The following is a 142,487-nucleotide window of genomic DNA, read 5'->3' on the forward strand; positions in this document are numbered from 1 at the left end:
GACCCTTAGTGGATTTTGGGCCGTGACAATCATCAAATGCTTTCATCACTCGGAAGGCTTCCTTCACACCCTCCAGCCACAACATTGGATATTCATCAACTATAGAACTATGGAACACTAGAGGATTCAACTTCAAAAATTTATTCGCTCTTGAGGACTCAGAATTGTTCTGTCTATTTGATTGAGGTAGAATCTCGTCTCTTCTCTCGTTCTGGTTGGCCATGAAAGCTTTAAATATCTCCATAGCGTTGTTGACTGCATTAAACATCTGACCCACCTCTGGGGATATAGTTGTCTGAGCCGGAGCTGCTGTTGGGGGCGGTATTGGATCCTGAGGTATTAGATCATCATGCTCCACCCCTTCTCCATGTTCAATCCGGGGTACTTGAACCCCCTTTGTGGATTTACCCTTCCTTTTCTGAGTTGAAGCCTTTTTAGTTCTGCCTTGAGCCACAATAGTAGCAATAGTTTCTTGAGCAGCATCTTGAATGTCGGTGTTAGAGTTACGAGTACGAGCCATTTATGTGAGTTTTGGAGAAAAGAATACATTAGATAATTCTTAGAGGTAGACTCTACTGCACGATCTAAAGTATGAGAAAAAAATGAGACTTTTTCTAAATGCTTGTAGCCTCCTGTTTATAAGTATAGCGCGCTTCATACCCATAAACAAGACTCTACTAACACGGCTTCATAGACCCCTAGGACTCCATAAACCTGAGGCTCTGATACCAAGTTTATCACTACCCATTTTCTGAACAAACCGGGACCGGCACTCGATCAATAAACATGACCGAGCGAACCATCTCTACTTATCAAATCTATTATAACTCCAAACTTTATATGCAACAAGACAATACTCTAACCAAATACTTTTGATTAATTTAAATATTTAAATAAATCAACTCCAAAACTTTATTCGTAATAACTACTGAATTACTGCTAAGTTATTATCAAAAACATCTGAATCTTAACCCAACGACTATGTCTATGAAGCCTCTACTGATAAACTGACGCACTGCTCGGGACATGAGATTTCCTGGCAAGTTCTCTAAGTAAACAAAGAGATAACTAAATAAAGATAACTCTAAAGAATACTCCACAAACAAAAGCGGAGCTCACCAATAGCACTGGAAGAGAAGAAAGTCCTAACCAGTAGCCTGCTCGCCAGCAAAATCGGTTCCTACGTTGTACCACAGACTAACGTAGGTTCCCAAAAGAGAACGTCAGTACCATCTATTGTACTTAGTGTGTCTCAACAACAGGGGGCGAAACTTTAATAACATATACATTACGAGCAAAGGTTCTAAATGCATGTAAAACATAAAGCATATAAGGATAATTCTAAAATAATTGCATATAGCAGTTTATGAATATTCTAAAAGAAATTCTTTAATTTTTCTTTCTTATAAAAGAAAATACTCTGCAGGCCCTGGCGTCTCCCTCTATCCCTTTATTCCTGTTTCATTTCCTTAATTCAGAAACAGTGTATCGTTTATTTTTCAGACTTTTTATGTAGCATTCTTAGATCGTTTATGAACTGTGACACCAGTTCTGGGTAGTAGAGGTTCAAACAATTGTATTGGATTCATGTTCAAATAGTTTATTGCTTTTCTTCCTCTTATGGTAAATTCCGTTGTTTAAATGTTATTGCTTCATAATTGTTAAAAAATATAAAATGGGTAAAAAGTTAATTAGTTCAATAGTCGGCTTGCCTAGCTCACATTAGTAAGCGCCATCATGACTCCCGAGGGTGGGAAATCCGGATCGTGACAATAATCCAACCTTAAATACGAATGGAGAAAGATCAAACTGAATCTTTTCACGGCCTTTTGCTCGTTTGCACTACTATCTATCAATCGGCAAGTGTTGAGTAAATTTGTAGCATTTTTTTTGAATGCGTGGGCAAGGTCAACTATGGGGCATATTTTTGAACCCTTCCTGAATGTCGAAATAGGTAGTTGTTATCTAGTTGTTCGGCGTTGGTGAAGGAGTGAGGTAAAGACGAAGCAGAATTAAAATCAAAGCACAAGTCACTAGAAAATGCCAATTGGAAACGGCAGTAATTAAAGTCAATCAACCAAGAATTTAGAGGTGTAAGAATTTTTGTTCTCTTAGTTAGGTCTAGGAATTAAAAGTCTGCCGTTTTCTTGGGGTCTAGGTCCTAGGTCCTCTTTTTCTTTGATTTTCAGGAATTGCGGTTGTCAAGTCCCTTTTCATGGGCAGGGATCTCGCTCTTAGGGTCTAGGATTTAGGGATTATTTTATAGGGGTAGAAAATTAGGTTAGGTCAAATGGGGAATGGGTATGGGCTCAATGTTTTGGGCTATCCGAAAATGGGCCTTTTCAATTAAGACCTAACAAAATTAGCCTCAAATTTCATACTTTTTCTTTTAAAACAAGCCCAAAAATACTACTGTATTTACTAATTAATCCTACTTAAGTAAAATAATTATTAAAATAACACTAGCCATTAAAACAAACCTATTTTTGGTATTTTTCAAATATCATACTAAAATAAAAATAAGGTACTATTTTTTTTAGTTTTACGAAAAGTAATAAACTAAAAGCAACTAAAAAGAGGAAATATTTTTGTAATTTTATTTTTTTATAAAATAAAGTAAAAGAGTCAAAACTAGTTAAAATAACTATATTAGGCCTAAACTAAACATTTAAATGCTAAAATATGTGTAAAATTTTGGGGAGGGTCAAAAATCACATGTCAACAGCAATACTCTAACCAAATACTTTTGATTAATTTAAATATTTAAATAAATCAACTCCAAAACTTTATTCGTAGTAACTACTGAATTACTGCTAAGTTATTATCAAAAACATCTGAATTTTAACCCAACGACTATGTCTATGAAGCCTCTATTGATAAACTGACGCACTGCTCAGGACATGAGATTTCCTGGCAAGTTCTCTAAGTAAACAAAGAGATAACTAAATAAAGATAACTCTAAGGAATATTCCACGAACAAAAGCAGAGCTCACCAATAACACTGGAAGAGAAGGCAGTCCTAACTAGTAGCTTGCTCACCTACAAAATCGGTTCCTACGTTGTACCGCAGACCAACGTAGGTTCCCAAAAGAGAACGTTAGTCTATCCATTGTACTCAGTGAGTCTCAACAACAGGGGGCGAAACTTTAATAACATATACATTACGAGCAAAGGTTCTAAATGCATGTAAAACATAAAGCTTATAAGGATAATTCGAAAATAATTGCATATAGTAGTTCATGAATATTCTAAAAGAATTCTTTTCTTTTTCTTTCTTATAAAAGAAAATACTTCACTTTATACTTTAGGAGTTCCAACTATCCTGATTTAATTCTGTCTCAGTCACCGTGTGATCGGCACGGGTTCGATCCCAGCCTGATCGAATAGGCCCAATCCACGAGGTGTCACTCGCTTCATGGTTCTCAGCGCTCATGTATCATACCTTAGCATGACTAAGTAAATTCTCAGCAACGAGACCCTCGGCTCGTGTGCTCCCTACTTTGGCACAAGTAGTTTCAGGAAGTCAACGCCTTGGTCAGGACCCTCGGCCTGGACGATGACCCCTTCTCAGAATAAAGGATACTCCCAAAAAAAATTTCTTTCTAAAATTTCTTCTTGTGACTTTTCAAGTCTAAATCTTTTCTTTTTGGAATATCATGTACATACTCATGTTGGTATCCTTAAATGTAAAGCATGACATAAGAACGAAATAAACATCTAAAAGTATTTCTAAAGATTCTTACTTCTTCATAAATTTTCAACATGAAAATAGCATATAAGAATAACACAAAAAACTGAAAATTTGTGCACATATATCATAATAAATCATCTAAACTTTTGCTAGAATAATTCTAAGTTAATAGGTACGCACTCGCTCCAATTAAGTAAATATAAACTCTTTTAAGCAATATAAACACCTTGTATGCATGTTTTTGTGAGTTAAATCACTTTTGTAAAAGGGTTGTATCAACTCACCTCAAAACATCTCGAGCCAATACTTAGAACCTAGTCTAATTGACACTAGTCAAACAATCGATTCTATAACAACGAGTGCATTTTAATCAATTTTAAAGTTTCACATGTAAACATGAAATTTATTGTTGATATAGAGAGAATGGAATTAACTATTCAATTCTTACCTATTATTATTGTACGGTAATTAACAATAGGGAATTTTATATGCCTGAGTTTAAGAATTCGTGATTTATAAAGAACCTAGAATTTTCCGTGCGTGAGTAACTTTGTGGCTGCTTCCGTTTCGCAGAGGGCTTTAAGCTCTCTGCCTGCGTTTGAAAATAGAATGACTCTGTTTTGTTCAGGGTATTAAGTCCCTTTGTATTCTTTTTTTTTGTACCCACTTTATGGGTTAGGTCACGTGCACTATCTTTTTTCTTTCTTTATTTATTTATTTTTAAAACTTAACTAATAATTAATGATATTCACTATTAATAATTAATAACACTAAAATTATTAATATATTATTAATATTCCTCTAATTGTATATCCAATTATTTAAGTGTGTGTGTGTGTGTATTTTCACTATAGCGTGTCTATATATATATATATACTATAGGCAAGAAAAATAATAATAATAATAATAATAATAATAATAATAATAATAATAATAATTTAAATTCTATAATTAGCGTATCTAAAAAATTTTATAAATTTGAGGAGTGTTACAATGATTTAGTGATATTAGTCTCTCTCACTATTGATATGAGTTCAATTCTCACCATTCTCATTTTCTTTTCCTCTTCCTTATAGAAAATTTTAAAAAGAAACACATCTGTGGTTTTTATTACTGAAGATATTTTCATTCACCGCGTTTAAAACACCTTGAATGACAACAGTACAAGAAAACAAGACTGCCAAACATATTGAAGACTGCCAAACATATTGAAGCCCTATGTACTGCTATTAATTGCTACTCCTACTAGTTAGATTACTTTAATTGATGATGTTGGAATCACCGAGTCAACAACTACATCGGCAACGTAATCTTATAAGTAAAGTCTAGAAGGATGAGATATATGTACATTTTACGCTTATTTTGTGAAAATAGAAAAACTATTTTCAATAGACCTTCGGCTTTAATTTAAAAAATTAAAAATACAAGAATAAAAACAAAAGGTAAGATAGCAATAACGGACAAGTTGGAATTATTGAAGTGTGTGTGGTTTTGGTTTGGGGAGGGGGCAATAGAAGTAGAAATGACACAAGTAATCAATTTATATGTCTGCTATTTAGAAATTAGCCAATGCATTATGAATTTTAATTTTTCAAGATAAAAGTTTTCTGAATTGTCTTAAAATTAAGATTTATAATTTAAAATTTTAGAACAAAATAAATATTGATTAATCTCTAAATAGCATATTTGAAAAGGACTATGTGTGCACTTGGCCCAAAATAGGAGAGGAAGAAGAGGGGGGCACAGCGAGACGGGCAATAGTAGGGGGGGGGGATTTTATATTTTAATCTTTTTATTATCAAAAATATTAAAAGATTAATGTCGAAATATTCCAGGAAGATGAACTATCTTAATATTATATTCCTAATTCCAAACGCGACTAAGAATTAGGCTGGATAGTATCAAATGCCGGACTGGTTACGGATCCTCATGGCCAAACTAAAAATATAAAATATAATTAATGAAATATAAAAATTAAGTACCAGCCACTAAAAAACAGAAATCGAAATATATATATAAACGAGAAAAGCATGTGGACATGAAATGTACCAGATCACGAACTTGGCAGGGATAAATTGGCCTTCACCATAGGTGAACTTGACCCACTTTGCTCCACCAAACACCGTTCGCTAACGTGCGCACTCTCTATCTCCCATGGCTATTCCTCTCCAGTTCTCTAGTATCTCCACCCGTACAGAACTCTCCTTGCCGGAGACTAGAACTTTCCGATTGCCGAAGTTCTCCGTCGTTAAATGCTCCGCCGGCGAAGCTGCTCCTTCCTCCTCGGCTACTGCGGATTCAGAATTCGATGCTAAGGCTTTTCGGAAGAACTTGACCAGAAGTGCTAATTACAATCGTAAAGGTTTTGGACATAAAGAAGCTACTCTTGAGCTATTGAATCAGGAGTATCAATCTAGTAAGTTCTTAACTCCATATTCATAGCTCAATTCCTTTAGTTTGGAGCTCAAGTTAAGAACTGAACATAAAATTAGCAAAAATTAGAATCGGACCGAGTTCAGTTTTCTTTCTGTTCCTTGAGATTTTGTCTTTATTTGTACTTCGTTTTTCTTGTTTATGATATATGCATATACTTATTCCTTTCAGAAGAATGTAATTCTCGGTGTGAATTATGTGAATTTCTTGACTTTTGAAGTAAAATTTACATATAGAAACTTATATATCACGATGTAGGGTTGACTCCTCAAATAGTGGTAAAAGTGTAAAATGATTTGGAACAAAGGTACTACTATATTTTTTGCTGTTCTGTTTTGGTCGCAGAGCCTTTGGTTCACATGATACACAATTATGCAACTTCTATGATTGACATATTCAAACTCATCTTGGTTGACACCCTATATGAAAAATATCTTTATCACAAGTCATTTGGACAAAGTTGCGGGGAATTCTTACTTTAGGATGTATTAGCAATCAGCAATCATTTGTGAACCAAAGATATTAGAAGGTTTGGGCGTGAGATAAATAATATAACTAAAAAAAAGTAATTTCAGAAAACTGCTCCGAAATTTGTGGCTTAGTAGTAAATGAAGTGGGAGGAGAATCAGGAGGTCTTTGGTTTAAATCCAAGCAGAAGCAAAACACACTTTTTGGTGATTTCTTCTGCCTAAGCCTGGGTGGAAAGAGTTCCTTGGTGCCTGTGCTGGCGGGAGGTAGCATGTAGCCAAGGAAAATCGTGGAGGTGTGCGCTGTTGGCTTGGACACCACCGTCATTAAAAAAATTCAGAAAACTTGTTTGGGTACAATTCTTCCAAAAGATTCTCAAGAAGACTATGTTAAGTTCTTATATTAGATTGGATAACGAATAACAGTGTTCTTTTTTCCCATTTATTATCATGAATTTCAGGTGATATCATAAAGAAATTGAAGGAGAATGGGTATGAGTACACTTGGGGAAATGTTACTGTAAAACTTGCAGAGGCCTATGGTTTTTGTTGGGGGGTTGAGCGTGCAGTTCAGATTGCTTATGAAGCGAGGAAACAGTTTCCAACAGAGAGGCTTTGGATAACCAATGAAATTATTCACAACCCCACTGTGAATAAGGTCTCTGCTTCTTCTGCTATTCCTCAGATGTGCATGCCATTGTTCCTGATTGTCAGTTTTTATTTATTTTAGGAGGAAGACTGTGAAATTGTATCTCGTTTTGCTCCTTCTTCCCTACTCTGCTTATATCTTGGCAGTTTTAGGAACTACCTCAATATGCCTGACTTTTAGGCTTCTAGAGGTGTTGCATCCATAATAGTTGCTTGCCTCAAATGATTGCAACCCAAGGATAGGAATTATTTGAGCCCATGCTTTAAAACCTTGCCTTTCACTCTCATGAGATACTGGTTACACACAGATGAGTACCAGCTTCTACTACTTTTTCAGATGCTGGTCCTATAAATGATTTTGGAAAGGTCCTTCTCACATGTAATTATTACCTCATTTCATGTGTAGATTTTCTCTGGTTCTCCATTCCTCTTCGACAGGTTTGTTGTCTGTTTCCCTTCTTCTCGGCATGAAAGAAATGAAAAATTGGAACGGTATATGTGAGAAGAAAGGAGTAAGTTATTCATGATGCTGAAGATCGAAAATAGTAAAATTAATCTGCAGAAATTTCAAATTCTGATGTATAGCTGGTGAACATTCTTTGTTTGAAGTACATTTCTGATAACACTTTTACCACCCTCTGCGTTTTGTGCAATTATTAGTTTTCTACTCAGGCTATGTTCTGGTTTATGCTGTTTGTCTGTATGTATTTTCATCTATCTCATGTAAATTTTGATAGATTTCTTTGTGTGGATCAGAGACTCGAGGAGATGGATGTTAAGAACATCCCTATTGAGGAAGGGAAGAAAAATTTTGATGTTGTTGACAAGGATGATGTTGTGGTTTTGCCTGCTTTTGGGGCCGCTGTTGATGAAATGCTTGTTTTGAGTGATAAAAATGTACAAATCGTTGATACAACCTGCCCCTGGGTAACAAAGGTTTGTATATACAGTTTCTCAAATGAATCTATGGCCTCTTTTTTCATTAGGACTATATTAGATTTCCTCATAATTCTCTGTAAAGGTCTGGAACACCGTTGAAAAGCACAAGAAGGGAGACTATACCTCCATTATCCATGGTAAATATTCTCATGAGGAGACTGTAGCGACTGCATCCTTTGCTGGGAAATACATCATTGTGAAGAACATGGCAGAGGTATTTCAATCTCACATTATGTGTTAATTCTCTCAAAATAGTGAGCTGGGATCTGATCTTGATTATTCTGTGGCAATTTTTCCTTGATCCAGGCAACTTATGTCTGTGATTATATTCTTGGAGGTAAACTTGACGGTTCTAGCTCAACCAAAGAGGCATTTATGCAGGTGCTGTCTGAGTTGTTTATTTGACCTGATGCAATTGCAGTACTTTGCATCAGTACTGATATTTTCTGTGAATAATTTTTCTGTATAGAAATTCAAAAATGCAGTTTCTAAAGGGTTCGATCCGGATGTTGATCTTGTAAAAACTGGTATTGCAAACCAAACTACAATGTTGAAGGGAGAAACAGAAGATATTGGTTAGATTCTATTCAGCGTATCACTCCCTAATATAAATTGCCTCCGGGCTGCAATCATGTAGTGATTTAACTTATGTTGATGTACAGGGAAGTTGGTTGAGAGGACAATGATGCAAAGATATGGGGTGGAAAATATTAACAACCACTTCATAAGTTTCAACACTATATGTGATGCAACTCAAGTAAGTTTTCTTACATCCCCGAGGCCCCTAAATTCCAGTGCAATAAATATTAGACGATAAGTATTCAGAGACATCTTATTATATGTTTATTAATTGCATGATCTGTTCCTTTCTTCCTCTTTGCCTTAGACAGTCTATTTTCAGTCTGACTCTAAAAAAAATCTTGTAACAGTCTGTTACAAACTGATTTTCTACATCTATCGCGCACATCCATGTTGGAGTATATTCCTCCCGTAGCGTCAACCTTAATTTTTTCATCATTATATGGCTGTTCAGATATCATTTTCAGGCCTGTAAATTACCCAAACTATAATTAAAGGTGATGTAAAATGTTGAAGAAGGGTAATTCAGTCTCTACTATCTAGTGTAATTTGTCTATTCCTAGCGAAACTCCAATGTCTTTTGTCTACGAAAGATACATCAGCTGGCATATTTGTTTGACTGGGGGGCGCTTGGGAGAATGGAGGCGAGTGCTGGAGCCGATTCCTGCTTAGGAGTTGTTTCTCTTTCTAAGATATTAGAAAGTGGTTATCAATTTTTAATCACCTCATGCTAACATATGACCACAATGTTTTGGTGGAAAATGCATTTTCCTAACGGTGGCTATAGAGGAAAATTTGCTCTTTTCCATTTAGATGGGAGTAATTAATGTAAATTATGGTTGTGAAAGAAAAACTTGCTTTGGTTTCTTTTTCTTCTTTCCCATGATCTATGTTTTCCCTCTCGTTTGTACCTCTGATACTTAAGATTGCTTAGTCTATACATGATGGTTATCAATTGGTAATCACCTCATGCTAACATATGACCACAGTGTTTTGGTGGAAAATGCATTTTCCTAACGGTGGCTATAGAAGTCAGAAAATTTGCTCTTTTCCATTTAGATGGGAGTAATTAATGTAAATTATGGTTGTGAAAGAAAAACTTGCTTTGGTTTCTTTTTCTTCTTTCTCATGATCTATGTTTTCCCTCTCGTTTGTACCTCTGATACTTAAGATTGCTTAGTCTATACGTGGATGTGGCAAGGTACACATGCCGTATCATGCTCGTGCAAGACAGCATTAATTAGACATTAATAATACATGTCAAAGTTTCTCTTGCTGCTGGCACTGGAAGGGTGAATATTAGGCAAGGCCTTCTAGAAGTCCTGTTGTTATTTATTAATTTCATTAAAAGTCATCTATTGTTATTTGTCTTCGGAAGAAGAAACAGAGTTTGTTGCATGAAGGCAGAGGCGGAGCTAGCCTTATAGGTGCGGGTTCGGCCGAACCTAGTCACTTTTGCTTAAACACTGTACAACAACAACAACATACAGCTTAAACACTGTATTTATATTAAGAAATTCATTAAATATGTACAAATATTTAATTGCGAACCCGGTAACTAAGACGATCTATGGGTTCCGAGACAAATTCAAAACCCATAAACTTTAAATCCTGGCTCCGCCTCTGCATGAAGACCCGAGTGCTGGATTGTTTCTTTCTTACCAAACCATTCCAGGACCTTCTGTATTTTTCTTTATAGTATCACGTTCTCGAAGTCTTCTCAATGATGTGGACCTAACTTATCCTTTCTTATATCAGGAGCGGCAAGATGCAATGTATAAGCTGGTTGATCAAAAGCTTGATCTTATGTTAGTGGTTGGTGGTTGGAACTCAAGCAACACTTCACATCTTCAGGAGATTGCGGAGGAGCGTGGAATTCCCTCATACTGGATTGACAGTGAGCAGAGAATAGGTCCTGGAAACAGAATAAGTTACAAGTTGCTGGTGAGCTAACATATACACAGATTTGCAACTATAAATTTGAATACAGTATTCTGGTTCTTACAACAGCTTATTTAACAGCATGGTGAGTTGGTCGAGAAAGAGAACTTCTTACCCGAGGGTCCTATTACAGTTGGGGTGACATCTGGTGCATCCACCCCCGATAAGGTACATTATACTGAAGCTGCTAATATGGTTGAGCTTCCTTCTCATGTTAACTCCCTTTTCTAGCTAATCAGGAGAGTTGATAATGTTTGGTTCTGCATTTGCCCAACCTTAACAAACCTTATTTTCTTCCACTCCAATAACCAAAAAGAGAGCTAATTCTTTAGTAATAATTTTTAAGTAACTATTTTCTTTCCTCTTCAATCAATTTCAGAAAATTTAAACAATAATAAAAAGAGCCTCATCCCTCTGTTTCCCTTTTTTCATCCCCATGTCATGTTGCCAGACGGGGAAAAACATGGAGACAAAAAAATGAGTCCTATCCAGTTGTTCCGACCTAGGATAATAATGTCACGAGCTTATTCGTACTTCAGCTTTTCATCCCATGTCGCCACATAGGTACACAAAAAAAGAGGCCCTAACAACTTGTTCTGATATAGGACAATAAGCTCATAAGCTTGTTCTTACTGCATCTTTAATTTTTTTAAAAAAAAATCCTTTTCCTTCTACTGTTATGCTGCATTCGAGTGAACTTCCAACTGTTGGTAAACGCATTTACATATCGATGTCTATGCTAGCATAATTGGCTTTAGCATGACCATATTTATCATGAGAAATGGACTTTGCAGGCTGTTGAAGATGTCCTTATCAAGGTGTTTAATATCAAGCGGGAAGAAGCCTTACAATTGGCCTAAACCAGATTGGAACTCCAAGACGATAGGAGTGCGGTGATTTGGTTCAAACTCACCCCATAAAAAACGAAAAAATATGCGTTCTTGTATGTGTGTAACTCAAGCCATTTAACACTATCTGTCCAGTGCCCAGCTTTCTGTAGTAATGTAAATCCTGCAGAATCATGTAATTTGGCGGGGAGTAATGTAAGGCCGTTTAGAAATATATTAGTAGCCAGTTCTTAGAATGTTTTCTGTAGTAATGTTTTCAAATACACTAATAAGCAGGATCGTACTAAAAAGTAAGCAGAGTAACATTTTCATAATTTAATGATGTTAAAAAGCATAAATTATAAATTTAACAAAATAAAAAGAGCTAAACAAACAAACAAAATAACAGCATGTTTTCTATGGAATAAATTTCTCAATTATTTTAAATTATCCCTAGGTAAAACTTAAAACTGTTCTTTTTATTCCCTAGACTAGATAGTTTAATAAGTTTTGGTTCGTTATGGACGTTGTCGCCCTAGTAATTCATGTTATAACAAATTTCGAACGTACGAAGGCGTATCCATAGCCAGGGGCGGACCCACGTATATATTGGTAATTGTATTTAAAAACAGTGAATTTCTCGTATAGGTAAATTATTTGAACCCGCTTGATTGAAGTTATCTCCCTGCTGGGGTGGTCATGAGGGTTCAAATTTTAGGTGAGGTTTGCGTTCGATCCTAGCTTCCCTACTGTAATTTTTCGTTGAAAATCATTCTAAAGTTATTCTATTTCGAAAAATTAAATCTTTCAACAAATTTATTTTGGCGATCATTTTGTTATAAATCACGAACACATGCAAGTACATTTGTTGAAATTATTTATGATTTGTTAGTTTAACTTAATTTAGTTCGTGTTGAAATCATTTATTTATCTATATTGATTTTTTGGCTTAGTGTTTAGCTCTATTTCTTTAATTATTGGTATTTATTTGCAATTTGTTTTATCTTTTTTTATTGTCGTTTGTTTGTAAATAACTATTTCTTATTTATAAAATACAAAAAAGTTCTATCATTTCTTAAATATATTAGAGCTAATAAGTTTTTAAAGTGGATAAATTGATTTATTTTTTTGTTAAAGTTTGAAAATTTGTTAAATATGTTAAGTTAAATTGATAAAAAGTTAAAAAAAGAAATGAATAGGCTTTTATATGTTTTTCATATATGCCCAACTTTTTAAAACTGTTAGATCACCGACTTTATTTCGAGACCGCGTTATGAACAAAAAGAACCCAGAAAGAAAAAAAAAACTACCGAATCCTGCTTGTCATACTCGAAACCGCCTATACTATTTGTTATTATCGTCTTTAATTGAACCTGCTTGTTCAAAATTCTGGATCCGCCCCTGTCCATAGCAGCAGTTCTTGAATGAACAGGCATTGTAACAGACTTATGATTTTGACCAGTTTTCACATACTACATTGTCAAGGACACAAGGACTAATTTATATCCTGACTAGGTTGCCCGGTTTTCCGTTTTCTCTTTTTATATAGCAAAAATAAAATAAAAGGTCTAGGTTGACACAAAAATTTAGTAGGCGTTGCCACAATATTTGGTTAAATTCGAGAAAAGATAGTATTTGAAATTGAAGTAAAAAAAGAGTAATTAAAAAATAAAACCAAGTCTAATCCAAATTATATGTTTATGTTTACCCAAACAATAGAGAAAACGAGAGTTAAAACTGACACTTCCTCCACTGTTTTGGGGAAAGAATTGAAGCTAGTATATGATTAATTTGTTTACTTAAAAAGTCTGCAGACTTCTCTCAAAATTGAGTATATGATTAAATATCCGCTACTCACGAGCCTTGCTGAATCTCCATTTGGCCACCAAATGTCCTCACCCTCTCCTCAGCTTGAAGTGCCTGTAAATTTCTTACACTATCAGATCCAAATACATATAACTGTCCAAAAAAGTGGAATTAATGAGAATAATTAACTGGACTCCATGTTTATACTATTAATGTGAAGTTAAATCCCAGAAAAGGTCACCTGTCTTTTTACCTATTGATTATCTTAAAAAATCTTAATTTTACCTCTTTGTGCCAATTCGTGCGACCAATAATAACAAAGAGGATGATGGTTTGAAGCAAGCTGCCTCCAAGCATTGCAGACCAGACTCCCTGAACACCAAGGTTGAATTTGTAGCCAAGAATTGCTCCTATTGGCAATCCCAAACCATAATAACTTACAAAGTTTACTATAGCCACTAGAAACTGCCATCCTGCTCCAATTGCAATCCCTGCAAATATTTTCATTCGTCAACGTAGAGATGGATTCAAGATTTTAGATTTATGGATTCTAACTATAGGCAAACGGGTCAAGTAAAGGTGTCAAATGGACGAGTTACGCCGATTTTGGGCAGGTCAAAATGGATTGAGTCAATAATTGATCGCCCAAAAGTTACTTGGACTAAGATGAGCTGGGTCAAGAAGGTCCAAAATTTGGGTCATAATTCAACCCGCTCAAATCTTATCAAGCTTTACTTAATATGTATTATTTTTTTATGAATTGTATCATTACTAAATCAGACTTTGTTTTTCTTTTGTTATGGTCATATATAACATAATAAAAATAAAAAAATTCTAAGATATTTTGGCAAAATTACCTCTGGATCAATTTAGACTAAAAATCAGCCCAATTTTAAATGGGTTGAGATGAGTTGGGTCAAGATAGTTGAGTATAATAAATGGGTGGGTCAATAACCAACCCAATATTGGGTGGGTTGGACGGGTCATTTGGGCTTGGGCCAAATTTGACAGGGGGGGTCAAATTTTCTACTAATTAAAAGAGAGGTGCAAAAATACATACCATGAAGAACAGGTTGGATGCTGCTAATGAAGATGGTTAATGCAAGAATAACACCCAACTTTGATGTCTCACTAATAACATTTTGCTGTTTTGAGAACATTTTTGGGAACTGATTTTTTGTGGCCAATATGGTAACTAAAAAAACAACTCCAAGTATTGCTGATGTCAAGACATTGACTGCTACTGTGAATTTTGCAGCTTTTGGATTTCCAGCCCCTAGTTCATTTGATACTCTTACACTGAAATTTTGGAACATAATATTTTGCAAAATTAAGCCAAACTAATCCCACTATAGTATCAATTAAAAATATAGCCAAAAAGAGATGTTTGAAACTGCTAACCTGGCTGAAACACTGAAACCGAGGGCAACCATTAGTGTCCATACTTGCAAATTCATGCTGCCATTTCCAGAAAAGTACTAAGGATTCAGAATATGCTAAAAAACAACGAGGTTGATATTGAGTGGATTTAGGGAATATATTTACCATATTGATATTGAGTCAACAGCAATTGCAGCATTTTTCAAGCCTCCTACAATTAAAATCACTGCTGAATAGTACCATACCTCTAAACTGCCATCATTACATCCATTCGTCAGAAAAAAAAAATAATACGATTCAGAGTATGTTTGGTACGACGGAAGTCATTTCCCATGAAAATATTTTTCGGTCTTTTACTAGTGAGTGGAAAATACTTTCGAGAGAAAAAAAAATATTAGAATCGAAAAGTGGTTGTGATGAAATTTGTGCGTATTAAGTGTTAGTTGGAGCAAATAATATGAAGTTAAAACGTCAAGATAAATGTAAGAAAAATAACTTGTGACTTGAAAAACATTTTCTGGTAACCAACAACAACAAACTCAGTATAATCCCACAAGTGGGGTCTGGGGAGGGTAAAGTGTACGCACATTTTACCCCTACCTTGTGAGGGTAGAGAGGTTGTTTCCGATAGACAAAACACCAAAAAATGACGTAGTGATTGAAAAACATTTTCGTGAAAAATGACTTCCGTCATTACCAAACACACCCTCAGAGGTACTAGAGCTGAATTAGCAGTCATTCACCACTTACCATAACATTACTGCTGAGGCAATTGAGAGCTTCAAGAATTTGGTTAATGATTTGAAAGACAAAAATGAAAAACCAGTCCATGCCTCAGGAAACCAACCACAAACAATGTAAATAATCTTAGCCACAACCAAAATCCAGTAAGATATATTCCCAGCTAAAGCAGCACCAACAAGTCCCATACCCAACTTTGTCACAAAAATCCAATTCAACAGAACATGAAAAGCCAATGTCAACATTGAACTAAAAGCCATGAACCAAACTTTGCTCTGAGCTTGAAGAAACTTCTCTGTAGGATAATTCAATGCGCTTGCAAATATTTCAGGAATTATCCAAACTGCATATTTACCAGCTAGATCAGATATATTTGGATCTTGATGCAAGAGTTTCAGTATTTGAGACGAGAAAATGTAGGCCGGTGTCAAGAGCAATGCTGTAACTATACTTATAATCCATGATCTTTGTAAGTAAATTCCAAGCATGTTGAATTCTCCAGCCCCAACTGCTTGACCACATAGCGTTTCGAGTGCACTTCCTAATCCTAACTAATATCGATAGAAACAATTTTAATCGATTATATATAAGTGTCACGAGAATGTTATTAAGGGAATAGTTCTGATAACGTACCATAATTCCGTGTACAAAACCAATTAGAACATTTTGAACTTCAGAGACTGCAGCAAGTTCAATATTTCCAAGTTGTCCAACAAATGCAGCAGTGACTAAGTCCATAGAAAATACAGACACTGAAGTTATAATAGCTGGTCCTGCTATGTGCCACACTTTCTTGAATTCAGCCCACCATTTCTTTGCTAAATTTTTCCTATTTTGAAGAAAAAATGCATTCTTCCATATTTCTGGATGTTTTTCTTCCATTTTTAGAGACTCCCTTGACAGTTCAATGTCACTTCTGTTGTAGCGACACATTGTGTCAGATGTCTTTCTGCTCAGAACTATGTACATATGCAAAATAATTTAAAATGTGTATATATATGATAAGATCACATTCATTCTGAATCTGATTACTCTAGATTCTGGTCTCACCTATGTTCTTGATTAATCCCTCCAGGGGCGGATGGAGCTTAAAGTTAGGTGCAACTGAACCTAGTGTTTCCAACGCAGAGCATAAATTTATGAGTAAAAATCACTAAAATTGTAATAAATAATATATATGAACCCATATCTTTAAAAATATGATAGGTTCAAATGTTGAATGACAAGAATCTTGAAGGTTGAACCCAAAAGGCTTAAATCCTGGATCTCTCCATATATCAATTTAAAATAATAGATCAGAAGAGTGGGATAATATTTTCTCTGGTTCTTTGACATGAATTTTTAAATGCAGAGTTTGTTAGTTTTTGACTATTAGTCTATTGCAGTGAAATATAAGTATTTTGTCACATCTGTATTGAAATCTGGCTGCACAACAACCAAATTAACTACATGATTCGTACTTCAAATTGAGCTGTCAAATATTTGAAATTTCCATTGTTCTATCTAAGCAGATCTATCTTTTTTCTACAGCAGCTTTACTTGTCTTTTTTTTTCAATGAAATATTAACTAAGGTTAGAATTTGTTCTAGTGGACGCCTATGTTGACTTCATCTTATTCTCTTATTAACTTTTTTTCCAAAAAGACCCTCACAGATATTAACATAAATAACTCTTCAATGTCATGATGCAGTTTTTCTTGAATGGTTTTCCTAAAAAGACAGTCCGGTCCACTACTTTGCGCAGGGTCCGGGAAAGGGCCGGACCTCAAGGGTCTATCGTACGCAGTCTTACCGTGCAATTTTGCAAGAGGCTATTTTCATGGCTTTGCTAAAAAGACAGCATTTATCAGATTTTGTTTAATGGCTTACCCAAAAGATGCAGATTTAGTTCTATCTAGGCAATGACTATTTTCCAGTGAGAAACTAAGGGTGTGTTTGGTAGGAAGGAAAATATTTTTCGGAAAATGTTTTCCAATTTTCCCATGTTTGATTGGCTTAAATGTTTTAGAAAACATTTTCCTCGTCAATTCATTTTCCTCCAATTGGAGGAAAATGTTTTCCCTATCAAGAGGAGGGAAAACATTTTCCAAAACTCCTTCTCAACCTTCTCCATTCTTATTCCTTATCCTCACCAATCCACCCCCACCCACCCCCCACCCCAAGAAAAAAAAATATTTTTTACTTTTTTTTTATTTTAAAATTTCTGTTTTTTTTTCTGCACCACCGCCAACCTGCCTCCTCCCCTGCCCCCACACACACACACACAAAATTGTTTTTACTTTTTTTGTAATTTTCAAATTTCTATTTTTTTTTTCTACCCCCACCCCCCAAATAACTTGCCACCCCTTTTTTTCTGCACCCCACCCCCCTCTCCCCGAAAAAAAAAATATTATTTTAATATATTTTCAGTTTTACTTTTTTCATTTTTCGGTTTACAGGTTCAAAATTTTACAAGTTCTAAAGTTATGAGTTCGGAGGTTTATGTGTTTCGAAGTTTACGGGTTTAGAATTATAAAGTTTACGGATTCGAAATTTCGCGGTTTCGAAAGTTTTGCGGTTCAGAAGTTTATGAAATTTCTGGGTTCGGAAAGTTGTTGGTTCGAAAGTTTATGGCTTCATGTTTATTGTATCAAATTATTTATGAATACTCTTGAGAAAATATTTTCCTTGATTTGCGTACCAAACACCGAAAAATGAATAAGATTACTACTTATTTTCCAAGAAAACATTTTCTTGGAAAACATTTTCCACGGAAAACATTTTCTGTCATACCAAACACACCCTAAGTTGGCATATATTTTTCTGTGCATTAAACAGAAAAATTTCTCAAGATTAGATGTAAATATTCAGAAATTAGACTTATACCCTTCTGGTAAAAAAAATCGAGGGTTAAAAAAGAATCCTATTAAATTTTTTCAGAAAATAATTTTAAAAAAAGGGCTACAGAGAGAAAAATTCAGCCATGTTACTGGGGAAAACTTTGTAACATTGTTAGATCTCATGTCAGGAAAAAACATTAAACTATGAAAAAGATATTTGAACAAACAAAAGACATTTTAAAACATTAAATTATCAACAAAGAACCAAAAAAAAAGCTTTTAAATAACAGGTTTCTTACCTTATAATCTGTTGAGACGACCATTAACTTTGTACATGATAAAAAATTTGCATTACTGGCATTTTATTTCTTATGTGTTGTTATATAGAATTCCAACATACAAACATAAACGGTAATGAATTAATAGATAAACATTGATATGATCTTAGCTGGATTACATTCTGATCTGTATTAATTCCCGTTACAAAAGAGCATGGCATTTGATATTTTGATATATACAAAATAATTACAAAATCACTTTTAATAATTTAAGATTCTTTTCTTAAGACCAGCGTGCTGACTATATTTAATGCAGTTTTTTCTCAAACTAATCCATTGCAAAACTTTAGTTTGAGGGATGAAATGAGAGGAAAAAAATTAATCAGCTTTCAGTTCGAGTTTCTTTGTCGCAAATTACCACAGGTGGATCAAGGATTTAAACTCAACAGTTCTACCTTTAAAATCTTACCTTTGAGCCAGTGGCGTAGCCGCATACATTGAAGGGTGGCCAATCGAACACCCTTCATCGAAAAGTTATATTGTGTATATAAAAATTTAGATTGTGTATAGAAATTATTTTTTATATGACTTTATTAAATTTTGAACACTCTTCACGAAATTCCTAACTTTGCCATTGCTTTGAACTTATGTTGAAATTTTAGTAACTTTTATATCGATATAGATACTTTGTGGCCAAAATGCTGGGTTCAGTTGATCCCGAAGCAAACATGCTACATCCTCCTTCGACTATCATATGATTGCCTCCAAAGGAACTAGAAAAATTCAGGGTCGTTTGGTTGGGAATAAGTTGTCCCATGATTAATTATCCAGGGATTAATTATTCCACTATCCCATGGGGATAAGAAAATACTACAATTCCGGGCGGGATTAGTTATACCACGATTTTATCTCAATCAAACGTGGGATAAACTCATCTCAAATTTAATCACGGAATTAATTATCCCTTATCGCTCGTACCAAACGAGCACTTAGTGCTTAAATTATGTTGAAGAGACTAAAAACTTAGGTCAAGGAAGAGAGGAGACCTATACTAGGATTCAGATGAAAACAAAATGCATCAGATCACCATTTGGTAACCATATTTCTAAAGAACTTAACTAAATGTTTCTTAGTACAAACAAAATGTGTAAGACTGGCAGCAGCAGCACAGTTTATTTAGAAAGAGTAATACAATTTAACTGTCTAAATCTATTTAATGAACATTTTCCCTCGAGTGGCAACAGCAACAAAACAGTTCTTTTCATATTTTCATGGTTAGAATCTCCAGACAATGCAGCACCCGCGTTGGTAAACACCAGCAGGGGTGAAGCTACGTATGGCCAAGAGTGGTCAACTGAACACTATTCACTGTATATAGAATAGTACTTGTTATTAATTATAATAAAATAGACCTTGAACGCCCTTACAAAAGATATTTAAAATTTGAACACCCTTATTGAATTTTCTGACTTCATCACTGAACACCAGTAATAGGTATGAACATATAAGGCTTGCAATCAGGTCCATTTTGACCTTTTATTGCAGTCCTGACCAAATCTAACTCAAAAATTTTCCACGAGGCGAACCAGTTTTACTATACTATATAACCTATACAATTCTTGTATGCTCTATTTTAGTCGTCTGTGTTTAATCCCATTTGCTTCTTCTCTCATGTTACTACTGGCAGAGGCAAGGTAGCACGCGATCCAGTTTGTTCAATACCATCTTGAGAAGGCTGGTCACCATATGTTCTGATGCGCTCTTCAGCATATATTGCCTGCACCACGTAACATTTACATTTTTAGGTGAACTGTGTCAGACTGTCAGTATATACAAGTTAAACTCTAAACAAGTTACTTTACATGTTCACAATTGTAAACTTACAATATCTAACTTTTCAAGAAATCACACTAACCTCTTTTCGCCAATTAGCTTTCCACATTTTATACATCAAAACTATTGTTTGAAGCAAGGTACCAACGAGCATTCCTGTCCATATTCCATTAACACCAATATTTGCAATGTAACCAAGGCAAGCACCCAAAGGAAGGCCAATTATATAGTAACAAACGACATTTATAATCGCAACTGAATATTGCCATCCAGCTCCAACTGCTACACCTGCACTTGCACAACAAAAATACTCAACGTTCGTTCAAATGACTTAGCATTATGACAATTTTAGAGTTACAATTTTTTAGGAAGACTTTGATTACCATGAAGTATTGGTTGAATGCTCATTAGGAAAATAGTAGCAGCCAAGAAATATGACAATTTGGATGTCTCATGTAGGACTTCTGGTTTATCAGAAAACATTCTCGGGTAATAATTTTTAGTAGCAATTACTGCAACTGTAAATACAACTCCGACAATAGTTGATGTAATTACAGCAATCACTACTGAGAATTTTGCAGCTTTTGGACGACCAGCTCCCAGTTCATTCGAAACACGTACACTGCATCATGTAATTTGAAGTATTAGATGTACAGTCAAATCTCTCTATAACAGTTTCATTATTTTTTGGCCGCTATAGTGAAGTGGTTATAGAGGGCATATATTATAACATAACATAAAAATCGATTCCGAGAAAAACTTGACTTTTATAGTGAATGACCATTATATATAGATGTTGTTACAGAGAGGTCTGACTATATACTCGAATTAAATCTATTCAATTGCGGCAATCCCTTCTTCCCAAAAAGATAGCACAGAAATAATGGATTTATTACAAACCTGATTGCAGCATTGAAACCTAGAGTGATCATCAGTACCCAAAGTTGCAAGTCCAAGCTGTGACACAGAGGAAATATATAGAAAAGAGTAAGAATTATAAACGGTGAGAATGTAGCAAAAACAAAACCAAATTCTATTTTTCTAAAAATAATTGAAAGTTTTGTAGAGGGTTTGATTAAGATACCAACCTGGTTGATACAGCATCTACTTTAATTTCTGGATTTTTTAACCAGCCAACCATAAGAATCACCACAGTAAAATACCAAAGCTCCAGGCTGCCAAATTTAGACAAATCAAATATATCATCACAAAAATTGTATATGATGGGGCGGATGTAGTGTTGTAGTAACAAGTTCAATTGAATCCATAACTTTCAACGTGGAATAAGAATTTATATGTAAAAAATTCGTTAAAATTACAAAAATAATAGATATGAACCCATAACTTTAAAAGTATAATATATAACCCTTCGGGGTTGCCCAGTTGGTTTGGAGGGCGGTTATCCATATGGAGGATTTGCCCAGTTGGTTTAGAGGGCAGTTATCCATATGGATGACTGAGATTGATTCCCCCCTCAATGCCTTCCAGGTTGAGCCTATCGCACAGGGATTGCCTAGTGCGGTTTATATTCCATGTGTGGTTTGCAGGCTATTACACAGGGGAGGTTTACCCAGTGCTGCTCACTCGAAGGGCAGAGGCTGTGACAGAGGTTGTAGCGGCTACGGGTTTCCCTCTTACCAAAAAAAACTTTAAAAATATAATGGGTTCAATGCTAAAAACATTTGAACCCATAAAGTTTAAATCTTAGATCCTCCTCAGTAATGTATCACGAGAAATCAATAGAACATACCATAACATGACAGCTGATGCAAGTGACAATTTGACAAAATTCCAAAGAGATTTAAAAGCTAGTATGGAAAATCCAGTCCATGATTCAGGGAAAAAGCCAGAAATAACATAGATATTCTGAGCTAAAACCACGAGCCACCACGATATATTCCCTGCCATGGCAGCACCAAGAAGTCCATGCCCGAGCTTTGTCACCAGCACCCAATTCAATACAATATGAAATACCAATACGACAACGTTGATTATTGTCATAACCCATATTTTGCTTTGTGCTTGAAGGAATTTTTGAACAGGAAAGTTCAATGCATAAGCATAGAGTTGAGGAATCACCCAAATTGCATATTTTCCTGCAATTTCTGCGATACGCTTATCCTGGTGTAGGAGCTTCAATATTGGTGATGTGAATACATAAAATGGTGTCAAAAATAAAGATGTCACTAGAGTAATAACACATGATCTTTGTAAATAAATTCCAAGCATATCGAATCGTTCTGCTCCAACTGCTTGTCCACAAAGTGTCTCAAGTGCACTTCCCATCCCTAGCTAATATAACAAATTTTTAGAAACACAAAAGAAAAAGGAAGATTTAGTCCATATTCAAGCACATGTCAAAGACATAAATAATAAGTAACTAAGCGTATGTTCTCTCTAACAGCTTAAACGACACAGTCCTGAAGTCATAGTTTTGGTCGACAATCATAAAATTTTACGTACCATAACTCCATAGACAAAGCCTTCAATAACATTCTGAACAACAGAGATAGCAGCTAACTCTAGAGAACCAAGATGTCCGACGAATGCAACGCTGACAAAGCCAATGGAAAACTGAGAAACTGCTGTGATAATGGCAGGAGCAGCTATTTCCCATAACTTCTTAGATTCATTAAAACTCTTTTTGCTCATTTTCTTTGCATCATCACAATCATCAGCTTGAAATTTCCTTTCCATTTCAAGAGCTCCCACTGGTTCTACTGCCATTGTAATATGTTGAGTCCAAAATCCTCTGTTTTTTCCTCTGCTTTCTTGATTTTCTTATGTTGGCTGTTGTTACATTTACTTGCTTATTCGTTAGTTAAATTCAACTACTATATATTTATAGCTTGACAGCTACGTGCATGCAAATTGAAAGTCAGTAATAATACTAGTAGAATACAAAGAATGTGGTGAAGCGGATGAGACTGCTCTTTCCTTAATCAGAGGTCTTGATTCGAGCCTTGGCTATGGAAAAATCATTGGTAGGGAGCGCTTCCATCCGAATGCAGAGCCGGATCCAGGATTTTAAGTTTATGGGTTCACAAATAGATTTTTATAGATATTTAATAAATTTTTTAACAAAAATACAGGGTCTACGCAAAAGTTACTGGGTTCCCGGGAACCCATATATTATGCCCTAGATCCGCCCCTGTCCAAATGGGGCCCTACCCTACGCGAATTAGGATATAGTCGGGCTCCAATGCGAGTAACGGACACCTAGTGGAAACCCAAAAAAAAGAATACAAAGAATGACAAACTGACCTTTTCTTTCACTTTGTGGTGTGGAAAACCGATTCACCACATGCCCATAATATGATAACAAGTAGTAGTATGAACGTTTCTTGAAAGGACTCAACTAACAGTTATTTCGGCTAGTAATGTTCTTTAAATTATAAATTAATAAATTTTATATAGAAAAGAAGAGATTAATGTTTAAACAATTGATAATTTGACCATCATTAACAAAATTAAACCTAAGTATTTAGGGACACGAGTATCGAGTTATGGAGAAGGAAACTCGGGCGAAATTGTAGGTGTAGTCGACAAATTTTCAATCGGTACAGTGTTTTATAAGCTTTTTTTTTTTTTTTTTTTGCTTTTTCTTTTGTTGTGGCAACCTTTTCAAACTATACGTGTGAATGAAGCACGGTTACAAGAATATTAATGCAATTTTTAAAATTTGTTATATTATTATTGTTATTATTGATAAGGTGGGATGTTAGTTATTCATGAATTAGACAACTGATTGGTTGAAAAAAGAACCAAAAAATGAGTAAGAATTGAATTTGTTTTTAGATCATGCATGACGTGACAACAAATTTATGTAAATATTTGGTGAAAGCCATAGTTGACTTTCAATCCAAACTCAACCACTTTGTTCGTATTTCTGTTATCATTTCTCTATCGTTCTATTTCCATATATATCAAGCAGAAAATATAATTAAAGCAGTTAAATTTATATAGATATAATTGTACTCAATTGCACGCGAATTGCACGATATACTCTTCAATTAAGTCGGAGATAGAATTTGGATCATACAACTGGATATACTAATTATTAAAAGGCACAACTAATATTCTTGTTATATTGTAATATTCGTTTGGTTGGTGTAGTGATGTATCGGTATTTTGACAATTATAAGAGTTTTTGGGAAACTATGAATGAATATTGTATATGAGACTTTCCCTCTCTTGTATTTATAAAGAAAATGTTAAAGTAAAAGAAACCATATATATGATGGAAAACTTGTGGATTAGATTATGAATTTCTAAAGAAAAAAGCGACTAAAGAATAAAAGAATGTGACAGTCCAAAATTGGGAAAAAATAAATAAGAAATAGCATAATTTACAACTGATAATTGAAAAATAATCACAATTTTAAAAGTAACCAAAATTTACCTACTTTTTTATGTAAAAATAAAATTTGAACAAAAATACCCTTAAAAATACGAAAAAATGTCAGCATAATATGCTGAGTTCGCATATTTTATATATGTTGGAATTCCTAATGTGCTGGAGTTCCAACATAATATGCTGGAAATTTATATGCAATAGCTCCATAATCCAGCATATTATGTTGAAGCTTTCCGTATTTCAGCTAGGGTGTTTTTGTCCAAATTTTATCTTCACATAAAATAATAGCTATTTTTAACGACTTTGCAAATACTGCATATTTTTCGATTACCAGTCCGAAAACTGGCTAGGCCATGTTATTTTTACTCCAAAATTTAAGCTATAAATTCAAAGTTATACCCCTTCTCAAGAATAGCTTACCTAACACTCAGAGTAGAATTATCATATTTGTCCAAGAATTTCTAATTTCTATTCCCAACTTTTCTTACCTAAAAAATTCCTAATTATATTCAAATTAAGTCAGCTAAACAGTGAAAACAAAGAAATAAAAAGCTCGTGCATGATGTAAAAGTGCAAATAGTTCGGCGTCATGCAAGTTGTACTTCAAGTAAATCTTTGTAGAAGTCCCCAACTCTTACCAAACTCTAAAATTAAAATGCTTTGACTCTTTTATCATATGATATTCATCTCGTAATTTGACAGCAAAACTGCACATATATTGTCTTACCAATCCTTTATTAAAATTATCATTATTGCTTTCATACGTGTAGTCATAGTACTGAACTAATTATGTGAGTAATTAGTAGATTTTTCCATAAAAAAATAAGTCAATTGTAACAACTACTTTTGTGGTTTGCACTACTTTGCAGACTTTGAGGAAGTATTATTTGACGAAATATTGTCGGTGTTTTTCCCTTTCCTCTTTTCCTATCATGTGTTACTAAAAAAATTCTCCCATTAAAATATTTTAATAGATCATATGTTTGTCAATTTTTTTTTTCATATTTACTAAACATTTATTCATTTATCAAAACTTTACCTATAATTTTAACAAAGTAAGATTGAAATAATATTCATGTAACAAAAAAAACCAAAAACCCGACAAAACCGAACCAATCTAAACCGATATAGTCGGTTTGGTTTGGTTTTGATAAAAACCGAACCAACTCGGTCCATGTACACCCCTAGTTAAATGTACAAAAGAAAGAAAAATAAATGCTTATTATAAAATGGTCAAAGCTAAGCCAAGACAAAAGGATGAAGGTTTGGTATTTAATTAGCAAATTAAATCTGGTTGTCAAAGCTCTACGAAAGTAGAAACAAACAAATTCGTGTTCAGTTTCTTCACTTCTTGTGAACAAACAAGCCACACCAAACTCTGTTGACGAATAATAAATCAAACCCCACCAACACAACGTCATTATTATATTTTTACTTGGAAACACTACCAATAAAGAACACCATAAAAGAAGAGTATTACTTTAATTTTATTACAATCAATAGACAATTAAATACTTATTCGTTTTATTTTATGTGGCACTATGTACTTAGTAAGCTATTTTTTTAATAAAGAAAAAACATAAAATATTTGGAGATATATGTTAAACTTTTTCATTTACCCTTAAGACATACTTTTACAAAAACACATAAATATTACAACATGATTAATTAGGACTACAAGTTCTATAAGAATATAATTTATATACGCTGGCCGACAGTATCAAGTCACTTAAAAAGATAATTACAGGTTAGTAACTTGCAAAATGAGATAGGTGGCCTAGATTAAAATACACTAGTGGTGCTCTGTACAAACAAATATTACTACCATTTACGTGTTCATATACACTCTTTCTATTTAAGGCAAAAAAACACTTTTAGAAATGTAAAAGGGTCCTAATCCTATACATACTGATTTAATATATACACCTGTAATACCCCTAACTACCAATACCAACCACCAAAACTAATGAGAATGACTAGTACTACTAACTTTACATTGGTCAAGAATTTGATCTATAACTTGTCCTATCATGAAAATGAATTAAATCCAAAATCAGTGTCTTTATCAACTCAAGATTTTGTGATCAATTCTTTTGACTTCTGCATTCTCATTCTGGTGTACTAACATCAGCTACTTGCATATCAAAAATCTTTCTTGTTCCAAATTCCAACTTGAATTCTGAAGCCAATGAAACTATCAGATTCTTCTGTAGAAGAATATGATTCAACTAACTCAGGGACTTGATCGACGAAGCAGCGATCGTCAGTGTCCGGAAAATCGCCCTTGGCTTGATTATTCTTACCACCAACCACCTCAGTTTTTCCATCTTGTAAGGCTGAGAGCTATTGAGAAGATTCATATCAGTCAGAATAAATGTTAAGATAATCATAGTTTCTTGAATTTACGAGGTCACAGTTGTTGACTATGGGACAGAATTTCACCTGTGCATGTGACAAATAACTAATGCAAGTTGTAAGCATTAGAGAACCAAAACCAGCGTAGACTATTGGTACTCCTGGATCAGTCTGTGGCCAAACATAGTACACACTCAACAACCATTGCAAACATAAGATAAACGGAAAAGGGTTTGATTTGCCCCTCTACTATTGTTTATTATTCAATCTTGCCCCATGTTATATTTTCCGTTTAAATATACCCTTGACGTCCATCAAAGTTCTATATTTGCCCCTATTTATTCATATGGTTCAATCTCTCAGAAGGCGCCACGTGTCTTGGTCGTTAAAATAGGGGCAAATATAGAACTTTGATGGACGACAAGGGTATATCTGAACGAAAAGTATAACGAGCAACAAGATTGAACAATAAACAATAGTAGAGGGACAAATCAGGCCCTTTTCCGTAAAATAAAACAATTTCTTTGGATGCTGCTGCTACTTCATATGAGGATTTATTTTTTTTTGGTACCTTTAGGTCCAGGCTGGTACTACCAATTGCGTCCACAGTGACAATTTTTGTTCCATCAATCTCAATTTGAAGCTTTGAGTTCGGTTGTCTAACTCCAGCAAATTCCCCTTCTTTATCGTTAAGAATAGTTGATTGCAGATCACCAGCTTGTATTGATCTGCATTTTAGAATCAAAAAGGAGGAAAATCAGAATAGTAGAAATAATAAGAGAACGTTAAAAACGTAGGCTTCTCGTTAAGTTAAAGAATTCCATTTTTCGCAAAAACTTAAGGTGATGCTACTGTACCTTAAGGGATCATTGACACTTATGGTTTTCCTCAGTACTTCCTTTCCGTTAAGGTCAAATAGGGAAATATCAGTATGAAACTTTGAGACCTACGTTACATATTAAGGACAACAGAAAAGAAAAAGAGTTATTCAGAAGTTTGTGGAAAGGGAAAGCATAGTTAACTCACATAAATTGAATGTGCATATATACCTCTCCGCTTTCATCGTAGTCCAAGTAGGATCGATTGACATGAACCTTAGTACTAAAAGCATCAGAAAGAGTCGATAGAACCCATTGCGGTGCAATTACATCCCCTCCAAAACTGTCTGCTGCACTGAGAGTTCCTCCTCCAGACACTGCAAGCAGCAGCGCGAAATGTACTACAGTTGAAGCAAGTCGACTTGCCAACCCCTTAAATGCTTGAAGAGATGGCCCTTTTAAGAATACCTAGAGATGCAGAGTTTGCCGAAATGTTAATACTTATGAAGTCGCTGTTGAAGAAATTAAGAAACTAAAAGATGTATTGTCCAACTAGTCATGCATGGATCCAGTTGAAGCAATCCGATTGTAAAGTTAGAGTAACACTACTTTCTGTACTACAACAAACCAAATCTCTATAATGTTCGCCCACCTATGTTCTCGTTTACTGGCTAACAAGAGAAGAAAGTTATTCCTGCAAATAGTAACAGGAGGAAAAACCAGATGATCCAATTCCAAATTACTCTTCATCTTTAGTCCATATAGCGTGGCATACTGTTTTACATAAAAATAACTTTTCCAAAAAAAATCCAAAAAGAGACGGAAGCGCTTTAGCAGCCTTGTTGATAATTTTGCATTAATGTACTCTAGCATTTTTGAAAACATCTTGATTCTCTCATTCCATTATAGGACAGGTCTCCTCGGCAATATTTCAAATACTATATGAAGGACTAAAATAAACCACAGACTAAATCAGTAGAAAACATTATTATTTTTATACCTCATATCCAACTTCTAGCGGTTTGACAGCCGAGTCTTTAACCGATGTTCTTGGCAGAGTGTCTGCATCTTCTTGCATTTGAAGTGGCTCAGCTGAATTCAAGAAAGGCTGCCTGCAGATTGATCGATACATGTTAATTCCACTCTGCTTTAGAGACCTCCGAATTAAAATTCAGGAAAATGGAAATTAAAAGCAGACCTTCTTGCTACCTTCAGAAGGGGAATTTGTGTTGTGTTTGTGCAAACCATCAATGATGCACCTAGTATCGCCAACGACCCCAGGAAAATAGGGGACGAGAACATGTGATCAAGGCCAAGGGTAAATTCAGAAAAATTCTGAAAGTAAAATTCTGGAACCTCGCCTTTGTCAATGATAGTTCCTGCAAGCGAAAAAATGGAAAAAAAAAAAAAAAAAAAGAAATCTAGTTATCAGAGAATCTTCAAATAGATAGGCACAAATAATAGAAAATTTGAGAAAAGAAAGAAAGAGAGAAGCACTGAATACGTGAGTGTTAACTTAAAGAGAATAATAGATGATTTCGTCAGTTTAAGCAGACAGGAAATCAAATAATCAAGGTTAATTTTGGTGAGAACATTGAACAAACAACAATGTTCACTACATAGGCAACATCTAATATACTCAAGCCCTGCCACCATTGAAACAATGCAGGCTCTATTTCTGTTCTCTTTACTGATATCACAGGGGGAAAAAAAAGATTACAATCATGAAAAGCTCTAAGCCAAGGTGAAATAATATGATAACGCCAACACTACCACGAAACTATGCCTATTGCGCATGTTCTGCTGCTTAGGAATGTTATTAGAACTTCAAATAGCCAAATAATGGAGGACTAAATAAGGATACCAAAGGCCAACTAATAACTCAAAAATTGAATGTGCTGTCATGCATCTTATGCAGCCTAGAACTGCAATTAGAATGGCTGCTGCCAAATAAATTATGGAAAGGAAAGGCCCCAAGACAATAGCAAGTTCAAAATTTAGTAAACGCAACCAGCTATAGTAAAGGAAGGGAAGCCTGGGAGCAACATTAAAGTTATCTCTGTGTGATTTATAGGTCACAGGTTCGAGCGGTGGAACCAGCCGCTAATGCTTGCATTAGGTTATTTATATTAGGCTGTCTACGTCACACCCTTGGATATGGCCCTTCTCGGGATCTTGCGTGAACGCGGGATACTTTGTGCATCGGGCTGCCCAACCAAATTATAGTAAAGGCTTACGTAGGAAAACACAAGAGGTCTACTAAAAATCATAAGAATGGAATCTCTCATCATAAACATACATATGCACACATGCATAAAACCAACACGGAATAGGCAGCAAGGATTCACATAGCCAATACCAATAGTTAGCTCAGGACTGTTGTTTTGTGTATATATTATTGAGACATAATATAATTAAGTACTCATCAAGAGTATGATCTCTCTAATAGATTAAACTTTTAGATGAGATAGTTCATATTTTAACACGATATCACAAATGCATGTTTTGAGTTCAAATCTCATCGCCACCAAAAAAGTTAAAAAAAACATTTCCACGCCTGAGAGCATGTTGAGACATAATATAATCCAGTAATTAAATGTGTGCTCTTATATCTAATCGTGCTCATTTGTAAAAATAGACCAACTTGAAGCTTTGTAATTAAATCATAAATACATGCACTGAAAATATTACCTAAGGCCATTAAACCAGCAGCAGCAAACATCTCACCAATTACCAAAGGCAAATTAGAGAGAATTCCCAATACCCTTTTGGGCACTTTCTTAAACACCACTTTACCATCCACATTATTAATCCTAGTGGTTCCTTCCGCCGCCTTCTTCCGCTCCAAAAGCGGCGGCGCTCCGCCGGAGTCCGGCGAAGAAATATTGCCAGGAACAATCTTTTTCTTGATCGTTTTCTTCCCTTTTGAAGTCTTGAGCTTACAAGTACGAGTAAATGAAAAAGTGCGGTCCTTTTTGTTATAAACACCAAGAATTCTTGAATTTTGAGGAACCCAGAAATGATTATGAAAATGAGGTGTTCTTAAAGGTTTAGTTGAAAATTTTAACATCTCCATCGATGTGGGAACTCTAAAAAAGACTAATTAAGAATATAAACAGAGAGATGAGAGGGTTAATTAATTTGGTTTAGTTCAGGTATTAGCTATATGGAGTTGTAACAATTGTTTTGTTAGTTTATGTAAACATAAGGGGTGCGAGAGAGGCAGTGTACTACAACTATTTATACTTGTGTACTTAGTACTTCAAAATATTGCTTAGTACTTACTACAACAAATTTATACAGATTATAATACTTGAGCAAACTTTTAAGCAAACATAATAATGGATTAGAGTAAATTGCATGTACAATCTTCCTTTTCACTTCTTTAAATTCAACAATACCACTACGTCTATCTCATATTTGAGGTCATAAAGTTTTTATTCATAATACAATTTTTATAATAATTTTAATAGTTACATTCTTAAATTGTTTTTTTAATTGTACTAACTAGTGCGAGACTGCCAGTTGTGCGTCTTCGCTTGATTCTCCGATTGATTTGCTTGTCATATGGCCCTTCCCTTTATCTCACCTGAGCCGAGCATTTTTCGAAAACAGCCTCTTTGTCTTTTTAAAAGTAAAGATAAGATTTGCATATACCCTGTCATCCTCATACTTCACTTGTGAAAATACACTTGGTGGTTGTTATTGTTGTTCCACAAAAAAAATTAAATATTTTGACACTCATACTCAAAATTAGTATATCATTCTTTTTAGGATGGATGACGTATTTTTTTTACCATCTCCGTAATCTAAAAAAAAGAAAATAATGCCATTCTAGCTTTTGAACAAATTTAGCATTTCATTGATGCCACTATTAATTAATATAGTATATCTTTCGTGAAATTTATTTTAGTTGAACTAGGGTGTTTGGATTGGCTTTTAAGCTAGTCAAATCAGCTTTTAAGTTTGTTTTTTTTAGTTTTTCAGTGTTTGACAAAGCTATAAAATGCTTAAAATAAAATAAAAATGCTTAAAACAAGCCAAAAGCAATAGGTTGGGCAACCCCAACTTATTACTTTTTGACTTAAAAGTTATTTCTTCTGAAAAATCACTTTTAAAAGTCAATTCAAACGGGCTCCAAGGCAGATCAAGTTGACGAATGAGCTTAATTGACTAAAGGTGCTTTTAAGATGAATTTAGCAAGGGAGAAATTCAAAAATAGCCAGATTTACAAGTGGTCATTCAAAAATGGCCACAGTTTCAAAAGTAATCGAGATTTAACCACTTTTCATGTAAAGATAAATTTGAACGAAAACACTTTTCAAAATCCGAAAAAATACTCCTTCATAATATACTGAAGTTCCAGTATAATATCCCGGTCCAGCATAATATACTGGAAGCCCGTGTTATTTACGGAGTTGAAATTTTTATAACCAAACAATAATCCTTACGGCCCCCAATAAAATTGTTTTGAAGGCAAATATTGTATAATTGTTCGATTTTCCGCAAATTTTTCATCCCTCTATATAAATAACTCAATATTGGTTCGCAGTCGATAACATATTTTGATTAATGCATCGTACATCTGGCTGCCTGTATCACCCTTGAAACACAGTTCGTCTTCGATCTCACGTGAATACAAAATATTTTATGTATCGGACTTGCCTTTTAATTTAATTAATGCAAATCTGAGATATTGACAACTTACCCAAAGCAAAAAAGGTCGTATCATTAGGTGTGAGTAGTACACGTACTTTTGAGCACTCTCAATTTTCAGTTTTCATCAAATAGGCATTGCTTGATTTCTAGATCTCACTCGTGCTTTCGAAAGCATGCCAATTGTGTATAATACTAATTATAATATGAATTATATTTCAATCCTGAATTAGTTCAAAATTAACCGTACGCATCACATGTATATATTCCACTGCATTCGAATAATACTACAAAGACAATAGTACAATAATTAAATGTTCTCTAATTACGCATTTATATTAAAGTTTCTGTTCAAACTATAATTATTTGAAAGGAAAAAAAAAACTATTGGAGAACAGAACAGGTGTAAGTGCAACAACAACTAAGCTTTAACATAAATTAGTTAGTATTGGCCGTCCTTTGCTTCCTTCATGTTTTTTCTTAGCCAAGTTAACTACACCCACGCATAGATGACAAGTTAGTCCTAGACTTAAAAACATTACACAAATAACTCTTCCTTTCAATCAATTGTTCATTTTTTTTTATAAAGCAAACGAAAAAGAAAAAGATAAAAGGAACTAAATACCCCTATTATACTTCTTGTTTGTCACCGCTCCCCCTTTAATGGATCCTGCACGGAGCTGGAAAAATTGCGCGATACATCAAATATTTACACTATATTTATCATTCGTAGCTATACTTTCAGCAAATTTACCATTCGTAGCTATATTTGAATTTCATAGCAAATCCATGAAATAAGAGATTAATTGTTTCGAACTGAAACAAGAGACCAATAAGCTCGTGTAGCTCAGTTGGTTAGAGGTTCTTGCTTAGTTAGCTGAGATCTTGAATTCAACTCTCAACAAGAGCATTTTATTTACTCGATACAAGTTGTATCCTTTGTATACATACTTGTATTTCGTCTTGATTAAAGCTATAGTGCTTTATACCGATATATGAGATAGTTATTGAAAAATACTTGTTGTTTAATTTGTCGTCCAATCCTATACAATGTAGTGTATTATACTGTTGTACAACAATGGCGCAAGGCATTGACAACCATATATGCATGACGTGCTTCCCTAAGCCTACAACTTGCATTATACTACACACTATCTCCCATTACATCATGTGCTTTCGACTTCCATTGGACTACACACTTAACTAATTTCTACACTCCTTTCGTCTAAAGTTTCATTTCTTGCGGAATCAAAACATTTTCAACCACTTTCCTTACTTCCCAATATGGGGGAAACTTCATATTTTAATTTACATTTGCCTCCATCTTAACTAATTGTTACTTTAGGACAGAAAAGACAACACGCGTCTGCTTCCAAAAACATTAAAATGTTGCTTGCTTTAATGCTGAAATTTCAACTTACCCTATTATGCTAAGTGTAGAAAAATGGAGATTCTAACCTTAGAAAGTGAGCCATGAAAACAGCAAGAATAAGGACCTCCTTTAACTTTACGTACAAGGAATATATCCCATACACTCCAACAATTCTCAAGTATTGCTTTACGTGTGGGATATATCCAAATTATCTTTCATTTAGTATTCCTAAGTAATAATAATTATTAAAAATAAAATAAAAATTCCCTTGTCTTAGATAAGAAAGTTGCTTCGACACAAATCATTCTTCTTCTTATTAAACAAGAGATTATAAGAGAATAGCAGCAAGAATAACCAAATAGTTAAAACCAGAAAGCTTATTAGTGGCAAAATGGATAAAAAGACAGTTATCCATCGATTATTATCCACTAAAAAATAAGTTGGATAATTAACTTTTTAAAAATTGGTCAAATATGGATAAGATCCATATTATCCACTTAACCAATGGATAACCTATGAATTTAACTTTATATTTGTAAAAATTCAAAGTGGGAGTTACTCAAGTTTGAAAGATTAAAAATTCTTCCAAAAATGATCATATATCCATATTATCTGCCGGTTAACCCATTTTCTATCCGCATTAAATATGGGTCGTGTCGGATGCATTACTTGTATTCAACTCACCCATATCCAACCCAACCCATCTGCTTGCCACCCCTACCATAAGCCTTAGCATTTACTGGGGCATTTGCACAAATGGCCCTTTTGAGATCACTATTTAATTCTGTCCCTTTTAAATCCAGTGCGTTAATTTTGTCTACACCAAAAACAAAAAAATAAACAAAAAGATATTCATCTAGCTGTTTTAACGGCAAAACTAGCCAACATTTGGTCGACCGGGACAGAATCTAAAGAGCAGCCTTAAAAAGGCCAGACGATGCAAATAATCTGCATTGGGGATCTTTACACAAATAGCCAGCCATATTCATTGTTTACTTTTCTAGCCATAGACATAGATACATTCATTATACATAATTATACACATATAATATATATAAATTATGCATATATCATACCTCCACCAGCTATTTTTAGGTTAAGATGTTGGGTGGGCGGATATTTGGGTTAATTCTTCACCGACGGACCGAAGAGAAACTACCATGGATATGAATCAAGAATTCACTCAAATATCAGGCCCAAACATCACCCTCTTGTTAAATAGTTACAGAACAATTTGAAGAAGAAGAAGCTCCACCAGCTTTTTATTAAGAGAAAAACTTGGTGCAGATTCTGGTGCTAAGTACATACCTAATCCTAACTAATAATAATGTGCAGGAGAGTTGCACCTGGTTTACTACACATATGTAGGTCTAGCACACTAGGATACATACACTTGTATGATTAACGATTACACATCGTTAATCTATAACACTTCAGGCCTTATGAAATTAGGGAAATGATTAAGAGGAAACCGATGACCAAGAAAAGCATCTTCATAAAGAATTTTGTTCCGTCTAGGTGGTTAGAGTAATGGAAACCATGAGCATAACCCCCGTGAAAGGAACCGGAAAAGAGGTAAGGGACTCCTGTAGTCGCCCCATAAACAGTGGCATCATGAAATCCATGTACATGAAGGTTAAAAAAAGCTGGAATAGCTCCAAAAAGATCAGATAACATCGAGTTTCCAAACCTTGCACTTGGCATGGGCATGGGCACGGGCCTGAACCCCCCTATGGGATCCAATTCATCATGTCGGAGATAGTCCATATCTACAGCTGGAGCAGTTTGAGGTCTCTGTCCCATTGGACGCTTAGGGATATTGATCCCAGGTACTAACCGAGATCTTGGGTCAGAACTTGATTTGCCTCGTCCATATATCGGAACCAACTTGTGCTCTTCTACGAGAGCCTTACATACTGGGCACTCGTAGGAATGTGAATGAACTTGCAACCATTCGTAAAGACATGGCCAACAATAAAGGTGGCCACAAAGAGTGACTATAGGATCTTGAGCTAACTCAAAGCAGATATTGCATTCAAAATCACCAGGGTCAGAATTCATATCTGCTGAACGCAAAGCATCCATCGATTCACCTGTCCAGAATTGAAAACCTGCAAGCAAATGATAACAGGAGGCCCGACTTCTATTAACGTAGTGACATCATGGAATGGAATAACAAGAAGAAAGAGTATAAAATGGGATCAGAAAATGTGAACCAAACATATATAGAGCAAATAAAGATAACAATTTTTGTGTCCATTTACACGGGGAACCATGAAAAATAACTTAAATGGCCTTTTGGAAAAAAAGAGAAATGAAAATCAAATAATAATAGTACGTAATGCTACTCGCCAAAGGTCTAAATGTTTTTTTTCAGAAGTTGTTAGATGATTCAGCTTGGGGTATTGAAGAAGCTAATATGGACAAAATTTACATACTGTATTATTACTTTCCAAGACCTAAACATCAAATAATGTAAATAACTTATTACCCTCAGCTTCGTCAATCTTCCTCCTGAACTTTCACGCTTCACAGACTAGGAACCAAGTTGGAAGGAAATGAAAATGTTTCGGGCATAAACTTAAGTAAAAAGTAACTTCCAAGGACACTCATTCCCGCATATAAGTGAAGGTGTTTTCTTGACATTAGTTTGTTAGGGAAAGGCACAGTGGTATTTTAGTTCAGTATAAGCTGGGGTAGTCTTTGGCGCAATGGTAAGAGTTATTGTCGTGTGAGGATTGAGGTCACAAGTTCAAGCCGTGGAAATAACCTCTTGCGGAAATGAAAGGTAAGAATGCATATAATAGATTCAATGTAGCCTCGCTCTTCCACGAACCCGGCTAAGCTTAGTGCACAGGCCTGCCCTTTATAAGCTATTTTTGTCATGAAGCATTGCTTATCAAAAAAAGATAGATTTTTTCCATGAACTGCAAACTCAATGGGTTCCCTTATCCTCTTGCAGAAATGAAAAGTAAGAATGCGTACAATAGATCCAATGTAGCCTCGCCCTTCCCAGAACCTGCCTAAGCTTAGTGCACCAATCTGCCATTTATAAGCTATTTTTGACATGAAACATTGCTTATTAAAAAAGTAGATTTTTTCCCATGAACTGCAAACTCACATGGTTTCCCTTATCTTAAGTGCAATGCCCTTTAAACTACCAAATGATTCATAATCAACTTAGACCATAATGTTGACTACTTAATTTCGTTGAACTTATGCACTCATTATCAACATATGCATCTGAAACTTATACCAATAGAAAGCCATGATATATCCATAGCAACCCAAAATATGATAAAATCAAATATTCACAAACGAAATCTACCCCCAAGATAAAATTAGTCATCTTTATTTCAAGCAATATTCCAGAACAAGATCGTAGCACAGTGGAACTTAAATCCACCAAAATTTAATCCTAGGATCTCAATACAAACATATACCCACTTCATTTAATTCATTTTCCCTTAATTTATCTTCTCAAAACTTACTTAAAGTTACAATTTTTTCCAGAAGAAGAAGCGAAACAGATCCAATCACATAGCAAAATAACAATATATAACAGAGTAAGCTAAAAGGAAAGGAGTACCCACCTGGAATTAGAAGACGAGGAGTCTTGAAAGGAAAATGGATGACACCAAATGAAAAGAAAAAAGGAAATCAAGAATGGGTTTGGCTAAAACTTTACACTTGCATACCCAAAAGGGTTTTTTTCTCTCTTTTAGTCACAGCTGTAGTGTCGGTAGGTACCTAATTATTTACTACTCCTACTAGTCAGTCTACTGATATGCATATTAGTCAACGTTAATTACCATGTTAAAGAAAAAAGTCGCCTCGAACCAACAGTCATCCAAGATCCAACGCGCTATTTGGAAGTCTAAAACTGTGTTTCATTGGATTTTACTTGGTTTAGTATAATTAATACTCCCTCCGGTCCAAAATAAATAATTTTTTTACCTTTTTTTGTGGTCCAAAATAAGTGATTTTTTCAGATTTCAAGAATAAATTAATTATTTTCTTACATTGCCCTTGAAGTAAATAGTGTTGGAGTATGTGTTAGGAGTATTTATGTGAAGAGATAGTAAAGATTAATATGGCCAATTTCATTACTAATTAATGTTAAAAGGCGAATTTTTTAATCTGTACGAAAATAGTTAAAAAATCACTTATTTTGGAGCGAATGGAGTAATTAAATAAAGCAGCTGGCTCTCTTGCTCGGATAGTTTTTAACTTGACTATTGAATGAATATTTATTATTTTCAGAAAGATTAAGATACATGTATAGCCACTTGGAGAACTGTCGTCAGGTCACTCTCAAACTATAACTAACTCGACCAACAACCTTTCCTTTTGTTTCTTTTTCTTTTTTGGATTTGGAATTTAGCCCGACAATTTTTTCTCAATAGTCTCGTTAACATTGTAGCTCAATTTATTAGTTATATAAATATTGATTTTATCGAGAAACAATTCAAAGATTGTTTGGTCGCCAGCGATTATCTATCTTTTTTAGAGTGAGGGACCGTAATTAGTGGGAAGAACCTTCTAATTAGATGAATGGTAAGAAATAAATATATATACTATAAATCTGTACAAATTTTGGAACTCATAAAAAAATCCAATCCATTAGATATATCATATATCATAGGAATTGATGGCGATTCGTACCAAGTCTATTTCCTTAACTAGGATTCTGTAAAACGACCACCAAAAAATAATAGGATCATATACCCAAACCTATAATAATGCTTCAACTGAAATCATTTTTTATCTTTCCTCAGACAAATTGTAAAACAGAAACTTAGAGAACTAACATTTTCTCCATCAGCCAACTTCTTTCTCCAAATTTTTGAAAACAAAATATAAAGTAAAACAAAGGGCCATATGTTTATTTTCTTTCTGAAAACGAAGCAAGGTCAAGGAAACGCTGGTTTAGATTCCATTACCATTTTTGACTGCTTTTACATGTTCAACTTGCTCTCCTCATCACGTCTACCCCTTTTTCTTTTCCCTTGCTATAACTGTGTGACCACTGTTATCAACCAAAAACAAACAAAAAGAAAAGGTCTAATCTCCAGAGAGACATTATGACATTGACTCACATATAAAATGGAAGCAGATAAGGTATCCTCCTACAGCAACAAACATACTAGCTACCGCAGACTATCCGCATCCTTCTTGTCGGCCAAAGCTGGAAAGAATCAAAGCGTAGTTCTCTTTCGTGCATCTTCGCTGTGGCAAAAAATGTGATAAACCACGATCCGGGCTAAACTAGGCTCAAATCTGCTTTGTTATCAGCTCAATGTCTGCTCCAACTTCAGATATTTTTGCGTCTTTAGATGCCTTTGCTGCTTTTGCAATATTTGCAACGTCAAAGTCCATTGCAATTCTTTTTACGACACCCTCAAGCATCTATTAATGAAACAAAAACAAAAATTTACTAGGATTTCCAACTTACAACTACACTTGCTGAGAAAATAAGGAGCAGGATACCATTATAAAGGAAGAGACATCGCTAAAAAGATTCTCTGTGATGCAATAAAGCTATAGAAGAAATGATGAAACTCCAAGAGTAAGATTGATGAGTCCAGTAGGGACTAACATGTTTATCAGTTCTGGGATTTGAGATTAGCAAGGCAGCATTGAGATTGGAATCATTTACAGGATCTATTCTCCATGTTTCGTGCAATCAATTTAGCAGAGATGAGAGATGAAATCGACAAGAAAATGCCAACTTTAAAGTGAAATCATCATGGGCACAGCATAGCAACTGCCGCTGTTCAGTATTTTTGGAGTTAACAGGTTCATGCCTGAATCCTTCAATACTTTTTTTTAAGTAATGGAGTTCCAAACATGTAAGAACAAAATCTCAACAGCCAACAGTTTAGATATTATGAATTAAAAACAGAAGTACAACAAACAAATTTTAGGTACCCCTTTACTTGAGAGCTTAGAAATAGATAGGTTTGAGGCATACTTCCTACTTAGAATTCAAGAACAGAGCTATGAGAGTACCAAACATACCAGTGATCCTATGGCAACTAAAGCCCGAAATTTTGCATCGGCTTCAACACTTTCCTCTTCTGCAATCTTCAGGTAGAAAAGGTATTCCGACCAAAAGTCCATTAATACTTTGTTTCACAGAAGTAGAAGTGAAAGACACGGGAAGGGGAAGGTGGAGACAATTGGGAAGGGAAGGTCAAGGTTCCAGAGTCAGAATTATCACTAAATGGTAAATACCTCAAGCGCAGCCGAAAGAACTTGAGACTGCCCCTCCTCATCCTTCTTTTCAATCAATAGAACAGCATAGCTGCAAACTCAATCAATCACTGGGTAAGAACAATAACGTCAAAGAAAATAGTTGACACTGGATAATATCATAAATAAGGGCAGAAATAGATTCATGTACAAAAATAATTTTTACTTTTATCATCATCATCTGATTTACCTAGCAATAAAAGCGGTAAAATATTTTGCAAATAGGTTCACCAAAATGCAACGAGCAAATGTATAACCACTTGTCTTAGCTTGATTAAGTTGAAACTAAATGCTCAGAAGAGAGATCGGGAACTATTGCAACTAATAAATTTATCCATTCACAATCATGGCCTGCAACTGTCTCTAGTCATTTACTTCCACTAACATTCAGATTGTGATAAATACTTTTAACTAGGCCATGAATTTATTCACCATGCCTCCTTCTATTCCATTTTTGTTTTCACTAGAAAAATGTTTTATCCTCCACCTTTAGGAAGATAGTGTGTTCAGTTCCTAAGCATTAGAAGCTACATACCTCTAATGGCATGGCTTTCTCTCTCTAATGATGAAAATGGCTCCACAAATGTTTTACATTGGGATTTGCCCAAGAAAGCTTCTAATTGAAAATTCAAGTCGAAGAATTTGGTCAGGACTGACATGAAGGCCTAGATCATTAACTTCTTGAAAAGGTAGTACACACATATTTCTATTTCTGAAATCTTTGGACAACCACTCGGTGCACTTCTTTTAATTTATGATGGTTGCGCGGCCTCGACAAATTCCTCAGGGTACCTGCTACCTCCCACCATGACAGGATTTGGTTAGACCTCATAGCTTTCCCCGACTTCAATGACCATTAGGCCCACCCTTGGGTGCCCACTCAATTCATTACTACTAAATGGTTTTGTTCTTTACTACTTGGGTGCCAACCCTTGCTTTTTGCATGGCTAGCGGCGAGGGGAGTGATCTTGACTACTGAAAATCTTCGAAAGAGAGGAATTACACTTGTTAGTTGGTGCTACATGTGTAAAAGCTCAGGGGAAGAAGTTGATCATCTTTTGTTGCATTGCCCTGTGTCCTCGGCTTTGTGGAGGGCAATCCTGAATCTTTTTGGTGTTCAATGGGTGATGCCAAGCACTGTAAAGGAGATGTTATATAGCTGGGCCGGTTTCCGTAGAAGAAGAAAGCAAAAGGCGTGGAAGTTCGCCCCATTAGCTCTCATGTGGATAGTTTGGGGGAGAGAAATAGGAGAGCTTTTGAGGGGATTGAGTCTCCTTTTTCACATCTTAAGAATAGTCTTTTATCTTTGATCGCTTTTTGGTGCACTCATATAGCCCCTATTTGTATAGAAGATTGGGCGACTTTTGTAGAGAATCATGTTCTGATGTTAATTCTCTACTCTTTGGTATACTTCCTGCATACGGGAGTTCTCTCCCTTTTGATTAATACAATTTACCTTATCAAAAAAAAAATGTACCTGCTCCGGTTCAATTTATATGGCAGCGTTTCACTGGGTACGAAATTGAAGAAAAAAAGACTTCGGCAGATACCAAAAGTACCTTTAGAACTTGTAGTCATAGACATGCTACAGAATTTCTATGGCTATAAGACCATGTCATTAAGGGTAAAATGGGAAGTTAAAAGTTAAAAAGTTTCCAAATATAGAAAGTTGTGATACTTTCCAAAACAAATTAAAAAGTAATGAGTTCCATATAAAATAGAACAAATATGGATCACATGTTAAATTTTTTTGCTTTCTTAAACATAATGTAAGGATAAAGGTTATGTTGATAATAGGAAAACAGCAAATGAGGGTCTTATGTAAAAATAATTTGTTGAATATCATACAAAAATTTATCCTTCTAGAACTAGGAACATTATTCTTGAATGAACAAAAAATTAGGTTGTCAACTGTTTTAAAAATAGGGAGTGAAACATCAATCTTTTGGCAATCAATCAAGTCAACACCAATGATTTCGCTGGATCTAAGAATGACGTAGCACAGAAAACCGGACTCACCAAGGATGGCGAATGGGCAATATGTAGAGGTTGCTTCCGCTTCCTATGGATTGTTTTATAGCGGTACGATTAGCGTTGTCCGTTGGAGTTAAGGCAATTGAATACTTGGAACAGAAAAGGCTAAATTAGAGATGTTGAAAGTAGAGAGGCAAGGGAAGAGGCCAAAAGGGGCTTTTATTTTAATACAAAGAATTTTCAATACCCCGGTTCTAATGGAAAGAGACGTTGTCTATCGAAGCTTCTGCTCCAATGCATATGAAATCAAAAGCATCACACAACATCAGCTAGCACGAGTGAATTAGCCAGAAAAGAAAAAAAGCAAATCGATTAGTTTATAATCAGTACATCCCCCAGAAGCCTAAACACGATACAAAATTTCTGTTCGTGTTCTACCTTTTTGAAGGATGAATTCACAGACGATACAAAATTTCTGGTCATGTTCTCCCTTTTAGAAGGATGAATTTACAGACTATACTCCATTTTCTCGCCGAAATTACTACCTAATTAAATCTGATTACACTTCTATGGGGTCTACCGGAAGAGGCGAAACAACTTATGATATAGCTGCAAGAGAGCAAACAAAAATAAAGAGGCAGTTCTGATGAGTTAAATGCACAAAAAAGTCAAAAGAACAAGATTTCCTTTAGTTCAATTTAAAGGGCTAGACTTTGAATGCTTTAAGTGTAACACTACACTACCACAATAAATATGAATTGATGCAACAGAGAACATGAATATCATGAAGCAGACAGATTAACCATGCAATGGACAGTCATCCAGACAGACGTTTATCCAACTACTTACTTGAGTATCAATGTCGAATAAGCTAACTGCACATTCTTATTGGAAGATAAGTAACAAGTGGAAAAGGCATCCAGAACCTACGAGGACAGGAAAAAGAAAACAGCACATAAACCACTGTTAATCTGTACAAGTCACATAAAGGCCCCTAAAAATGCATAAAAACCAAAAAGAAAAGTAACGGAAATGAACAAGCGTATGCACATCTTCAGAGAATGTTTATAGCACTAATATCCAATTTCACCAGAAGAAAATAAGGATGCTAACAATCAAGTTTTCAAATTGAGCAGCAGAGATCTATTCAGCATAGACGCATGAAATTCTGGAGGATCTACATCAAACAGGAAGCAACAATTTTTTTTCTTTTCGATTGGTAGGAAGCAATAAAAGACATCTAAGCAGGTATTCATCAATCCAATAACTCCAAGCATTAACCAACAACCACCACACAAAAACACAAGGATCAAGGGGAAACATTCTCAAAAATAATAATAATAATAATAAAAATAATAACAAAAAACTACTGAACAAATTTAACTTCTAAAAAGAGAACTCCTAGCAAGTATGGCCACCATAGCATTCAAAATGGAACAATCGCTAACCTCCCCGCGATGCTTTAACAACCAATCATGATAGGATCCATTCTTGAAGAGGTTAGTCAAAGCCCGAACACTTGTCAGAAGATTTGCAGGAAGTGGAGGACTAGTAGTGACCTTCTTGATCAACTCCATAAGCACATCTAGGTAGAATTAGAAAACAAGAGTCACCGTGAAACCCACATGATAGAAAAATTGGTAATCATCGCCATTCAAAATTATTTAGAAGATTTGGTATTTCAACTGGCTGAATTACCAAGGGAAATTCAAGATTCACCCCCACCCCCTTTTGCATGTTAGCCAGCAGCGAACAATGGCATTCACCACCAAACTCGCTCACAGCTACAGTAACTAGATTTTGAGTGCACTCATATTGTACAGGAAAGGAACAATTTCCAATTACAACTATGAAACACTTGCACAAAACCTTTTGTTGAAGTGGTTCATAACTACACTTCCACATAAAGAACAAGCACTGCAGTCATAAAGAGATTGCGAATTCAATACCATTGGGATTGCTGACATGCTTGAAAAATACAGCAGCACCATCAGCGTGCAGCGTAATCATCCTCAAAATATCAATTACTGCCATGGAAGACGATACGATGAACAAATATCAGAACAATAAGAGAATAAGACAATCTTTAAGAATAATCAAGTTGGATTAGCATAAGCACAACCATGTATGTGTTCTTTCAAAGCAAAGGACTAGCACGGCATCAACCACTTTACAGGAACAACTCTAATATCCAATATATAGCTACAAGGTTATGCAATCTCTTATGAGTTACTTCTTCTCAACAACTTCCATTTCTATGATCAAAGATGGAAGAATTGAAACGGTTTCAATAAACACAAATTTTAGTAAATTAGGAAAACTTTGAGCACACAAGAAAAATCAAATAAAAATAATCCAAATCCAAATGGTTTTTGCTTATGAATTAAGCTAATCTTTTCCACATGTAGAGATGGAATTTGAGCATGTCCTGTTTAAAAAAGGATGTGGGGTGCGAACTATAAAAAAGAGACAGAGAAGCTGAAATATAAGGAAGAGAGTCAGCGCAAGCATACACTTTTTCTTAGGTTATCTGACAACCACCTGAAATTGCATAGTTTTGGCTCTACACCTCCTTTAATGGATAAATTACGACAAAAACACACGAACCAACAACAAAACTAAAGTTTTTCCCAAAACTTAGCTGCACTGACAGCCTGTTTCGTCTAAATTAAGGAAATGATGTTCCCTAGTTGAATAAGTGATTATTAAATAATTGAGTGAATACAAATAAGGATAATTAAACTGTGGCTATATCACTAGAGGGGTGGCAAACAGGCGGGTTGGTCCAGATATGGGACGGGTCAAAACGGGTAATGAAAAAGCGGATAAATTATCCGACCCGACCATATTTAATACGGCTAAAAAATAGGTTAACCGGTGGATAATATGGGTAACCATATTATCCATGGCTTCTTGAATATGACCACTTTTGGGAGAATTCCTAGTCTCCCAAACTTGAGGAACTCCCAATTTGAGGTTTTACAAATGTAAAAGTTAAACCCATTAGTTATCCGTTTACAATACGGTTCTTATCCATATTTGACCCATTTTTAGTGGATAATATGGGTGGTTAACTGTTTTCTTTTAACCATTTTGCCACCACTAATCACTAGCACATGACGTACTTACAAAAATTAAACACTAATCCTCATTTTGAATATATCAAACCGGGGAATTCAAATTAAAACACGTTAAGAGATCCAAACCAAACAGGCCTTGAAATTGATAATCAACTCCTACTAACACGTAGCATTCACTGTCATTACTCAATGCCTACACTTCATTGCTTCTAATTTAAATAGTATATCTCAGAAGAAAGAGTCACCTGGAAATAACATCGTCAACGGCCAAGTTTTTAGCAACTTCAGCACCATTGCAACATCATCATCTGAAAGTTTAGTGCTATGATAGTGTGATGTGTCCTTCAAAACATTAAGGATAGAAGCCAGTCTGGACATATGAGCCTCAGTCAACGCCATATGTTTTTGCTCCTTCAGCATAATTTATTGAACAAGTGTTAGTAATGAGACAGGGCACAAAAAGGAAAATAGACCTTTCTCAAATTTCAGATTTTGAACATGACAACATAAAGGTATATTCCATTTCAGTGATCATAAAGACTTAGACACTATTTTTCCAGACAAAGCAAATTAACTACTTAATCACTCAATTGCAAGAAGATGAGCAGTCATTTTAAAATGTTAGTTTTTTATCGTTTTTATAATGTTAGTTATATACATACCAAGGTGGAATAGTCGTTACAAAATTATATACATCTTGTGAATGGCAAGACAAGAAAAAATTATATCGATTACAAATACAAAACTTACCGAGCCAGATAGTAGAGTACTATTGAACTCCGAAATTTTCTTGAGGATACCATCAAATTGTGCTACATCAAAGACAAGCATTCCTTTCTGGAAAGAAAATGAAAGCCTGTTAGTTGAAGTACTACAAAATTATGGTATCAGTAGAATAAAACCAAAATATCTTCTGCTTTAAAGTAGCAAAATGCTCTTTCATCTGTTCAATACTTCACAGTAAGCAAGCTCTATTTTTCATAGTTTTGCACGCATAACAGTGGAGGACTTAATGTTGTGGTTGGCTTCATTTATTTATTTTTTGGATAGAGGTGGTTGGTCTCTTTTCAGAAATGTAATACTATCAAATAGCCAAATATGATGGTTGCTTCATATATTTGGACACAGTTCATTTCTCCACATTAAGATTGAGAGAACCAGACAAGCAGAATAGGGGGAAAAACCATTCCATATGTCATACCATCAAATTCATCCAGATAGATGGAGTAATATGTACATAAGTTTCATTAAGTATACAATAAGTTTACATCACCATAATCCGTAATTACCTTTTATTGTATACTTGGACTGACTATGCAATCCTGATCACAAGCCAAACTGAATTGTACTTTTACTTATGTGATTACTGAATGCTAAAGCGAGTCAAATAAATCTATTTGCTATTTCCTATCATAAAACATCTACAATAATGCAAAGCTATTGATGAATAGAAGCCAAAAGAGCTCTTTTTTTTGAAGTGCCAAATTGACACTATACTAAAAATCCTCTTGAAATATTTAACATTTCAGCAACTTATATATGCTGCACTAAAAACCAGTGATGACACAGAACAAACAAACTCTAAAATGTTCATCTCTAACATACTTGGCTGCAGCTGTGCTTACAGTTAGATGATTGGATATACATTAATATGCAGAACAAGGAGGCCATTTGACTGGCTGTAGAATTGAATTCAGTACCTTGGGAATATGCTTGAAAGTAGGTTTTGCTCCAGTAGCTGTTATACAAGTAATAATGACAAAATGTAAGTTGATTGTATAATGACGGCAAAAATGGCCAATGAAACAAGGCATTTTAGAAATACTTCAAACTTACCAACTGGCTTTGAAGGTTGACCAGGTGTATAAGCGCTATCTGCAAGCAAGAAAATAGGAACATATATGAGACATGTTTTTGTACCATGAAAACAGAGGAACAAAGTGGAGGCAGCAGAGATATCAAAAGTGAAGTATTATTCCATAACCAAATAAATATTTCTTACTGCCAGTGTAGGGGTCACGGAATGATGGATCTGGAGTAAACTGTCTCTGACCAGTATTTTGAAGAATGAACTCCACAATTTGTTCACGGAATGAAAGAGGCAGATTCTCTTTGAGTAGCCACTTGTCAGCAACGTCATATGGATTATCTGTCAATTAGTCAAAAGAATGTTCGGATATCAGATCAAGAAGGACTGCCTTAGAAAGATAAGTGATGCCCAAAAAAGAAATTAGATAGAGAATGATAGCAGAAAAAAGAGAACATTTATAAGTCCATATAGTGCATATCATAAACTTCAAAACATAAAAATCCATGCAAAAGGCATGCAGGAACAAGTGCAACAACCCTAAAAAGTCAAACAGAATTAGAAACACATATACGACCTTTCCAGGGAATATTTCCCAAACTTTCAAGCTTGATCTCCTCTCTGTTTGCTTCCTTAGTACCAACTTCACTTTAAAATGTAATTTAAACCTATATGTAAGTGATAGGACCTACTTATAAACCATCCACAAAATACTGCTTAAACTTATTTTTCCTCCAGCAATTAATGTAACTAAAGAGATCTGATAATTTTAAATTCAATAACATAAAAATGAAAACCTAAAACATGCCATTGAAGTTTTCATGCCAAAATTATTTCAATTGGGAAAATTCACGTAAATATGGATTTTTAATTTTCGATTATAATTAAGTAAACGGCATGAATATAATGATGAGAAGGCAATAATGACAAATCACAAAAACATTCCCCAACTGGATAAGATGTTATCAAAACCTATCCACCTCCTACTAGCAAATGTATCCCCCCCCCCACCACCACCACCACCACCACACACACACATCCCATATCTATTCAAGGACTCGTTAATACAATATAGGTACCCATATAAACCAGCTAAAACATATGCAAACTCAACAAATGAAGGGGCAGCAAATAAAGCATAAGTTCATCTATTGGACCATTTTGCTGCATGAGAGATACAGAAGATAGTCAAGCATAATCATGGATGCTCAATCTTAGAAAATCAAAGTAAGATGTGGCCAAGCATTAAGAGTTCCCAACACCATGCTGACAAAAAACAGAGCAATATTCCAGATACTACAGATACATTCTCCTTCAATAACACGGAACAGTAAGCAAAAACTAAAATACCTGAGCGATTGTAGGGCAATTTGCGAACAGGTTCACCATCTCCAATATCAACATCAAACACTGGATGCACAAAATAAATTATATGGTGACTGGAAGTAAAAGCGCGAAAAGACCAGCGAGAAAAGGGTAGAGCAGAATAAGCAGTACCAACCATAATCATATTGGATTCCATCATGAAGAGGACGTGTCATGCCATCATCAGGCCCATCAACCACTTCACCAATCTAAATTGATAACAAACAACATAAGAAACAGACACCTTAATGACATGATTTCAGATCAATGAGAAAACAAAGGAGGCATATGACAAAAGCGTCAAGTCTGTAGACAGCCTAGTAACAGAAGCTACTCAAGTGCAATTATGACTAAACAGAAGAACATACATCACGACATATGCAGGCCGTGTAAAACGCAAGAGCAGTGACATAAGCTAATACAAAAGCTAATACAAATTAGCTATAGGATGGGTATGCCTATTCATAACAATAGTTTTAGCTATCGAGCACAAGAAACTATCAAATAAACACAGCAGAGGGTCCCCCCCCCCTCCCCAGCACCTTCACGGGTGCCCCCAAAACAAAAACAAAAAACTCAAAAAACCCAAAAAATCCAGGAATGAATATGATCAAATTGGAGAATATAGCAGTGAAAGCAGAATATAAACATAAATCTAATGATTACTTTATCCCACTTCTGTTCCATCATATTCCATGCATATGCCACTCCATTGTCCCCTTCACGGACAACTTTAGTCTGGCCATCACTAGTACCTGCTCAACAGATCAAGAAGCAAACCATTAGATAGAGGAGAGAACTTCGATTCAATATTCACCTCCAATAACAAATTCATATTACCCTTCTGTTCCTACAGGCAGGTTTTTAGTTTCCAATATTGGAAAAGGCAAATATAAATGAATAAGCACCTTTTTTCTTCTTTTCTAATTTTGATAGGTCACATATCCAACTTCTCAAATTACAGACACCTTTCTTTGATTGATCCAACAGTAAATGGGAGAGACAACTTAATGAAAAACGATGAGCCAACTCAAACCATTAATAGTTAGGACAATAGCAATATGTATCAGGCTTTATCATAATAATCAAACCTGGAGTCTGTAAGGCCTCTAGCCCAGGAAGCTCTTCCAATTTCAACCCTCCAACTTTTTTCCTGAGATGAAATGACATAAAACTTGAATCAGACCAACCAATATATAATTAGATAAATAAATAGCAATGATCCTTGGAGCATCTTTTAATTCAAGAGCAACATGTAAGAGAAAGAGAACAGCTAGAAAGAGGTTTAGTTTCGGCAAACTTCATGTACACACCAGACCTGAAATTCTAGAATTTCCTAAGATAGCAAGCACTTTTACGACACACAAAAAAAAAAAAGACAAAGGAGAAAACAAAAACATAAAGAGGACACTCGAACAGATTTTGCAACTGTAGACTTGATACAACGTGATTATCATGAGCGAGCACAGCATGGCGAAGTATTTTATCTTACACTAATAATCACATAAAAGTTAATGCTAGCCAAAAGGGATATTGCAAGGACTAGTCAGAATCCACAAAGTTATGGCAGAGAAAGAGTAATTAGAAGAATCTGGATGCCGAACCTACTGAGCTTGTACTGTGAGAGTTGGGCAGCATATGACTCTAGTTCAAGCTGGTCAGCAATCTTATCCTGATGGGCTGTCCAAATGCGCACAACACCGTCAGAGCATGCGGTAACAATGTCTCCGTTGTCTAAGAATTTGGCATCCCAAACACAACCAGGATGCTCTAGGCTTTGGACACAAACTCCATCTGCAACATAGTGATGTCACGTCCATGATCAGGGGGGACAATCAAACAAGAAATATCATAATGTAAGAAAATCAAGGTAGTCAAGGACATTAACAAATTACAGTTAGGATACAGCAGTGGCTGCTATGACTAAGGGCAGCCAACATGGAATCCTCAATGGTACGACAATGAAAGAGTTATGGTTTGTGCAAGTTTGGTATCAATGAAATCAAAATTACACAGACTTTTGGGGGTTTAAAAGGAATCAACCTTTTCAGAGACCAGTTATCTGAAACTGTCCTTTGTCAAAGAAACCTAGTCAAAATAAAAAGTGAGGGAGTGTGGAATATCCACCAACAAGCATTCACCATTCAGAACTCAGTATTTTTCTTTATACAGGAATTTCACAATTAAGGATGAGGTGACCGTGATACATTTTCCCCCTTTCTGTACGAATGAGACAGGCCTTTCAATTATCCATCAGTTATTTAATTGACCTTCGAGATATTACTATATAATAATAAGTGCCTAATCAAGGAGACCAATGCCAGTTTTAGCAGAGCAAAGAAGAAGAAAGAACAAATACCACTCACTAAGAGAGTAAGCACTGAAGTACAAACACATTGATTCAGAGGCTAAAATCCAAAGAGCCTTCACTTCTATAAGAAACTACCAGAACAGTTGTATGCACTACTCCCGTCTTCACAATTTATAATAAGTGGTTCAAATCATTTCATCAACAATAGTATCCTCATTTCTGAAACAAAACTTTATCTAGTTAAATGGCGAGAGCTGCATATATAGAGACTTCATAGGAAAACAATGTACACAACTACGATGGATGAATTACAAACAATCCCAAAAAGGAAAAAAGGATTCTCACCTTTCCAGATCTTTGCAAAACGATCCTCACTACCACTGACAATAAGCCCGGAGGCATGAGCATCAACAGAATAAACAATAGAAGTGTGACCAACCATCTCTAGTAGAACTTGACCACTAAGTTCCCATAGCCTGATGGAACTGTAAAATGAGATATGCACGGATTAGAAATTACACATTGTTAAAGATGAAAAAGCACAAAAAGGGAAAAGATTAAACTAGGGGCTTTGCGAGATAAACAGAGTAACTTTAGAATCTTAACCATGCACCTAATAAACAGGTTGAGTGAACCCTAGAGGTTCATTTTTTGACAAGTAGAGAACCTACACAAAGATCTGTTTCTTCACCATGACACCCAGACACCTGTGCTAAGACATCTGTGCTAACAGGGACCTCATGAGTGCAGCAAAAGCTAACAGAAAACAACAGCATGTTCTCAGTTGTACAAACTAAATTTCAACCTCTTCAAGCGGTCTCTCAGCATAACAGCCAACGACCCTACATCCCTGCCCTTCATCTCCTAATCCTCCTTTTGAAGGCCCGACTAAACATAACAAGCTTTACAGTTGCTGGAATTGACCACCTGACTTCAAAACATTCAGCGATGACCAAAGGAACATGCTTGCAAGTTGCAAGTGCAATACACCGAGAGAATGGACCACATCTTCGCCCATCTCAAAAAAAAATATGCCTGCATCTTCATCTGGAAGTTTATCCAAGAAAAATACCAGCTGACAAATTTTAGATCCATTTTTCTTTCAAATATTCTGCTTGTAGGACCCCTTCTTGTCAACCAAGTGAAAATTATACCTTCCTCGCCATCATAGGACTGGAACCCTGCATCCTCTCTCTTTAATAGCATCAGCATGTGACAAAAGGGTTCCATTGAGAATAAATTGCTCGCCTTTTCTTTTCATTTCCAATTGTCCTATTCTAACTAGGAGTATATGATATTCTTGAATAGAGTAATTCCATAGAGTTCTTTGTAATTTTCTACCTCTCAATCTTGTAAGTCCCTCAGGAATCTCAGACCTCATAAGGTTTTGTCATCAAATATGTGAATTTGACTGGATTATCAAGTTCCACTGACTTGAGACACTAAAAATGGTTGGAAAAGCCAATGCTCGGGCTGTTGTCACCACACCATTTGTGCTTCCAGAAATGAATTCCACTTCTCTTCCCTAATTTGAACTTAAAGTTGCCATCGAACTCTTCTGACCCCTTCAAGATATTCTTCCACAATTTGCATTCATAGGGTCACATCAGAAGTTAATCATTTGACGAGCTAAGAGATAGAGTATTTCTTTGATTCTCAACTCTTGCCCGACTATTTACTAAACTAGGGAGATGAAATCCCTCTGAGATCCCGAGTCAGAAGTTCTTGTATGTTGCACCAAAGGTCACTAAGCATAGCACACTAAAGATCAAAAACAACTGTAAAGAGAAGGAATGACAATAGAAAGCAAAACCTTACCCATCATGGGATGCAGAAAGAATTCCTAGACCGGGAACTGCAGCAAGGCCTCGAACAGTATCTGCACGATTCAACGATCCATAAGGTACATATCATAAGCACAGCATGAAACCTTTGAAAAGGATAAGGCTGACAAACAAGCATAAGGAGTTGCACGAGAGTGCATTGCAAACAACGGAAGCAATGGAAAAAAAAAACATGTTTTTACACAGAAGGATATAATCATAAAGAGGCTAAGAAGATAGAACAATGACCTCAAAGAGTTAGAATGATCAAAGACCCATCTGATCAATCTTAAATGTCAGATGCTACTTTGGGAAATCACAACGTTTTTATTCATAAGTCATCAAACACCACCAATATTTTTTTCCTTTTAATGCATACTTGCTTAACATCCATACTTGAAGAGAGACATTAACAAAAATTAAATAGATGGAGAGAGAAAGTAGCATACGTGGTTTCCGAAGAGATCACAAAGACAAACAAAAACATAAAAAACACAAAAATATCTCAGAGCCACATTCACATAAATAAATCATGCATCAAACCTGTATGCCCAGAAAAAGTGTGTATACAAGCTGCTCCATTCCAAAGCTTCAGCGTTGTGTCGCTTGAGCCTAATACCAACGTAATTAACATCAGTCACGGGCTATTCAATATAAAACCTGATCTTTTTAGTATCAACCTCCATTATCCTGATGATGCTAAAAGCTGGAGAAGTTGCAGTAGAAATATAGATAACTCTTAATTTGGGTGAATGATCGCAACAAAGTTTTAAGATCTTAAAAACTCAGAAAGAGCGTCCAGAGATGAACAGAAAAAGTAGAAATACGTAAAAATGCAAAACTTCAATACATACCTGTAACAAGCTCGCCTGAGGGTAATTTAATAATTGCTTGGATAGCTGCTTTATGAGCTTCCAAAACTTCAACCTCTTGGCCTTTCCTCCATCTTCTTAATGTACTGTGTCAGGGAAAATGTAAACAAACATAAAACTTTCAGATAATGACAAAATGGCCCTGCAAGTTGGTGGAAGAAGTTTGTTGAATGTGGATGTAATTATAAGCATGTCTCCTACAACATGCAAAGGACAGTAACCAGCCAGAAAAATTTGACGCACATGAACAGTAGGCAAACCATTTAACAAGGGCAACGTCAGAAAGGCATGCACCCAGTAAGGTATTTGAACACGGGAATTCTAGACAGGCATGTGAAACTACTAATGTGAACAACTAATGACTATCGACCTTGACACATCGCGAGAAGGAATGCTATCAGGACAAGACCTTGACATATGTAAAGAAGTTAACCGGCATAATGCCAAAATTGGAAATACCCAAGGCGCTCCAACAAACATGAGCAAAAAGATAGGTGAACTGTGCTAGTACATAGAAGTTGCAAATTACTTAAGACTCCCTTATTTTAGAAACACTAGTTCCAAATTCTAGTTGATCCATTGTCAAAACACACAGTTCGCACTTCGCAATTGTCAAAAGAGAATCTTTTTTTAATAAGTAGTAATTTCTAAAAGAGAATCTTTTAACCACACTCTACGATACATTTTTTAACAACAATGACAACAACATACTAAGTGTGATCCCACTAGTGGGGTTTGGGGAAGGTAGGGTGTACACAACATTACCCCTAACTTGTGTGAGGTAGAGAGGCTACTTTCGATCTACGATTCCATTTTTTGTATTACAAAAATGAGGTAATTTAGGCAATGTTGAATAACTTTTACACGAACAAAAATGTTCTAATTCATTCTAAAGCTCATTCTATCTCCCTTACTCTAGAATTCATTCCAACTTACTTAAGACTCTCTTACTCTAGAAACATCCTAGTTCCAAATTCTAGTTGATCCGTTGTTAAAACACATAGTTCGCAATTGTCAAAAAAGAATCATTTTTAATAAGTAGTTTCTAAACGAGAATCTTTTTACCGCAATACCACTCTATGATATATTTTTTGTATCACCAAAATGAGGTAATATAGACAACATCGGATAACTTTTACACGAATAGAAGTTCAAATTCATTTAAAAGCTCACTTTATCTCCACTTTAAGATCTATCTCCATTTACTTGCCATGATACTCAACTATTGACTTAGTGCCCATTGGCACTCAAATTAGAAACCTAGTATATACTGAGAGAGTAAAACAATGGCTAATTCAGTTACGAGCAAATTCTCTTTCTTCAATTGTACAACTAGAGCAACAAAGGTCAATCGGATTAGATTGACAAGCATGAGGAAAAAAAATTTAATCAGGAATAAAGATGAGGAATTCTTCTGCAAAAAAAAAAATGACGTGTAACACGTTCAGTAAAAAGTAAGAAATCTCACATACCAATCAATAGATGTTGATACAACGTCTGAGCCATCCAAAGCAATACCTGTAACTTGCAACTTATGACCCTTAAGTGTCTGAATTTTCTCTCCAGTAGCCAAATTCCACACCAAGATAAGAGTGTCCATGCCACCAGAAACAAGTCCGCCCTCAGGAAACTCCTCCCCAGGAGAAACCCAAGCCAGTGGCCCAACGAAACTTGTATGCCCTAGCAATATCTTTGACGTAGTATAATTGCGGTGGTTTGATTCATCTGGAGACCAAAACCTAATGGTTTTGTCTCTAGATGATGTTGCAAAACCAACATTCTCACATATGCATATCCCCCGAACCTAGTTGTGTACAAGCAGTACAACAAAAAGAAAAGTATTTAAAAGTTGATACAGATTATTCTTTTCTTCTTTTTATCTAATTCAAACACAAATTAGTTGAAACTAAAGCAATCATTCATGTAATGGACACAAAATTGTTTCCACATTCCAAGATGAAAATTTCACATAAGTCTCCGCATATGCAATAACATATATCAACAAATTTCTTCAATGAGAACATATTTTAAGTGAATCATTACAAAAGTTTTCATTATCAGTAGCATTAGCATTCATGAATCCAATCAATTGAGCAACAAAAAAGCTGATACGTTCCTCTGTCTTAAGGAGAAACATTAAGTTTTCTGAAATTCACATGTAAAATTGCAATTTATCCACAAACAAGAAAAACAATAATTGTAAAGTTTGAGTGCTAGTAATGCAAGTATATAATGAGACATGACCTGTAATTTTCTCTCCGCATGTGTATCAACAAATTTCTTCAATTAGAACATATTTTAAGTGAATAATTACGGATGTTTCATCATCAGTAGCATTAGCATTCATGAATCCAATTAATTGAGCAACAAAAAAACTGAATAAGTTCCTCTGTCTTAAGGAGAAACATTACATTTGCTGAAATTCACACGTAAAATTGCAATTTATCCACACAAAAAAAAAAACAAGAATTGTAAAGGTTTAGTGCTAGTAATGCAAGTATATAAAGAGAGAGAAGAATTATACGTCGTCTTCGTGACCTGTAAGCTGACACCTTAACTGATACTCGGCAGAATCGATCTCCATTGTAATCTAGACGGAAGAAAACTGGTTTGGACGGAGGAAACTAGGGTTTCCGGGTAGAAGAATCTAGAATTAAATAGAGAAAGAAGGTGAAACGGAGATGAGTCTATGAAGAAGCAATTCTAATACGCTTTGTGTGATCGGAACGGAATCTCTTGCTGTCCAAGTCTGCTGCTGATTACTGAGTTCTTTTGAGTGTCTTTCCGCCTTTTGGCAATTCAACAATTTTACAAAACTTTCTTTTCCTTAACTTCAACTAGTATTAGTATCCGCCCAAAGCGTATTAGAATAACAAATTATAATTTGAGTTATTAAAATTACTTTAAAATTTAAAATTTCTAGATAATATATTTCTTTTTATTTATATTTTTATTTTATATACGTAACAATACAACTCCTTGATTTAGTATTTGTATTTATATTTTGTGATTAATATTAAATAATACTAAACATATAACGTTTGTAATATGTCTTGTTTGAGCATATTATTTAACAAAATTCTTACTACCTTTTTATGTTTCACCACAAATTCGAATAAGTTTTATCCTTCTATATTTTCACCCAAAACAACTCTCTCTTTAATCTTTGCTTATAGTTATTACATTATCTATTACTTAATAATGTTATATTCATGTGATCTTTTATTAGCTTACCAATTGACTTGATATCTTGCTTATTACCCTTTTGATAAATATATATAAATACAAAAACAAATTATTCCTAAAATTTAATTTATTTTTGTACATTTATCCTCTTACTTGGAACTCTTTTTTCATTTAAATCTTTCAATAATATATTTGAGTAGTATTTAATTATTTAATATACTTATACTTAATTAATTCCAAGTATAAATATTCTCACACTATCTCTATTTTCCTCTTTATATATCCTCTTCCTACTATGAATTTTTAATTAGTTTTTTTTACATTAATATTTTACCAATAAACAAAATATATAATATCACATTTTATTTTAAGTTATAGGTTTGAATTAGTTTAAAATATTAATAGATACTTTTTTTATTATTATATTTTAAATCTATTGAATTTTCTTATAATTGTTTTTTATATCACGTGTAATTAAATTTTCTTTCTGTTTTAAAGTTAGGATACAAATTAGACTTTAATTTTCGTTCATAAAGTTACCCATATGAGATATTTATTTTGTATTTCCTTAGTTTTAATTTGTTATCTAATTTTTAGTTTTTTATCTAGTAAAACTTTAATTTTATAGTCCTATCCATAGTTTGAGCGTTTTCACCATAATTTTAATCTAAATCTCAAGTTCAAATCGCCTTTCCCTTTTATTTCTAATATTAAATATTTTTAAATTTTGTATTATTGCTATTAAGTTACCTAATATATAGTATTTTATTTTCTTATGTGGCTTTCATTAACATGCCTCTTTATTTAATATCATAATTTATTTATATCCTTTAATATTATTATATAAATCGATGTATGATTTTTTATACATTGAAATAAATATTTATTTTATTTAAAATTAATACTCAAAATTAATAAATAGTCTAAATTTATTAATAATATTTTTAAGCATTATATATTTACTTTATTTTATTTTTTAAACTAATTCTTAGTATAAATACCTCACACTATCTCTAATTTATTAATATTTTGATTTTTTTTAATCTTTTTAATCTTTTTAATCTATTAAATTTCAGTTATGTGGCCTTATCCACATCATGACCTTTTTTTATCATAATAAAAAACTTTTTTATATCAAATTTAAATAAGTTTTATCCTTCTTTGTTTTTATGATATAAATTTTGATTTTTTCTCTGTTTGTTTCTTATTTTGCTATTGTATATTCAATACTTAATATTATTAACATTGTCATGTGTTTTTTATTAGTTTGCTTAAATTTAATATCCACTTCTATCACATTCATTTAATATAATACAAATAATAAATAAAAATCATTTCAATAGTAACTTTAACTCTATTGCTCATATTCTTAAATATGATTTTTCTTATCATATTAAAAAAAAGTCCCATCTCAAATTCAAATATATCTTATTCTTCTATTTTATCCATTGGACTACAATTTTAAAAATCGTCTTATACTTTCAAACTTAACCTAGCAATACTCAATTCAAATATTAATCGTAAAACTCTAATTGTTGCAACAATATTTTCACTGTTATTTTAAGAAATATTTCTTTGTCCGAATTGTCAACATTAATATATATATATATATATATATATATATAACTATTTAATTGTTTTTGCTACCATAACTGAATTATACATAAAATTTAATTAAAAATACCTATAGTAATGTATATTGTTCACAAATAAGGTCAGATACAAAGCTTGTACTAAATAAAAAATTATTATTTCAACTTAAAATTAATGTGTTAGATACAAAATAAAAACTTAATTGATTTTTTCTCAAAAAAGGATACCTACCATAACTGAATTATACACAAAATTTTAATTAAAGATACCTATAGTAATGTATATTGCACCCAAATAAGATTAGATACAAAGCTTGCACTAAATAAAGAATTATTATTTCAACTTAAAATTGATGTGTAAGATACAAAACATTCGCGAAGAATATTACAGAATTTAAATTATGTTATGTGATCTAATTTGTTTGAGCACATTCTATCATATTGCTTGAATTAAATTCCAACTATCTTCTTGTTACCCAATGAAACATACCAATAAAAGAATCTTATGAAATTATAAAAAGATTCATATAATCACAAATAGCTTTTCAGTTCATTATTTTTCTTTATTACATAATCTACTATACTTAGTATTATTTCATTACGTTTTATTAGCTTGTCACTTTACTTAAATTTTTTTTCAATTACTCGCCTATTAATATAACACAGATATATATTTTTCTTACTCCTAAAATTTTTCTTGAAACTTTTATTCTACTGTTCATCTTCAAAAGTCCAAAGTTATTAATTTTTTTTAAAACAAATTCAAATTATAAATATCAACAAATATGCAGTACTAATTATGAATTTGAATGTGTTCTTTACTATTAAGTTTTTTTGTTTAATAATTATTATTATACTATATACAATAAGCAAATAAAAAATTTCCACTCTCTTTTATGTTTAACATAAATTTCAAATTATGGGTTTTATATTTAATTTACTTTCTTATAAGATAAATTCACATATTTTACTTAATATCTACTCTTTTGCTTGGAAGTTTTTCAGTATTTGATATTTTTGATTTTTACTTTGTCTATTAAGATTAAGATATATGCTATTGTCCATTGTATATATGACTTTTCTCACCATAATTCAAAAAATACATTTTCACCTCAAATTCAAATAGATCTTATCATTCTATATTTTTATATTTAATTTTTTAAAACTTTTGTCCTTTTGTTACTTGTTTATTATTATGATATTATTGTTACTTACAATTGTTATATTGCGACGCAATTTTTTAGGAGCTTGGATCTTGACTTAATGTTATTGATTATTATTTTTTTAGTAACTCCGAAAATTTAATTGATCACAGTTCTTGAATAGTTTATCAACAATATTTTATATAGGATATATTTAAAATTTACTATTTTGATTGTAAATTTTCAATATTTGATATTTTTTATTTTATGACTTTGTCTGTTAAGATTCCAATATATATATATATGATATTTTTTATCATAATTCAAAAAAAGTTTTGTCATCTCAAATTCAAATAAGTCTTATCCTTCTTCTTACATTATTCTTACTTAGAATTGTTACATTGCGATATAATTTTTATTAGCTTGCGCAGTAAATTCTTGTTATGTATTATTATTTTTTAATATTAAATAGATAAAATAGATTTTTATTACTACAAAAATTTAAGTGTTCATAGTTTTTTATATAATTTAAATTTATCAATAATATTTTGTGTATTATTTTGTTACTTTATTTCATTTTTAAATCAAGTCAAAGTATAATATACTCATACTATTTTTGTCCACCTTTTGTACATTTTATGTGATATCTTAATTAATTTTTCCCATTTAGAATTCTTCTATAGTCATAATATTACATTTTATACTAAATTGTGATTTCAAATTGGTCCAAAGTATAAACCGAAGTTTTGTTTATTTGTTATAAATCTATCATTTTTTTAATATTTGATATTTTCTTATTGTACACCATAGCAATTAAATTATTCTTTTCTTTTATCATTAATATAAAATATTTAACTTTAAACATAAATATTATCATACTAAATAATCTCTTAAAATTGTAATTTTTTGCTTTAATTTTTTTTATTACCTAATATTTTTGGTTTTTGGCTTTATCTATTAAAATTTGAGTTACGTGCTATTATAAAAATGTATAATTGTTCTCGTCATAACTCAAAAATACTTTCTGATTTCAAATTCAAATAAATCTTATATTTAATTTTTTTTGTAACACGGTAAATAAAATTGTGGAAAGATATTATATAAGGAACATTTTTTTTATACAATGTATGTTTGAAAATTCAAATTACACAAAAAATTTATATATCACCTACCTCGTTTTAACGTGAATATATATCTTTAGTTCATTTTCTTTATATCTTGGGTCAAATACTTTTAAGCAACGTGATAGTCAATGTTTCAAAATAAAATATTTGAACAAACCATAATTTTAACTTAAATTAATAAACGCAATGGCCGAATTTTAACTAAGAAAAATTGATAATGAATGCCAAAAATCAAGCATATTAATTCAAAATAAAAAGGTACAATTACATATTTATCGGAAATGTATATATGATAGATATAGATTTAGATATGGATTAGATTTGTCTTAAACATATGTAGATTTTGTCTTAAAAGTGTCAAGTGTCATTTTCTCAATACACCACTTGACTTACTTTCATGCTTCACTATCCTCCTTTTAGTATAATATAGATATAGATTATTATTATTATTATTATTATTATTATTATTATTATTATTATTGTTATTATTACTACTACTTACATAAATCTAAAACATATAGCTTGTTGCATATGTAGTTATTTCAAGCTTAAATTCCGTTCTCCTTTATTTTCAATCGAAAATTTTGAGTTTTAATTTTATTTTTAAATTTTATGATCTATTTTTTTTACTATAACTAATTTTATAATTATCTTTATCTTAAATCCTAGATTTTGGAGGCAAAATTTAAAAGAGTTATTGCGTTATCCATTGCTTAATATTGTCACACTATTTATGTGATTTTTTTTAGCTTGCTACTTACTTCATACCTTTGTTCGCCATTTCCGTTATAACATATTATATATAGATGAATATGAGCTTTCTTTCTATTAAAATAATATTTCCATTTATTTTTAATATTCATTTTATAGTGTTTAAACTTATAAATATTATTTTGAGTATTAAGTATTTACTTGCTTTATTTTATTATTTAATGTAGCATTAATGAGAAAATTATATGGGTCGATAACTTTTTTTTGATAACTCAAACTAAATCATTGTTTCCTTATATAATAACCCAGAACGTACAAAATCTTATATCCAAATTAAAATGATATGTAGTCAAAGACAATCTAATAACTATGTAAATTAAATTTGATCAAATCTTGTCTTAATCTTTATTAGATTTGTCTAAAATATTTTTAGATTATGTCTTAAAAGTGCCAAGTGGCATTTTCTCAACATACCACTTGGTTTAACCTCATGCTTCATTATCCTCCTTTTAATATAATACTAGTATTAGTACCCGCGCGATGCGCGAACACAAATCATGTCGAGTTGTGATTTGGATTATTTGAATTATGTATAAATAGCTTTAAAATATAAACCTTCCAGATTAAATTTATTGATAATCATTAGATATTAATTAAGAAGCAAGACATGAAACCATTTCGCAAATCTCATAATGGATAACCTGTTTTCTTTTTCTATATTTATATAATCCAATAGGTTAATTTTAGTACTTGAATTTCGTTTCGTTATCAATATTAAAAATTACTAACTATATCATGTGGTGATTTGTTTCATTTGAACATATTAAATTATATTATTTTAATAAAATTCTCAGTATTAGTTTATTTTTTATCTCAAGCTTTAATAAGTTTTATTCTTTTAAATTTTACACAATTTTTTTGTTTTTTGCTTATAATTATAATATTATTTATTATTTAATATTATTATACTTTCATGTGATTTTTTCGGCTTACTAATTGACTTTATATTTTGATTATTATCCTTTTAATAATTATAATATATGTTTTATTCTTGAAATTTAATATATTTTACGCTTTTATCCTCTTACTCAAAACTATTTTACTATTTAAATCTATCAATAGTATTTTTGAAAATAATTTAATTATTTACTTTATTTTATTTTAAATTAATTTAAAGTATAAATATTCTCACATTGTATCTATTTTTTTCTTTATATAGTCTCTTCCCTATTAAGAAATGTTTAATTAGTATTTTACCCATAATAAAAATAATATCATATTTGACTTTAAGTTGTAACTTTGATTAGTATAAAATATTAATATATAAGTTCTTTTATTATTATATTCCAAATTTATTAAGTTTTCTTATATTTATTTTTTGTATTACATGCAATAAAAAAAATTCTCTTTTAGTTTCAACATACAAAATTTGACTTTTAATTTTAGTTAATAAAATTACTTATATTAGATATTTATTTTATATTTTTAAATTTTAATTCTATATCTAGTAAGACTTTAATTTTTGGTGCCACTTTATTTAGTATTATTATCCATTACTATCCTTTAATATAATATAGATAATCTAGAAACTTTTTAATCTTAAAATAAATATCTATTTTTAAAAAAATATTTCTTGAATTCTTAAGCTATTTAAATTTATCAATAGTATTTTATTTCACTTTATTTTATTTTCTAAACTAATTCTTAGCATAAATATTCTCACGCTATTTCTAATTTATTTTAAATATTTTTAAGTTCTTATTTTATCTGTTAGACATAAGTTGTGTGGTATTATCCTATGATATTTTTTATCATAATAGATAAATAACAACTTTCTCGTCTCAAATTTAAATAAGTTTTAGCATTTTCTTTATGATGAAAGATTTGATTAATTTCTCTCTATTTATTCCTTATTTTTGCTATTCTGTTATTCAATACATAATATTATTACATTGTTATTATGTGGCTTTCATTAGCTTGTTTAATTTAATATCTATTTCTACCACACTCATTTTAATATTAATCATAAAAGTTAATTTCTTATTTGTTTGAACACATTATATCTAATGATAATGTTTTCATTATCATTTTATTTCTCTATATACTATTTCTAAAAATAATAAAATTATGAAATGAAAGAAAAGAAAACAGATCAAGTGGTTAGTGAATAATTATATTTGGAAAGCTATCAAAATTTATTTACTATAAGAATGTGAGTCAATTTTAATTGATTTCTACCATAAATTAAATTTGATCAAATCTAAGTTGTTTTAATCCTTATTAAATTTGTCTAAAAATCTATTTAGATTATGTCTTAAAAATGCTAAGTGACATTTTCTGAATATGCCCCTTGGCTTAATGTCATGCCTCACTACCTTCCTTTTTAATATAATATATATAGAAGATATAAATATTTAAGTTTTTTCTTATCTTATAAATAATTGTATACTTTATATAAGATCTTATTTTACTGCTTGAATATTTTAATTTTTGAAGTCAATAAATCTTTAATATCATAAATAAATTTTAGTTTTATTTTATATTTTAACTAACTTCAAAGTATAAATAGTCATAGGTTATCTCAATTTATGTTTTTGTATATTTTTTATTTTTTCCAATTATAGTTTTTAATTAATTTTTTACCTTCTAGTTAATTTAGAAGAAAATCTATGAGTGAATCAATATATATATATATATAAATATATATATATATATATATATATATATATATATATATAAAGAGAGAGAGATTATATTTGTCTAAGATATATTAAGATTATGTATAAGATTCATTAAACTACTTCTCTTAATTACTTTTCGTTTATAATTTCTAATAATTAATATCTTATAATTGCCAAGTGGCTTCATTTTAGCTTGTCACTTGACTTAACCACAATGCATACTACTCTCTTTTTAATATAAATATAATATAGATAGATATAGATATAGATTTTATTTATTAATTATTAATCTCTCTTTTTCCAATACCTTGTTGGACTCGGACTAATAATTAGCCGAAAATTCCACTAGCGTCGATTGCGAGACCTTAATTATTTACTCTTAAGATCTTTTTCTTTATCCTTTAACCAGTCACCTACTTTCATCTCCTTTATTTGAGTTTAGTTCAATTGAAATCAATTTTTAATTTTGAAGGATAAAATTTTAAAGAATAATTTATACGTAAGGGGCAGGATGGATGAAATGGAAACTCGCTTCTGGTGTTTTGTGTGACAAGAATGTGCCATCAAAACTTAAAGGGTAAGTTCTACAGAGTGATGATCAGACCAACGATGTTGTATGGGGCTGAGTGTTGGCCAGTCAAGATCGCTCATGTCCAGAAGATGAAGGTAGTAGAGACGAGGATGTTGAGATGGATGTGCGGGCACACCAGGTTAATTAGGATCAGAAATGAGGTTATTCGCGACAAGGTGGGTTTGGCCCCTATTGAGTACAAGATGCGGGAAGTGCGGCTTAGGTGGTTTGGTCATGAGAGGAGGAGGAGCACAGATACCCGGTGAGGAGGTGTGAGAGGTTTACATTAGATGGCCTACAGAGGGATAGAGGTAGGCCAAATAAAAGGTGGAGAGAGGTGTTTAGGCAAGAAATGGCGCAACTTTAGCTGACCGAGGACATGACTCTTGATAGGAAACTATGGGGGTCGAGGATTAGGGTAGGTAGTCTAGAGTATTCGTAACAATAGTATCGGCATGCAATCTCGCTTTCTATTGGTAGTAGGTTTTTATGACTAATCGTTGTTTTCTTTCATTGTTGATCACCTTACTGTCATGTTGTTTTTATTCTGCTTTTATATGGCTTTAATTTTAATACGATCCCTTGTCTATATTTCTATTAATGTGGTGCTTATTCTTTCTTGAACCAAGGGTCTATTGGAAACAACCTCTTATCCTCACAATGTAGGGATAATGTTTGCGTATACACTATCCTCCCCAGATCCACGATGTGAGATGATACTGGTATGTTGTTTTTGTTGTATAAGTCATAATATTTAAAGGTTGGGCATACTTTTTATATTTGCGGGAGATAAAACTTTCATAATCATAAATTATTCAACAATTAACCATTAAGAAGGGTATGGATGGTTAGATTTTTAATGATACAAAAACTATTTTTTTTTTATAAATCCCAACAGATAATAATAGAAATTTAGTATCAATTGTAACAATCATTTTAAAAAGTTTTAATGATCAAATATAGTAAATTGTCTCGCAATAATAACAAGCAAACTATATCTTAAACTATATCTTAAAAGATACAGCTTACGAGAATATGCTCTTATTTTAACTATTTGATCTAGTAAGTATTGGCGAAAAACATATGAAATTGGGAGACTGGCATTTATCCCAAGTTAATGAATGAGATGATTAACTTTAATAGTATATTTTCATAATAAAGTATAAAAATTGTAATAACGTTGTATCTTTTTATTTTTATTTCATAAACTACCGTTGAAGTGATCCAGGTAAATGCAAGTTAAATAATTAATAATAAAATAATTAATAAAAATAATATAATGAAAAATTCAACATGAATTGAATGACATCCTGAATTTTGGTTTCGGAACCTGGTATAGGTCCAATACTGTATGTATGACTTGTTTGTCAAATTTGTTGAGGAACGGAGTCGGTTTGACGTGATTCGGACGTCCGACTGTGAAAATAGAAGTTTCAAAGTTTTCTTGAAAATTGTATTTGATTTGGTGTTCAATTCGTAGTTCTAGGTGTTATTTTGGCGATTTGATCGAGCGAGCAAGTTCGTATGATGTTTTTAGACTTATGTGCACTTTTGGTTTAGAGCTTCAAGGGCTCGAGTGAGTTTCAGATTGACTATAGAGTGAAATTGGACTTAGAAAGTGTTGCTGGTGTTTCAGTTCTGGTGCAGGCCTCTGGTCTCGCATTTGCGAGATCAGGCATCGCATTTGCGACCTCTAATGGGTTCGCATTTGCGAAGAGTACCTGGGCCACATTGAGTTCGCATTTGCAAAACATACTTTGCATTTGCGAAGTGAGTCAAGAGGGGGCAGTGATCGCATATGCGATCCAGTGGTCGCAATTGCGGAAGGGTCAATGTTCGCATTTACGAACAATTCATCGCAAATGCAATGAAAGCAAGAATGTGAAACTTTCACATTTGCGATAGGTTCTTTGTATTTGCGGGGCTCGCATTTGTGAACCCCATGTCGCAAATGCGACACCTGCAATTGATCAAATGGGACTTAGACGTGATTTTTTGTTCATTCTTCAAATTTTCAAACTTAGAAACCCTAGAGACAATTTTTCAAGGAGATCTTCTTCCCTGAATCATTGGTAAGTGATTCTAAACTAGTTTCTTTCAATATTTCACTACATTTCTCAAGATTTAAGCCTAAAATCTAAAGTTTTCATGGTGGAAATTTGGGGGTTTTGCGTAGAATTAGGGATTTTTGAAAAATGGAGATTAAGACCTCGAATTGAAGTCGATTCCAAAATAAATTATATAACCGGGCTCGTGGGTGAATGGGTAATCGATTTTTGGTCTGAATTTCGCGTTTGGACCAAGCGGGCCCGGGTGTTGACTTTTGTTGACTTTTTCAATAATGACCTAAATTGAATCCTTTGCAACTGTGGGTAGTTCCTGAGGCTTATTTTGAATCATTTGGTTGGTAAATTGCTAGATTCTATTGGTTCGGATGCTCGTTTGAAAGGCAAAGCGGTGGTTGAGCTTTGAGTTTGGTCATTGGAACGAGGTAAATGTCGTGGTTAACCTTGACTTGAGAGAATATGACTTGTTTGTCTAATTGCTACATGTTTATGTTGTGTACAACATACATGTGAGGTGACAAGTACTTATGCATTGTTGTCGGGTTAAAACATGTAGGTGAGACTTGTTTCTTGCAATTATTGCTTCCTTTGATCACGTTATCCATGTTTAGACTAGTTATTTGTTAAATTGACCGTTCTTATCATGTTTATGGGTTTTGGGTGATAATTGAGTATTGATTTCAAAGTTGAGGTTAGTATTGTAGAACCAATATTGAAGTAAGACTTGCTCTTGATATTCTATACTCCTGTTGTTATTTGTTCATTTCTATATGGTGATGGAGAGTGTTAATACACGAAGGGTGATGTCATGCTATATTGTGAGAGTTAATGCATGAAGGATGATGTCGTACCATATTGTGAGTGTTAATGCACGAAGGGTGATGTCGTGCCATGTTATGAGAGTTAATGTACGAAGAGTGATGCCGTGCACTTTCCTTTATTGTGTTTAATTACTTTCACTGGTTCAAGGCATATTGGTTGTTCTAGTTATCATTTCTGCTATGATTTTCTTATCTTGTATTCCTTCAGCATGCCCCCCTCCCGATATTACTTGTCTAGCTCTTATTTGCTCTAATTTTGTACATATACTGTTATCTGCACAAGTTTATTATGTAGGAGTCTTGTCATAGCCTCATCACTACTTCGTCGAGGTTAGGCTCGACATTTACGAGCTCATGGGATCGATTGTACTCATACTACACTCTGCACTTCTATTGCAGATTTTGGTACCAGCCCTAGTCGTCCATGAGTTGGAGCAGCTTGGATCTTCTTATTCGGAGACTCGAGGTAGATCTGTTGGCGCCCGCAAGCCTTCAAGTCCCCTCCTATGTTTTCTTATTTCAGTGTTTCCTTTCTCTCAAACCTTTGTATTTCTTTCGGAGCCTATTTGTAGTAAAATCTAGAAACTCGTGAGTTGTGACTCCAAATCCGTACTATAATAGCTTCTGGGCATTATGTCAGTCCACAACTGGTTTTATCTTATTAAAAACTTAATTGACTTTGTCTATTGAAATTAAATGAAATTGACTTAACAGTTCTCTAACCTTGGTTTGCCTAGCAAGGGAAATGTTAGGCGCCGTCACGATCCCGAAAGTAAAAATTCCGGACATGCCAGATACATACACTATGCAGCAAAGAGGACCATGTTTGCAACAATAATTATATGAATACATATCAGCTCTCACATTTCTACCCAATTTTTCCTCTCTTCCTGCATCCAAAGCAATCCTCGGTCCCCTATTCCAATCGTATTAATATACTAAAAAAAACAGACGACCAACAATTTAAAATGAGAAAAAAATTGATCTAGAGAAAAGAGAATAACTTGTCTTATATGTTATTCTTTGCTTGTGCTAAAGTTAACTCCCACACCACCAAAGAATGTGGGGGAGCGGATGGGTTACTCTTCTCTTAATCAGAAGTCTCGAGTTCGAGCCTCGGGTATAAAAAAATTCTTGGTAGGAAGCTCGATTCTTGTGTATGAAAAAATTCTTTGTAGGGATCGCTTTCCCCCGTATGAGGCTCTACGCGGCACGAATTGGGATATAATCGGGCTCCAATACGGATACCGAATGGGAAACAAAAAAAAATGTTAACTCTCACAAATTCTCCAGTTTGTTCAATCAAGACAATGAAACAGAACAAATGAAATACCTATACCGAAGTACTTTCAAGTTGTGAAAATTTCCATATCTTTAGCAAAATGAATCTGAAATAGTTTATAAGCTAAGAATATTAAAACTTTTGAAATGCTTGTTACATTTACATAAATTTTAAAAGGAGTATTTTGAAAAACGTAAAGACTTCATTGCACCATGATTAGTTTATTTTAAATGCATCATGATAACTTAATAAGTATATTAAGAGTTTCAAAGCAAAGCGCTAAAATTATAAGGCAGTTATTTTAATTTATTTTTATAAATATTTAACATTTACTGAACGATAAGTTTATATTATGATACAAAATTATTATAGAAGTAATGTTTAAATGAATGGCAAAATGGTCATTCAACATTTGATGGATGTTTTAGTAATTCAACCTTCACTTTAGAGCTTCACACTTATAATATAGTACTAGTTCTGAGCACACACATTGTGCGTGTACCTCATATCAGTGAGTATAAACTTTTTTAAAATCATATAAATATACATTTTGAGGTAAAATTCCATAGATACACCTGTAAAAATATACATGAATAGTTTTATTTGATAAAAGTAAAAAAGTGGGGAGATAGAGAGCAAAATGAACACGACAGGATGAATATGAAGTGTTCCTAAGATTATTCGACAATTGATATAGTTCTATTTCAATGGAAAAAAAATAAGTAGGAATTTGAATTTAAATGTAAGCCCATCATATGAGAATTGAGAGTAACAATCTAACATGCTTTTTCTGTTGAAGGCAACAAATATTTATTAAACATCCAAGCCAAAATAGTTTTGCATCATAGAAACACCATTGTTCTCTAAATGAGAAGAGTACAAAAAAATTAAACATGAAGGATAGAAAACTTAAGTTTACACCTAATAGTATCTCTAAAGAACAAGAAAATGCTCAATCTTCTAATAGTATGTGCCTAATATCAAATTAGTATAATAAAGATAAACACACACATATATACACACACGCGTAGGACTAAAACTAATTTGAGGCTTTTGCTTCACACCAAGATAACGTATTCAAGAATAGATACAAATAGAAAAGAATAGCATGAAATATGAATAACAATGTTTACACCTCTACACAGTGGCAGACTCAGGATTTTGTGCAAGCGGGTTCAATCTTAGAATTATATAACTTAAGTCGTAAAATAGTAGTTGTCAAATGGGTTCAAATAAATATTTATACAAAATTTACACAGCTTTAATCCTAATTTATACATATATACAATATTATTTTTTTGTAAAGCGAGTTCAGTTGGACCCGCTAGCCACCACTTGGGTCCGCCACTGCCTCTGCACATGAGGGAGGATAGTTCTTCCTAGGTTATACAAGTGCGAAGAGTAGAGATCTAGAATATAATGAAAAGATTATAAATTCTACCTTAAATTGTCAGAGATTTTCGTCTTTGAAAATGTTGAATATATAGTTCAAGAAGTTGCATGTACAGCCCAAAATGAATTTTGTTTGCTCTTTTCGTCGCTGCTATCAACTCCATATAATGCTTTTAATGTCTTTATTTGTGTAGAACAAATCTTCAACAATCAGTAGTAGTTGGCTGAAACTGCAACAGCAACACAGTAACACTTGTTACATTCTTTATTCCATTTTCTATTAAATAGACAAATAAGCAAATAGAAATAATATTTAAAAACATGAATAAAATATTCTTTTGCAAGTCATATGAAATAAGCAAATTGATAGCAGTTACGTATAAGGTTAAATATCAAGCAGTCATATAAATAAAATCAAAATTGGACAAGATTATTCTAGACAAAAAGATAGAGTTTTGCAAGGTGCTCGATTAGACTTTTCATGTATAAGAAATGAGTCAATAAAATATAGTTTCACTGAAAATACATACAAGAACTATAAATTAGCACAACACTCACAAAAACTAACAGTAAAAGAAAAAAGTTACCTGATTAATATTTGTAGATTGATTGCATGCAAATAGTAAGTAGATTTGCCAAATAAAAGAACAATATTCATTTATTGGAAAGAAATTCCAATAGACAATGATTTGATAGCGGAAAGAATTGTTTAATTGACTTAGTTTTATAGAGTGACAGAAAAGATGACAAAAGGATGAATAGTAATAATTATTAGAAGCCGAAAAGACAAACATTGAATGGAATTCTAAAGGTTTGGGAGAATTTATACATTTTTGCAATAATGTAAGAAAAATGAAAGGGCACCAAGGATTTGAATCGGTTTCACTAATTGACTGTACCGGAAATTCACTCTTCTTATTTATCAAGGTAATGCAAATATTTTTTTTTGGAAAGTAATTTACTTTTTAGTACGAGAATATTATAGGAATAGTATTTAAATGAAGGGTAGAATGATCATTCAATTTTTTATGGACATTTTCATCTTTCAACTTTTGACATTAGCACCTTTCCCCTATATATATATATATATATATATATATAATATTGTAAATTTTTTAAAAGGACATTAAGTACAAAATATCATTTAATGGGAAGTAATTTTAATCTTAGATAAAGGATAATCTGGTCTTTCAATTTTTGAAGGTTATTATGGTAAATTAGCTTTACCTAAAAGTCTTCGTGCTTATAATATAGTATGATGATGATGATATGATATGATGATGATGATAATTATATCTTAAGTTTTAGGCAAGTTCAAAAATTTATACAGGAAAATTTACTTTGTAGTAGTAACACTAGTCTTAGGGTACACGCTTTGCTCGTATACATATATTAATGAATATTAATTTAAAATTTTACAACAATATTTTTGAATAATGTATTTGAGTTATTAAATAAATTATATTATAAAATATGTTTTTTAAAATGATAGAATATTGATCCCAATTAGCTAGATTGTCTGATGTGAATTTATGTTTGAAGAGTAAAAAAAGTTGATCAATACTTTTCGAAGGACATCATTTTTAGAGTGCACGCTTTGCATGTATACCCATATTTGACATTCAATTCTTATGTATCATTTTGAAAGTATTTCTTGAATTTGATGTTGAGCTAAATAGTATCATAATTATGTATATTGATTATATTATATCAAATTATAGTGGAGCATTTAATAAAATAAGTATTTACATTTTAGTACATAAGATTTATAAAAGGAATGTTAGATTAAGGGGTAATGGACATACTATTATATACTCCGAAAAATCAAACATATTTGTTTTTACCAAAAAAATATTTTTCCTTTTCCTTTTTAATTAAGATATAATTAATTGCTAATAATTCTATGACAAAGAGTAATTTAAACCTACAACAAATAATAACTACTTTTTACTTATTCTCTTAACTTAAATTCTCGAGAAAAAAATCTTATCTAGTGATAAAAATTAGACGTCTAATATCATACAAATGGATAATTTGTTATCTATTATATGTTCGGATTAGAAATTGACAAATTAATTACCTTTTTTTGTCTTAGTTTAATAAAAACTTTCAATATAAAAACTACGACTTTGAAAGTACATGTCTAGATTGTGCATATTTAATTTTTATATATAGTACCATATTTATAAGTAGAAATAAAATGATTTTTTCCTACCTATGAAAAAAATTATTAACAAAAAATTTAGTTGAAATCAAGGTCCTAAATATTAGGAAAATCATTATTCTTAAATATTAGATAATTAATGATATTTTGATAAGACTCTATTTTGAAAGGATCAAAAAGGCGAATGACATTTTGCTAAGATATCTATATTAAAATTAAAAAAAATTAATATTCAACTCAACAGATTGTATCATAAGGTAAAGTTAAAATTGGTAAAATAAAATGCTTTAGACAAAAAATGAAAAAATATAATTAGACAAAATTCAGTTGTTGACCGATCAGCCATAGTTCTGCGCACACGTGGCAAAATGCTATTCGTTCTATCCATCTTCTTCTTCTTCAGAACAGTCGTGCCACTCCTAAACCCTAATTCTCTCTCTCCGCAGCAAAATCTCAGTTTTGAAAGATGGATAACAAAGAAGCTTCAGAAGCCATTGATGCACTCTCATTGACAGCTTCCTCATCCAACCCTTCCATTTCAACTTCGCAGTAAGTCTCTCTCTCAGTATGCTCCCAGGGATGATGTAGTTTCTATTTGGAGTACTTTTGTCTAATTTAATTTCCGATGAGCATGTTAAATCGGGTAACACATGACAAATTATTGAGTATTGGAATGTATGACACCGAATAAACAGACATGGAAGATTCATATAGCTGTCCCAATTTACTCAATTAGTTTGGGATAGGGGATTAGTTGATTGATGTAGTGAGATCTCTGAAATTGTGTTTTTTTTTCTTCCCATGTATGAAAGCATATTTTTTTTGTGTGTTTTAGTCTTGTTCGAATGTAAGATTAAATTTGTTGCATATTCTGATTTTAGGATGAGATTGGAGGAGAAGTTCAAGATTGTTAGGAGTATTGGCGAAGAATGCATACAGGAGGATGAGTTGATGAATCTTTTGGCAAAGAAGCCACAACCGGTTTGCTATGATGGTTTTGAGCCTTCTGGTCGAATGCACATTGCTCAGGTACATAAACCTGAATTCCACCCACATTCTAACTTACAGGAACGAACATGATAAAAATTTGTCACTTGCCAAGTGTCTGGTTTGCATAATGGATGTGCGTATTTGCCTTTGAATTCTAATTGAACATGATTGTTTTTCCATCCCCCATCCCCCTCCACCCCCCCCAAAAAAAAAAAAAAAAAAAAGAAAAAAAGAAAAAAACACCATGGGTTGACTTAAATTGGTTGCTTCTAGCCCATTATTAGCTGAAAGCACTAGTCAATAAGAGACGGTGGAAAGTAGACTGTAGTAGCTTTAAACTTTTCTGGACACCAAAGTGTGGCACGTCTGGGATCTGTGATTGACAAATGAGGAAAAATGGGGGCTTGAGGAAAGGGAAGGTACAATATATATATATAGAGGGTTTGTTCTTGAAATTCTATGATGCCATTACCAAAAGATAACCCAAATTCTGCCAGTAAAGATAACTGGACGATCAAATTTATTTACTAACTGTTTTGGCAAAAACTTTGGCCTGCATATGGAAGAAAATATAATAGTGGAAACTGGAAAGGTATACAGAGGAAAATCTGGTAAATATTTGGCAATTGTTTGTGAACCATTTCTCTTTGTTTTACCATGGAATAATGTCGAGAGATGCATCATTCTGCAGGAAAGTTTCTGATATAAGCTAATACTTTGGAAATTAAAGTATATGCATTAAAGGGGTATTTTCACCTTTGAGTCTTTAAATGAATCAAATTTAGGAAGATCCATGACTAGATTCCAGTTCCAGGTATGTTCAAAATTATATCTGGATGCTGACCAGTTGTAATGTAGACCATTAGGGAAAACACCGGAGTTGGATCTTTTTCTGGTTAAGAAAAAATGAAAAGAAGGGGAATAATCTCCCCATTTGTATGTCCTTGCAGGTATAAGTGTGAGATCTTGAGAACCTCTAGTTTTAGATAACCCCCAATTGCCTTCATAAATATTTTATTATTTGCTGAAATAGACTTGAATTAAATTACCTAAGTGAAACATTGTTGAATAAGTTTTCAGGAAAATTTATATTTATGCCATTCTTTTTTCATGTTACATTTGTACAGGTCAGATATAGTGGAGGGGCTTGTGTGCAGTTATATGTTCTTTTTAGCATCTCATGACTGTTTCGTTCTTTTTTACAATTTCTTTGCTAAACAGGGAGTTTTGAAGGCACTAAACGTCAACAAACTGACTTCGGCTGGCTGCAAGGTGAAGATCTGGATTGCAGATTGGTTTGCGCAGCTAAATAACAAGATGGGTGGTGATCTGAAGAAAATTGAGGTTGTTGGTCAGTATTTGATTGAGATATGGAAGGCTGTGGGAATGAATCTTGAAGGGGGTCAAGTGGAATTTCTATGGTCTTCAAAAGAGATTAACTCTAGAGCTCATGAGTACTGGCCACTTGTTATGGACATAGCTCGAAGGAACAAGCTTCCCAGGATTTTAAGGTAAAGGATAAAGCAAGTAAAACTCTCTTGCTTCTCCTGAAAAGGACAGTCAGTGATTGCTTACATGTTTTTTTCCCCTTCATTATAAGGTGCTGCCAAATTATGGGTCGGTCTGAGCAAGATGAGTTGACGGCAGCCCAGATTTTTTACCCATGCATGCAATGTGCTGACATATTCTTCCTTAAGGTAAGCTGTTTTATAACTAACTATTTGTAAATAATTTTTAGCTGGATAATTAAATATAAGCATCTTTTGTGAGACTTTATTGGGAATAATAGAGGCACCTTCACATGGTGTTGTAAGAAGTACTTGGAAGAGGTGATTAGGCAGGACATGGCGTTGCTTCAGCTCACCGAGGACATGACCTAGATAGGAAAGTGTGGAGGTCGAGAATTAGGGTTGAAGGTTGATAGGGAGCCGAGGGTGTCTCTTAGTGCTACCGATAGTATTAGTAATATTCTTATTTCCTGTTCCTAGACCTTTTTATTATATGTTGTTTCTTTCTTACTGATAGTATTAGTAATATTTTCTTATCTCTAGATATTTGTTAGTATACGTGAGTCCTTGTTTTCTTTTCTCTTCTTTTCTTGTTATTGTTATGGTTGGTTGCTTCCTTGTCACTGTTCCTTGAGCTAAGGGTCTATTGGAAACAACCTCTCTACCTTCACAAGGTAGGGGTAAGATCTGCATACACACTATCCTCTCTAAACCCCAATTGTGGGATTACACTGGGTTTATTGTTGTTGTACCTTCACGGTTATTCTTGTTTTAGGCATGCAAGTTACCCCTGTAATGTCACTGAACAATTTACTTCTTGCTTGTCTGGGTCAACACTGCAATGTCACTTGACAACCTGGTTCTTGCTTGTCTAGTTTACCAATTGAGTAAAACACGCATTTCAGTTGCTACTAGGCATATAGCTGGATTGCCTTGAGTTTCTAGTTTCAGTGGCATATGCTTCTTGATATGGACAGATATGAGAGCTGCATACATTAGTTTCATTTGTAGCCTGTATTTTTATGTGTGCTTGTCTTCAATCTTCCATGGTCTGTGCGGGAGTGGTAATTATTTGTTTAAATTATGATTCTACCAGCTAAATAAAAATTTTCTTGTTATTAGGCTGACATATGTCAACTAGGCATGGACCAACGGAAGGTTAATGTACTTGCAAGAGAGTACTGTGATGACATCAAGAGGAAAAACAAGCCTATCATATTGTCCCATCGTACGATAATCTTTTTGTATTCTAGAATTCATATTTTACTCAGCTAACTCTTTTGTTTGATATGTTTGTTCCCTTATGATTTTGGCGTGCAGATATGCTTCCTGGTTTGCAGGAAGGTCAAGAGAAGATGTCCAAGAGTGACCCCTCTTCTTCCATCTACATGGAGGATGAAGAGGTATCTAGCTATATATATTAATCACCTGTAACATAGTGCTATATTTGTTTTTAGGTTGATGGCCAGTGTTCATAGTAGATTTCTTAACAGGTGGTTTTGTTGCCTATGAGGTTCTAGTGTAGTGACAGTATTTTTTTTTCCTTGTGCCATGCTTGAACATCAAAGGCAGAAGTAAATCTCAAGATAAAGAAGGCTTTTTGTCCACCAAAGGTCGTAGAAAAGAATCCATGTCTGGAGTACATCAAGTATATCGTCCTCCCTTGGTTTAATGAATTCAAACTTGAGCGAAGTGCTGAGAATGGTGGCGACAAGTGAGTCATTTCATGTATTTCTCATATCCATTCAGCTGGTTTGTAAACACAGTACAATTTTTTAGCTCATCTTTTGGTTTGTTCTTTTTCCCACACTAGGACCTATAAGAATTTTGAAGAATTAGCGGCTGACTATGAAAGTGGGAACTTGCATCCTGCAGACCTGAAACCTGCATTGTCAAAAGCAATCAATAAGATATTACAGGTAGATGGCAACATCTTACTAAGCTGCTGGTAGTTGGTGTTTGTGCTAATCTCTTATGTAGTCCTTGTTTTTAGTATTACATTGATGCATTTGCTAATTTGCCATTTTGTTTTGCATTGACATTTGACTCTGCATTTTGATATTCTACTAGTATTACTTTAGTAGCTTTAACATGAGAAGTACTCTTTTGATTGTTGGTCTTATTACCTGTAGTTCTTTGATATATACAACTAATCATAGCCCGTTTGGCCAAACTTCTAAAATCAGCTTATTTTGAAAAGTGCTTTTCTCAAAAGTACTTTTAAAAAAGTGCTTTTGGTGAGAAGTAGTTTGTGTTTGGCTAATTAATTAGAAAAGTACTTTTGAGCAGTAATTAGTGTTTGGCCAAATTTTTGAAAACTGCTTCTAAGTGTATTTTTCTCAAAAGTGCTTCTCAGAAAAGTGCTTTTGGAGAGAAGCTACTTTTTTTTGCTTCTCCAAAACTGCTTCTCCTCAAAAGCACTTTTTTTTTTCCTTCCAAAAGTTTGGCCAAACACCTCATTTTTTGGCCAAAAGTGCTTTTGGCCGAAAAAAACACTTTTAGCCCAAAAAAAGCTTGGCCAAACAGGCTATTAGCCCCAACACCCTATAGAATAACTTCTTTGTTTGTAGCGTATTTCATCTCTTTAGAGTATCTTTTAAATTTCAAGGTTCTTATTTTAAAGACTCAGTGTAATCAATCATATATGCAATTTAATATCAACAAATAGTAAATTAAGTTATTGCACACTTGATGGCTAGTACCTGGTGCGCTTCAGGTTGTATAGTTAATATCGAATAGACTACTGTCACAAATTGTTTTTATTTTTTTATAGTTCAATATATTTGTGATTCCACCTTTTTTAGTTGTCCTCCTGACTTAGTTTTCAATGTGGTGCAGCCGGTGCGCGATCATTTTAAGAATGATCAGAAAGCCAAAGACCTTATGAAAAGGGTGAAGGTATGTATTCTTGAATTGCCTAAATGTTATGTGTTGGATAAAATGTCTTATTGTGTTAGCTAGACTTTGTCACTTGAGCTCAGGGTACCATCATTTACTTTTCAAAAGAATTACAAAGGGGAATATATTTTCCTGATTCTACCTTGTCTAGAAAGTTCAACTACTGTTGGTTTGTTTAAGTTGCTCTATTTATCAGAATGAAGATTGTTTAAGTAGTTATTATGATTGAAGAATGGATTGTCGAAGTTTTTCCATGATTTTTGAGAAAAGTAATTCTACTTAGACCATCTTGAAGTTGTGGGTCGGGTTAATCCCCCTGTATCATTCTTTCAACACTTGAACTAAGCCATAAATGTTTTTTGTATTGATGGAGTTGAACAGGAGCTGAAATTATGGTGCTCTTGTCTCTTATCTCAGTTTTCTCCATCCTCAAACAAGAAGTACCCTCGTCTCTTTACTTTTCTTGACCCTCATGTCTTTTGCACCACCACCAACTTGTTGTCGTCCCGTATCTTTTTCACCTTTTGCCTCTCCACTTGATTGCTTTGCTGACTGAATTAGTGAGGCTTCTTGATACAAGAAAAGAGAAATCTGAATTATGGGCTGAGTTGGAGTCAGGCTTTACCCCTTTTCCAAGAGGGATGATTGATTGTCTAATCATATGGCTCAAATTGAATATATCGTATCTCCTAGACTATTGGGGTTGCATTTCTTCCAGTGCAAAACATACTATTTCTAATGAAAAAATGAATGATAAAGCGTACAATTCACATTAACACTGTTCCACATAGTCAAATCCACTCACACATTTTAGTCTAGTGTAGATATTCTGTTAGCAAGCTTAAAAGATTATTTGAAAATTGGACATTCAGAACAATAGCATTAGTATATCATTTTGTCGCCAGCCTTGACCATATTCAAGGGGCAAGTGTTCAAAACTAGTGTTATGGCATCTTTCTGATCTCAGTTTTGCTGTCTTCTGTTGTGCAGAGTTTCAAAGTAACGAGGTGAGGTCTAGTTGAATGAAATGACGTGGGTTAGGAGCTGGTGATGGCTGTCTGGAGGTTCCATCCCATTTTTCTCCTGTTTCAAAACCTTAATAGCTTGGTTTTCCAAGAGACGTTAACATCATAGACATTCACCATTTTGATCTAATATATCTTATTCTTGTGTTATTGAAATATCCGAATCATAAGACTGAATTTTGTAAACTGTGATTTCACAGAGGAAATGCCTCTGACACACTTGTTAGAATTTAGCAACATGGTCATTTCCAGATAGGAAGTAATGTCTTTATCAATTGCCTTGCCTATCTGCCAATTCTGCGCTAATTATGTGTGCACCTCTCTGGAGTAGGTTCATATATATTAAAATGATTAAAAATAAAAATAAACTAGAAGTGGCAGAAAAGGAGTTAAGTTGCTTTGCATTCAAAAGAGAAGGTGACATTTTGGTTCTTGCTTGAAAGCTCAAGAGGCCAATTTTGATTTTATCCTTAATTTTTTGTCTAATAATTGAGTAACTTTTTCTAGTTAAATATGATCCACGGAAATTCTGAAATTTGGCATCATCAGCGGCAACAGTTAATCTTTTTTTAATTATTTTAAAACTACCAAATAAACACAATTTCTGAAGATTTTTTTTTTGTTTTCGAAACAACAGGACTAACAATTTGTGAGTGAGTGAAAACAAGTAATTATTTCATCCGAATTTAAAAATAGCCAGATTTACAACTGGTTATTCAAAAATAGCCCAGTTTCAAAAGTAATCGAAATTTAGCTACTTTTCATGTAAAGATAAATCTGAGCGAAAACACTGTTCAAAACCCGGAAAATACGCCCGTATATTATATTGGAGTTTCAGGATAACTATGCTGGAACTCCAACATATTATACGAGAGTTCCAGCAGCATAAGTACACTAGAACTCCAGCATAATATACTGGAGTTCCAACAAGTATAAATGTCTAGTATAATATACTGGAGTTTGGAGTACCGGTGCTCCAGTCTCCTGTATATTATACAGGAGTCAGCAAAGTATACCGGTCCAACATAATATGCTGGAGTTCGTACACAGATGCACCGAACTCCCGTATATTATGCGGGGCCGGTCTCTGTTGTAGCAAAATAGTGACGATTTTTCATTAACTTCGTAAATGGTGGCTATTTTTGAATGACCAATCCGAAAATTGGCTATACCGTGCTATTTTAACGAAATATTCATATGTAACTTCAACTACAAATATTGAAGTACAATATTTGTAAATGCTCATAATCGAAGTAGTATATGCAAAATTGCAAATAATGAATTTCACAAGCCTTTGGTAGACATTTGGGAAAAAATTGAGTGGAGGTTAAAAACAATAGCATTTGGTGAGAAGTTTTATTGTGTATCTCACACAACTTTCATTAGTTGTGTGAGACTCTTTTTTGTCTCACAAATTTGTGGATTCCAATCTTACACTTCTGGGTCCACATAAATCTGGGTCCACAAAATTGAGAGACAAAAAAATTACCTCATACAACTAGTATCAGTTGTATAAAATTTTCCGCATTTAGTCAAGCTGCAAATAACTTTTCGACCATCAACATTATAGTGAAATGAATAGAATTCCTTTATTGCGTATTGGAGCGCTTTCTTTTTTACTAAATCTTATATCGAGGGAAGGAAAAAATCGTAGTTGGAATACAGTAATTAGAATCCCAACGGGAATAATAAAAAAGAACTTTAGGACATAAGGAGTCACCATAGAATGTGGTTGAAAAGAGAAGGTACCCACCCCATCAACATCATTGATCATTGATAACCACACAACGGCCTAAATAAGAGCGCAATTATGAGACCTACGAAAAGCTGCTAGAAAATGGGGGCATAATTCCCCCATATACGGGTTGACCCGGCCCGAACCCCGCATACACTGTGTTTGCACGACCATTTTAGAAGTCTCTCCAGTCTTAGCTAAACGTGCACGTTTCTGACTTTTGAGACTCTAGCCACATTGGATCCTTCAACCCAAGAAAGTTTTCAGCTAAATTTCTTAGCTCTTGTTTGCTTCACTTCCCGAGGTATCCTCCCGGTTACATTTCTGAGTACTTGTTTACTTCAAGAATTTGTGTTTGTGTTCTTGAATTCGAGGTCAATGGCTCTTTCTTTTAGTATACAAGTGGACTGTTTATTAGGTTACTGAATTGGGTGTTTAAATTAGGAAAAAGGAAGTAGCTTGTTTCTCATAATAACTATGTGTTTCTGAACTGAATAATGTACCATAGTTGTTTCTTAAAGCCACATTGAGCTAAAAAGCTTGAACTTTCTGTTTAAGTTCTTGTAGTTATTTTACATCAAGGTTTACTTTCTGATGAGTTTATTGCAAGTGTAGAGCTCTCCCTTTTAGTTTTAGCTAACACAACAACTTTTTGTTCATGTTTTACAGGATAATAGAGGCAGTTAGGTCTTTAATCCCATTTGGGTTGATTGCCATTTTGATGCCTAGTAATATTGGAGTTCTGTATTAATTAGTGGATCTTATTAGTAATTGTACTCTGTTGCCTGCAACCTCATTAATGTTCAAATGGCTGATGATTTTGGAAAGCAACCAAGGCACCGTAATCTAACCCCGTTGAGGATGGTAAGGGGTATCTTCTGTCTAATTATGTTAGTACTCTCTGCATTTATACTGTTAGTGTTCTTTGGCTTTTGGCCTGCTATTGGCATGCGAACTATCAATGTCCATTATAGCAGAGTGGGAATATCCTTTGTTTTCGGATGTTGGTTAGCTTTGTGGCCTTTTTGGTTTGAAAAAATTAACAAAACCAAGGTGGTGATCTCTGGAGATTCTGTTCCATCCGCAAAGCGAGTCTTGGTTATTGCAAACCATCGAACTGAGGTTGATTGGATGTACTTGTGGGATCTTGCTTTGCGCAAAGGATGTGTGGGTTCGCTCAGGTATATACTTAAGAGCAGTTTGATGAGATTGCCAGTGTTTGGATGGGTTTTTCATGTCATGGAGTTCATACCTGTTGAGAGAAAATGGGATGCTGATGCATTGAAGCTGCGTCAGATGCTCGGGACCTATCAAGATCCTCAAGATCCACTGTGGCTTGTTGTTTTCCCGGAAGGCACTGATTTCACGTATGTTTTTACTTTCGAATTCTACGTATATGTACGTGGGATTGTGTGTCCTTGTGGCATGATAATTAGTGCATTTCCTCTTTAGTACTAGCGTTAATTAATTGAAGTTAGCGGCTTCGTTGCTTTAATACAGAGAACAGAAGTGCATCCGTAGTAAAAAATATGCTTCTGAAAACGGATTGCCAATTCTGAAGAACGTACTTCTTCCAAAGACAAAAGGTTTTTGTGCTTGTTTGGAGGAGCTGAGAGGTACCCTGGATGCAGGTAGCACTTCTTTTACCTTCTTCCTTGTGTAATTATTTGGACGATGTTAGTAATTAGTTTTCCTGTTTTTAGCCTTCCATAATGTAGGAATACTATTTTCTGATACTAAATTGGATTACTTTAGTGGCCTAAGTTCTCTATTTACTCTTGAGTATGGATTCCATATCTTCATTATCCAATATCGTTCCTCCATGTTCTCACCCAGATGATGCAACTTACAAGTATTTGCTATTACTTCCTCATTTGTCTTGCCTAAACAATGAGAGGCATTTAGCGGATTCATTTAGATGGAGTCTGCTTGTGAACTAAATTTGATGGCAGTACAGTAATTAATTGCCTTCAGATATGGCTGTGTTTTGTTGCATTTGGTTATCAGTAGTATTATGAGGAGGAAAAGGGGATAGAGGGAGAGATGACTTTGTCCTTGATTGTTGTGGTTTCCGGGACATCTGATATTCTTTTAGCAAGCCAGATTGCATCTGCCACAGGTATAACATTAGAGATAGAATATGAGTCATGCTTCCCCCTTCTGAAGTTAGAATGTGCTCATCTTAATACATGGATATTCTTGGGACTCGGAGGTGGACTCGTGTATTATAGGCCTGTCAGTTGTCATGTCAAAGCTGACCGTGGTGGACAAGGATGTCTGATGTGGATAGATCTATTCTCTGCTGTTTCCTTTTCCTCCTGATGTATGTGGCATTAGTGCCTCACATATAAAATAGAAGTTCTTTTCCTTTTAGATATGACTAGTCGCTGTCCAATTGAGTGGGAGCAGAGTACTGTCGAGCACAGATGCCTGTCTTATTATCTATACCAATATACCATTCTTTTAGTTGCAGAAACATTAGAATGAGAGCATATCCGAATATATGATTTATTCATTATGGTCATGCATTATTGATTTTAGTATCATCATTAAAATTCAAATTAAATAGAGGTTCTTCATACTGTTCTTTCTCAAGTATACTTTCATTTGGTTGCTAGCTCATTATAACTAGGTGTGCCTCAAGTTATAACATCCTAGAAAGAAAATAATAGAGTAATCGCAAAGATTATCAGGACTTATTAAGCTTAGTTTAGATGCTTTAAAGATGTCACAGTTTCCATAATTTTCCAATTAGGCTTCTTTTGACTGTCTGTTTCGTGCTCTTTCAGTTTATGACATCACAATTGGCTACAAGCATCATTGCCCTTCTTTTTTGGACAATGCCTTTGGGGTTGATCCAGCTGAAGTACATATGCACGTCCGCTGTATTTCTGTTGCCGATATACCAGAATCTGAAAATGAGGCTGCTTCATGGTTGATGGATACATTCTGTGACAAGGATGAATTGTTGTCGGATTTTCATTCACAAGGTCATTTCCCTCGCGAAGGAATAGAAAGTGAGCTGTCTACGGCCAAGTGTTTAGCAAACTTCATCTTTGTGATGACATTGACTGCGATTTGTACTTATCTGACTCTATTTTCTTCCATTTGGTTCAAGATATATGTTTCCTCTGTCTGTGCATTCTTGGCAACAGCTACATACTTCAATTTTCGGCCTTCGCCCATTGTATCTTTATGAATGCAGTCGCCTTTCAAGATTTGAGATAAGCGAGCCTTAATTTGGCACAACTTTCTCTGTTCTGTGAAATTCATTTTCTGTTGCGATCCCTTTAATTCCTTTTCTATATCATACATCAGGCTCTACTATTTTTGTGATTATGTCTTAATGTTCAGTTATTGGTTGACATTCTCATAGAATGTGCCAAGGAATTATTCACATTTGGTAATGGTAGATATCTCCACACACGCGTGCACACACACACACACAAAAAGATACCCCTCATTTCTCAAGCAAAGTTTTGATATTGTAAAGCAATAAGCTGGAATTTTCCTTTTTCCCTTTTTGTGACCGAACCTTTGATCATTCTACTTGTCGTTTGACGTTAACTTTGATATTTTCTCTCATTTCTGGACCTCTTCCTGCTAGCAACTTTTATAATCGTGTTAGGTCATGAAATTTCCAAGAGTTCAGCCAAATGAAGAGGGATAAGAGGGCAAGAAAGGAAAGTAGAGAGACCAGATACTTCTTAGTTTAATCATCTGGTATTAGAAGCTCATTGAAATTCAGAAAAGAAAGAACATTGACAAAAACAGCCTCGGCATGTACCAGAAGATAAACTTACACGTAGAATTGGGAAAGTAATTTAATATATTTTTATTCATGTAAAAGAATAAACGAATAACAAATAAACGAAGTAATTGATATACCTTATAAAAGAATCCAATAAATTTATTCTTCATGGTGTAAAGGCTAAAGAGTCCTTTAACCATGATATATGTTTCAGATTAAGTTTCACATATTTTAACATCACAAACTATGAAAAGCAGATAAATTTACTGCTACTCATATAACATACAAAGTATATTAAGATAGGAAGACTTTATTTTACAATGTAAAATGAAATTGAAAAATAGAAAGACTTTTTAAGAACATACAAAGTATATTAAGAGTTGTATAATTTTTCCTAAAGAAAAATACAAAAATTGATGTTACTCTCTAAGCATATTGTATACCGTCAAAATCAGGCTTGCCTAACTTTGTATGACTAACCGAAATCGGGGTGGTAGATTAAGGCTCGGCCTCAGTTATATCGGCCCGTGGTACATATATGAATCAGTAAGCTCGTGGATCAATGGCCGATCAAGATCGAAACCAGCCGTGATCGATACCTAAGCGAGAAAGAGATCAAGCGAGATCGAAGGAAGCATGCTAGGTCGAATAACAGAAAGACAAGATATCCGTGATCGGGCAAGGATCGTTGCATTAATCTCGGCACGTATCAAGTTGAGACCACACCTTTAGCCAATTGTGGGATTTTCTTCCGTAATTAGAATTATACCATAAATATGATTCTTCTATTATATAAAGAGGGTCCTAACCATTATGTAAGGAGGATATTCAGTGATAATCAAGCAAATACTACATCTTTCTCTCTTAAACTCTCTTAAGCTTTACTGTTCGAGTTATACTTTTTCAATAGCATATTCAGTTGGTTCGAAGGCGATTTAGCTTGAGGGCCATAGTTGTTCACCACATTGGTTTGTTTTATTTTAATATTAATTTCTAGCATTACTTCTCATATTTATCATTTGTGCCAAGTGAAATCACATATTCTTAAAACCACTTATAAGTTTAATTGTTATCCAATTTTAAGGGTAAATAATTTGGCGCCCACCGTGAGGCTAAAGATAATAGTAGTTGCTTGGTACAATTTTTGTAACACACACTATTTTACGCTTGCTCTTTGAAGTATTTTTGATTCCAGGACTAACATGTCAAACTTTCAAGTAGCACCCACACACACAGATAATGGCCTTGGTTTCCACGGCGAGAACGACAACATAGCCGCCCCGGGAAACGGAGTACCTCCAGTCAACCCCGATGGAGCCCCAGTCTAGACCCAATCGACGTCAGCTCCCATATTGCCATTAATGAGAATTTGGCCATCGATCCTGAAAATAGCGTTCGCAGAGATGCTCGAGCAGCCGACCAGAATGCACAGGGCGGTGAAGAAGGCAAGATTAGCCTTCGAATGATATTCGAAATGTTGCAGATACAACAAGCTGCAATAGTACAGTTCCAAAATCAGAATCGTGCACCAAGCATGATCGAGCTCGAGCCATTACAAGAAACTGTTCCTAGAGCCGAATCGGTACAAACAGGATCGAATGGAGGAGAATCAGAGACAAATCCCGCTATCCTAAAGATACTCGAAGAGTTGACAAAGCGGATCGAAACAACGGAAAAGAAGATCGAGAAAAACGATAAGAAAGTGGAAACTTATAATTCCAGGATCTACTAGATCCCAGGGGCACCACTGATATTGAAAGGACTAGATTCCAAAAAGTTTGTACAAAGACCTTTCCCCTCGAGTGCGGCTCCAAAGCCGATCCCCAAGAACTTTCGTATGCCCGAGATCACGAAGTATAACGGGATAACAGATCCAAACGAGCATGTCACCTCATACACATGCGCCATCAAGGGAAATGACTTGGAAGACGATGAGATTGAGTCTGTATTGCTGAAGAAGTTCGGGAAAACTCTATCGAAGGGTGCCATGATATGGTATCATAACTTACCGCCTAATTCTATTGATTCGTTTGCTATGCTTGCAGATTCTTTTGTAAAGGCACACATCAAAGCCATTAAAGTTGCAACAAGGAAGTCAGACCTTTTCAAAGTAAGGTAAAAAGATAACGAGATGCTCAGGGAATTCGTATCTCGATTCCAGGCTGAGAGAATGGATTTGCCTCAAGTAACCGATGACTGGGTTGTTCAAGCTTTCACTCAAGGTCTCAACACTCGAAGTTCCATAGCTTCACAGTATTTGAAGCAAAATTTGATAGAGTACCCATCTGCCACTTGAGCCGATGTGCACAATCGATAGCAGTTAAAGATCAGGGTTGAGGATGATCAACTGGGGACTCCTTCCGAGTCCGTTTATCCTAACATGCCAATGGATAGAATCAATAGGGATATCGATCGAGAGCCAAGGTCGAATAGAGATTGATATCAACTGTACAACGGAGACTATAGAGGCATCAGGTCTGGCAAAGATTCGCACGAAATGAGGGGAGAAGTAATCGAGGTCAAAGCCCGCGAGGACTTGGTAGTGAGGAAGGTCACATTAAACATCCAAAATCCGAATGAAGGTACGACCCCATTTCAATTCTTTCTATTTTTCGACTAACACTTACATGTTATCGATAAGGAGCGGCACAAAGCTTGGATCTTAAAGCACGCGTTGCATTCTTTTTCCCTTGAACCATTTTTGTTCCAATTGGGTTTTTCGGCAAGGTTTTTAATGGGGCAACAACGGATCCTGCTAACTTAAAATCGAAGGCCGACCTCGAATCGGTGTCAAAGACAGGATTCAACAGTATCCGGGGTTCCCTATAATAAATCTCGAATATTGAGAGGCATTACTTTTGGATGTCAACTTTGTTGCGAGGAAATTACTTCATAGTGGTAGGGTCTCGATAGGGCCAAATGGTCGAACGAGCCGTGCCCACACAGGTTGATCGAGCCGTGGCTCAAAACATGTATGCATTTGTAATCGTTTTTCTCAATAATAAAGAGAAGTATTTTTTCCTTGCAATTATCTCATGTCTTAGAAAGGTCCTTCTATTTTACAATTTCATACTCTCGATCTATTATATAAACAGGACTAAGGGTCGATCATAACCGGAGTTTGGATAATTACCCCCACAATTGGGAACTGTCGTTCGAAAAATAAACAAGATCGAATCGTTAAAACTTCGAGATCATAAGACCTCTTTGGCAACTCTCTATTTTTATAGGATACGGCCACCCCACTCGAGGACTGACACTTCGGGCAAGCTCGAAGAGAAACAGGAAAATTATCCCAAAGGGAAAGTTCCGAACTAAAGAGGATACGGCCAAATTAACACAGATCGGAGACGTCCGAAATCCATAACAAATACGAAGGCCTAAGGGCCACTCTAACTTCAAGTTCGAGGTATCATCCTCACTCGACTATAAAGCCTTAGGGCTACTTTTACTTCAAGTTCGAGCAAGTCCTCACTCGATCATAAAAGCCCAAGGGCTATCTTAACACGAGTTCGAGCAAACTCTCACTCGGGCACTATCTATCGAGCCCAAGGTCCACTTTACCTCGAGTTCGAGCAAGTCCTCGTTCGACTATAAATCCTAAGGGATACTTTTACCTCGAGTTCGAGCAAATCCTCACTCGACTATAAAGCCTAAGGGCTACTTTTACTTCAAGTTCGAGCAAGTCCTCACTCGATCATAAAAGCCCAAGGGCTATCTTAACCCGAGTTCGAGCAAACTCTCACTCGGGGACTATCTATCAAGCCCAAGGTCCACTTTACCTCTAGCTCAAGCAAGTTCTCACTCGACTATAAAGCCTAAGGGGTACTTTTACCTCAAGTTCGAGCAAATCCTCACTCGACTATTAAGCTTAAGGGCTACTTTTACTTCGAGTTCGAGCAAGTTCTCACTCGATCATAAAGCCTAGGGGCTACTTTTACTTCGAGTTCGAATAATTCCTCACTCGATCATAAAAGCCCAAGGGCTATCTTAAACCGCATTCGAGCAAACTCTCACTCGGGGACTATCTATTGAGCCCAAGGGCCACTTTATCTCAAGTTCGAGCAAGTCCTCACTCGAGTATAAAAGCCTAAGGGCTACTTTTACCTCGAGTTCGAGCAAATCCTCACTCGATCATAAAGCCTAAGGGCTACTTTTACCTTAAGTTCGAGCTAGTTCTCACTCGACTATAAAGCCTAAGGGCTACTTTTACTTCCAGTTCGAGCAAGTCCTTACTCGATCATAAAGCCTAAGAGCTACTTTTACTTCGAGTTTGAGCAAGTCCTCACTCGATCATAAAATCCCAAGGGCTATCTTAAACCGATTTCGAGCAAACTCTCACTCGGGAACTATCTATCAAGCCCAAGGGCCATTTTATCTCGAGTTCGAGCAAGTCTTCACTCGGCTATAAAGCCTAAGGGCTACTTTTACCTCGAGTTAGAGCAAACCCTTACTTGATCATAAAGCCTAAGGGATACTTTTACTTCGAGTTTGAGCAAGTTTCCACTCTATCATAAAGCCTAATGTTTACCTTCACTTTGAGTTCGAGAAAATCCTCACTCGATTATAAAGCCAAGGGGCTGCCTTATCTCGAGTTCGAGCAAATCTTCGCTCGACTGTTAAGCCTAGGATCTACTCAAACTCAAGTTCAAATGGTCATTCAGGGACCATCGATCAGAAACGGCCGAGGACAGTACTTGTTATCGGTCCTTACCATCTCAAACCTTGGACGTTAAAAAAAAATCGTAATCTTATGCTTAGGCGCTTTGACCCGTACAAAGGGATAACAACTTCAGAAGTCATGGAAGGGAAAAAAGTTTTGTATATTCATCAAAACCTTTTTACAATGGCTATAGGTCCCGATCAAGAATTCTTTACAAGGTCCGATCAGCCTAAAAATAAAAGCGAGAAATTACATAGAGCACAAAGCCTGAGCAGCACAATCCTTATCGGTGGAAGTTTCTTCGCCCTCATAATCTTCTCCACCGCCAAACTCGCTCGAGTTCTCGGAGTCTTCCTCGGGAAAAGCTAGCTTTCGAACCTTTATTTTCTTTGCCACTTACGTCATGATGCATACGTCATGATAAACCGAGGGGAAGTTCGAAGACTCAATTCATTTTTTTGTCATTGCATTCCAAAAAATGAGGGGACTATTTATATACCGTCAAAATTGGGCTTGCCTAATTTTGTATGACTAACCAAAATTGGGGTGGTAGTTCAAGGCTCGACCTCGGTTATATCGGACCGTGGTACGGATATGAATTGGTAAGCTCGTGGATCAATGGCCGATCAAGATCGAGATCGGCCGTGATCGAGATCGAAACGAGAAAACGATCTAGCGAGATCGAAGGAAGCATGCTAGGTCGAATAACAGAAAGCCGAGATATCCGTGATCGTGGAATTAATCTCGGCACGTATCAAGTCAAGACCAGACCTTTAGTCAATCATGGAATTTTCTTCTGTAATTAGAATTATACCATAAATAGAATTCCTCTATTATATAAAAGGGGTCTTAACCATTATGTAAGGAGGACATTCATTGATAATCAAGAAAATACTACATCTTTCTCTCTTAAACTCTCTTAAGATTTACTGTTCGAGTTCATACTTAGCATATTCAGTTGGTTCGAAGGCGATTTAGCTTGAAGGCCACAGTTGTTCACCACATTGGTTTATTTTATTTTAATGTTAATTTCTGGCATTACTTCTCATATTTATCATTTGTGCCAAGTGAAATTACATATTCTTAAAACCACTTATAAGTTTAATTGTTATCCAATTTTAAGAGTAAACACATATAACGTACAACAACAATAACAACAACAACGAACCCAGTGTATTCCCATAAATGGGGTCTAGGGAGGGTAGTGTGTACGCATACCTTACCTATACCTTATAAATATAGGGAGGCTATTTCCGATAGACCATCGGCTCAAGGAACAATATAGATAAGGCAACAAGTAGCAAATAATAGTAATAACAATACATTAAGGTAACGTGCACGAATGACACAACATGTAATAGTAAAGAATGATGAATAAGATAACACAAAAATAGTCCTAGTACTATAGGTAAGCCTATGAGGAACACACTACTAATTGTTAACCTTCAACCCTAATACTCGACCTCCTTGTCTTTCTATCGTGGGTCATATCCTTGGTAAGCTGGAGAAATGACATATTCTGCCTAACTACCTCTCCCCAATACTTTTTAGGCCTACCCCTACCTTTCTCAGACCTGCAATGAACAACCTCTCACACTTCCTGACCGAAGCATCTATGTCTCTCCTCTTCACATGCCCGAACAATCTCAGCCTCGATTCCTGCAACTTGTCCTCCATAGATGCCACTCCTACCCTAGCCCTAATAACTTTATTCCTAATCCTGTCCTTCCTGGTATGACCACACATCTATCTCAGCATCCTCATCTCAACTACTTTCATCTTCTGGATATGGGACTTCATGACGGGCCAACACTCAGCCCCATACAACATAGCTGGCCTAACCACCACTCTGTAGAACTTGACCTTAAGTCCAGGTGGCACACTCTTATCACACAAAACCCCCAAGTCAAGCCTCTACCTCATCCACCCCGCTCCAATACGATGGGTAACATCCTCGTCAATCTCCCCATTGCCTTGAATGATCGACCCAAATACTTGAAACTATCTTTTTTAGGGACGACTTGAGTACCAATCTTCACTACCACTCCTTCTTCGTGCATCCCATCACTGCGCTTGCACTCCAAGTACTTAGTTTTTGACCTACTCAACTTAAAACCCTTAAACTCTAGCGTCTCTTTCCAAACTTCCAACCTAGCGTTAACTCCTTCACGCGTCTCATCAATTAGGACTATATCATTAGCGAATAGCATACACAATGGCAACTCCTCTTGTATGTGTCGCGCCAACACCTCTAACGCTAAGGCAAACAAAAATGGGCTAAGAGCCGATCCCTGATGCAGCCCATCTCCACTGGAAAATGATCCGAGTCTCCTCCCACAGTCCCCACCCGAGTTTTCGCTCCCTCGTAAATGTCCTTAATCACCCAAATATATGCCACCAGGACACCGCTAGCCTCCATACATCTCCATAGGACCTCTCTCGGGACTTTATCATAAGCCTTCTCCAGGTCTATGAATACCATATGCAAGTTCTTCTTCCTTTCCCTATATTGCTCCTCCAATCTCCTCACAAGATGAATAGCTTCTGTAGTAGACCTTCCTGGCATAAACCCGAACTGGTTCTCGAAAATAGCAGCACTACATCGCACCCTCCTCTCCACCACCCTCTCCCAAATTTTCATAGTATGACTCAGCAGCTTGATAGCCCTATAGTTGTTGTAGTTCTAAATATCACCTTTGTTCTTGTAAAATGGGATCATCAAACTCTACCGCCACTCCTCAGGCATCTTGTTTCCCCTGAAAATGATATTAAATAACCTAGTAAGCCATTCCAAGCCTGCCTGCCCCGCTTCCTTCAAAATTTCTATTGGGATCTCGTCAGGCCCATCTGCCTTACCCCTGCTCATCTTCCACATTTCCCCCTCAACCTCCTTGCTCCTAATACGCCTGCAAAACCCAAAATCCCTCTGACTGCCTGGGTTGTCCCACTCTCCTAGTACGATGTTCATATCCCCTTCCTCGTTCAGGAGTCTATGGAAGTACTCTTGCCATCTACGCTTAATACCGCCTCTTCCACCAGAACTCTATTGTATTCGTCTTTAATGCACCGCACTTGATCCAGGTCCCGAGCCTTCCTCTCCCTGATATTAGCTAACTTGTACAACTTTCTGTCGCCTCTTTTGCCCCCAAGATCCTCATATAATTGCTCAAAAGCTGGAGTCTTAGCCGTCGTGATTGTCAATTTTGCCTCTTTCCTTACCAACTTATACTGCTCCCTACACGTCCTCTGCTCTTCCTCATCAGTGCACCCCACTAGCTCCATATATGCTGCTTTCTTAGCTTCCACTTTTCCTTGGACCTCCTCATTCCACCGCCCGTCCCCTTTGTGGCCTCCCGAATAACCCTTCAATACGCCTAACACCTCTCTAGCAGCTTCCTTAATGCAGTTCGTTGTCGTGGTCCACATATAACTTGTGTCCCCACTACTCCTCCAGGCCCCCATGGCCAATAGCTTTTCCCTCAACTCTTGCGCCTTTGCCTTAGTCAAGGCTCCCCACTTATTCTTCGGTTGGCCGTACACCGCTCTCTTCTTCCTTACTCTCTTAACCTCCAAGTCTAATACCAAGAGTCTATATTGCGTCGATAGACACTCATTCGAGATAACCTTGAAATCAGTGCACACGCCCCTATCACCCCTCCTAAGAAGAAGGTAATCAATCTGAGTTCCAGCAATTTTACTCCGGAAAGTGACCAAATGTTCCTCCTTCTTCTTCTGGAAACACGAATTAGCTAACACTAGGTCAAATGCTTTAGCAAAATCCAACGAATTAGCTAACACCAGGTCATATGCAAAATCTAAGCATACAAGTATGACGTAATAATATTATTAAGCCACCAATATTTAATTTTATATATAATATACAAGTAGTAGTTAAATGCTACTTATATATTTATGTTAATTCATACACATTACCAACGAGTGATGAGTGAATTCTTATGGTACTAATTCGAATATGTTGACTTAAATTCTTGACACCGTCTCTGCTAACATGAATCCTCAGCCTTGCAAATATAACAGTACATGGAGCAAAAGACGTTCACAAGTACACAGACTATGTAAAATTAGTAAGACTTTGTACGTTAGACTAATTCAACGGGGGAATGGAAAGTTAAATCACGCAGTTAAAAGCAACTAAGTATGTCTGTTATTCTACTTGTTTATTAATGTCGATGATTCTTTGTTAACTTAATTATGGTTTTTGGACGGTATTTTCAAATAATAATTGCAATGTGCATAGGCAGATCAGGGGATTTGAACTATATGGGTTTAACTTTTAAGATATTTAGCATTGAACTTATTACATTATAAATTTATGGATTCATATCAATTATTTGTTATAATTTTTAGTAAATTTTTATATATAAATTTATATTTCGTGTCAAAAATATTGAATTCAGATAAACCCAATACTGAAGAGCTGGATACGTCCCGGCAATGTGTTCCCTGATGGAAGGGGCGTGTGGCAAAAAAGCAATTAAAGGTTGAAAGATTTAAAACAATATTTCATCTTTGCTAGATAGTGGGGTAGTCTCAGTCTCACGCACGCACACACATACACACTCTAGTCTCAAGGACAGTTGGTGGCATTATCAGTGGGAGCAGTAGAAGAGTTTGAAATCTTTTTAATCTTAACTAAAATATTGTTATAAATTTATCAATTTGATATAAATATCAAAAAATGAGTAAGTTTTTTCGGCATCAAACCATATATAATACTGTAAGTCCACACTAATAATAATTGCCAGAACTGGCAAGCCAATGGCATGAGCATATATACGAGTGCTGAAACCCATAGTTCCATACTAAAAAATAAAAAAATTGAAGGTGGTTTAAGACTAGAAGGCTGAGGTGTAGGGTATGGGCATCATCAGATTGCATTGCAGAGTAATTAAAAGTTACACACTATTTTATGGTCAAGGGCTTGTGATCAATCTTCACTGACCACTGGTCATTCCTGTTCAATGTATCTGATTTTTTCTTGTTCATGAGAAAAGATGTCCTCGACACAACATTTCTTGGAATTGAGCTCTCTTGTACTATGTTTGACTATTTCATCTCATATCTACTATCTCCCGCCACTATTAATATCGGATTGTAAGAATAAATTGCTAGGCAAAAATAACGAAGTTGTTCCTTTTCAAAGTAACAGAGAATCGTTGTACTCATCACTAAAAGAACTGTCCTAAGTCGAACCTTGTATCTCTTGAAACAAAGTAAAATTTTCTCATGTGTGTGAATTCTGAAAGACAACTGAAAAATTCTCACTTCAAAGGAAAGACAAGGAAACATTTTATTCTCTGTCATATGAAGCTAAGGCTGTCCAACGGGACGGGACAACCCGGCCCATCACGATTCCGGTCCGGCCCAGGAAAATTAAGGAGGATGAGATATGGGCTAAAAGGGACGAGGGATGGGACGGCCACCCATTTCGTCCCGTGAAACTTTTTTTTTAATCAAAGAGTCGTTGGCAAACGGTTAATTTTTCAAAGTAGCTGTTGGCAACGCTTATAAACGGCTAAATATGTCTCCTACCCCCTCCCCCAAACTTTTAATTTAACCCCTATATTTATTAAGTTATACTTTGGCCCTATTTTTAACTATAAGTTCTCCTATCCTTCTTCTTTTTTTCTACAAAAATATATCATTCTCTCTCTAATCTCTTACATTCTATCTATATCTTCTCTCAATTTGTCATAATTAACTATGTTTCAAGTGTTTGGGCAAATTTTTGGAGCAAGTTTCAAGCTTCAAATTAATTCATCAAGTATTTGGAGCAATTTTTTGGGTAATTTCCTCAAGTTTCAATATTTAATCACAGTGTACTCGTTCCATCTCTTAATTTTTATATTTAATTTTCATGTAATAGATAGAGTACTTTCTATCTACAACATAGAAAGTACTTTCTTTTTCATTTAAACAAAATGAGTATTTCTTTTCACGATGTAGAAAAAAGTATTTTCTTTCAAAATGATATAGAAAAAGTATTTTCTTTCATTTCAACAAAATGAGTACTTTCTTTTTATGTTGTGGAAAAGATACTTCTTTTTCAACCAAAAAATAGTATTTTCTTTTTAATTATAGAGCACAAATTTCAAGGTGTCTTGCATGAAAAGGTAAAGCATCACATTAGTTTTGGGTTTGTGTGAATTTTTAAAAGAATAATTAAATTTTTGAATAAAATAAAGTCTTGCAAACGTTGGGTATTTGGGGTGGGGGGAAGGGGAGGGGGGGAGAGCACAAGAAACATGGGAATTTGGAAAAAATATTTTCTAGAAAAAGTTTTTCATTCATCAACTAAACGAGGAAAAAAAAGTGATAAAATCACTCATTTTTCATGGAAAGATATTTTTCTTCATACCAAACACACCCTAAGAATTTGTATTTTTTGCTCTTTTTTCCCTTTTTATTATTATTGCTATTATTATTATTATATTTTTTAAATTTATTTAATTTTATATTGGATTGAAGACAATATACGAACAAGGCGGAAAATGCATAGTCATATATTATTAGTGATATTGCTTGAAGTGCATTAAGCACATTTTCTTCCTAAAATGAAAACTGTCATATTTTGTGGAAGAGTAACTTAAGTTTACAATATGATAGTCAAATTTAAATAAATTTAATGAAGAAATAATCCGAGCAGAGAAAATTTATAAATTGCACTTGAAAAAATATTACACTTATATAATATGGGTTAAACCCATATTCAACCCGCTCATTTGACACCCAACCCATTTTTGACCCGCATGAAATATGAGTGGGTTGAGACGCAATCCATTTTTACTCAACCTATTTTTTAACCCGCCCAGACCCAACCAGCCCATTTGCCACCATTACTCCCAAGCACTTCTCTTTTAACCAAAGAAGAGACTAAACGTGTGAAAATTCTGCCGTTACATTGATTCTTAACAATAAGAATCAATAGAAAATGGGATTTGGCTACTCTATGAGATTTACCTCTTTTCCAATAGAAAATGGGGTTCTGAAGACTAGTTGCTATAAGCTTTATTGATGTTCATACTTGTTTTTCTCTCAAGAAATAGAGCATTCCTTTATTTCAGGGTAACATAAAAGGAAAATTTTCATCTAAAAGCACAAGTCTAGTTATTCAGCCGGATTTTTTTTAAGCGTTCCGGAGAATGTTCTGAGTTATTTCAGCAAGATTTTTCTTTTAATTTTTAAAAAACTCGAAAACCTTTCTTAACAAGCCTGTTAAAGCATCTAACATAACTTAACAAAGGCTAGCTACTGTATTTGCATAACTTGAGAACTGCAAATCAAATGTGATGTATGATATCCATGCACCATTCATTACAACTCTTCCTATTAGAAAGTCAAGTTTCAACTTTCAATAAACAGGTATTCAAAATTGATGGCAAACAAATAAGGCAACATGGAAGATCTGAGGTTTGTAACGAAGCAACACATTGTACTTCAACAGAACTCAAATATCTAACAAGTTCCTGTTATAATATAGGTAAGTTGAAAACCAACTCCTCATTCGCAATTGCCGAATTGGCTCTTCTCCATTACTCCCATAACTATGTAAAAGAGAATCTACCTTCTTCGCTTCCTCCTCACAGTTTGAAATTTCAGTGGAGCGGGAAGTGTAGCCAATAATACATGTTTCTCACGAACAAGCTTGCAACCTAAGTACTCATAGTGAGGCCGCAATGTTCCAATATTCATTCTCAAATCTTTGGCTATATCAGATAGATCGCTACGAAAATCATCAACGAAGAGAGTAAGCACCAACACATAGTTGATAAGAAGAGCTTTTTTTTCATCCGGAAGCCTTTTTGAATCAGGAACAGCAAACATCGAAGAGAACTTCTGGAACAACATGCCAGGAATCTTGTGATGCTTTGCAGATGATACACCATCCATAGAATGTTTATCCTTGAACTTAACAAGATGCGTAATGTATGATAATATGCCTGCCAGCCTTCTCTTCTCCTCTTCATTCTACAATAAATGAGTTTGGTCACACTGGAAAAGGAAAATATGAAACTGCTAGGTCTAATATGACTATAGTGGTTCACTGCTAACACAAGGAAAAAATAATAATCAATATATGCACATCAAACCCAACTGTAGTGTAATCAAGACACATTAGATTGGGGATAGCCCCGGATTAGTGCTAACATTGAATATTAGAAGGTAGGAAAAGCAGCACCAAAATAACTATAGTGCAAGAAAGCAAGTGAGCAATCAACTTGTGCTCTGTGCCCTCAAACTAGCAGAAACTCGCTCTTTATTTTTAAAAAAATCCTTAAATCACGTAACTCATGACTCATTCACAAAATGAAATTTCAATCATTTGTTTACCTGTATATGTTCCAATTTGTAGGATCTGTTGCAAACAAAGCTTGGATAAAGATCAGGTTTCATTTCTGCTCCAGCTTCTGTGAGCTTCAAAACATCCAAAAGATAGTCCCACTCTCCTTCGAGAATAATCCTGTTCAGTGGATATGCCAACTGCGGCACAGTGGTTGCCAGATCATGTGGTGGTATATTTCGAGCATTATCTGTGGTAACAGCTACTTCAAGAGCCTCATTGTTTATTGCCCCGGCTATATTCCTGTCAAATTCCTCTTGATTTCCAGTATCTTCTTCTTGACGTAGGGAATCAAGCTTCCTAGCCTGGAAAGCAAACATCATAACTATATAAAGATGGAAATACTCAAAAGTAGAGAATTATCTTTGTCATTAAACATAAAATCTCCTTGTATCATGCAAAGAAAAAAGTAGAGAATTTTTCCACAATGTCCCGATGCCTGTCATAATTCGTAGGGAAAATGGGACGAATATACCTGTCTTATAGAAAATCGATATTTTTCTTTATCTTATCTTTAGTACTGTATTGATCCTATATTGCATTTGGACACATGTCAGTGCTGCACGCTGTATAGAAGTGCTTGATCAAACCTTTTTATCCTCAGAAGCTCTATCATTTTCAATTTGGATCCTTTACTTATAAAAGTAATTGATTTTCAGGTCACAGATGAAGAGGGACAGAGAAGATTGGTTTTTCAACTGAATGCTACAACGGTTGGCTCTAAAGTCAAATAAGGTAGAGTTTGACTTCCATTCTTATTGTTCTGCTTGAGTTCAATGCATTTCTCTTGATATATTTTTTTTTACCTACTTATATCAAATTCTTTTTGAACCATCTACAACAATGCAGTGTGATGGACTCCACAATCATCTGTCTAGGAAAAAGTATAACTGAAATTAAACAATTTATGATGTCTTGGATGGTACTGAGAAAACTGTACGACTTCATCCTTTCACTCTCGAAGACTGAAAGACCAAAAATCTACAAGAAATTAAATGACTTTTCCGCCCTTTAATATCTAAACTATTCTTTTAATATAGATGCACAAAAAGGTAAAAATATTTTTGAATAATTAATGTTTATCATGGTAAAAGTGTTGAGTCTCTTCAACTTTCTGCCATCATTATGCTCTTTAAAAACCAATGCAGATTTATAAAAAAAAATAAAAAAAAATCAGACACTAGACAATTATACATTACGTATAAACATATAAGTACATTGAATTTGCTAGCAAATAAAGAGACCGTTGTACGTTACAATTCATAATTCCATGAATCAACAACAATTACAAAGAACCATATATATTCTGTTCTTCTGTTGTCTCTTTTTATTTTGTATTGTCATTTTGCGCTTTTTTATTGTAGGCTCAAAACATCAGATTGTCAAGTTACTCTTAAATTTCTTGATGTTAGAACTCTTGCTTCTACTGGGAGGCTATTCGACCACGTAGACTTTCCATTTCTTCATGGAGGCATAGATTTGATTGTCTGGTGTTGTTGCCTGCTTTCGTTCAATTGAGAGTAAAAGTAGATATAGAACCTGCAAGTCGTTTGGGTAAAGAACAAGAAATTTCTCTATTGGCATAAGTTAATTATAACTATCAGTGGATAATTCTTTAAAGGTTAAGTTGGTTACACCTGAAGTTTATATATACCAATTCACACTAATTTTCTAACGTTTAAGTGAAAAATTAAGGTGAGAGTATGGTTGAGTTACTATGATTAATTAAATAATAGATGTATATGAATTCATTAGTCTTGCGGAAATAGTAAGTGTCCATAATTTTTTTTGGCCGTGTGCTTCCTTAAACAAGTTATATGTCAATAGGCTTATAATTAACTTCGTTCCACCATTGGTCTCAGATTACAAGTTCCATGCACTTAATTGACACAAATATAATGAGCTGCATTTGTCTGCGGACTATGTTGGTGGAATTTGCTAACCTATTTTTACCGTTCTACCGAGTTCTTTCATCTGCTTTTCCTTAAATAAGCTCTTTGTCTTCCATGTTTTCTTCTTCAATCTGATCAGAGAATCCAAAAGGACAAGCGCAATCTTCTTCTGCATTTTCCTCTTCGATTCGATATTGTTTGAAATTATGTCTTTTGTTTGATTGTTATTTTCGTCCTGTTTGTTCTATTTTTCATTTTCCCCTTTTGTTTTATGTGCTAATGGTTGATTTGATTTCTTCTGCATATTTTGTTGTTGTATCTACGTATTTGATTGTAAATCGAGTTTTGCGTTTTTTGGTATCTTCAAAACTTAGCAAAGCAGATTGGGCGGATGCCATGGAATCATTCATATAGGGATTTGAACATGATGCTTCTCCCAAGTTAAGTATACTATTTTCCTGTTCGTTCTCGCGGTCTCAGTTGGTTTATCAGCTTTCTGTTACTGTGCTTAATTCCTTTTATAATTCAACTCAAAGAGTTAAGTGCCTTTTTTTTTTTTTTTTTTACAATTTATGGTAAAATGTAATTTATGACAAATGGTTCCTATTGAACTTCTGACAATACGGTCTTTATGTCATCGTCTTCATGCAAAATCTTGAAGATGTTAAACATGCTTCGGACAATTAACTATACACATTTAGAACATTTCGAATCTTGAACCGTAGCATGTAACCTAAAATGATTCTTATACATTATAAATTACACATTTGATTGTATGCAAGCTGGTTAATGTGGAGCTGTTACTCTTGAATCAAGGATCAATAGTTCATTACTAATTGATCGAGAAGTCTAAATTTTCAGACATGGGAAAAGTATCAGAAGGAGCTGGCTGGCCGTCACTCTCTTTAATATTCTAAAAATAGATACAAATAATTAAAAAGTTAATGTTATATTATCATCAGCATAATTTTCTCACTTATTCTCAAAATTAAAGATTGCAAACGGTCTCTAAATAAAAGAACTACGGTTTTGGAGGCAGTATGTTCTTATTAACTTTGGGAAAAAACAATTTCCAAAGGATACATTGGAAAATAAAATACGCAAATTGAATACAATTCTCAAAACAAAAATTACAAAATAAATACAAAACCACCCTAAGACTTGCACTACTTCACCAACGTACTTGAAACAATTACATACATTTTAAATACAAATTAAAACTCAACATAAGGCAAAATTCAACAACAACAATAATAACCCAGTATAATCCTACTTAGTGGGGTCTGGGGAAGGTAGTGTGTACGCAGACCTTACCCCTACCCTAGGGTAGAGAGGCTATTTCCAAATAGACCCTCGGCATCCTTCCCTCCAAGAACTTTCCACCTTGCTCTTGAGGAAACTCGAACTCACAACCTCTTGGTTGGAAGTGGAGGTTGCTTATCATAAGGCAAACTTCAAAATCTTGAAATAATCTCTCAAAATATTGGATTTGAAATAAAAAGATTATAATTTTTTTTTTAATATCAAGCTCTTTTGGGAAGAGCATAAGATAAGAAAACTGAGGAAACAACAGCGAAAATGAATCCCAAATGACTTGAGTTTGCCTTTATTGAGTTCCAGTCTTCCTTTTGACTCCTTAAGAGTAAAAATCATGGTAACTTCGGCAGAAATCTTGTATATGTATATACATATACCTTGAAAATAGTTAACTTAAATAACTTGGCACCCTAAATATTAAAAGTCTTTAGAGAGCACTAGTTGAGCAGAAGTGCCTCCATTGCATTAAAAATCCGGAGTCCGCCTTTATCTTGGACTATGATGGTTTTAAAGCTTTGCATCTTGTACCAAATTGATTTATACTTTGTCTTATTTAATATGAAGCGATGTCGGATGACACCCCTTACTAAAGGGTGTCTCCCTGCCCCAAACTCATTGGAGTCGTCTATATGAATCTTTTATAGCCATGTGATAACTTTAGGTTAAACTTTTTTAATGCAGATGACACAGGAATGTTTTATGGGATTGAGTATTACAATGACATGTTGCTACAAGCAGGTGAAACTGGGAATGTACAAAGTGAGTTGTTAATGCAGAAAGATGCAGGGATTTTCACATTTAGGGAAGGATGGGCTTTTCCAAGAAAGATTTCATCCAATGGAGAAGACTGTGTTTTACCTTCACGATGGCTATCCAAGGCTTCCAAATTCTAGTCAATTTATGGCTCCTTCAATATTTACTATCATTGTTTTCTTCCTCTCTTTGATATTAACCTTATTTTAATAAGTTTAACCAGTAATTAATACTCCCTCTGTTCCAATTTATGTGAACCTGTTTGACTGGGCACGGAGTTTAAGAAAAAAATGAAGACTTTTGGAATTTGTGGTCCTAAACAAGTCCAAATGGGGCTCAAAGTATTTGTATGGTTGTAAAAGCTTCTCATTAAGGGTAGAGTTGTAACTTTAAGCTAAATTGTTACCAAAATTAGAAAGGGTTCATTCTTTTTGGAACGGACCAAAAAGGAAATAGGTTCACATAAACTGGAACAGAGGAAGTATTAATTTATAGATTGATAGTGTCTCTCAAGTGTGTTCTCTTAATCATGTGTCAATTTCATAGAGGTCTTCTATGCACAAGTTTTAGTGTTTTATTTTAGTATTATATCAAATACTAAATAAAATCTGTGAAAGTATTAGAGAGAAACACAAAGCAAATTAAATGAATAAAATTTATTTGCTTTATAGAGATTGAAATATAATAGAGAGAAAATACACACCAATTAAACCAAACAAAAGATTTTTATTCTATATAGAGAAAGATAGTGTTGAGGAAAAATATATATCAACCCAAACCATATCACTTTTTTCTTATACATTTAGAGAAAAATATGTGAAAGTATACTAAGAGAATTCTACCCACCAAACAAAAATAACTTTTATTTCCTAGTAGGGGAAAAAAGGGTGAAAAGTGTTGAAAGGGATATATGTATATATATAACCAGCAAATACAAAAATTGTTGATATATAAATACCCATCAAACAAAACCAATATTTTTTTTTTATTAACGAAATTGTCTTACGCATAGAATTGAGCCGATTTATTAGAAAAATGCTTTCCTCCCCTGCCGAAAAAGAATAATAATAATAATAATAATAATAATAATAATAATAATAATAATTGTATTCAGCATTCCTATGCAAATTAGGATTTGGAATTAGTAATTGCAACTTAATTAGGTAACTTCTATTACCAAAAGTATAAATTTCCAAAGTAGGATTCCATTAAGAGATATGTTATAAGTTTGGCGGTTTCCATCTTTTAACAAAAAATCACTATATATATTCCTCTCGCGACTCTTCACTTTGTCAAAATTATTCGGTGCAAACAATTAGCCATGGCAGAAGAAAACCAAAACAAGAAGAAAACAAACAATCCCAAAACATATCAAGTCAGGAAAGAATGCATAAAGAGGAAAACAATGGAGCTTTCAACTCTCTGTGATATCAAGTGTTGTACTATTATTACGAGTCCTCAAGGGGAACTTCAGACTTGGCCTGAAAATTTGGATGCTGTTAAACAAGTTCTTAATTTGTATACTAAAACCCTAACTCCCAACAAAAATGCGAATAAGGAATTATCAGAAAAAGAAGAAGAGATTGATATTCTGACGTTAGTGGAATCAAAACTTGATGCTGTGAACAACAGAATTCTTTACTTGGAGAACAAGAATGCTGGTTTTGTTAGTAATAGTAAGGGTAAGGTAAGAAACAGAGGATTGAATGATTTGTTGATTGATTGGAAACAGTAATTCGTTTATTATTTTAATGTCTATTTTTCTGTATTTTGATAACTAGTTTAGATCATCAAGAGATAACAATTGGGATCGTACGTTGTAGAATTTACAGAAGTTGAAAGATTTATCTTTGATATGGGAAGTGTATATCCCTGAATTTCTTCTTCTTCATATCGAATGTCGAATTTTTGTTTTTGTTGAATGGGAAAACCCTAATTTCTCACGGGAGTAATCACTTGGAACATACATGCTGGAATCAACCACCTCAGGTGAGTCAACTGTCATAAATGCTATTCTTTAGCATTGACCACCAGGTGCGCGTAAAAGCTTAACGAATGTTGATGTAAAGACACATGTTGTCACAAGAATTAGAACCAATTCTAGATAGTAGAAGAGCAACCCCATTAAAGGTAAGCTCAAGAGAGGCAAGACCTCGTCTTGATCGCGGACACAATGGAATTTGTGAACTTTTGTCACTCCATGGCAAAATCAGACGAGGGAAAGTCAGTAAGCTGTGATTGAAGTCGTAGCTAATTTCCGGTCAAATGTGAAGTTGTCCTGAAACAGGATCATGGTCGGCCTCTTTTTGTCTCAAAGAGAGGTTTGCAAATTGCTGATCGAGATCCCTACTGGTGTTGCGGCGATGGCTGGAAGATAGTTGTTGTGGCTGCTGTTGTTGCTGATACAATGCTCGCAGCCTTCCTCTTTCTCTTTCCAGAACTTCATGCTCCACTGCATGGGAAATTTATGAGTGGTAGTTTTTGATGAAACTGATGAAATAAAGTACCGGCTATATAAACGTTTAACTGCTCCGATCCCAAAGACCAGTATCTCATAAAATTCAAAATAGTTAATTCAACTATGGTAGTTTCCTGTAAGTCTTTGAATCAAGGAAAAAGAACTCCACTTAGGGGAAATTAAAGATCAATTATTTAGCATCAATTTTTTTAATGAGAAAGATCAATTATTTAGCATCTTATAGTTGCAAACTCGAACGTTCCTTCTCTTTCTTTCATTTGGACAAGTAAAGTAACTCTCAAATCTCAATGTTACCAAAAAAAGGTACAAAAGAGATATATGATAACGAAGGATCTAAACAACGATATCGTACTCCACAAAATCATACAATCATCTATGTTTATATGTATGCTATGATTGCTCCAAAGGTAAATAAGAATAACATTCATCCTTTGTATTTCTTTACAAAGGTAAATTTAGCTATTTGAAGGTTTGAAAAAGCAAACTGGGACAAGTTCACATTAAGGTCATCCAGATGCAGTAGAAAAGACTAGCACTGTTTTTTTTCTCAAGAAACTTTGACCTGGTCAGATTTCCATCTTATAGCAGATAATAACCGATCGAGTCCCAGCAAGCATAGTTATGCTTTTCAAAGGGACATATTTGCTAATTATAGTAGTACAAGATTTCAAGGAAGACTATTTCAGTTTCCCGCACATAGGGAAAAGAAAAGCAATTAAACAAAATTATTAATTCAAAGAGTCGTGGATTTTCAGCAAGCTCATTGTCCTCCCACCAAAAATGATGTATTGTGGGATGACCACTAATTGTCACCAAATTTCCTGGAGATAGCTATTTTGCTAATCAAATTGAACATTGCTCGGATACCAATATCTAGCAGTTATACTTTTATTCACAGTGGAAAACATCAAATCATATGATACTTAATTCAGATAAACCTAACTCCCAGCTATGTAGGGTTCGCATTCACAATACCTGCTCTAAAACATGTTTATCAAAATAGTTAAGTCTACAACACAGGAAACAAGTTGAATAGTTCAGTACAAAAGAGAAAGAAACTTACAATACTTTATAAGCTGTTCCTGAGCTAAACTTTCTAGGCGCTGCTTTAGGGCTTTATTCTCCATGCTGAGGATAAGATTCTGCTGGTTAAGAAATTCAAGCTCTGCAGACACTTCAGAACTTTCAGCCTGAAATCATAGCAACTAGTCAGATTTACAAATTTTATGAAAAGGCAACATCCATTTCACATCAAGGTGCTGGTGTACGTATTTCAAAGGTTCAGCTGATACATGCCTGCAAAACTTGTACGTTTCTTTCCAGTTCAGCTATGTACTGAAGCTAGAAGACCCTTGATCGTTGAGCAAATTGCCTGTGTTTCATGATATTTTTTAAGGTTAATAAACTTCATACTGTTTATCTTTTTTTTTTTTTTTTTTTTTTGGGGGGGGGGGAGAGGGGGAGGGGGGGGGGACACTTCTGCTTAAAATGTTTTAAGTAACATCCTGAGAATGCCCAACAGAATGAGAAGGAAATTACTGACTTTTTTTTTTCTCAAAATACACAATTATAGGACAATTTACATTTTAATAGAGATTTACAGCTAAATAAAAATACTCCATGTCAACTTAATTAGACAAAGCCACTTGATTCATGTTAAGATGACGAAAAGCGAAGTCTGATTAAGCACACGTTTGTGGTAATAAGTCGCAACTTTGGAGTTACTTAAGAATGCAAAAATATGGAATAAAAATCTTGAAGATGAGAAAATAACTGGAAAGGATTGAAGTAAATTTGGTACCGAAGAGAAACAGCTCAAGTTGAGATGGCATGAATACGGACTATTTACCATGTCATCCAAATGGCATACTCTGTATGGATGTGTTTTTCTAAAGCATATCCCCTTTCCCTTTCCAATTTTTTTTTTTTTTGTGTGTGTGTGTGTGTGTGTGGGGGGGGGGGGAGGGTTGTAAAGTGCCTTAAACTTACTGCTTTGCACGTTTCGTGTCAGTTTCTGATGAAGAACTCTTGCTTTGAGAGGAATCTTTTTTCTCAACAGACCCTTTGCCAGATTCGGCTAAATTCTGCTTGTCGCTTCCTGCAGATTTAGGCCTGTCTCCGTCTTGTGGGGGGCAAGGTGATCCAGAGCTCTGAATACAGAGATCTTCCCTAGGAGAGGAAAGGTTACGGAGATGCAATACTGTATTTGAAGATGCATCCTTTGTCCTATTCTTCCGTTGGATTGAGGAGTTTTGATCAACATAAGAAACAGCATGCCGAGCATCTTTGTAATAGTCAAAGTCTTGTGACCCCCAGGAAGGAATACGAGTCATATTTCCGAACTTGTTATCCACTTGAGCTATGTAATCTACGCCTGCAATGTTAGCAGCATCAAAATATGCAAAGGAGTCACTTGATGAGCGTCGATGGCTGCCTCTGCGTACAGGAGTTTCTGGCTCATTAAGAAGATCGTCCAACCAAGAGGGTTGCTCCTCTATAAGACAGCTTTCAGAGGAAGTACGCTGATGATGTGAATTTCCATCTCTGGGTTTCAGGATGCCCTTTTGGTTGACAGCAGAACTGGGAACATAATCGAGATAAGACGGGGCCATGCTAGGAAATGGACTTTTAGGAGGCAGTAAAGAGCACCTTCCGTTGTACATCAAACTTCTCATACTAGATGGCCCCTTAGTGTTCGCCATAGCAAAGCGCACAAGATCCCTATAAGATAAAGAACATATATTTGAAAGTGGGATAAGTAAACCTTCAAAAGTATAACAGCTCTTGATAAAGGCAAATCCAGTAAAAATAAAAAATAGAAAGAACACTTTGTGAACAGCACGGGTTCCCTGTAAAGATCCCATTATTTAGCAAGCGGAGTATCACGACCAAATCCCAAATTTCTTTTCCAATAATTACGAGTCAGATTCCAGACCCAAACTAAAGGAGATGAGGCAACAATAGGCACTGAAAACATTCTGCACCATTAACTATATGAACGAATAGCAGTCCCGTCAATGGGATATAATCAAATTCAAAGAAACCATGATCTTTCTGGAAAATCTAGCCTTCCTAAAACACCAGGTATTTTCCTTATAAGAAAAAGAACATACATATGAAAGTGGGATAAGTAAACCTTCAAAAGTTAACAGCTCTTGATAAAGGCAAACACAGTAAAAATGAAAAACAAAAATACACTTTGTGAACAACATGGGTCCCTGTAAAGACAATCTCATTATTTAGGAAGCGAAGTATCACGACCAAATCCCGAATTTCTTTTCCAATAAATACGAGTCAGATTCCAAACCTAAAACTAAAGGAGATGAAGCAACAATAGGCACTACAAACATTCTGTTCCATTAACTATATGAACAAATAGCAGTCCCGCCAATGGGATATAATCAAATTCTAAGAAACCATGATCTTTCTAGAAAATCTAGCCTTCCGAAATTTTCGAGTATTCAGGGAATTCCCGGTTCATTCCAGATTGCATCAATATGGATGATCCATTGGGAATCTCTAAATCATTCATTTATGAGCTTCAAGCCTTGCAATCTTTTGAGATCTTGTATTAATTTCTGTTCATTTTCAAGGTAGAGTTTCTGGCCCTTATAGGATCGGAACAATGAAGCACAAATACCTTATTCCGAGCAACCAAGAAAGAATAAAAAGGGGAACAAGGAAGAAAAGGTGAAGAAGGAACACAAGCGTTGGGTGAAGAGGAAAAAATGCCTCCCATTTGGAACTGCAAAAGCAATCAAAAATATAGAGACAGGCTACAGCCTCCGGGGAGGAGGCTCATTCTTACATTTCCTCTTTCTTTTTCCTTTCTGTTTTTGATATGGAATGAGGAGGTAATGTGTGGGACATGGATTGTGTCAGAATCCAGTAACTGTTCGAAACCATTATGTTTTCTACAGCTCTGTACTAAAAGTAATTTAATGGTTCCAAATTTAGACTATCCTATCTACAAAGTGATTTATGCTGGAAATGAGACAACACCTTGAACCGCCCTAACGGACAAGCCCAAGACTACCACCACAAATGAATGGGCGAAAGCACCCACAGAAAAATTAACAACGGAAAGAAAAATTAATCACAAGTTCATAACCTTATTCAAAAGGACAAGAATTGTTTCCTAATGCTGTAACATGCAGGTAGACTTTTCCGTAATTGTACTGTTATGTGGAAGAAAGAAGCACTATTTTAGCTCATCTAGATCCTTCTTCCAGCTGGTATCACTTGGGACATGAAAAGCAGAAGAAGCTAAATAGCTTTAACTTGGACTTTCTTTTCATCATATTAGTATTGGCAATGGTCAAAATATTCTCTTTGTACGTCACGACTCAAACATGAATTTTCACATGAAGATTAGGCTAAATGTATGCTTCTCAGGCTGGAAGCAGTTAGCAAAGCAAATTTATCTCACAAGGAAGGGAGCTAAGGAGGTTGGAAATTGCCATTATCTCTGTTGGAAGGAGAAAGACTCCATAAGTCGCATATTTGGCTTGGAATTCTTGTGTATGTTCCGCTCCTCGTAAGATCACTGGATAATATACCAATTGGGTCAAGACTATGTAAGAGGTTGTTTGATTCTAAACTTGAAAAGTTACAAAAGAATCTGGAGCGCCGATGCTCACTATTTGAAATAGTCCATCTGGAAAGGAAGCAACAATTGATGTACTCATGAAACCGCCTAGGTGGGGCACAAAGATAAGCTCATTTCCCCTGGAGAGCTACTATTTCGGCTGCTAGAAAGGACAACAAAGCAACAGAATGTGTTACCATCTTGTAAACTCATGTCACTCATTTGTTTGATGACTAAGTAATCCATGGAAGCTTTGCGAGGAGACACCCCCCCCCCCCTTTGTACACTTCAATGAGAAGAATTCTTTCCATGTCAATGAAGGTTCATTCCCAATAATGACCAAACAAACTCCAAGCATCCAAGTTCAAGAAATTAATTAAAGCCTGCCGCACTTGAAGCGGTCTGCAAAGCATGATTGCAAACCATAGCACAGCAGCACAACGAATTGATTTTATCAACATTATCTATTTGCCATGGGAAATGGGAAAGCGCTCCATCTTTACGTAAATTTAAACAATCAAAAGGTCAAAGTGTAGCCACACTGCAGGCTCTTCAAGATAAATCTCTATTTACAAATAGTGTATAACATGAGCACCCATCCTTATATCCCAATAAGTTCATCAACCTTCTACCAAATTAACAATCATAACTTGCTTCGATATATATGATCGAGTACAATCTAACAATCATAGTTTTGTGTGAAATTATCTTCTTCTTCTTTTTTATGTATGCTACTTGGACAAGAAATTTTTTCCCCATTCATCAGTTAAATTATTGCCATATACAAAACCAGTTAAACGACCAGAAAAATTGAAGAAGAAAAACTGCTTTTTCCCCAAATCTCAAACTTCAAAGCATAAACTTGCTAGGTTTAATCAAATTCTCCACCCTTAAACAAAGAAGTGCCAATTAATCACACGAAGAAAAAAAAAGATCAACCTTTTCTCCAAAATTTTCTTCCTCAACTTTTGCTCACATTTTCATAAAAACCAAACAAACGCCTTAAAATCGATCAAATAACCAAAAAAAAAACTACTTAACGAACATATGGACATATTTTCATTTTTCCAACGAAAAATGCTGACCTTTAATTGATAATGAAGAAATTTGCAATGTGATTTCAGGTACAATGGAGAATTAATCAATTCAGGAGCTCAGATTTCTTCTTTTTTATCCAATCTTTTTCTTCTTTCTTTCTTCTTCTTATTTGACAATCTACTTCTTTCCCGTTGAAAAGGTATACTGCCCAAAATGACCTGTTTTATTGCTTTCTTTATTTTTACTGTCTCAGCCCCACAAGTTTTCGTTATTCGTGAAACAGCCCCTAATCTATTTAACACGTTCATTTATCATAGTATATTTTAGTTTAATCTACTTTTGCGGCTACATTGAACATATTACTAGGATATTTATTAAATGAATTATATGATCAAAAACTACATCAAAAGTGTTGCAAGTTGCAATCATGTCAAAATAAAAATGAATTTAGCGCCAAGAGTAAAGTGACTATTTTTATTTTTATGCAAAAATTAAGTATTTTGTTTTATTCATATTGACAAAAAAAATTATATTTCCTCGATAAAAAATTACGACGTATATAATATTTTACTTTTTTTAACTTTCTACTTATAGCGTTGATAATTGTTTTAAGTTTAGTAATAACAAACGCGTTTATTTTATAATTATTTGTTTTTATGGATATTATCATGAATAGAAGATTAATGCCACCCGTTTCCCAACTCAGGCTTTTTTAGCAATCTGTACTAAAGTATATTATTAGTATTAAAAATTGTCAGAATTATTTGTTATGAGTATAGCTCATTATTTAGTATTCCACCCAACTAGTGGTGTGTGACAGAATTCATACAGCTCATTGTGGCAGTCCCAACTCTCACATTATAGTTTCCAATAACAAGCCTTTATTTAATATCTTACTGAGAAAGGTGTATATTTTTTTCTTTTTGAATTGGGCAATGAATAACTTCCCAAAATATGCATCATGTCTAGTGTAAGATATAAATATTAAAGCACAAAGTGCAATCTTTATAAAATATAGGTTGGAAAGAGTGTGACGGGTGAACGCTCGTACTATATATACTCTGGTTTTGGCATCCTTGACCCCTTTCCGGTACAGACTTTATTTCAAATTAATAGTCTGTTTGGCCAAACTTCTCCAAGTCCAAAACTTTTTTTTTTCAAAAAAAAAAGAAGCTTTTTTTGAAAGTTGAAGTGTTTGAGAAAAGCACTTAAAACTTCTAAAAGCTTGGTCAAACAAGCTATAAGTTCCCACCGTGCTATAGCAAACCAACAACAACAACATAGCCAGTGTAATCCTACAAGTTGGATCTAGAAAGGGTACTGTGTACACAAACATTATCCCTAACTTATGCAGGTAGAGAGGCTGTTTCCGAAAGACAGAACCCTTCGTTCAAGGAAAGCATAATCACAACAGTGCTATAGCAAACCAGTTGTACAGAACAACACCTCAGTCAACATCAGCACTTGACATAATAATCACATACTAATTCTATGAAGCATCTGAAAGCTTTCTGCATATCTAGCTAATAGTAAAAATATCAACTACGTAGTAAAAATCACAAAGGACCACAACATCAGAACTGAGGCTTTATTTGAGTAACGGAAAAGATAAGGGTGTTTATCTAATTGGTGATGAAGAGAGAAAGGCCGCTGGGATAAAAAAGAAGAAGTAAGATTTGATTCCATCATAAGAAAGAGAGGCGGATGAGAACTGAGTTCAATACGCCGGATAAGAAGCATAGTATCATTGATTGCAAAAATATCTAAAATAAATTGGGTACCTTCTTACAAGAAAAATACCGAGGGAGGGGGGTCATTTACCCCCCTTACCCCTAACCTTATGCAACACTAACTCCTCTCGGTCTACAGCCCTTGCCTAGTATTCTATTTGCAAAGGGCAAGTATAACAAGAGCACATTGAGTGAAGGTATCACGTATGGCTCACGCAGAGCAAAATCAAGCTCTGGATTTGTATTAATACAACTTGTAAACCTTGACAATAGAGGAATTCATGACCCAAGCAGCTTCTTCCATCTTGCATATCCTAAGATAAGAAGGAAGAGTATTATACAACCTATTGTGATGCCTGTTACAAAAGGCCAAAATACCCCCTCAGTGTGGTATAAGGTACAAGGTATATTCATGCCAAACCACCCAGCTATCAACATCTCCATAGCTATAGCAAATGATGCAATGGTCAATGTCAACTGCAGCTGAATAAGTTCATTACGCTGATTGTCGAGTTGGATATTGACGTAATCTTCTGTGTCATCAATGTACTCACGGACCTGTAAATTATACAATAACAGGGGATTGAAGGATGCAGAACAAAACAAGGAAGACCACAGACATGATTCAAATGCAGACCAAAATAACAGAAAAGTAAGAAGAGAGTTTACAAATTGTACTTATACTACTTAAGAAGAGAGAGTTAATAAATTGTGCATCAACTTATTCATCATTACTAATTGGTAGATGATATTAGGTCTTTTAGAGAATGCTAAGCTCCTGATAACCCAGTCCCTCGCATGGTTTTCATTCCAAATGAAGGGAGGGGGGGGGATTGATCTCGAGAGAGAGAGAGAGAGGGGACATTGCACATTATCTCATCTGACTATTATAGGGGCCCAAGAGGAAACCTAACAAAAGAAAATGAGGGAAAAGCAGAGGCAGTAGATTAAACTGAGAGCTGTATATCTGCAGTTGGAATTAGCAAGGTATTGCAATGTCAAATTAAGAAAGTGATGCAGCTATTATTTCAATTCTTTTAATTCTTCAGTTTCTTTCCCAAGTCTGGAAAGCTTTCTTTACCTTACTGCTTTACCGGAATATGCTGCAAAGATCGATTATTGAGGAAGACATGTCTTACAGCCAAGAAATAAGGAGACTACAAGCTTCTTTCCCCCTTTTCATTATCAAATATCAAGAGGAATTAAGGGTACACGACATCATTTTCAATATAAAGATACTTAAATCAAGATTCATATCATAAAAAAATCCTAGTTGATGGGGCAAAATTGAGGTTCCTTAAAGGTATGAACACCTTATTTAATTCTTCTCTTATATGTGTAACTTGTTTAAAAGTATAATCGTAACTGTCAACAGGAAAGAGGAGCAACAAGTCTATGCCATTACCAACATAAAAAGACGCAAAAAAATGCAAGGGATGCGAGCATATTTTTTTGGGTTTTGGGGGGGTGGGTGAACAAAATACTTACAGATAATATCTTGTTGCGAGTGCCTTCCAGCTGCATAAAGTAGGCATCGAGCAACATCTCCAGATCCTCCACATCATTTTCATTAAAATGGTTGCTCACCAAACTTCCACTTCTGCTTCTGGCAGAATTAAGCCTACGAAGATGCGGTGCAACAGGAATAAAGCTATTTGAAACAATAGTTCCCAAATGAGCCTCAGTTTACTAATTCTGAATCCATTTCCTTGTCAAGTACAACTGAGCCATGTCTTCATTGTCATCTAAAAGGTGTTCAATTTCATCTCTAACCTATCATCAAAAAATCTTTACCATTGTAAGCATAACACAGAATAATCAGAGCACAGACAAGTGTCATGGAAGAGAACACTACAATTGAGTTCATCAATGTAGCCCACATGAATATTAAACCCTCCAATTTACGAATCAAAAGTAAGAGAACTAAAGTAGAAAAGGCTCCTTATATGTCTCCTCCCCAAAAATTGTTTTGTACAGGCTATCATACCATTTCAATAGCCAGCACATTCCCGAGTATATGTGCAAAATTTGGTCCAACATAAGGCAGACAGATTGCACTACAAATGAACTCAATACTTAAGAGGAGGCATCAGGAAGATTAACTTAAAGTGAGCAACAAGGGCTATTAAAATTGAACGTGGTTTGTGTTTAAGGTGTACAAACTGATACCAATAGTTGTTCACCCAATAAGCCATAACACAATGAATATGAAGTACTTTACTAGTAAGTCTGCATTAGATGATGACAACAAGTAACAAGTTCTTTTCCTGGTCAAACAAATTTCCAACAGCCAACTATGAACACCTTAGCACTGAAATCTATTCATTATCTGACTTGTGCATAAGGGTGTTACACAAAGTGGGAAACTATATCCATAATGTCAAGAAATGAACAGAAATTACTAGAAGATAAGACCTTTATCATGTTTCAATAGCAACAGGGAAAAAAACAGATAAGAATACCTTCTGCACTCTGGCAAGTAAACGAGTAAGATTGCTTTTTAAACTTCTCACTTGCTCAAGATTCTTCGTGCTAACATTCATAGCCAGTTCATCCAAAACTGGGTAAGCATCTCTCTCCAGCTCTACCACGCTAGAGTCTAAGAATGTACAAACAACCTCTAAGGCAACCTCCAACACCTGAAACTCAAAAGAGAGCTCAGCCTGCAGACCTTCGACAGCTTCTGGAACAGATAACCAGTTTCCAGCAGTTGGAAATTGTCCTTCATTATCTTGTTCAGCACTAGTACCATCAACCTTTGAAAGACTTTTATGAGGAAGTTGTTGCCTCAATTGATCCACAAATGGGAGAACCTCTTGACGTAGAGAATCAAGCAACAATACCTCTTCAGCGGTAATTATGGCTCTTATAAACTCCAAATTGACAACCATGGCCTTCTCCCTTGCTGCAAGTTAAAAGAAAGGAGCTTTTCAATTCCTCGAAACCCAATATCACATTTTTTTAAAGCATTCTACTAGGTACAAGCAAATGCTAGAAGATACACATGTAAGCTAAACATAATGGTTAAGCTTCCTACAGTTAAGCTAAACATAAAAGTTCAGATATTTATTGTTATAGTTGGAAACACATGAACAAATTTATAAGCAGTTAAAAGGGGCAAAAGAAATTAATATTACCAAGAATGCTAGAGGAGTGAGAGAAGATTGTGCCAAGAATTCTCAAGTCCCTAGCAGGAATTCCAGCACGTTTGATGATAGCGCTCTTATCCCACTCTATCAACTTCGATTGACCCCGCTTATCAAATCTCATCCACAACCTCGCTCCACCGACCTTCTTCTTCACCACTTTACTAGTCCCTGCCGCTCCCACAATTGAATTGTTGGCAGCCGCCCCATTTACCACCGGCGGAGGCGGCACCATCGCTTTCTTCCTCCGGCGAATAGAAAATTGTCCTTTCCCCATAGCTCTCTTTGTATCTCTCTCACTCTTACCCCTTTCCCTTTAGATTCTTCTGAGGCTGTGTAAACCAAATATATAAATAGGAATAATATTGGAACAATTATTGAGTCGGCAATTAGGGCATGTTCATTTGATTCTTTGTTCTTAAAGAAGGAAGGGAAATGATTCTTCTTTTTCTGCTATTTCTCCTTCTTCTTCTTCTGCTTCAAGATCTTCCATATACTGAAAGCGTTTTTGGGGAAAAAGGGGGAGAGTGAGAATTTCAGGTGTGGAGCTTTTGTTGATGAGGGTTATGGAATTGCTGAATTTTTTTAATTTGCGTCAATTTTATTTATTCCTTCATCCTAGATGGACCCCACTAGTTTTGTTCTTTTATGATTTCTTCTTTATTTTATTTACAGTTTGGTCCCACATTTAAGGAAAGGCGTTGACCTTTCTCTATTGTTTATTTACGTTACTACAAAATTTTCCTATTTTAGTTTTTTTTTAAAATTATGATTAGTGATGACAAAATATTTAGCTAGCGTTTGGCCATAAATCCTAAATTTATTTTGAAAAATCTAATTTAGGTGAATTTTGGTTTGAAGATGAAAATGTGTTTGGACATACGTTTTTAAAACATATTTTTCAACTTTATTTTGGAAAAACATGTATATAATTCCCAAGTTTTGGGATTTTGGCCCAAAATCAACAATTGGGGTGATTTTGGGATTTGGGGTTTGTGATTTTGCCAAAATATGAGCAAAATTTATGACCAAACATGAGTTTTAAAATAAATCCCAAATTTATTTTGGCAAAACTCATGGTCAAACAGAGCCTAAGTGTTGTATTGGAGCAATTAAATAGGAAGTAACAATTTATTAGATTGCATGATAGCCATTGGGTTCATTGAATTATGAATTGTTGTGGATGCTAAAAATCTAACATACATTAGCAATTTAATTGAATGCAACTTAATGTAACACAATAAAAGAGTTAAAATAATCAAAATAATACCGAAAGTAAAGAACGATAAATTTCTCAATTTTAGATCTATCTTCAATCTCTCGTCAGGTTTAAGCAAAGAATATTGTGTGAAGTTAATATTTCTAGATCTCAATACACCCAATGTCATATAGTTTCCAAAAAGAATAAGCCTACTGTTAGCCTCTCGGCTTGATTGATCGAACATAGCATGGGCGTGTTGAGGGATTGACATGATGGATCTCGGCACGGCCATATGATGACTGTGGCATCATGTTGACAAAGATATCCGACATGAGCAGGTGTCGATGGGTATGGACCGTGGCACGACGGCATGTGGCTAAGGTGCCAAGGTATGACAAGACCATGGCATTGGCGTGTCCATGGCAAGGCAAAGACAACGGGCAGTAGAAACATAGCAAAGGCTAGAAAAACTATGGCAAGTTAAGGCAGTGCGTGGCAAGGCAAATGGGCGTGGACAAGGTAGTGTCATGGGCGAGCTGGACAAGCGGCAGTGACAGACATGCGCGCAAAGGCATGATGCATGGGGGTTTGGCGCGAAGACATGACAGAGTTGGCCTTTGGCGCCAAAATTCGAAGGTTGCGCCCATGTGCCACGCACATACAGGGCAGTTGGCCAGTTGGAGCAGTTTCCTGTTTTCTAGCATTGTGGCTATGGGAAGTTGTCTTGTTTGAAATTCGAAATTTAAAATCTCTTGCAGTTGGGGATGTCAACTGTTAGGTTTTAGATAAGTCTAGAGCCAAAAACGTTGCCTATATATTATTACGTTAGGCAGATTATCAAGGCAGAGTGTTGGCTGCCTTTGACTCTTTTTGTAAGGTTGTGCTTATGTGTTTCTTTGTAGCACGAGTTAATACAAAGTTGAGAAGAAATTCCTGTAAGTTGTGTGCCTTGTCTGAAATTTCTTTGTGCTATCATAATATAAGTGTTAAGCCAAAAAGTGAGGGAAAAAGAAGAAGGTTGAGTCATTATTGTGTGACTGCCGTACAGTGTCAAAACAAAAAAATTGACACTGTAACAACTGGTATCAGAGCACGTCGGCAAGATCTTGGAATTATCATGGATGGAAATGCATAACTTTGTGAAAGGCTTCAGAAGTTGAAGGCGCTGGTGGGAATAACGGATGACGCGGTAGATCTGGTGGATTTTCTGACGCAGATTCACGGTGTCAACACAGAACTTCAATACGTCCGTGAAAGTGTTGATACCCAACTAGTGAAATTGCAGGCTTTCCAGGAAACTACTGCAGAGCAGTTGGAAAAATTACAGAAGGAGAACAAGGATCTTAAAATAGAGATTCAGATCCTCCGACGGGCTGTTGCAAATGTGCCCCAAGGAGGTGAAGAACACACCAAAATTAAGATTCTAGAACCAAAGGTATTTGATGGCGTGAGAGGCTCCAAGAAACTGAAAAATTTCTTATGGGACTTAGAGCATTACTTCGCTACTGCTCACATCCTGGAGAAGGATAAAGTGACTATGGAAGTGCGTTATTTTAGAGGAGATACAATATTGTGGTGGCATATGAAAAATACAGATGATGAAAGTGCTGGCAGGCCCAAGGTTGACACTTGGGAGAAACTTCGTGACGCGCTGAGGGATAAGTTCTTGCCTAACAACTCGTCTTGGGTTGCTAGGGATCACTTGAAGCAGTTGAGACAGACTGGTTCCATTCGGGACTATGTGAAAGATTTTTCATCTTTGTGTCTAGACATCCAAAACATGTCGGATGAGGATAAATTTCACAATTTCATTTTTGGAATGCAAGGAGGGGCACAAAACAAAATTCGTAGGCAGAAAGTTAAAGATCTGCCTAGTGCAATTATGGCAACATATGCATTGGTGGATTTTCACTCAAAGGTCTAACTTCTGATCCTGCCTCTTCTTCTAAGTCAAAGAAAAATGAGAAGGGTAAAGATTGGAAGAAGGACAATCGGGAGCAGGATGGAAATGACAAAGGCAAGAGCAATATGGGTGCTTCTTCATAAAAAACAAACAGGCTAATGGGTGGTGAAAAGGTTTGTTGGACATGTCAAAAACCTGGACATCATGCACGAAACTGTCCAAATCAAGGAAGATTAATGCTCTTCTTGCTGAAGAGGAGAAACAAGGAAAGGAACTGGAAGTTGCTGCCTATGTGAATCCATTGCGGCTGTTGAACACTTTGGCTTGTGTGACTATGGCGAATGATGAAGAATATGCTGCCAAGGAATAAGTTGCATACGTGAATGCTACGGGGGATAATTTGGCTGATGCTTATTCCACACTAATGTATGTGGATCTGAAAATCAAAAATAACAGTGTCATGACAATGGTTGATACTGGAGCCACGCACACCTTTGTTACCTGTAGAACTGTTTAAGAGTATAGACTGCAAGTGATAAAGTGTCTGACGAAGATGAAGGCTGTGAACTCAAAGGCGCAACCTGGTTATGGAGTGGCATTGGATGTCTCGGTGATATTGGGCCATTGGTCTAGAAAGTTCAACATGACTGTTGTGCCATTGGATGACTTCAATGTGCTGTTGGGAATTGATTTTCTAAAGAAGAATAAAGTCGCTCCAATTCCTCATTTAGATGGACTTATGTTCATGGAGGAGAAAAACCCCGGCTTTGTGAAAGGTATTCGGCCCTACGGGGATGAAAAAAAGAACGCCAGGATTGCTTCTTTGATTTTTGCCATTGTATTTGAGAAGGGCTTGAAGAAGGGTGAGGAGACTTACCTCACTACACTCATTAAAGTCAAGCCAGATGTGCAGATTGAGGACCCGAATTGTGTTGGAGATTTGCTGAAGAAATTCAAAGATGTGATGCCTCCAGAATTTCCAAGGGAGTTACTGATAAGTTAAGATTTTAACATATTTTATTCCCCTACTTGCCTATTCTTTGATCATATATTGTTATAAAATAGTCCTAAAAGGCTTACAAGTTGTGCTTGATTGCAGGTTTGATCGATAAAGTAACGAACTGTCAAAGATTGGCTCAAAAAAAGGAGTGAAACCTGCTCAAGTATCAAAGACCAAGAAATTTAAGAAAAGAAGGCCTAGTGCGGACCACACAAAATGGAATGCGGCCGCACTAGGTGGTTCAGAGAGTTGGTGATTTAGGCTAGAAGAAGAGCGGCCGCAGTACACATCTCGCGGTCTGCGGTGAAGGCTCCGCGACTGCACTACTCTTTTGTGCGGTCCGCGGTTATGAGATTCAGAGAGATGAAGTTTTCAAAGTCGGTGCCATGTGGTCCGCGGTCGTGAGTGCGCGTACCGCACCAGCTCCCTCTGCGGTCGCAGTCCATTTTACGCGGTCCGCGGAGCCTAAGTTCAGAGAAGCAAAAGTGAGCCCAGTGCGGCCGCAGTCCATTTAATGCGGCTCACACTGACCCCGCATGTGTATTTTTGTCCAGTTTTTCCATCTTAGTATAAATAGAACATTTTAACATTTTTTAGGTATTCAGATATATCAGTTGATAGCTGCGCTCGTGAGACCGACTTTTGTAGCCATTTTTGGCACTTTTGCTTTACATTTACAACAAATTCTTGTAGATTAATTTTAGCAATTAATCAATATGCTTAGTTCTTCATCTATTTCTTCAATTTCTTTATCTAGCATGAGTAGATAAACCCATTAGCTAGGGTTGTGGCTCAACCCTAGTGTGGAAAATTGATGGGTGTTGCCATCTAGTGTGAGATTGACTATGGGTGTTTGCTATTTGGGTTGGTTTTATGTTTTAATCTAGAATTGGTGGTTGCAAACACTGATTCAAGCCTTGTGGGTTTAATTCTTCTTGATAAAGAGAGTCTATGACCTCAAAATTAACCCAACAAGGAATTGGGATGGACTCATGAGAAATGATAGTCCCAATTAACGGGCTAAACCTCGAGAGAGTAATTACCCTACTTGAACCCTAGTTGCTTGGTCTAATTTGCCTACCCATTTGGTCTCAAGAGAGTCAATTGGGCAAAATCACTCTCTCTACCGAGAGGTGTGAGAGTGGGTAAAATTGTGCAACGGTTATAGCATAAGCCCCAATTATGTCAATCGAACCTTAGTAACATCTACCCGTCAATTAGCCACCTAGGTAGTGTCACGACCCTAGTGCCCTTCTTCCCATTAGATACAACTTAGCAATATTCTCGTAGCATAATTTAGAGTTAATTAATAGTTTTATAAAAATAGTTATAATTTGAAAACCCGAAAATATTTGAAGTGACATTAGGAGTAAAACACATCTCTAGGATAGATAGACAATCCAACTCCATTACTATCTCCCTGAGGAAATCGATCCCAACCTTCATATCGGGTAAAAGCTATTGCGACCCGCTCTTCTTACCTTAGTGTAGCGTCGAGTTGGCTACGATCACTTTTTGGCGCCGTTGCCGGGGAGCTTATGGTGTTGACTATCTGTTTATTTAGTTTTGTGTTTTGCTTCTCTTTCCTTCCTGTTTACTAATTTTGTTTGTGTCGATCAATCAGGTACAAATGGCTCTTAATGCAAATGACCCTCTCGGCAATGTGATAGCGGGGAAGGAGGTAGAGGATCTAGACCAAGATGAGGTCTTACCTCAAGTTCCACGGAGAGGCCGAAATGCCAATGTAAATGCAATTAAGAACAACAATATTCCAGACCCTCCTCCGGCACCACCGAGAGTGGCTCCCAGAGTTTTACCAAATCAATGATATGCTAGTGCTATTGTTCCTCCCCGAATCCGGGCGGAGAATTTTCAAATCACAAATGTTATGTTGACCTTGCTCGAGCAAAGAGGGTATTTCACGGGCGCCTCCGATAAAAATGCCTACAAGCACTTGAAGGGGTTCGTGGATACATGCTGGGGTAGCAAGCAGACAAACGTGTCTGAGGATGCGTTGATATTGAGGCTTTTCTCATTCTCTCTTCGGGGTAAAACATTGGATTGGTTGGAAAGGCTCCCCAATTATTCTATTACAACATGGGATGAATTGGCGGATAAATTTATTGCCAAGTTCTTTTCTCCAAGTCATATGGTGGCTCTTCGGGATGAAATTCTAGCTTTCAAGCAAGAGCCAACAGAACCTTTGCATGAGATATGGGAAAGATATAGAACAATGGTAAAAGAGTGCCCTAATAACGACATGACCGAGGCTATGATTCAACAAACCTTTTATCGGGGCATCAACACCACGAATCAATGCATTGTGAACCAATTGGCCGGAGGGAACTTTATGAAACTTTCTTACCAAGAGGCATGTGATGTACTTGATGAAATGGCCGACACCTCTTCGGCATGGCAAAGCCAAGCAAATGTGACCCAAGGTGACCCCATGGTCATCCATTTGCGCAAGGAATTTCACGTTCATGGCCAAGCTATTGCCGAGCTTACAACAACTATAAATCAATTGGCAAAGGCGCAATTGCAACAAGTCCAAAACCCGCGCCAAGTCAATGCAATGGAAGGTGTTTCTATGTTGAAAAGGAGGCAAAGAGGACAACAACCTCAAGGTAATTGTGAACAATATGACAACAACAATGATGGTGGTGGTTATTCAAATGAGTGCTATGATGATCAAAGCGAAGAGGTCCAATATGTCAATAACTACCAAGGGAATAGAGGCAACTCTTCGAATCAACAATGACGTCCTCAAGGAAATTGGGGCAATCAACAACAAGGCGGAGGTAATTGGAATAACAACAATCAACAACAAGGCGGTGGTAATTGGAATAATAACAACCAAAACAACAATTGGGGTAATCAAAGCAACCAAGGGAATTGGAATGGTAATAACAATAATTGGGGCAACAACAACAATCAAGGAGGGTGGAACAATAGCGGTAACCAAGGCAACCGGGGGTAAGGTTTTCAAAGGCCCCCCATGTACCAACAACCGAACAATCCGCCCCCCTTTTCCTTCTCAAGGTCCGAGTTCTTCCGGTAGTGATATAGGGAGAATTAAAAGCATGTTCGAGCAAATGATGAAAAAGAACCAAGATTCTGATGCCCAATTAGCTTCTCATAACACATCTATCCGAAACTTGGAGGTGCAATTAGGCCAAATCTCTCAAGCATTGAATACTCATCCCAAGGATGCTCTACCAAGTGATACGGTGGTGAACCCGAAGGGTGGGAATAATATTCATGTGATGGTGGTTACAACAAGAAGTGGGAGAGGCAGTGATGTGAATGCCTCAAAGCAAAAGCAAGATATGGATGAAAATGTCGAGTTACGGAATGATGATGTACCTTTGACTGTTGATGATATGGTTAATCAAAATGTGAACAATGATGTGCGGATTGATATTGATGATGAAGCCGAGGTAGAGACTCAAGATGTCGTAAACCCGTCTAGGGAACACGTGATTGCCATGCCCGAGCCGGTTGTACAAAAGGCCAAGACACCTTTGCCTAGGCCACCTCCACCTTATCCTCAACGGTTAGCAAAGCAAAAGAGTGACAATAAATTCAAAAAGTTCATTGACATGATGAAGAGCCTCACAATCAATGTGCCTTTGGTGGAGGCACTTGAGCAAATGCCAGGGTACGCTAAGTTCATGAAAGATTTGGTAACAAAGAAAGGTCGATGGAGTGCGAAACAATTAAAGTGACTCATCAAGTGAGTGCCATAGTGCATTCAATGGCACTCAAGCTTGAGGACCCCGGAGCCTTTACTATCCCTTGTACTATCGGAAGTGCGGATTTTGCCAAGGCCCTTTGTGACTTGGGGGCTAGCATAAATTTGATGTCGTACTCAGTCTTCAAGACTTTGGGAATTGGACAACCTCGACCTATCTCAATGAGACTTCAAATGGCGGATCGATCGATGAAGCGACCTTTGGGCATAATCGATGATGTACTTGTTCGAGTGCATAAGTTTATATTGTCGGCCGACTTTGTCATATTGGATTGTGAGATGGACTTTGAAGTGTCGATTATTCTTGATAGACCTTTCCTAGCTACGGGGAAGACATTGGTTAATGTTGAAGCAGGTGAGTTGACTTTTCGAGTGGGGGATGAGAAGGTGGTATTCCATGTTTTCAAATCAATGAGACAACCCAATAGCACGGAGGTGTGTTCATTTTTGGACATTGTCACCGCTGTGATAGTGGATGACACAAGTTCCATGATCCATGTCGAAGAACCCCTTGAGGTCATGCTTCTTAATATGGATGTCAATGATGATGCTAGTAGAGTGGAGTGCGTGAATGCATTGCATGGTATGGGTCCATATTCTTATGAGCCTAGACGGCTATCTTTGGATCTTGAAAACCGTAAAACTCCACCAAGAAAGCTGTCAATTGAGGAGCCACCGGTGTTGGAGTTGAAGCTACTTCCTCAACACCTCAGGTATGAATTCTTGGGTTCAAATTCTACTTTACCTGTTATTCTTTCTTTTTGCCTTACTAACATGCAGGTTGAGGCCACCTTGGCGGTTCTTCAAAAGTGGAAAAGGGCAATCGGATGGACTCTAGCTGATATTCGGGGAATAAGCCACGCATTTTGCATGCACAAAATCATCTTGGAGGAGGATGCAAAGCCTTCCTTGGAGCATCAAAGAAGATTAAATGAGGCGATGTAAGATGTGGTGAAGAAAGATGTTATCAAGTGGCTAGATGCTGGGGTGGTTTATCCTATTTCTGACAGTTCGTGGACTTCTCCGGTGCAGTGTGTTCTAAAGAAGGGTGGTATGACCGTGGTGACCAATGATAACAATGAGCTCATTCCCACTAGAACGGTCACCGAGTGGAGAGTTTGTATGGATTACCGGAAGCTGAACAAGGTGACTAGAAAAGATCACTTCCCATTGCCATTCCTTGACCAAATGCTTGATCGTCTTGCGAGCCGGGTTTTCTATTGCTTTATGGATGGTTACTCGGGGTACAATCAAATTCTAGTTGCCCCGGAGGACCAAGAGAAGACCACCTTTACATGTCCTTATGGCACATTCGCCTTCTCTAGAATGCCATTTGGATTGTGTAATGCTCCGGCGACCTTCCAACATTGCATGATGGCTATTTTTACCGACATGGAGGAGGATATCTTGGAGGTCTTCATGGATGATTTTAGCGTGGTTGGGGATTTTTTTGAGGAGTGCTTGGTAAACTTGGATAGAGTGTTGGCCCGATGTGAAGACACCAACCTTGTTCTCAATTGGGAAAAGTGCCATTTTATGGTAGAAGGAGGTATAGTGCTGGGTCACAAGATCTCGAAGCGAGGAATTGAAGTTGATAAGGACAAGATTAAGGTTATTTTGAGGCTCCCTCCCCCTACTTCTGTCAAAGGGGCGAGGAGTTTCCTTGGGCACGCGGGTTTCTACCGGAGGTTCATAAAGGATTTTTCTAAAGTGGTACATCCGTTGTGCAAGTTTCTAGAGAAAGATGAAAAGTTCTTGTTCGATGAGAGTTGTATGCAATCATTCAAGCTTCTCAAGCTCACCAAATTGGAGCTTGCCTTTTGAGCTCATGTGTGATGCTAGTGACGTTGCGGTTGAGGCTGTTTTGGGCCAAAGAATCAACAAGATGTTTCATCAGGTGTACTACGCAAGCAAGCCCATGTATGAGGCTCAAAGAAACTATACAGTCATCGAGAAAGAATTGTTGGATATTGTGTTTGCTATGGAAAAGTTTCGACCTTACCTTGTGGGGGCCAAAGTTATAGTGCACACCGATCACGCCGCCCTTAGGTATTTGATGACCAAGAAAGACTCCAAGGCGAGATTGATGAGATGGGTATTACTTCTTCAAGAGTTTGATTTAGAAATTGTTGACCGGAAGGGTAGTGAGAATCAAGTGGCGGACCACTTGTCCCATTTGGAGGAGGAGGGGAGGCGTTGTGACAGCCTTGAGATCAATGATTCATTTCCCTATGAACAACTCCTTGCGGTTTCAATGAAAGATATGCCATGGTTTGCCGATGTTGCCAATTACCTTGTGACCGGAATAATCCCGTGTGAGCTCTCTTCTAACCAAAAGAAAAAGCTCAAGAGGGATAGTTTGGATTTCTATTGGGATGAGCCGTACTTGTTCAAGATTTGCACGAATGGTGTGATTCGTATATGTGTCCCGGAGGAAGAACAATTAAGTATCCTAGAGGCTTGCCATTCTTCACCCTATGGTGGCCATCATGGCGGGGCGAGAATGGCTTTTAAAGTGCTTAGTTGCGGATATTATTGGCCCACCTTGTTCAAAAATGCGGGTGATTTGGTAAAGAGATATGATGAGCGCCAAAGAGCCGGCGGAATTTCAAAAAGGGATGAGATGCCCCTCAATACAATTCTCGAAGTGGATATTTTTGATGTTTGGGGCATAGATTTCATGGGTCTTTTTGTGAGCTCTTATGGGAACACTTACATTCTCGTGGCGGTGGACTATGTCTCAAAATGGGTTGAAGTCGTGGCTTTGCCCAACAATGAAGCCCGGAATGTTGTGGCATTTTTGAAAAAGAGTATCTTCACAAGGTTTGGCACTCCTCGTGCTATCATTAGTGATGGGGGTCTCACTTTTGCAACAAGGCTTTCGACACATTACTTTCTAAGTACGGTGTCAATCATAAGGTTTCGACCCCCTATCATCCTCAAGCTAGTGACCAAGTGGAAGTCTCCAACAGAGAAATTAAAAGTATCTTGTCTAAAACTATCAATGCTAATAGGACCGATTGGTTGAAAAAGTTGGATGACGCTCTTTGGGCTTATCGGACGGCTTACAAAACTCCAATTGGTATGTCATCGTATAGGTTGGTGTTTGGAAAAGTTTGTCATCTTCCCATGGAATTAGAGCACAAGGCCATGTGGGCTTTGAGGAAGTTGAACTTAGAATGGGATGTTGCGGCAAATCTGCGGGTTGAACAACTTAATGAGCTTGATGAGTTTAGATTCCATGCCTACTCCAGCTCATCCTTGTACAAGGACAAAATGAAGTACCTTCACGACAAATATGCTCGGGGTAAGGAGTTCAAGGTTGGAGATATGGTTCTCTTGTTTAATTCCCGGTTATGTCTGTTTCCGGGTAAGCTCAAGTCAAAGTGGAGTGGGCCGTTTGAAGTTGTGTTCGTGACCCCATTTGGTGCTCTTGATCTAAGGAACAAGAATGGTGAAGTATTTAGAGTCAATGGACATCGGGTCAAGCATTATCTTAGGAAATTTGATGATGGACATGTGGTGGCACTTCTCCATCTAAAGTGATGTGTTGGTAACATGCGTCGTGCCGCGACGTTAAATCAGGCGCTGCTTGAGAGGCAACCCATGTCTTTTTCTTTTTGTTGTTTTCTGTGTTTTCTTGGTAGTGTAGGTTTGGTTTTTGAGCTAACTGATTGTGAGATGTTGCAGGGATTGAGTTTATGCAGTGTAAAATAGTTTGAAAAAAAAGTGAACAACCTCTGAAGATTGCCAGTGCGACCGCGGTTGCTTTTGTGTGGTCTGCACTGGTGATGGTGAAAAGTGGTGCTCTCTGAAGTTTGTCACCGCGGCCGCATTCCATTTAGTGCGGTCCGCAGTGGACCTCCATGGCCGTGGTCTGTTTTGTGCGTTTCACGGAGGTTGCCTACTCAATCTTCATTTGAACAAACCCAGTGAGGTCCGCGGTCGATTTTGTGCGGCCGCGCTGGTAGGTAAGTCTGGGTCCCACTATTTTTCTATAAATAGAACCCATGGGTCACTATTTACCCTTTTCGAACTTTTTACACTCAGACCCCTAAAAACTATTATTCACTCTCTCTTCTGATAGTAATTCTTGCTTAACCTGATTAATTGTATCTCAACATCACAATCTGGTAACATTTCATCATCTTTCTTTGTTTTATATTATAATTTCGTTTTGTTTTTCATGCCCAGTAGCTAGAGTCTCTTCTTCTTCCCATTTTTATTTCATTTGTTAGCCAATAAATGTGTAATGGTTGGATATTGTGTGTTTAGAGACCTTTGTGAACTGGGTAAAAGGAGTAGTGACAAGTTAGGTGGAAAACTTGAAAACAAATAGCAAAAAAAATTTAAGCCCTAACTTAATGCCTCTGAAAAACACTCTCCGCGACCCGCGATCGCTTTTGTGCGGTCCGCGGTGCCCTAACACGGTCCGCATTACCATTTTGCGTGGACCGTGGTGCCCGAGTGACTGAAAGTAAACCTATGCCCAGCGCGGCCGCATTGCACTTTATGTGGTCCGTGCTGGGCCACCGCGGCCGCGGTGCTACTTTGTGCGGGCTGCGGTGATTGGATTTAGAGAGGTGGTGTTACATTCCTTACCTCAGTGCGGACCGCGGTCGCTTTTGTGCGGTCCGCAGTGCCCTGAATGCGGCTGTAGTACTGTTTGTGCGGGCCGCGGTGAGGAGATTCAGAGAGATATTTTCAGGGGTCTTATCCCCATGCGGACCACGAATGCCTTTGCGCGGTGCTCCCACTACGGCCGCACTCCTGTTTGTGCGGGACACGGTGCTCTATTCTGTAACTGTTTCTACAACATGTAATCTAATGTCTGCAGTTCAATTTCAACACTTGTTTCACTGCCTGTGCTGATACTAACCATGTTAGATGTGTATGTTTGCAGATAATGGTCAAACAACGAGGTGGAGGTGGTAAACAACCCGGGCGAGGTAATTCCTCCTAGAGAGGGAAGCAAAGGATGGTAAAACGTACTCCCCAGGCTAGAAAAAACATAAAAGAAATGAGTAAAGCAATCAAAGCAGCTGATAGAGCCAATGACAACTCGGGGAATGAGTATGAGCCATCACGGGAGATCTCTTCAGATTCAGTCCCTCTTTACATCCCGTATCCAGAAAACGCCATACACAAAGACACTCATCCATCTTCCCCCATTGCTCGAGCCTCAATCAACATTTCTTCTGGGTCGTCTGAGGGCTTAGCAGCAGGTAGTGGGGATGAATACTCTACCTCTCCCACAATGTCACTATCTGGAGAAGGTGCTAAGGGTGATGAGAGAGATAGGGAGTTACCTGGGGGTGGTGTGCCTCAAGTTGGGGGGTTAACCGGACTAGGAATCCCGCTATTTAGGAAGATATATTCGTCAGCCAAGTGGCGTTCCACAAGTTTAAAGAATGGTGGCCATCATGGAAGTTGATTCTTGAGAGGAGCTTCATTGGCAAAGACCTTCTACCCCTACACCCCAATGTGCATAGACAGTTTCAGGCTCGAATGGGTTGGGAGTTCTTTAAAGACAATTGTGTGAAGGCGAATGAGTATATGTTCAAGGAGTTCTATAGCAATGTGGCCCACATCTTGAAGGGCACTAAGGTGACCAAAGTGAGAAACAAAAATGTGGTATTTACCGAGAAGGCACTGAATGAATACTTGAGGTTCAATGATTAAGATGAGTCCCTTTACAATGAAAAGTTAGCAATAGGTGAGGAGGTTCGTCCGTGGTTAGCTTCATACCTGGCAATCCCAGTTACGGTTCTAGAGTGGCGACAAACAGGGGCCAAAATACTTCGGAGAACTTTCAACTTTGGGGCTAGAGGGTGGTTGACTTTCGTGTGCAGTCAGCTCGACCCCACTACCCATGATCAGACTATTCCACTTGCCCGGGCCATTCTTGTTGCTTCTATTATGGCGAGATATCCTATCAATGTGGGCAATGTGATGTCCCGCATCATTTCTGCAGTGGGGGTTGAGCATGACCGGAACTACCCTTTTCCCAGCACCCTCACTATGTATTTTCGGGACTTGGAGGTGGAGAAAAGAGCGTTTGACGCCAAGGTTAAACCTGTGGCTCCGTTCTCCTGGTACAGTTTGAAAGGATCAGACAACCCCAAGAACAAAAATTACAAGCCGTCTACTTCTACCCCAACCGGCCAGTCTGAAGAGCCGGTTGTGGTAGAGCCCTCCACTGAGCCTACTTCCACAGTTGCTGACATGCCTCCCGGACTTTCCACTACTATTGGTCTCTCTACTTCAGCTGGCCCGGGGATTCCATCTTCCCGGGCCCATCATATCACAGCCCACCAACTGAGCCAGACACTTCATAGCTTGAACAACTGGATGCTGACTGCTTCATCCAAGTTCTCCCCTTTGACTTCTACCATTGCGGCTCAGTTGGCACCACAGCCAATGTAGGTGCCCTAGCCTATCGAGGATGCACTTAAGGAGATTCTTGCCAACCAGCAAAAGATCCTCGATTCTCAAGCTGCCTTGGCTAAGGCAGTGGATTCACATGGCAAGGCCCTTAGGGAGATTACTAGGGAACACAAGAAGCTACACAAAACACGGGCTTCCAAGGAGTCTGTGAAGGCACTGAGAGAGGATGTTGACAAACTAATGGCAGACCAACTGCCTTTAGACTTGCTATTTGAGGACCCATCAGTAGCACCAGTAGCAGAGCCACAGCAGGAGCAGACTCAGAGGCTTCCTAGGAAGAAGAGGAAGCTCCCTAGTGCAGACGAGGCTGTCATCCGGTTGGCAGACCCATAGGAGGTCTCCTCTAGTCAGCCACATGTTGCTCCATATATTCAGCCCGTCCAGGTCCAGGCTCAGTCCCAGCAGTTGAGCAGCAGGAGATCGGGAACCAGTTTGAGGTTCCCGTACATACAGAGGACCCGGGGACCACTCATGTTCCCATGTATACAGACGAGGCTTAGGGAGCTCCTATATCATTTCCTCTTGATTTTTGATTGCTTATTTGTTTAGTTGGCATTGGGGACAATGCTAACTTTTATTTGTGGGGGTGCGCCCTACTTTTTTATCTTTTTATCCGAATGATTGTATATATTAGTTGACTTAGTTTATATTTCTGTTGATTTTTTTATTTGGTCTGTATATAACTTAACATTTAGTTACTTTTATCGCACTTTTTATCTTCTCTTTGGTCTGTATGTAAAGTTACATTCTTGTATATATATTCATCCCCCGTTGTATATTCTAATCCCCGATTGTAAATATTCATTCTATTTTCTATTTTCGTACAAATTTTTCATTCTTAGTTAGTAGATAGGCTCGCAGCCTTTTTGTTTCGGGTTTGGTGCTTTCAATAAGCCCTTGGTTTTCTTAATGTCACGGTTCTTTCCAAGGGTGGAGTATTATACGAACCGGGTGGCTCTTCCCGATGATGGATGGCGTGATAACTTTCTTAAGGGTTTGAGTCCGTTTTTTATTTTTCTTTTGTTTTTAGTAGTTTATAGTTAAGGGTACCTCAAGCAAAGCTTCACTTGGGCCTAACACATTTGCCTTTGATCCCATGGTCAAAGACAAGTGGTTGTGTTTAGGATGGTGAAAGTAGTGACCTTGAGACTTTGTTTTGACCAAACAAACATCATGTGGTCTTTCGGGACTATTGTGTCCTCAATCGTGTCTAAGGTTGGTGTGGGACCCCGACTCTTATGTCTTTAGCAATCCTTGAGTGTGTGTGGTGAGAAATCAAATTGTGAGTCCAAGTCCCGAGCCAATGGTCTAGAACTTGCCCTGAATGTTTGTTGAGGCAAAATTTTGAGTGAAATTCGACTTGAGAAGTGATTATAGGCTCTCCTTGATCCAAATAATAGTCGAACAACTCCATACCCTACCAATGATATAATCCCTAGCTAACCCTTTTTGAGCCTTAAACCTTTTTCTTTCAAGAACCAATGCTACAAGCCTATACCCGTTCTAAATTATAACCCCTCTTGGCACCCAAATCGTCCCTTAAGTAATGGCAAAAATCTAAGTTTGGGTGGGGGGGGAGACAAGAAAGGAAACAAAAGTGGTAAAAGCTACAAAAGCAAAAAGGAAAGGAATGCGGTGAAAAAAAAGAAAAGAAAAAGAAAAAAAGAAAGCCCAATGTGCAAAGAATAAAACGGGATTCAAGAAAAACAAGAATGAAAAAGGTGTGAAAAAAGTAGAAAAAGGAGAAATGCTTTGAATTGCATAAGAAAGAGTGACAATGTGTCTCTCTACCCCTTGAAAAGAAGTGAAATACTCAAAGAGTCAAAGAAAATTGTGCCAAAATGAATCAAAAGAAGTGCTTAAGGGAAGATGAAACTCATATAGACCAACAACTTTTCCTACCCTGAACCAAAAGGGTAGTGGATACTTACATGAAGGTCAAGCATACAGTACTTAGACCCGGACTTGTGACCTTTCCTTGAGAGAGACGAGTGAATTCCTTTTAACCTTGGTTTGTGTGCTTGTACTCTAAAAGGTGAGGTTTGCTTAGGGAGAGTTGAGGACGTGTGAGTTTGGGTTCCACAACGACCAAAGTAATTGAGAGAGTTCTTTGATGTACTGAATCAATTCTTGATGCTCATGTGTCACACTTGATCCATAGTTTTTCAAAGTTTAAGTTTTGTTAATGATCCATTCGTATTGAGGGCAATTGAAACAACCTCTCTACCCCTTTAAGGTAGGGGTAAGGTCTGCGTACATACTACCCTCCCCAGACCCCACTTGTGGGATTTTCCTGGGTTGTTGTTGTTGTTGTTGTATTAAGGGCAATTGTTAGTCCCAATTGATGCTTGTTGAGGTTACCTTAGGACAACTGGAATTACTTGGATTTTCCTTTAAGGGGTGAGTCTTATTTTGTTTGCTTGAGGACAAGCAAAGGTTTAAGTTTGGGGGAGTTGATAAGTTAGGATTTTAACATGTTTTATGCCCCTACTTGCCTATGTTTTGATCATATATTGTTATAAAATAGTCCTAAAAGGCTTACAAGTTGTGCTTGATTGCATGTTTGATCGACAAAGTGACAAACTGTCAAAGATTGGCTAAAAAAAAGAGTGAAACCTGCTCAAGTATCAAAGACCAAGGAATTTAAGAAAAGAAGGCCTAGTGCGGACCGCACAAAATGGAATGCTGCCGCACTAGGTGGTTCATAGAGTTGGTGATTCAGGCTAGAAGAAGCGCGGCCGCGGTACACATCTCGCGGTCCGCGGTGAAGGCTCTGCGGCCGCACTACTCTTTTGTGCAGTCCGCGGTCATGAGATTCAGAGAAATGAAGTTTTCAAAGCCAGTTCCATGCGGTCCGCAGTCGTGAGTGCGCGGACCGCACCAGCTCCCTCCGCGGTCGCGGTCCATTTTACGCGGTCCGCGGAGCCCAAATTTAGAGAAGCAAAATTGAGCCCAGTGCGGCCGTGGTCCATTTAATGCGGCCCGCACTGACCCTGTAGGGGTATTTTTGTCCAGTTTTTCTAGCCTAGTATAAATAGAACATTTTAACATTTTTTAGGTATTCAGATATATCAGTTGATAGCTGGGCTTGTGAGACCGACTTTTGTAGCCATTTTTGGCACTTTTGCTTTACATTTACAACAGATTCTTGTAGATTAATTTTAGCAATTAATTAATATTCTTAGTTCTTCATCTATTTCTTCAATTTCTTTATCTAGCATGAGTAGCTAAACCCATTAGTTAGGGTTGTGGCTAAACTCTAGTGTGGAAAATTAATGGATGTTTCCATCTAGTGTGAGATTGACTATGGGCGTTTGCTATTTAGGTTGGTTTTATGTTTTAATCTAGAATTGGTGGTTGCAAATACTGATTCAAGCCTTGTGGGTTTAATTCTTCTTGAGAAAGAGAGTCAATGACCCCAAAATTAACCCAACAAGGAATTGGGATGGACTCATAAGAAATGATAGTCCCAATTAACGGGTTAAACCTCGAGAGAGTAATTACCCTACTTGAATCCTAGTTGCTTGGTCTAATTTGCCTACCCATTTAGTCTCGAGAGAGTCAATTGGGCAAAATCACTCTCTCTACCGAGAGGTGTGAGAATGGGTAAAATTGTGCAACTGTTATAGCATAAGCCCCAATTATGTCAATCGAACCTTAGTAACATCTACCCGTCAATTAGCCACCTAGGTAGTGTCATGACCCTAGTGCCCTTCTTCCCATTAGATACAACTTAGCAATATTCTCGTAGCATAATTTAGATTTAATCAATAGTTTTATAAAAATAGTTATAATTTGAAAATCCAAAAATGTTTGAAGTGACATTAGGAGTACAAACACATCTCTAGGATAGACAGACAATCCAACTCCATTACTAGCTCCCTGAGAAAATCGATCCCGACCCTCATATCGGGTAAAAGCTATTGCGACCCGCTCTTCCTAACTTAGTGTAGCGTTGAGTTGGCTGCGATCAGTTACCACCGAGGAGGGAGATTGATCACAGTGTTGAACTTATTCCTAGATCACTGCCGCCTGTGCGGCCTCCTTACCGCATGTCGCCTATGGGACTGACTGAACTAAGGAAGCAATTTTCTGTTGCTTGATGTTGGGTTGATTCAACCATCGAAGGCTCCATACGGTGCCCCTATTTTGTTCAAGAAAAAATAGGATGGTACACTGCAGATATGTGTTAACTATAGGGCGCTGAAGAAGGTGATGGTAAAAAATAAGTATCCGGTCCTTTTGATTCAAGGTCTGTTGGACAGGCTTTCGAAGGCTAGTTATTTTACTAAGTTAGACCTAAGTTCAGGCTATTGGAAGGTTAGGATAGCCGAGGGGGATGCCCCTAAGACCACTTGTGTAACTAGATATGGTAGCTTTGAATTTCTTGTAATGCCGTTTGTGCTAACCAATACCCCGACAACTTTCTATAATTTAATGAACAATGTTCTTTACGAGTATCTTGATGGCTTTGTAGTTGTTTACTTATGCGACATAGTCATCTATAGCCAGACCCTTGAATATTATTTGTCCCACTTAAGGAAGGCGTTGGAAAGACATAGAGCCTATCAACTCTATGTCAATATGGAAAAGTGTGAATTTTCAAGTCGCGAAATAAAGTTTCTAGGCCATTTGGTTAGTGAAAACCAAGTTCGGATGGACCCAAAGAAGGTGCAAGAAATAGTTGATTGGCAAGCACCAAATAGGGTAAAGGAAATTAGATCATTTTTTGGGTTTGGCGGATTATTACCGGAAGTTCATTGCAGGCTCTTCAAAAAGGGATGTTCCTTTGACGGATTTGCTAAAAAAACGTCAAATGGGTTTGGTCGAATTTGTGTGACAAGGCTTTCAATGCATTGAAGAAGGCCATTGCGTCCGAACCAATCTAGAAGCTGCCAGATTTTGATTTTCTATTTGAAGTACACATTGATGCTTTAGGTTATGCTGTTGGCGGTGTATTGGTCCAAGAGGATCTACCGGTTTTATTTGAAAGCAGAAAGGTGAACATTGTGGAGAAAAGCTATTCTGCACATGAGAAAGAGATGGTTGCAATAATTCATTACCTTCAAGTTTAGAGAGTCTACTTGTTAGGAATAAAGTCTGTGGTGTGAACGGGCAATCTGGCTAATACATACTTCAAGACTCAATAGAAATTGAGTCTGAAGCAGGCCCGGTAGCAAGAATTCTTGGTCGAATATGACTTTGTTTAGGTGCAAAAGCCTGGAAAACAAAATCAGGTTGTTGATGCACTTAGTCGCAAAGAGGTATTTGCTGCAACTTATGCACTTACTCGATTGAATCTGATTTTTTGGATACAATCAAGCTATGTGTTGTGAACGGTGCATTGTATGTGAATTGATGGATCAAGTGAAAGACGGGACAATTAAGCGGTATTGGATCTTGGACGATCTGCTGCACTTCAAGAGGGGGGGAGGAGGTTGTGGTTCCTCAAAGTGATGGATTGCATCGCTCTCTTATAAAGGAACCACATGATACTCCGTATGCTAGTCACCCGAGTGTTGAAATGATGTTGGCGTTACTGTCTCGAAATTACTTTTGGCCAAATATGGAAGATGATGTTGAGGCCTATGTGAAAACTTGCCTAGTTTGTCAACTTGACAAGACTGAACGGAAGAAGGAAGATGGTTTGCTACAACCTCTACCGATTTCGGAGTGTCCATGGGCTTATGTTTCTATGGACTTATCAGCAGGCTTCCAAAAGTTGATGGCAAAGCATCAATTATGGTGGTGGTAGACAGATTCTCAAAGTATGAATTTTTTTTTGCTGCTCCAACTATTTGTTCTTCTAAAGTAGCTGTTGAATTATTCTACAAGTATGTTGTGAAACAATTTGGGGTTCCAAGGAATATTGTGAGTGACCGGGATGCGAGATTTACACGCCGGGTTTGGAGTGTTGTGTTCAAATTCTTGGGGACTGATTCAAATCACCCACAAACCGATGGGCAGACCGAGCGTATCAATCATCTGCTTGAAGAATACTTCAGACATTATATGACTGCTAATAAGAGGAATTGGATTGAGTTACTAGGTAGTGCACAGTTTTGTTACAACTTGCACAGGTCTTCGGCAACTGAAATGAGTCCTTTTGAGATAGTGTTGGGGAGACAACCTGACACACCGCTGAAGTTGTTTAGATGAAATCAGGGGGAAAATGTCCTGCTGCTTATAGATATGCTCGCGACAAGCATGAATTACTGGCTGAGACGCGAGACAACTTGAGAAAATCAGCTAAAAGAATGAAAAGGAACATCGACAGAAATAGGTGACCTTTGGAGTTCAATGTTGGTGACAAGATATTCTTGAAGTTTACTACACAAATTTATAAAAAAATCAGTAGCAAGATGCATCATCGTGGGATGATTACAAAGTATGACAACCCATTTGAAGTAGTAAAAAAGGTGGGTGAAGTGGCTTATCGGCTGAATCTACCGGAACGTCTCAAAATTCACCCAACATTTCATGTAAGCTTCCTGAAACGGTTCCATAAAGATGCTGAAGATCCGACAAGGGCGGTGCCACAGCGAGCTCCTCCAGTAAAATGCAAGAAATTTGAGGATATTATTGAGAAGATTTTGGATCACCGTACGCTATGTCAAAGCAAGAATAATAGGCAAACAGAGTTCCTGGTTCAGTGGACGGGAAAGCAGGAATGTGATGCTATTTGGGAGAAAGGACCATCTCTATGGCAATTTCAGGATCAAATCAAGGCGTATCTGGATTCTACCTCGTCGAGGGCGACGAGCTCATCTGGTGGGGGAAGTTTGTTAGCCCCTCGGCTTGATTGATCGAACATGGCAGGGGCGTGATGAGGGATTTACATGATGGACCTCGGCACGACCCTATGATGATTGTGGCATCATATTGACAAAGTTGTTCGACATGGGCAGGTGTCGATGGGCATGGACTATGGCACGATGGCTTGTGGCTAAGGTGCCAAGGCATGACATTGGTGTGGCCATGACAAGGCAAAGACAACGGGCAACAGAAGCATAGCAAAGGCTGGAAAAACTAAGGCAAGCTAAGGCAGGGCGTGGCAAGGCAAATGGGCACGGGCAAGGCAGTGTCACGGGTGAGCTGGACAAGCGGTAATTACAGACATGCACGCAAAAGCATGATGCACGAGGGCTTGGCGCGACGACATAACAGAGTTGGCTTTTGGCGCCAAAATTCGAAGGCTGTGCCCGTGCACATATAGGGTAGTTGGCCACTTGAAGCAGTTTACTGTTTTTTAGTATTGTGGCTATGTGGGGCTATGGGAAGTTGTCTTGTTTGAAATTTGAAATTTAAAATCTTTTGCAGTAGGAGATGTCAACTACTAGGTTTTAGATAAATCTGGAGCCAAAAACGTTGCCTATATATTATTAGGCTAGGCAAATTGTTAAGGTAGAGTGTTGGCTGCCTTTGACTCCTTTTTGTAAGGTTGTTTTTATGTGTTTCTTTGTAGCATGAGTTAATACAAAGTTGGAAAGAAATTCCTGTAAGCTGTGTGCCTTGTCTAATTTCTTTATGCTGTCATAATCTAAGTGTTAAGCCAAAAACGTGAGGGAGAAAGAAGAGGACTGAGTCATTGTTGTGTGACTGCCGTGCAGTGTCAAAACAAAATAAATTGACCCTGTAACACCTACCATAAGCGAAACAACTAAATTTTATTGTCAATTTATCCGATAAAAATTTGATGATTCATAAAACTCAGTATATATTTTTTGTATACGTATATGTATAGCAATGGATAGTTGGTTGCGGAAAAAAGGGTTTATGAATAGTTGATAATAATTTCTTAGTCGTAGGTAGGGGTGGCAAACGGGCGGGTTGGGTCAGATATGAGCGGGTTGAAAACGGATAATTCAAAAAACGGATTAATTATCCGACCCGACCCGTATCTGAGACGGATAAAAAAAGGGTTATCCAGCGGATCATATGAATATCCATATTATTCATGGCTTATTGAATATGATCACTTATGGGAGAATTCCTAGTCTCCTAAACTTGAGGAATCCCCAATTTGAGCTTTACAAATGTAAACGTTAAACACATTAGTTATCCATTGATTATCCATTTGGTTAACCATTTTCTAGGTGGATAATATGATTCTTATCCATATTCGACCCGTTTTTAAAAAGTTCATTACCCAACTCATTTTTAATGGACTAGTCTTAGTGTATGCGCGTAGCGCGTATACCCATACTAATGAGAACAAACTCATGAAAAATAACATAAATATTCAAAAAAGGTATTTGTGTTATAAAATAAAAAAATAATTATAATTCAAGAATAATAAATATTAATCATGTTTAAGAGTTTGGATCAATTCCAACGGTTCTCTCTTCTATTTTCACAGTCTTGATTTGATTCTGAAGCCAAAGAAATTGATGGCTCGCAGTCTTAATTAATGAGGACGATGAAAGTTGGATAACTCATACAAGAATTTAAAACAAGTCATATAAGTAAATGAAATTCTATTTTGGTGATTAAATTTATAATAAGTTTATTTGTGTAGTCAATGAAATCTAATAATTAGGTTACTTTGGTAGCTTTCTAGCTAGCTAGCTATTTCATGATGTAAGTTAGGTATACAAATTTATATTCTCACAGCGCAATCCGTCTATGTAGCCATATATTTAGTGCTCCCTAAAATATATTAACATTTATAATATATTCTAATTCGGACATATATTTTGTAAGTATATGTAGTAAATATTTAATTTAATTTTTATTCTTATGATCAAATATGCTTGAATATTCTTGGTTTATTATTCGTGCGGTTGCTGAACATATTCTTGGTGATTTTTGTACTAATTATATCTAAGTTCAAATAACTTGAAGCTCGTATATTACACGAGAAAAAAATATAGAAAACCATTACTTCCTCCAAACATGAATTTGAAGATCTGAAAACATATCGTTGTTAGCGGATTCATACTAATTATTCTTACATATGTTATGTAAAATAATGATTCATGGTTAAATAGTGAGGGAAATTTACGGGTGCAGTTAAATGTAGCATTCACATTCCCATTTCAAAATCCTTTATTAGGAAAAGTATAATGAAATTAATTAGAATTGTGTGATATAGTTTATTTACGGAAGAGTTTATATAATGCAATATTTTATTTCATTTTTAATCTCTTATATTTTATGATTTGTGAAATAATTTAAATAAGGAAAGATTTATATTAGCTTTAATTATTCAGATTTATAGGTATTAAGAGAAAAGTGGGTTCTTATTAGTTTTACATGATTATGGTTCATATATTTATTTTAAACTTATTTATGTATAATATGAGTTTAAGAAAGATTATTTATAAATTAATAAAAGATAGAAGCTTGGAAATAGAGCTCTCGTGATGATTCAGTTTGAAAACTTGCAAACGTGTATAGATCAAATTAAAGGAAAATAGCTTTAAATAAGAAAAAGATTCATATAAGGTAACTTTTAATTAATTTTAAAGTCCTAAACAAGATTTCCTACATAATTATAACTAGTATTAGTACCCGCGCGATGCGCGGACACAAATCATGTTAAACTGTGATGTTGGTTATTTGAATCATGTGCAAATAACCTTAAAATATAAACCTCTCAGATAAAAATTATATAACATTAGATATTAATTATGAAGTAGGATATGAAATTATTGTTCAAATCTCGTAGTGCACAACCTATTTTGTTTTTTATTTGTAGCAACCTAACTACTTGATTTTAGTACTTGCACTTCGTTTTGCTGTCAGTATCAAAGAATACTAAACATATCATGTTGCGATCTGTCTTGTTTGAGCACATTAGATCATATTATTTTAACAAACTTCTTACTATCACTTTGTTTTTATCTAAAAGTTAAATATGTCTTATTCATCACATTATTTTTATGCAAATTTTTATTTTTATTTTTTCTTATAGTTATTGTATTATTTATTATTTAAAATTATTTTACTATCATATAATTTTTTATTATCTTAATTAATATCTTTCTTATTATTCTTTTAATAGTCTTTAATAACTATAAATATTTTATTCTTGAAATTTGGTATATTTTTATGCATTCAATTTTTTTAATCATTTAAACTTATTGTAATATTTTTAAATATAATTAAATTTTTTAATTTATTTATTTTTAAATTAATTTAATGTATAAGTATCCTCACACTATCTCTATTGTTTTACTACATTCTCTTCCCTACTATAAATTTTAATTATTTTTATATTAATTTTTTACCTTTAACCAGAATAATATCATATTTTATTTTAAATTGTAAAATTGAATTAGTCTAAAATATTAATACATATATTTGATGATTATGTTACAAATATATTGAGTTCTCTTATAACTATTTTTATATTAGATGCATTTATTTGTTTTTTAACTTTAAGATACAAATTTAATTTTTAATTTTCATTAGTAAAATTACCTATATTAGAAAGTTATTTATATTATTAAAATTTTATTTTAATCATAAAAAAATAATTTCTTAATTGTTTGAACATATTATATATATGTAGTAATATGTTTATTGTCATTTTATTTCTTTACATAATATTTTAAAAAATAAAAACTTATGAAATAAAAAAAATCTCATCTCAAATTCAAATAATTCTTATCATTCTATTTTCTAAATTGGACCGCATTTTTAAAATATTATACTATATATTCAAACTTAAACTAACTGCACTCCATTCAGATATTAATCATAGAAAAATATTTTCTTTGTTGTTTGAACACATTATATGTTAATGTTGTAGTAATATTTTCATTATCATTTTATTTCTTACGTAAATTTTCTTTCTTTTTTAGATTTAATACAAATTTAATCTTTAATTTTTATTAGTAAAATTACCTATATTAGAAATTTATTTTCTATTTTAATATTTTTTCATAAATAAGACTTCAATTTCGTGATATTATCCATAGTTTGGACATTCTAATCGTAGTTTTAAAAAAAATTTAATTTCAAATTCAAATAGCCTTTCCCTTTCATTTCTAATAATAATTTTTTAATAATTTTGCTAATTTTTAATCTATTATAGTCTTATTACGTTTTATGTGGCTTTTCATTAACTTATAATTTTTTTTAATATCATTATAATCTACTATTCTTTAATATAATATAGATAAATATATAATTTCTAATCATAAAATAAATATTTATTTTGTTTTAAAAATATTGCTCGAAAATTTTAAATTATTTAAATTTTAATAAGATTTTAAGCATTGTATATTTAATTTATTTTATTTTTTAAACTTATGATTTATAAATATCTCATATTATCTCTAATTTATTTCTATTATTCAATATTTTTAGTTTTTGATTTTATCCATTAGACTTGAGTTACGTGGACTTATCCATATTATGAATTTTCTTATCATAATATAAATGTAACGACCCGACTTGTCGTTTTAAGAATTAACGCCTCGTTCAACGACTCAAGATCTCGACCAGCTTCGTAATATGTATTATGACTCGCATGTGAGGTCGATTTTGGTTTTCGGAAGATTAGGAGTTAAAAATAAAGAATATTTTGAGGCTTAAGTTGGAAAAAGTCAACCGGATGTTGACTTATGTGTTAGAGGGTTCGGATGTGAGTTCTGATGGTTCGGTTAGCTTCGGGAGGTGATTTGTGACTTAGGAGAGTGATCGGAAGTGGTTTTGGAGGTACGGTATAGAATTAGGCTTGAATTGACGAAGTTAGTATTTTGGCGAATTCCGGTTGATAGGTGAGATTTTGATCAGAGGGTCGGAATGGAATTCCGAGAGTTTCTGTAGCTTCGTTATGTCATTTTGGACTTGTCTGCAAAACTTGAGGTCATTCAGACTAGTTTTAATGTGTTTCGGCATCGTTTGTGAAATTTGAAAATTTAATAAGTTCTTAGGCTTGAATCCATGCATAATTGGTGATTTTGATGATATGTGATGTGATTTGAGGCCTCGACTAAGTCCGTGATGTGTTTTCAGACTTGTTGGTGCTTTTGGTTGAGGTCTCGGGGGCCTCGGGTGTGTTTTGCGTGAGTTTTGAGCAAGTACGGACACCCCGGAACTTAGAAAAATGGAGAGGGCAGCAGTGGCAGCGCGGACCGCGCTCCTTCTCGCGCTGGGCGCGCGGCCGCTCAGGGGAAGAATCTGCAGGTCACTGGTCCTACTTCGGAAGGTCATATCGTTTGATCCACAAGGAATTTTGAGGTGATTCGAAAATGAAAGTTGTAACTCATCGTGTCTAGTTTCTATAAAGGTAAAGATATCGCAATTTGGATATCTGTAGAGAAAGTTATGGCCAAAATACTAAAGCCTGTCCCTGCAGAGCAAGGCCTGCGGGACCGCGGACGTTTCTGCGCGGACCCCGCTAATTTTGCGCGAACCGCGGTCATTTTTGTGCGGTCAGCGGTGTCGTAATCCGAGGGGTACTCTATAAATATGAGGTTTTGGGTTTTTATTTGATATTTTGACCTAGAGAGCTCGGATTTTGGCGATTTTTTGAAGGTTTTTCAAGAAATTGGTCGGGGTAAGTGATTCTACCATAGATTTGGTTAGAGTACATGAATCTATCACTGAATTCATCATTTAATTCGTGATTTGAGATGGAATTTGGAAAGAAAATTGTGGAACCTTTCAAAAATGTAAAATGATGATTTGAAGGACCAAATGGTAACAGAATTAGATAATTTTGGTATGGTTGGACTCGTGGTTGAATGGGTGTTCATATTTTGCTACTTTCGTCGGATTCTGAGACGTGAGCCCCGCGGGCAATTTTGAGTTAAATTTCGGATTTTAATGGAAAATGTAGAAATTCATATGTAATTAATTCTTATAATTTTTATTGACTGAATCGAATTGTTTATGACTAGATTTGAGAATTTCGGGCACGAATTCGCGAGGCAAAGGCTTGAGTTGGCCGTGGAAGTTCGAGGTAAGTGTTTGGTCTACCCTAACTTGAGGGAATATGAGTTGAGTATATATGAAATTGTTATGTGATGTGTCCGACGTATAGGCATGGTGACGAGTATCTATACGTTGGGGGTCGAACATGCCCGCGAGTCTTGTATTATAATTGTTGTGACTCCGTTGTAGTTTATTGCGCTCCATGTGTTATTATTATTATTGTTCCCTTGTTGGAATGTTTGTTTCGATAGTATTGTTCCATTGTTGGGATGTTTGTTTTGATAGTATTGTTCCCTTGTTGGGATGGTTGTTTTGATAGTATTGTTCCTTTGCCAGGAAAGTTAATGAAGTAATTGTGGTTCTTGAACTTCGAGGAGCAATGACCCAAGTTATAATACGAATTGTGAAAGTTTATGAGATAATTGCATACTTTGGAGCATTGGCTCAAGTGTTAGAGTGAATTATGAAATGAAAGTGAAAGAAAGAGAAAGAGGCATCAATTGTTCTATTGCCGGGAAATTTATATTATTAATATTGTCCCCTTGCCGGGATCTAAATTGTTTACTTATTGTCCCCTTGCCGGGATTCCTATTTTAGCCTTGTCTATTCCTTCGCCCCATTGTTTGTGATTGTTGCTTGGGTGAGGAAGAGTGATAAAGCACGAAGGGTGATGCCGTGTATTGTTGTTTGTGAGGAAAGAGTGTAAAGCACGAAGGGTCATTCCGTGCCATGATATAAATGTTAATGCACGAAGGGTCATTCCGTGGCATGATATAAATGTTAATGCACGAAGGATCATTCCGTGCCATCATTATGTGAGGTAAAGCACGAAGGAAAATGTCGTGTACTTTATATGATTGATTTGGTGAGAACGAGAGTAAAAGCACGAAGGATGATGTCGTGCAACTGTTGTTTTCCTACTCACTGTTGATGTGTTTACTTGTTATTAACAATTCAAGTGTATTAACTAGTTAGGTCCCTTTACTGTTGTGACCCATTGTGTTCGAATCCATAGTGTTTACGATACCTCGCCTTATTTATTTGTTTGTGTTCAAAACTCCAAATTTCAAAAAAATTGTCACATTTTTAACTCAATTGATTTCTCGTATTAAAGGTACTAATTCATTCGATATTGTACAGTAATTGAAAAGGGTATTTTCTTTATCAAATGATTTCAGAAATAAATTAATAATAACGTCATCTTTTCTTGTTGATTTCCTAATTGCGTTGGGAGATGTACTCTACTTTATGTTAAGTGAAT

At 35.6% G+C, this 142,487-nt stretch overlaps 15 protein-coding genes and 1 long non-coding RNA gene across 17 annotated transcripts; 6 read left to right on the top strand and 10 right to left on the bottom strand.

Moving 5' to 3' along the window:
* Positions 1-5,658: 5,658 nt before the first annotated feature.
* On the top strand, positions 5,659-11,782 carry LOC104248152 (4-hydroxy-3-methylbut-2-enyl diphosphate reductase, chloroplastic). The gene is made up of 10 exons (XM_009804358.2): positions 5,659-6,107; positions 7,053-7,249; positions 7,996-8,175; positions 8,261-8,392; positions 8,485-8,559; positions 8,648-8,753; positions 8,841-8,935; positions 10,516-10,701; positions 10,780-10,866; positions 11,493-11,782. The coding sequence occupies exons 1-10, from the start codon at positions 5,846-5,848 to the stop codon at positions 11,556-11,558; spliced, it is 1,386 nt and encodes a 461-aa protein (XP_009802660.1). The 5' UTR covers positions 5,659-5,845; the 3' UTR covers positions 11,559-11,782.
* Positions 11,783-13,299: 1,517 nt separating this feature from the next.
* LOC104248231 (protein DETOXIFICATION 33-like) lies at positions 13,300-16,385 on the bottom strand. The gene is made up of 7 exons (XM_009804452.1): positions 16,086-16,385; positions 15,462-16,003; positions 14,877-14,963; positions 14,733-14,789; positions 14,392-14,630; positions 13,617-13,822; positions 13,300-13,445 (listed from the first exon to the last, which is right to left on the bottom strand). Exons 1-7 carry the CDS (start codon positions 16,383-16,385, stop codon positions 13,380-13,382), a joined length of 1,497 nt encoding a protein of 498 aa, XP_009802754.1. The 3' UTR covers positions 13,300-13,379.
* A 3,586-nt stretch (positions 16,386-19,971) lies between these two features.
* Positions 19,972-23,184, bottom strand: LOC104248160 (protein DETOXIFICATION 33-like). Its single transcript, XM_009804369.2, has 7 exons — positions 22,845-23,184; positions 22,132-22,673; positions 21,470-21,556; positions 21,282-21,338; positions 20,765-21,003; positions 20,464-20,669; positions 19,972-20,325 (listed from the first exon to the last, which is right to left on the bottom strand). The coding sequence occupies exons 1-7, from the start codon at positions 23,106-23,108 to the stop codon at positions 20,218-20,220; spliced, it is 1,503 nt and encodes a 500-aa protein (XP_009802671.1). The 5' UTR covers positions 23,109-23,184; the 3' UTR covers positions 19,972-20,217.
* A 3,310-nt stretch (positions 23,185-26,494) lies between these two features.
* LOC104248171 (cytochrome c biogenesis protein CCS1, chloroplastic-like) lies at positions 26,495-31,109 on the bottom strand. Its single transcript, XM_009804374.2, has 8 exons — positions 30,603-31,109; positions 29,110-29,290; positions 28,912-29,023; positions 28,143-28,379; positions 27,951-28,039; positions 27,665-27,821; positions 27,181-27,264; positions 26,495-27,081 (listed from the first exon to the last, which is right to left on the bottom strand). Exons 1-8 carry the CDS (start codon positions 30,985-30,987, stop codon positions 26,881-26,883), a joined length of 1,446 nt encoding a protein of 481 aa, XP_009802676.1. The 5' UTR covers positions 30,988-31,109; the 3' UTR covers positions 26,495-26,880.
* Positions 31,110-35,106: 3,997 nt separating this feature from the next.
* On the bottom strand, positions 35,107-37,661 carry LOC104248180 (E3 ubiquitin-protein ligase RMA3-like). Its single transcript, XM_009804382.2, has 2 exons — positions 37,533-37,661; positions 35,107-36,050 (listed from the first exon to the last, which is right to left on the bottom strand). The coding sequence occupies exon 2, from the start codon at positions 36,022-36,024 to the stop codon at positions 35,380-35,382; it is 645 nt and encodes a 214-aa protein (XP_009802684.1). The 5' UTR covers positions 36,025-36,050; positions 37,533-37,661; the 3' UTR covers positions 35,107-35,379.
* Positions 37,662-38,799: 1,138 nt separating this feature from the next.
* On the bottom strand, positions 38,800-56,239 carry LOC104248189 (uncharacterized). The gene is made up of 22 exons (XM_009804400.2): positions 55,951-56,239; positions 54,899-55,230; positions 53,409-53,512; positions 53,098-53,166; positions 52,550-52,610; positions 51,077-51,216; positions 50,025-50,214; positions 49,512-49,573; positions 49,087-49,175; positions 48,557-48,629; positions 48,406-48,465; positions 47,251-47,397; positions 47,085-47,123; positions 46,949-46,986; positions 45,999-46,085; positions 45,494-45,659; positions 44,118-44,195; positions 43,617-43,753; positions 43,018-43,094; positions 40,177-40,246; positions 39,961-40,026; positions 38,800-39,348 (listed from the first exon to the last, which is right to left on the bottom strand). Exons 1-22 carry the CDS (start codon positions 56,008-56,010, stop codon positions 39,214-39,216), a joined length of 2,280 nt encoding a protein of 759 aa, XP_009802702.1. The 5' UTR covers positions 56,011-56,239; the 3' UTR covers positions 38,800-39,213.
* Positions 56,240-72,553: 16,314 nt separating this feature from the next.
* On the top strand, positions 72,554-78,854 carry LOC104248196 (tyrosine--tRNA ligase 1, cytoplasmic-like). The gene is made up of 10 exons (XM_009804409.2): positions 72,554-72,707; positions 73,040-73,187; positions 74,370-74,659; positions 74,749-74,845; positions 75,779-75,884; positions 75,977-76,059; positions 76,225-76,370; positions 76,470-76,575; positions 77,495-77,554; positions 78,545-78,854. The coding sequence occupies exons 1-10, from the start codon at positions 72,625-72,627 to the stop codon at positions 78,563-78,565; spliced, it is 1,140 nt and encodes a 379-aa protein (XP_009802711.1). The 5' UTR covers positions 72,554-72,624; the 3' UTR covers positions 78,566-78,854.
* Positions 78,855-80,385: 1,531 nt separating this feature from the next.
* Positions 80,386-83,582, top strand: LOC104248201 (probable 1-acyl-sn-glycerol-3-phosphate acyltransferase 5). Its single transcript, XM_009804418.2, has 4 exons — positions 80,386-80,618; positions 80,984-81,681; positions 81,815-81,945; positions 83,104-83,582. The coding sequence occupies exons 2-4, from the start codon at positions 81,122-81,124 to the stop codon at positions 83,511-83,513; spliced, it is 1,101 nt and encodes a 366-aa protein (XP_009802720.1). The 5' UTR covers positions 80,386-80,618; positions 80,984-81,121; the 3' UTR covers positions 83,514-83,582.
* Positions 83,583-90,647: 7,065 nt separating this feature from the next.
* LOC104248237 (uncharacterized) lies at positions 90,648-91,369 on the bottom strand. Its single transcript, XM_070157154.1, has 2 exons — positions 91,150-91,369; positions 90,648-90,985 (listed from the first exon to the last, which is right to left on the bottom strand). The coding sequence occupies exons 1-2, from the start codon at positions 91,367-91,369 to the stop codon at positions 90,648-90,650; spliced, it is 558 nt and encodes a 185-aa protein (XP_070013255.1).
* A 341-nt stretch (positions 91,370-91,710) lies between these two features.
* LOC138877543 (uncharacterized) lies at positions 91,711-93,542 on the bottom strand. The gene is made up of 3 exons (XM_070157160.1): positions 93,466-93,542; positions 92,662-92,750; positions 91,711-92,543 (listed from the first exon to the last, which is right to left on the bottom strand). Exons 1-3 carry the CDS (start codon positions 93,540-93,542, stop codon positions 91,711-91,713), a joined length of 999 nt encoding a protein of 332 aa, XP_070013261.1.
* A 2,724-nt stretch (positions 93,543-96,266) lies between these two features.
* LOC104248210 (DNA-directed RNA polymerase I subunit rpa49-like) lies at positions 96,267-97,410 on the bottom strand. Its single transcript, XM_009804428.2, has 2 exons — positions 97,081-97,410; positions 96,267-96,717 (listed from the first exon to the last, which is right to left on the bottom strand). The coding sequence occupies exons 1-2, from the start codon at positions 97,408-97,410 to the stop codon at positions 96,310-96,312; spliced, it is 738 nt and encodes a 245-aa protein (XP_009802730.2). The 3' UTR covers positions 96,267-96,309.
* Positions 97,411-97,559: 149 nt separating this feature from the next.
* Positions 97,560-101,451, top strand: LOC104248219 (uncharacterized). Its single transcript, XR_716410.2, has 2 exons — positions 97,560-97,825; positions 100,981-101,451. It is a non-coding gene; the product is annotated as an uncharacterized lncRNA (long non-coding RNA).
* A 1,468-nt stretch (positions 101,452-102,919) lies between these two features.
* LOC104248246 (uncharacterized protein At4g06598-like) lies at positions 102,920-109,337 on the bottom strand. Of its 2 annotated transcripts, XR_011403378.1 has the most exons (5): positions 109,205-109,337; positions 105,521-106,252; positions 104,828-104,903; positions 104,595-104,721; positions 102,920-103,504 (listed from the first exon to the last, which is right to left on the bottom strand). XR_011403378.1 is itself a non-coding variant. In XM_070161337.1 (4 exons), exons 2-3 carry the CDS (start codon positions 106,231-106,233, stop codon positions 104,640-104,642), a joined length of 795 nt encoding a protein of 264 aa, XP_070017438.1. In that variant the 5' UTR covers positions 106,234-106,252; positions 109,205-109,337; the 3' UTR covers positions 102,920-103,504; positions 104,595-104,639. The 2 variants fall into 2 exon arrangements, 1 of the variants encoding a protein (XP_070017438.1); XM_070161337.1 differs by lacking the exon at positions 104,828-104,903.
* A 1,820-nt stretch (positions 109,338-111,157) lies between these two features.
* Positions 111,158-114,175, bottom strand: LOC104249560 (magnesium transporter MRS2-4-like). The gene is given in 4 exon segments (XM_070161340.1): positions 111,158-111,445; positions 112,376-112,660; positions 113,350-113,792; positions 114,025-114,175. Coding segments are annotated over 4 exon segments (1,140 nt in total). The 5' UTR covers positions 114,158-114,175; the 3' UTR covers positions 111,158-111,166.
* Positions 114,176-115,564: 1,389 nt separating this feature from the next.
* Positions 115,565-117,158, top strand: LOC138877554 (uncharacterized). The gene is made up of 2 exons (XM_070157172.1): positions 115,565-115,623; positions 116,381-117,158. Exons 1-2 carry the CDS (start codon positions 115,565-115,567, stop codon positions 117,156-117,158), a joined length of 837 nt encoding a protein of 278 aa, XP_070013273.1.
* Positions 117,159-134,700: 17,542 nt separating this feature from the next.
* On the top strand, positions 134,701-135,144 carry LOC138877564 (uncharacterized). Its single transcript, XM_070157184.1, has one exon. The coding sequence runs from the start codon at positions 134,701-134,703 to the stop codon at positions 135,142-135,144; it is 444 nt and encodes a 147-aa protein (XP_070013285.1).
* Positions 135,145-142,487: the final 7,343 nt, after the last annotated feature.

Source organism: Nicotiana sylvestris, chromosome 1 (assembly GCF_000393655.2).
Source record: "Nicotiana sylvestris chromosome 1, ASM39365v2, whole genome shotgun sequence".
NCBI classification, from domain to species: Eukaryota; Viridiplantae; Streptophyta; class Magnoliopsida; order Solanales; family Solanaceae; genus Nicotiana; species Nicotiana sylvestris.

Excerpts from the sequence above, each read along its gene's own strand:
- LOC104248246 (XM_070161337.1), bottom strand. The coding sequence starts at position 106,233 with ATGGCGAACACTAAGGGGCCATCTAGTATGAGAAGTTTGATGTACAAC. Across the intron at positions 104,722-105,520 it reads GACACGAAACGTGCAAAGCA|GCTGAAAGTTCTGAAGTGTC; the intron begins GTAAGTTTAAGG and ends CTATGATTTCAG.
- LOC104248210 (XM_009804428.2), bottom strand. The coding sequence starts at position 97,410 with ATGTTTGCTTTCCAGGCTAGGAAGCTTGATTCCCTACGTCAAGAAGAA. Across the intron at positions 96,718-97,080 it reads ACAAATTGGAACATATACAG|AATGAAGAGGAGAAGAGAAG; the intron begins GTAAACAAATGA and ends CATTTATTGTAG.
- LOC104248189 (XM_009804400.2), bottom strand. The coding sequence starts at position 56,010 with ATGGAGATCGATTCTGCCGAGTATCAGTTAAGGTGTCAGCTTACAGGT. Across the intron at positions 53,167-53,408 it reads CTCAGGCGAGCTTGTTACAG|GCTCAAGCGACACAACGCTG; the intron begins GTATGTATTGAA and ends CGTTGGTATTAG. Across the intron at positions 46,987-47,084 it reads TCAACCTTCAAAGCCAGTTG|CTACTGGAGCAAAACCTACT; the intron begins GTAAGTTTGAAG and ends CTTGTATAACAG.
- LOC104248231 (XM_009804452.1), bottom strand. The coding sequence starts at position 16,385 with ATGTGTCGCTACAACAGAAGTGACATTGAACTGTCAAGGGAGTCTCTA. Across the intron at positions 14,631-14,732 it reads GGTTTCAGTGTTTCAGCCAG|TGTAAGAGTATCAAATGAAC; the intron begins GTTAGCAGTTTC and ends CCAAAATTTCAG. Across the intron at positions 13,446-13,616 it reads GCACGAATTGGCACAAAGAG|GCACTTCAAGCTGAGGAGAG; the intron begins GTAAAATTAAGA and ends AGAAATTTACAG.
- LOC104248196 (XM_009804409.2), top strand. The coding sequence starts at position 72,625 with ATGGATAACAAAGAAGCTTCAGAAGCCATTGATGCACTCTCATTGACA. Across the intron at positions 73,188-74,369 it reads GTCGAATGCACATTGCTCAG|GGAGTTTTGAAGGCACTAAA; the intron begins GTACATAAACCT and ends TTTGCTAAACAG. Across the intron at positions 74,660-74,748 it reads AAGCTTCCCAGGATTTTAAG|GTGCTGCCAAATTATGGGTC; the intron begins GTAAAGGATAAA and ends CTTCATTATAAG.
- LOC138877564 (XM_070157184.1), top strand. The coding sequence starts at position 134,701 with ATGCATCATCGTGGGATGATTACAAAGTATGACAACCCATTTGAAGTA.
- LOC138877554 (XM_070157172.1), top strand. The coding sequence starts at position 115,565 with ATGAGCAGGTGTCGATGGGTATGGACCGTGGCACGACGGCATGTGGCT. Across the intron at positions 115,624-116,380 it reads CATGTGGCTAAGGTGCCAAG|GCTTCAGAAGTTGAAGGCGC; the intron begins GTATGACAAGAC and ends ACTTTGTGAAAG.
- LOC138877543 (XM_070157160.1), bottom strand. The coding sequence starts at position 93,542 with ATGGGTTTCAGCACTCGTATATATGCTCATGCCATTGGCTTGCCAGTT. Across the intron at positions 92,751-93,465 it reads ATTATTAGTGTGGACTTACA|GCTGAGGATTCATGTTAGCA; the intron begins GTATTATATATG and ends TATATTTGCAAG. Across the intron at positions 92,544-92,661 it reads AATTCACTCATCACTCGTTG|ATTTTGCATATGACCTGGTG; the intron begins GTAATGTGTATG and ends TTGTATGCTTAG.
- LOC104248171 (XM_009804374.2), bottom strand. The coding sequence starts at position 30,987 with ATGGAGATGTTAAAATTTTCAACTAAACCTTTAAGAACACCTCATTTT. Across the intron at positions 28,380-28,911 it reads CGCTAGAAGTTGGATATGAG|GTATTCTTAAAAGGGCCATC; the intron begins GTATAAAAATAA and ends CTGCATCTCTAG. Across the intron at positions 27,265-27,664 it reads GTACCAGCCTGGACCTAAAG|ACTGATCCAGGAGTACCAAT; the intron begins GTACCAAAAAAA and ends GTTTGGCCACAG.
- LOC104248237 (XM_070157154.1), bottom strand. The coding sequence starts at position 91,369 with ATGAAAATTTGGGAGAGGGTGGTGGAGAGGAGGGTGCGATGTAGTGCT. Across the intron at positions 90,986-91,149 it reads GAGAGAGGTCCTATGGAGAT|CGTTAGAGGTGTTGGCGCGA; the intron begins GTATGGAGGCTA and ends TGTTTGCCTTAG.
- LOC104248180 (XM_009804382.2), bottom strand. The coding sequence starts at position 36,024 with ATGGATGCTTTGCGTTCAGCAGATATGAATTCTGACCCTGGTGATTTT.
- LOC104248160 (XM_009804369.2), bottom strand. The coding sequence starts at position 23,108 with ATGGCAGTAGAACCAGTGGGAGCTCTTGAAATGGAAAGGAAATTTCAA. Across the intron at positions 22,674-22,844 it reads GCTTTGTCTATGGAGTTATG|CTAGGGATGGGAAGTGCACT; the intron begins GTACGTAAAATT and ends TTGTTATATTAG. Across the intron at positions 20,670-20,764 it reads CATTCAACCAATACTTCATG|GTGTAGCAGTTGGAGCTGGA; the intron begins GTAATCAAAGTC and ends GTGCAAGTGCAG.
- LOC104248152 (XM_009804358.2), top strand. The coding sequence starts at position 5,846 with ATGGCTATTCCTCTCCAGTTCTCTAGTATCTCCACCCGTACAGAACTC. Across the intron at positions 8,393-8,484 it reads TTGTGAAGAACATGGCAGAG|GCAACTTATGTCTGTGATTA; the intron begins GTATTTCAATCT and ends TCCTTGATCCAG. Across the intron at positions 10,867-11,492 it reads GTGCATCCACCCCCGATAAG|GCTGTTGAAGATGTCCTTAT; the intron begins GTACATTATACT and ends TGGACTTTGCAG.
- LOC104248201 (XM_009804418.2), top strand. The coding sequence starts at position 81,122 with ATGGCTGATGATTTTGGAAAGCAACCAAGGCACCGTAATCTAACCCCG. Across the intron at positions 81,682-81,814 it reads CCGGAAGGCACTGATTTCAC|AGAACAGAAGTGCATCCGTA; the intron begins GTATGTTTTTAC and ends GCTTTAATACAG. Across the intron at positions 81,946-83,103 it reads GAGAGGTACCCTGGATGCAG|TTTATGACATCACAATTGGC; the intron begins GTAGCACTTCTT and ends GTGCTCTTTCAG.